At 55.1% G+C, this 106,997-nt stretch overlaps 11 protein-coding genes across 18 annotated transcripts in view; 7 read left to right on the forward strand and 4 right to left on the reverse strand.

Annotated features, from left to right (window-relative positions):
- NDST1 (N-deacetylase and N-sulfotransferase 1) overlaps nt 1-3,926 on the forward strand; it is an 8,596-nt gene extending 4,670 nt beyond the window's left edge. Inside the window, exons 8-14 of the mRNA XM_062501890.1 lie at nt 1-83; nt 235-358; nt 529-703; nt 910-1,080; nt 1,882-1,991; nt 2,709-2,811; nt 2,916-3,926. The exon at nt 1-83 is cut by the window's left edge and continues 14 nt beyond it. Coding sequence (XP_062357874.1) covers nt 1-83; nt 235-358; nt 529-703; nt 910-1,080; nt 1,882-1,991; nt 2,709-2,811; nt 2,916-3,035 — 886 coding nt within the window. The 3' untranslated portion in view covers nt 3,036-3,926. The remainder of the gene's footprint in view (nt 84-234; nt 359-528; nt 704-909; nt 1,081-1,881; nt 1,992-2,708; nt 2,812-2,915) is intronic.
- Nucleotides 3,927-23,375: 19,449 nt separating this feature from the next.
- SYNPO (synaptopodin) lies at nt 23,376-35,997 on the forward strand. Its single transcript, XM_062502593.1, has 3 exons — nt 23,376-23,850; nt 32,052-33,964; nt 35,230-35,997. Exons 1-3 carry the CDS (start codon nt 23,376-23,378, stop codon nt 35,995-35,997), a joined length of 3,156 nt encoding a protein of 1,051 aa, XP_062358577.1.
- Nucleotides 35,998-38,567: 2,570 nt separating this feature from the next.
- MYOZ3 (myozenin 3) lies at nt 38,568-42,818 on the forward strand. The gene is made up of 6 exons (XM_062502554.1): nt 38,568-38,694; nt 39,000-39,163; nt 39,390-39,464; nt 39,570-39,717; nt 39,992-40,163; nt 42,656-42,818. Exons 1-6 carry the CDS (start codon nt 38,664-38,666, stop codon nt 42,816-42,818), a joined length of 753 nt encoding a protein of 250 aa, XP_062358538.1. The 5' UTR covers nt 38,568-38,663.
- A 2,746-nt stretch (nt 42,819-45,564) lies between these two features.
- On the reverse strand, nt 45,565-52,756 carry RBM22 (RNA binding motif protein 22). Its single transcript, XM_062502228.1, has 11 exons — nt 52,695-52,756; nt 51,903-51,956; nt 50,937-50,966; nt 49,793-49,925; nt 49,433-49,533; nt 49,097-49,269; nt 48,366-48,566; nt 47,714-47,878; nt 47,192-47,280; nt 46,547-46,678; nt 45,565-45,867 (listed from the first exon to the last, which is right to left on the reverse strand). The coding sequence occupies exons 1-11, from the start codon at nt 52,746-52,748 to the stop codon at nt 45,737-45,739; spliced, it is 1,263 nt and encodes a 420-aa protein (XP_062358212.1). The 5' UTR covers nt 52,749-52,756; the 3' UTR covers nt 45,565-45,736.
- A 260-nt stretch (nt 52,757-53,016) lies between these two features.
- On the reverse strand, nt 53,017-65,190 carry DCTN4 (dynactin subunit 4). 2 transcript variants are annotated; one of them, XM_062502110.1, is made up of 14 exons: nt 65,043-65,190; nt 63,706-63,776; nt 63,095-63,273; nt 62,136-62,179; nt 61,281-61,388; nt 60,705-60,725; nt 59,701-59,774; nt 59,246-59,358; nt 57,850-57,959; nt 56,786-56,859; nt 56,380-56,434; nt 55,801-55,908; nt 55,301-55,398; nt 53,017-55,151 (listed from the first exon to the last, which is right to left on the reverse strand). In XM_062502110.1, exons 1-14 carry the CDS (start codon nt 65,175-65,177, stop codon nt 54,938-54,940), a joined length of 1,404 nt encoding a protein of 467 aa, XP_062358094.1. In that variant the 5' UTR covers nt 65,178-65,190; the 3' UTR covers nt 53,017-54,937. The 2 variants fall into 2 exon arrangements, with proteins under 2 accessions (XP_062358094.1, XP_062358093.1); XM_062502109.1 differs by lacking the exon at nt 60,705-60,725.
- Nucleotides 65,191-65,298: 108 nt separating this feature from the next.
- Nucleotides 65,299-66,924, forward strand: LOC134049688 (small integral membrane protein 3-like). Its single transcript, XM_062502276.1, has one exon. The coding sequence runs from the start codon at nt 65,979-65,981 to the stop codon at nt 66,279-66,281; it is 303 nt and encodes a 100-aa protein (XP_062358260.1). The 5' UTR covers nt 65,299-65,978; the 3' UTR covers nt 66,282-66,924.
- Nucleotides 66,925-68,184: 1,260 nt separating this feature from the next.
- Nucleotides 68,185-70,311, forward strand: LOC134049456 (glutathione peroxidase 3-like). Of its 4 annotated transcripts, none has more exons than XM_062501915.1 (6): nt 68,185-68,271; nt 68,708-68,861; nt 69,084-69,201; nt 69,400-69,499; nt 69,591-69,800; nt 69,898-70,311. In XM_062501915.1, the coding sequence occupies exons 1-6, from the start codon at nt 68,185-68,187 to the stop codon at nt 69,925-69,927; spliced, it is 699 nt and encodes a 232-aa protein (XP_062357899.1). In that variant the 3' UTR covers nt 69,928-70,311. The 4 variants fall into 4 exon arrangements, with proteins under 4 accessions (XP_062357899.1, XP_062357900.1, XP_062357898.1 ...); XM_062501916.1 differs by having other exon boundaries at nt 69,591-69,781; nt 69,891-70,311; XM_062501914.1 differs by having other exon boundaries at nt 69,591-70,311.
- Nucleotides 70,312-70,917: 606 nt separating this feature from the next.
- On the reverse strand, nt 70,918-76,975 carry LOC134049491 (TNFAIP3-interacting protein 1-like). Its single transcript, XM_062501974.1, has 13 exons — nt 76,846-76,975; nt 75,350-75,520; nt 74,515-74,765; nt 74,242-74,336; nt 74,076-74,160; nt 73,748-73,837; nt 73,438-73,503; nt 73,145-73,280; nt 72,935-73,059; nt 72,513-72,629; nt 72,093-72,344; nt 71,761-71,851; nt 70,918-71,406 (listed from the first exon to the last, which is right to left on the reverse strand). The coding sequence occupies exons 2-13, from the start codon at nt 75,480-75,482 to the stop codon at nt 71,381-71,383; spliced, it is 1,467 nt and encodes a 488-aa protein (XP_062357958.1). The 5' UTR covers nt 75,483-75,520; nt 76,846-76,975; the 3' UTR covers nt 70,918-71,380.
- Nucleotides 76,976-78,628: 1,653 nt separating this feature from the next.
- On the forward strand, nt 78,629-80,434 carry LOC134049834 (small integral membrane protein 3-like). The gene is made up of 2 exons (XM_062502509.1): nt 78,629-78,778; nt 79,374-80,434. Exon 2 carries the CDS (start codon nt 79,375-79,377, stop codon nt 79,552-79,554), a length of 180 nt encoding a protein of 59 aa, XP_062358493.1. The 5' UTR covers nt 78,629-78,778; nt 79,374; the 3' UTR covers nt 79,555-80,434.
- Nucleotides 80,435-82,329: 1,895 nt separating this feature from the next.
- On the forward strand, nt 82,330-87,861 carry LOC134049833 (glutathione peroxidase 3-like). 2 transcript variants are annotated; one of them, XM_062502508.1, is made up of 5 exons: nt 82,330-85,229; nt 86,249-86,402; nt 86,625-86,742; nt 86,941-87,040; nt 87,132-87,861. In XM_062502508.1, exons 1-5 carry the CDS (start codon nt 85,143-85,145, stop codon nt 87,357-87,359), a joined length of 687 nt encoding a protein of 228 aa, XP_062358492.1. In that variant the 5' UTR covers nt 82,330-85,142; the 3' UTR covers nt 87,360-87,861. The 2 variants fall into 2 exon arrangements, with proteins under 2 accessions (XP_062358492.1, XP_062358491.1); XM_062502507.1 differs by having other exon boundaries at nt 82,330-86,402.
- A 488-nt stretch (nt 87,862-88,349) lies between these two features.
- Nucleotides 88,350-102,315, reverse strand: TNIP1 (TNFAIP3 interacting protein 1). 3 transcript variants are annotated; one of them, XM_062502112.1, is made up of 17 exons: nt 102,202-102,315; nt 96,363-96,533; nt 95,240-95,362; nt 94,850-94,932; nt 92,656-92,847; nt 92,383-92,477; nt 92,217-92,301; nt 91,889-91,978; nt 91,579-91,644; nt 91,286-91,421; nt 91,076-91,200; nt 90,654-90,770; nt 90,218-90,343; nt 89,825-89,905; nt 89,525-89,719; nt 89,193-89,283; nt 88,350-88,838 (listed from the first exon to the last, which is right to left on the reverse strand). In XM_062502112.1, exons 2-17 carry the CDS (start codon nt 96,493-96,495, stop codon nt 88,813-88,815), a joined length of 1,764 nt encoding a protein of 587 aa, XP_062358096.1. In that variant the 5' UTR covers nt 96,496-96,533; nt 102,202-102,315; the 3' UTR covers nt 88,350-88,812. The 3 variants fall into 3 exon arrangements, with proteins under 3 accessions (XP_062358096.1, XP_062358095.1, XP_062358097.1); XM_062502111.1 differs by having other exon boundaries at nt 91,889-91,981; XM_062502113.1 differs by lacking the exon at nt 91,889-91,978.
- Nucleotides 102,316-106,997: the final 4,682 nt, after the last annotated feature.

Genomic DNA, 106,997 nt, shown 5'->3' on the forward strand with positions numbered 1-106,997 from the left:
CAAACGACACAAGGACATTTGGTCCAAAGAAAAGACCTGTGACCGATTCCCGAAGCTTCTCATCATCGGGCCTCAAAAAACAGGTGCTTCCCTTCACCTTCAATGCTGTGAACATGCTGGGAGGATTGACAGGACCACCACGCTCCCAAAGGGTCTCTGTCACCCCTCCTTCCCTGAACAGAGCTTGGAGGGAGGTTTGGTCTTTGTCAGCTCCCTCTTTCTGTCTGTCCAAAGGAACAACTGCCCTTTATCTCTTTCTGGGGATGCACCCGGACCTGAGCAGCAACTACCCCAGCTCAGAGACCTTTGAGGAGATACAGTTCTTCAATGGACACAACTATCACAAGGGCATCGACTGGTGGGTCTCTGCATTGTGGGAGCTGTGCTGGGAGTGCCCCATAACTTTGGGAAGGGGAGCAGTGGTGCTGTGGGTTTTCCCTTCTGAGTGTCTGAGATGTCACCTGTGAGGGCAGTGCTGGGGCCATCTTGTGGTGCCTGTCTGCCATTCTGACACTGTTCCTCCCCCAGGTACATGGAATTCTTCCCCATCCCTTCCAACACCACCTCTGACTTCTACTTTGAGAAAAGTGCCAACTACTTTGACTCTGAAGTGGCTCCCCGGCGAGCTGCAGCCCTGCTGTCCAAGGCCAAAATCATCACCATCCTCATCAACCCTGCAGATCGAGCCTACTCCTGGTATCAGGTGAGCCTCTCCCTGGACTGGGCAGTCCTGTGGGACGGTGGGCAAGAGCCTTGGTTTGGAATGTGGGGTGGCTGCAGATGCCACGCTGGTTGGCTGAACTTGATGCATGAGGACACGTCGTGGTGGCCTGGGAGCCGCTGCACCTCGTGAGTAGCCCAGGATTTGGGTTACCCTGGGGACAAACCTGCCTTGCTCCTGCCTGACAGCACCAGCGAGCTCACGATGACCTGGTTGCCCTGAAGTACACCTTCCACGAGGTGATCACAGCGGGGCCCGAGGCTGCCCCGAAGCTGCGGACCCTGCAGAATCGCTGCCTGGTGCCAGGCTGGTACGCCACCCACATCGAGCGCTGGCTCAACAGCTACCACGCCAACCAGGTAGGGATGGCAGCACCCCAGTCCCACAGTGGCAGCACCTGGGGAGAGCTCTCACCCAAGCAAGGATGTGGGGGAAGGAGATCTTGGATCCAAGGTGTGCTGTGGAGTTGTTCCCATGGTTTTTCTTGCACCCTACAAACCATGGGGAGAGGAGTAAAAGTACCTGGAGAAGGGCAGAGGGGAGGTGTGCTGTCCTTGTGTGGGCTCTCACAGCAGGGTTGAAAGGGAGTGGGGGCAGAGGGCTGTGGGTGGCTCTGTGGAGTCACCCAGCACTCACCCTCACTCTTGGCCACAGACCCCTGGGGCTGCCCTGTCTGGTTTCACCACAGCATCAAACAGGATGAAAATAGCAGGTGAAGCTGACCATAGTTCAAGCTGTCTGCAGGGAAAATGGGAGCTGGATACCAGCCCTGCTGTGCTGCACACAGTGCAGCACTGCTGGAGAATATGGGATCAATCCCTGAATGATTTTTCCACTGTTGATTAACCTTATAAAGTCTTATGAGTTGCCTGCTGCTGGTGTAATTGCTGTGTTGCAATCCCAGCTGCCTGTGGGTGAGGTAGTCCTATGCAGAAGCTCTGATGTTGTCCTGGGTCGGTCCTGGCCCTGGCTTTAGTTGCATTTCAATTTCCAGCATCCAGTGTGAGGGAGCACCAGGGCACATTGGTATTTAGCAGGTGTCCTTGTGCAGGCTGGTGGCAGATTTGGCTCCAAGATGACCAAAGGTGTGGTCATCCTTGCCCCAGGAGAGCAGAGCTGGAAGCCAGTGACACCTCACCACTCTGCCTTGCTCCCTGCAGATCCTGGTGCTGGATGGCAAGCTGCTCCGTACAGAACCTGCCAAAGTGATGGAGACGGTCCAGAAATTCCTTGGCGTGACCAACTTCATTGATTATCACAAGACCCTGGCGTGAGTCCTTCTCCCTCCTCCTCCTGCTATTGCTTCCATGCAGTGTGTTGCCCTGGGAGCACCCAGCACTGTCCCAGAGTAGCCCCCAGCCCTGGGCCTCTCCACAGAGCTGCTGTTGATTTTGATGAGGCTAAGCTTTCACCATCCAGACACTACAGTGAGGTCACTCCAGGCAGCCCAAGAACAGCCCTGGAACACAAGTCAGGAGTGCATTTGTGACACAGATTATGGTATTGAGCCCTGGCTCTCCATCTCCTCATAAATGCTTGAGAGCAGCTGCTGGCTGTGTGGCACCTCTGCAGATGTCACATTGCTCTGAACCTTCCATTAAACTCCACTGTGGGAAGCTTCCAGAGCTCCTAGAGAAATAATAATTTACCTCTGCCAAGGCTTGCTTATGTATGTGTCCACCCAGGTGCTGTGGGGCACTTGAGGGCATCCAGGGAAAAAAAATGCCACAGAAAATGATAATTAAACCCAGGTAGACTCTGGGCTCCCTCAAAAGGGCAAAGAGTGAGCCTGGGTGGACTGTTTATTGCACAGCTGCAGGGGAAACCTGTTGTACCAGGGTGCTGATGACAAGATGTTAACTGGGCTGTAGATTTCAGTGGTGAAGTGCCCTGTGCAGGGCTGGACAGCAATGGGACCTGCTGGACAGGATGTCCCTGGAAGGTGTGAGGGAGATAAGAGGGCTGAGGCAGAGCTCTCACTTTGCAGGTTTGATCCAAAGAAAGGATTCTGGTGTCAGCTTCTGGATGGAGGGAAAACAAAATGCTTGGGAAAGAGCAAAGGGAGGAAGTACCCCGAGATGGATTCAGATGTGAGTATGCAGAAAGCCTCCTGGGCAGATCCTGAGCAGGGTTGTGCTGGGGTGGTGGGGTCCAGGCTGGTCCCCTGATGCTCCTCTTTGCTCTCCTGTTGCAGTCACGCTCCTTCCTGCGGGACTATTACAGGGACCATAACATAGAGCTCTCCAAGCTCCTGTACAAAATGGGGCAGACGTTGCCCACCTGGCTGCGGGAGGAGCTGCAGAGCACCAGGTAGCTGCTGCTGCCACCCCCAGAAATACCTGAGTGGGGCTGACCCTGTGCCAGCAGGACCTTCTCAGCAATACCTGACCTTGGAGGGGACCCCAGGAGCACACAGCATCACTGGAGGCTTGGAGGGGACCCCCAGTAGCATATGGCTGCACCAGAGGCATGGAGAGGACCCCCAGGAGCACAGGGCTCCACTGGAGGCTGGCTGAGCAGTGATCCAACTCTACAATCTCTGTGCTCCCACCTCTCTACCTGTCCCACACCTGTATCTCTTTCATTTTACTTTTCCTTTTTAATTCCTTATCCCTTCCCACCCAGCTCTGGCATAGGGAAGTGGCACGAATTCCCCCCTTCTCTGCTCAAAATGGGTTCCAACTGCCTTGGGCCCGAGGACAGCACCAGAGCTGTCCCTCACTTTCTGGTATGAGGGTGGAGGAGCTGGTGGTGGCTTTGCTGAGCTGGAGTGGAGGGATGGAGCTGGTGGAGACCCAAAGCACAGAGGAACCCAGAACCACTCCTGCCATCAGCCCCATGGCAGGAAACAGGAGAGTTTGCTGGATTCCTCCAGCACCTACTTGGAAAAGCTGAGAGCAAGGTGGATTTTTCTTTCAAAGACTGGGGCACAATTTCTGTCATCTCTGTCATCATTTTCAAGCTCCTCAACCTTTGGCTCCCCATCCATGGGAAGTCTGGTGGGAAAGTGGCCTAGCAGGAGAAGGGGCTGGCATGCTGGTCTTGGCATACTGGTCCCAGTATGCTCATGACCCCCAAGGCCATCCTGCAAACTTGTACACATGTGGTGTTTCCTGTGGTAAAGCCAAGTGGTGCCCAACACACCCTGGCATGGAGGAGAGCTCGGGGACAGAACAGACATTGGGATAACGGCAATCAGAAGAATGCTGAGAACTTCAAACCTCTTGAATATTAAAAATAAAAGTATTTTAATAGTGTTGGGTTTTACGGGGGTGGGGGGAGGTGTTAATTTGGTTCCCATTTTGCAGGGAGGTGTTTTTTTCTTCAGTGCCAGAATTTGTACCTAAACCCTGAGAGTTTTACGTGGTCTCTTTGGTTGTTAGACGTGATATGGACGAAGGTCAGTGGGGAAGCAGGATGGTTTCTCAGTGGGAGACAAATTGTTGTACCGGTGGTGCATTAGGGGCTGCAGCCTCTCCCATGCCCTGGGGCTTTTTGGCAGAGCAGACTGAGCCATCACTCGTTTACCGGGATAAAGGCCCACATTTCCCCTTAGATGGAGCTGCCCCTCATGATGTGGGATGGCAACTGTTCTGTGGGAGGGGATGCAATGCCCAGGATGCTGCCGCAGTGGGGCCAGGGCAGTGGGGTGAATGTGTTTCACTCCCTATGACAGGGGCCCCACAGCAGCATTCCCACCTGCATATTTCACAGGAGCCCCTGTAGCCACACGAGGGCCATGGGGGCTGTGCTGGGGGAGGCTCCCAAGCACTGGTGCAAGGTCCTGTTGAACCAACTGCTAATAAATGGGGGGCTCTGGTTTTACTGGCTGGTTGTTACCTGTGTCTCTCCTCACTGGCATGATCCAGTCCTGCCCCTGAGGGTCCTGGCTGCCGTTGGGCCCATCTTTGGGGGTATTTAGGAAAGGGGTGTGTGGGAGCAGCTCTCCATGCACGAGGTGGCAGCAGCTCCCTAGTCCTGGATCCATCCACGCTGCACAGCGCCCACAGCCTCTTCTTCCCGGGACAGCACCCAGCACTGGCTGCCTTAGCGCCGGGGAGGAATTTGGGGGTGTCCCTGCTTTCCTTCTGCCCCCTGCCCCATTATCCCTGCCTGCCCCAGCCTGCCTGCCCGTCTGCTGCCTCCCCACTGCCTTCCGCTGCCCGGCCCCTGCGAAGCACTGCAGGAAAAGAAGACGGAGCCTAATTAATCCCAGACGGGTTTGTTTGAACCTGTCGGAGTGACAAACGATGTGTGGTGCTGAAGGAGCCGCCGGATGGAGGAGAGGGGGCTGCAGGGGGAGATCTGGGGGGAACGATGGAGCTGCTTGGCCAGAAGAGGAGGCTGCTAATTCCCAGCAATGCTGAAGCACGTCCAGGCCATGCACCCATCATGGTTCCGTTCTTTGTGTCCCCAAGCCCAGGAAGAAGCAGTGTCTGTGGCTAGCCTCCAGCCCCAGATGATGTACAAGGAAACCTTCATCTTAGGCTCTGGATTAGCCCAGGTGGGCCCAGCTGGTGCTCAGCTTAGTTCTGAATTAATTGCTTGTTAATAAACAGGGTCATAAGTCCTGCTCATGCCATGGCCGTGGGGTGCCTGGGAGGAAGAGAAGGTCTGCCCTCCCACAGTCACTGGAGAGCCCTGTGTTAGGGAGGATCTGTTCTCTTTGCCTGTCACCCATATTGGCACCAGTTGTTTGCACCAGTTCTAGCTTCTGCCAAAAATGTGCAAAGTTGGCAAAGTTCTTTCTGGGCTGGGCAAGGGCCAGAGGCTGGGCAGCTGCAGCCAGCAGTGCCCCAGGAGCAGCAGGACCCCAAAGCATCCCTGCTTGGGGCTCAAACCCTCGCTGTCCTGGACTGCAGGGGTTGTCGGGGCTGTCCCTGCTGCAGCCTTGTCCTGCAGCCTCCTGCCCAACTCTGAGCTTCCATGAGCTGCATGGTGGGAGTCATGAGCTGTAGGTGGGAGTCAGCAGCTTCCTGGGGTTCCCAGAGAGGCAGAAGAGGATGCTCCAAGCCCTTGGCAGCCCCAGCCTGCAGGCAGGACCATGGTGGCCATGGTGAGGACTGGCTTTCCAGCCCACAGACTACTGTGGGGTTGGGTCCATCCCTGATGGTTGCTATCTGCACCTTGATTCATCCTGCAGCATGCCCTGACATGTCCTGTATCCTCATCCTGACACATCCCACCTCCATGCCCCAATATGTCCTGTATCCTCCTGGCTGTTGGTGATGTGCAAATGAATCCCTGCTGGAAATAGCTGCAGGAGGGGTATGGAGGTCAGCCGTGCCTGGGCCGCTCGTCACATGGGGTCAGGCAGTGCTGGTTGTGCCACAGTTCACCCAGCTGCAAGGAGGGATGTAGGGAAGGAATGATGCTGGCAGGAGGATGCAGGGCTCACCTGGCTGGACACAGGGCCAGAGGCTGCTGGCTGCAGGCAGTGGGGTAACTCGTGGGGATGTGCCACTGAATGCAGGCACTGCATTGAGGGACCTGTGGTCCCCTAACCTTTCCCTTGTCCCCAGCACAGCTGTACAGACCAGGTCTGGATCCTACCCTGAGGTCCCTCACTTGATTTAAGACCCCCAGCCATGGTAAGGAGGGGTTGGAGAGGGGTTTTGCCAGGGAATGAGGTGGCAGTGTCAGCAGTTGGGGTGCATGTGCCAGCTCCTCCTGCCCTGCTGCCAGCAGTGCCCTGGCTCCATGTGATTGTTGGGATGCAAACCCCTGCAGAGGGATATTGTGCCTTCCATCATCTGGTAAACAGAGTGGGTGGGGTGACAAGAGAGAAAACTCTAGGATGACTTAGAAGCCATCTCCTGTGTTGGCTTCCCCAAAGCAGATGGAGGTGGGGGTGCTCAGCAGTTTATGGGTGGGATGGGTTCCTCCTCCAAGCACTCTGTGCTGTTCCCAGCCTTCAGAACCTGCTGAGCCTCGACAGTTAAATCAAGCTTTACAACGAGACTCGATAGAAATCAGAATTATTTCAATCAAAGAACATCTATGCCACGGGTTTAGGTTGAAGGAATCTCAATCACTTCCCCCATCTCTGCTCCTCCAAAGATGCACATGAAAGGGCCAGAGCCCAGCAAGCACTGACCTCTCCAAGACCTTGGCTCTGAAATCCATGGAGGAGTCAGGAAACTGCTCTCTCACGGAGAGAAGCAGGCTGTGCTTGCACCCTACAAATAGCAGAGATCCCTGACCATGCAGGAGCCCCCTGCTCCCCTGAGAAAGGTGTCCCCAGCCCAGGTGAGGGTAAAAGCAGATTTTGCAAATATTTCATACTGTGGCAGGACTATGAACACAGCAATGGCTTCACCTTCTTCCATAGCCCTTTGCTCCAAGCTGGGGCCTCCCAGGGGATCTTGTATTGGACAAGGAGGTGACAGAGGTGCTGCTGGTGAGGCTCTGGCTGTGGTCATGCTCCTGCTGGGATGATGGCATCCTCATGGAAGGTCAGATTTGGGGCAGTCAAAAGCCTCCTGAGGCCCCAGTGGTGTCACACAGTGTTGTGTGCTAGGAGAGGACTGTGGCCATGGCCATGCCACTGGAGAGCTGTGTCCCTTTGCATCTGCTCCACTGCTGCTGGGATGTGACCTTGGCTCTGCAGCCTTGACACTGCTGCATCCTTGCCATGGGACTTGTGACTAGAGGGGGATGATAGCTAGGAGGGAGGGACAGTGCAAGGCAGCTAGTCCTTGAATAAATGCCATGCAAAATATTTCTTTTGATGCCTCTCATGATTTTGAAGAGACATATTTACGCTTCATGATAAAATAATACTAAATCCCAGTGTCTGAAAAAGTCAAAGTATTTCTGTTACATGTTCATCAACCCTGTGACTACAAAGCTGATATAAATGTTTTTGTAGATCTACATTTTTACTGTAAAGATTTATAGCTCCTTTTCAAAGATACAAATGTATAGAATGTCTCCTATACATGCAAAGATATTTATATGTAAGATATTTACAATTCTTAAGACTGTAAACACAAACTGCCCATTTAAATGTCACAGCCCAAATCAGAAAATGCTGGGGATGCAAAATAGACTTGAAATGTCAAAGGACAGATGACGAAAATATGTTTCTTCCATCTGGGAAAATTCTTATAACCAATTTCCATTAATCCCAGCTTTCCGGTGCCTGCAGTTAACCCCATTCTGTGAGTGCTGTATTTCCAGAGAGATGTGGTGATGGGCAGCTGGGCCCCTCCAGCCCTGCAGAGCTCATGGGCTGGTGCCCCCCTCAGCATGCCCCTGATCCCAGGCCTGCAGCCCCCCTCCTTCCCCACCTGCCAGCCCCTCATCCTGCAGCCTGCTGCCCTCCTGCAAGGCGCCTTTGTCCCTTCCCGCGCTATTTATTATTGAAACCAGGTTTGAGAGCAGCTCTGAGCCCGGCAGGGAGCAGGGGCTGCTTCCCAGGGCTCTGCAGACAGGGAAGCTGTGGGTTGTCCCCCCCAGAGGGGTTGCAGGGGCACAAGGGGATGAACTGAGGGGCAGCACCGGAGGGGTGTCCCAATGTCCTCTGGCTCCTGATGGAAGTACCAATGGCTGGCAAAGCTAGAACCAGGCAGGTTTTGCATGAGTGGAAAAAGATAAAGGCTGATAAGGAGGATCTGGTTCAATAATGCAGGGGCCAGCTGGGAGGCAGGCTGGGGTGTCCTCTCGCATCAGGAGGCTGAGGATGAGGAAGGGCTGTGAGGGGATACAAACCCTAAAGAAAATTGAAGGTGGAAACTGAACAAGGCTCTGAGGAGGGCAAAGGGTGACAAGATGTGTGTGACTGTGGCTGTCCTGGAAACTTCCTGGAGCAAAGCCAGCTTCTGGAACATGTCAGTGCAGATGAAACTTGTCTGAGCTCATGGAGAGGCAAATCCCATGCTGGGTACCAGGACATTTCCACTGTCAAGAGGCTGGCATTGCTGTGGGTGTGGAATTCAACCCACACAATCTGTAGTTTTCAACTGTTTTAATACTTCTTGTCATTTTAAGCCCCCTGGGGACTCGGTGCTATTTGCTTGCTGCTGCTTTCAGGTTGCTGCCTTCCCCAATGATCCCGGCGCTGCCCGGAGCACCCCCCGTGGGTCCCTGCCCTTGTTCCTGCGTGGGACAGCATCTTCAGCTCCTTTTCAGGGCACACTTGGGGAAGAGAGAGAGGAGAAACTAGGGAGCTGGGGCTGTTGGAGGGGCTTTCCAGCTCCAGGCACAGAGCAGGGAAATGTTAAAGGGTTCCCGCTGGTGAACATCTGGGTTGAGTTTCATCGCTGGAGCCTCCCCACGCATCATGGGGGTCGCCGCTGCCAGAGCCCCCGGGGCTTGGAGAGCTGTGCCTTGGATCCCAGCGCCGGGACAGGCAGGGAAAGGTGCTCCGGGTTGTCCTCTCCCCTCGCACTGGGGGCTCAGCGCGGCACAGAGCCCATCTCAGCTCCCATCTTCCCAGCCCATCCTCCGCAGCCAGGGGCCAGCAGCCCAGCCCTGCCGACCACCCAGGCGTGCTGGGACCGCCACTGCCAGCCCCGCGACCCTCTTCCTCCTCCCCCTTGTCCCTCCCTGCCACCTCCATCCTCCATCGCAGGGGTTTGCCGGGGTGCTTTCCCCCCCACATGCATTCCATGCAGGATATCACCTCCACCCTCCCCTGCCCCATGTCCCACAGCGCTGGGCTTGCTGGGATTGCGGTAGGAGGGAGTGAGGAGCCACATGGCGATCTGGACCCCCAATCCTGGCTGCCACCAGGGTCTCTTCCCTGGGCCACACACATCCATATGGATATTTATACAGGATGGGAGTGAGCACCCAGCCCTGCACGGCCGCGTGGCTCCCCATGCACACCCCCCAAGCTGTACGGACCCAACACGAATCAAACGCCTTGGAATGAGCCAGAATAAATATTTTATGGTAAATTACCAAGGCTAATAATTATAAAAATCTGTGCATATAACCCGGAGCTGGGGAAATGTTTCCAAGCAGCTGGTGACCACATGGGTGATGGTCCCCCAGCTTCCCAGCTGGGCTGATGGCCCCCCTCACTTGTGGGAAGTAGCCCAGGGATAGGGATGGCATGGGTCTGGGGTGGGTGTTTTCCCTGGCTCTGGTGCTGGGGTTGCTGGGGGGCCTGTGAAGACCCATGGAAAGGTTGGAGGCAGGATTTCCTGCACCAGTGATTGCTGCTGGGATTTGAGGAGGGGACAGTGTGGGGAGGGGAGGTTCAGCTTCCCATGGGATGGGCTTGTTTTACCCATTTTATTCAATCACTCAGAGATGACTTTTGGTGTGCAGCCATCCTCCTCAGCCAGCAAGATCCAGATCTGCCCTTGGCCTCCAGCTCTACTGGGATGGGACTGTCCCTGGGGTTGTCTCAGATTTGGCTGCATGCTCAGAGCTGGACCAGGCACATGCCGGGCGAGCATCCCCATTCCTGTCCAACTGGAACTGCAGTTCAGGGAGGGGACCTGACAGAGGGGGTGGAAAGCTCTTTCTGTTCCTTTCCCTCCTTCCTCCTCCTCCTCCAAGGATAAGTTGGGATGAGCCCAGTGAAAACATGGGCATACATACTCCTGGCATCTCCCAGCCCCTTCATTCTCCTTGCAGGCTGTCATCTCACTGTGTCTCTCCCCATCTGCAGCCTCTCTCCATCTCTCCGGCACTGCCTTGGCTCCATCTCTCTCTGGAGAAGTTGGACAAAGGGGAGATTTGAGCAGCCAAAACACACTCATTGCTCCCCAATTCCTCCAACCTTTTTCCCTTCCTAACTGCCCTGATTCAGTGAAAAGATTCAGCTGGATTTCAGGTCAGCACCTGGCTCTGTCCTGGTCAGATCCTGAGGCTGATGACTCAGTCAAGAGCGGCAGGATCTGCCGCTGCGGCTCCGTGCCAGCCTGGCTCCACTCCCACCCGGCACGGCTTCACCAACAATGGTGTTGGCCTTGAGAGAGCGGACGTGGAGCAGCAGCTCCCTCCACACCCACCAGTGGGGGTCACAGGAGCAGGAAGGGAGTGAAGGTGGGGACCCAGCATTCATCCCCATACTGGGGGCTTCAGTGTGATTGGTGAGCACTGAGGGCTGAAGGGGTCATTGCTGGAAATGGGTGGACATTCCCAGCCCTGGATCTCCACAGCTGGGTGTGAGCATCGCACCCACATCCCCTTGGTGTTGAGTAGCCTGAGGAAGAATTCCCAATTCCTCCATGCCCAGGGGTTCCAGAAGGGCTGGGGTTGCTCTGTCTCACCAGAGAGCTTTGATCAGCTCCCAGGGGATACTCCAGGCCCCCAGGACCATTACCCCATTGCCGAGAGCTCGTGAACTGCCCTAGGCTCAACCCATTCCTCTATCTCACAGCAAGACGTGCGCGGGCGGCGGCAGCCCTTGGCTGAGGGACCTTGGCTCCCAGCGATCAACAGGAAACGGGAGATGGATTTCTCGGCAAACCGGGCTTTCCATAAACAGTCTGAGGGGCCGACCCGCGACGGCGGGAGCAGCACAGAGCCAGGGCTGGGCTTTACAGCTGTTTATCACATTTTTCTGCTCTTGTTTCCTCTCTGGCTCAGCAGCTCAGGGTTCCTCTTCTCCTGCATGCAAGTTGGGGGTGAGTTGAGCACTGTTGAATGGGCTGCTGCCATTTCCAACTGGGATGCTCCTGCTGGGGCAGGATTGGGTCAGGCATCATCCCATGGGTCCTGTGCCCTGCCTCAGCCAGGGTGCAAAGTGCCAGAACAGTCTCCAACCATTCCCAAACCTAAATCTAGGTCCCGTCAGGTTCCCTTTCCTTTGGGGCACACCAGAACCCCCCAGCACACAAGCCTCCAATTTATCTGCAATCAGGACTTAAGAAACTATAGACTGACCTCGAGGGCTGTGAGAGGACAGGAGAGGGGGAGACGAGACGCCGGGCTCTCCACCTGCTTCTCATTAGCAGCAGCTTGTTCAGCGCCAGCCCTGCTCCCCATCCCACCCTGGTGAGCTTGGTAGCTCCACTATTTCCCAGTGATTCCTGCCTGTCTCAAAAAGCCATGAGATGAGAGTTTAAGCTGTAGAGCATCCCTCCGTCCATCTGTCCATCCCTCCTGGCAGTACAGAGCAGATCCATACCCTTGCACCCTGTTTGACCCATGTCTGTGTCCCTAGGCACTGGCCCTGACCCGAGGAGGGGTGTCAGGGGCTGTCCTTGTCCCTGTCCTCATGCCTGCCCTGACCCATGGGACAGCTGGCACTCTGTCTTCGGGTGGTGGAGGTCAGTGTGGTCAGCCGGCACATGGGCTCACTTGCTGAGCTGAACAAAGGGGCTTTCTCCTGGCTGGGGCTCGGGGTGAGCTCGACCCGTCTGAAAGCGAAGCTGCCTGCGTCAGAGGGAGACAGCGGTGGAATGGGGGGGGTCTTCCTGAGGGCAGGAAAAGAAGCAGCAGTGGAGCTGCACTGGAGTCCAAGGGAAGCTGCCACTGGGCACTTCAGAGAGAGCAGCCTGGGACCCTCATGCCCACATCCCCTGGCAGGAGGATGTTGGGTGCCCAAGGCCGATGCATGGTCACTGTCCTCATCCCATAATACCATCATGATGCGAGTGATGCTGCCAGTCTGCCAAGCAACCCCCAGCTTTACCAAATACACATGGTTTTGCCTCTGAACGGCACAGAAATGCCCCACAGCAAGGCAAGAGTGGGCACGCAGACAGATGTCCAAGCAAAGACTGAGACACCTGGCACTACACCAATTTCAGCAGGTCAGTGTTGATGGCAAGTGCCAGCTCCTGGCTCCTCCCCACCATTCCAGGCACAGCCAAAACCATCCCACAAAAGCCAACTGCAATCCACCAGCACAGCAGCAGCTCTGTGCAGCCGTGCAGGCGCTGCTGGCGCAGCCGGCCGTGCGTGTTCTGGCACCAGAATGCACATCCTACTTCCACGTGATGGATGTGGAAGAAAATGTGTTTGCCTGTGGAGAGGGGATGCGGATGGCGGGATGGGGCTGGGAGTGGGGCTGGCAGAGGAGGCAGGATGCTGGGATACGGGACTGGCCAAGGGGGAACGCTGCCTGGAAATGGGCTTTGCTGGGCCAGGGCTGTGTTTGGAAGAAAAGCTGGCATGTGTGTTGGTGCATGAGGACGTTGAGCTGGGGAGTGTGTGGAAACAGAAGGGTTTGATTTTTTCATTTGAAATGGCATTTCTGCTCTCTTGGAGTATAAAATGAAACATTACCAAAAGGGGAATAAAAAGGTGGGGGGGAAGTCATCAGTAACCGTTCCTTCCTACCCTGAAAAATCCCCTTTGCAGTCACATTTTTGCTGCCTTGTTTGGCAGGCTGCAGCCTGGATATAAAGCTGCAGCTCAGAGACTCATGTGTCCCTGTGCCGTGGCTCTGCTGGCCTCAGGCTGCTGGGTGGGATGCCTTCAGAGAGCCACACGGTGGGGATACTCCCAATCAGGGATGCACCAGCATGTGGTATGCCAGTAGTTGCATCACCCAGTGTTTGAAGGAAAGAAGAAGCCTCAGGGATATAGCTCAATGCCCACATGTCATGGGAAGTGCAACCAGGCAGTACCTGATCCCATAGAATTTGTGCCTCGTATTCTCACTTTTGCTTCCTCTGGCAGTATTTGGTTTAATTTATGTTGAAGCCTGCAGGGTGAAGTGGCTGGAGCTATCCCAGCCACAGACACTGCTAACCCACACTGGGCACTGCGTCCCTTGTCTAGGTCTCTCTGGACCCTCCCTTAGTGCAAGGGGCACCCCGGGAGTGCAGATGCCAGCTCCCCCCTAGACCTGGGAGGGTGCTGGGAGAGTCTGCTCCAAGCACTGCCCAGTCTCCACAACTTCTCAGCTCCCTGCCAGCTCAGGGAATGCTCTGAGCCCCAGACCCTGCTGATTAGAGACATTTAACATTCCTCCCAGTGCCAAAGGATCTTTTATCAGCAGAGATTTTTTCCTGCAGACTATTTTCTTTTCATGAAAACATTAAATGGCCTGAGAGATAAGGAACAAATTTATAGCAGTTCACACCGAATCAGCCAAGACACTGGCAAGGAAAAAATGCCTTCCCTCCTGCTACCCGCCTTCCCTTGCACACTCCCCACCCCGGCCGCTTCCTCTCATTCTCTCCAAATTCTACAGACTCCCACGACAAGCTTGCCCAGCCCATCCCAGCACTTCCTGCCCTACGGCAGGGTTTGGTACAAGGTTGCCCACTGAGCCAGGGGATTTGGCACAAGACGGTGCTGGCACAGTCCCATTCATCATCTCCCTGGGATGCTGCTGAGGCCTGTCTTCATTCCAGGGTGATGCAGCCTTGTGTCCAGCAGCCCTGGACATGAGGATAGGATCCTGGACACACACTCTCTCCTAGCACGAGGATGGATTCAGTCTGTGCAAAGCCTTGCCTTAAAAACGAGCCAGTCTAAATCTGGGTGGATGTTAACTGTGGGTCTGGGTGAGACCTGTCAAGCCCCCCCTTCCCTTTCCCAATAAAGCATCCCTTGTTCCATCCCTGCCGCTGGGAGCTGCTCAGCAAACTAGTCCCAGGGCTCACAGAGCTGTAATGTTTAAGTTACCAAAATCTGCAATAAATTTTCCTAGCAGCCCCCAATCATCTGGCCCCTGTCCGCCAGCGCTGCCGGTTTATGAGCTCTGAAGAGCTATAAAGGCCTTTTACTGGCTGTGTTTTTTATTTCAAATTAGAGTGTGACTGGATAAACACTGGACAAAGTAAGGATTTACTGGGCATCCTGTGTAGTGCTGGGCTGGGGGCTCAGGGACAAGTGGAGCTGTGGCTCCATGGGATGGACAACATGTCCCTTTTCCCTGGGTGAGTGGGCTCATGCCTTCCTTCTCTTGGCTGGCCAAAAACACGAGGGCTGGTGAAGGGGAACCCACTTTAGAAGCCCTCATGGGTGCCAGTCAGGGGGTGGACACCAGTGAAAAGCCCCAGTGCTGAGGAATCCAGCCAATCTGGTGAAAACAGAGCACACATGTGGCCCCCTCCATCCCAGACCATACTTGTTTGCCACCAATGGATGTCCTCTCCTGCCCAGAAGATGAAAGCCAACATCTCTTCTATGGGAATAAAGGAGGGATGCAGTGCCAAGGGCCCTAGATGTCCCCATCCCACACTGAGGTGGCTGGTGGGGGCTTCAGGGGGTAGTGGCAGCCACTGTCTGTGCTCAGGACCTGGAGATGTCCCGTCCCTACTTGCAAAGACGGTGTCACCCATTTTACAGGCACCATGGTCTGTCCCCAGGCATCACTAAGGGAGACAGAGAGGAGAAAATGGGTAAACAGCATGAGGATATTCCATGTGTATATTTTCCAGCCCTTTCCCTATCAGCACCTTGGCTTCTCGCTGCTCCAGGGATGCTCTTGTGTCTTTGGGGGTCGGGCAGGGAGGGGACATGCCACCAGCCATGGTCAGCTCCTCTTTGCCACTGTTAGCCACAGTTCCATGGGACCTTTGGACCTTCCTGGGACCTGCGCCATGTCCCAGGGACAGCAAGGACATTTTGAGTCTCAGACCCCCGGGGGATGGTGAGGTTATTTCCCCCCCACCTTCACAACATGTCCAAAAAACAGGGAAAGTATCCCTTTCTTAGCCTCGAGTTTGGGGGCTTGGTTGTTCTTTTGGTGGAACAAAACCATGCAGGAGGTGAACCTGAGTGAAGTGGAGCAGTTTTCCAGGCTGTAATTTAGGGTGTCCCCGCTTCTAGGGAGGGGTGCCAGGGCAGACGGGGTGCTTGCTGCAGCCTGCAGCCCCCCAGGACAGACACTGTCCCGAGCTGAGCGCGGGGCTGCGCTCCCAGCCGCCGCCAGCGCTTGAAGAATATAGGTGGTTAATGCCTTCAGCATGTATGAAATATCCCATATGCTGGGAAACAAAAGGGGCTCTGTGCTATTAAAGTTTCATTTCCCCCCTCCCCTCCCCTCCTCCCTCTCCTCTCCCCCCGTTCACCCTGCCCTGCGCGCGCGGCTGGAGCAGAGCAGCCGAGGAGTCCCGGGCGCTGCCGGCCCCAGCTCCCGGCCGGGACCCCGGGGTCCGGGCACAGCGGGGGCAGCGAGGACGTGACCTCCTCCGGGCTCAGCTGGAGCACATGGAAAGCAGCCAGCTTTACTTCCCCACGGGAGAAAACGGGAAGGGAAAGAGGTGAGCGTGGCGAGTGCGGGCATCCCTGGGATCACCAGAGGTGCCCTGGGCTCCGTGGCCATCCCAGCAGGATGCTGGTTGGGCATGACTCTCGGGGACCATGGGGACAGAGCGGTGCCACAGGAGACAAGCACGGCAACCTCCAGGATGGAGTGGGCTACTGGCAGAGCAGAGGGTGGAGGTGGGCTTCCCTGGAGTGCTTTCCTCACTTTGGGTATCTCCTGGCTCCTCTCTCCTGCCCAGAATGAGGTGTCCCCCCGTGCCAGCAGCCAGCTTGTGCTTGGCTGGGTGAACTGGGTGCTGGAAGGGGGAGAAGCCCTTTTCCCTAGGACCCTCCAGAGATGTTGGGGAAAGGATGAACTGTGGAAGGGAGAAGCGGGGGGAGGGGGGCGGGGACGAGAGGGAGGGGGAAGGGGAAAGACAGCGAGGGGACTTGAGGGCAGCAAAACCAACCCTGTGCCCTGGGGGAACCCTGGAACCTCATTATTGGTGTCCCAGACCTTCCTCGTGGTCAGACTCACGGAGTTTCTTGGGGTTTGTCTCCAGCAGATCCTAGGGCTGCAGGCACAGGTCCCCCAGGCTCCTGAAGGGGTTAAGAGAGGAAAGGAAAAGCAGAGAAAGAAAAACAGAGTGTTGTGAGAGAGCAGCTCAGTCAGGGGCTGTTTGCACTGGCTTGGATGTGTCCTCGGCATGTTTATTCCTACTGTACAAGTGGTTCTGTCAGAAGGAGAGCCAGACACACACAGCCCCATCCCAAAATGCTTGGGGACCCCTCTGAGTAGCAAGGTGGTGGCCATTCCCTGGCCTCAGGGACCCCTGGAGCTTCGGCATGCAGCAGGACTGCCCTTCTGCCTCATCTGGACTGGCTGGGCTCTCAGCCTTGGGCGAGCTAGATGGGAAAGGACCTCATGTCCCAAGGCAACCAGCCTGCTGTGCTGCTGGGGCCAAGGCCTGGGAATGGGCATGTGCTGGGGTTTGGCTGCTTTCCTGGTCTGGAAAGAAAACACTGCCTTCCCCAGGATGCTCTTTGTTTCCCATGGACAGACCCAAGCTCTGCCCATGGGGCTCAGAGGGGCCAAACCCTGTAGTTGTGTGCACTCCATCACTGTGCTATTAAAATGTCCTTTATCCTGGTCCTGGCAGCTCCCAGGCTGTGTGCACTCATGTCTACTCTCAGTTCCCATCCTGCCTCCCTGGGATCAGAGCTGGGGGCCAAGACAATGGCCAGGGCTGCAGGTTTGAGGGGCAGCAGGGATCTGCTCCCTGTTGCTTAGCAGCACAATTCTGTTCTTCAGGGAGCTTTAAGGCTTCATGGATGCCTGGAGGTGATGGTGGTGGGGTCACAGTGGGGAGGACAGAGCTGCTGGGCTCAGCAAACCTTGGCTGAGCTGTCAGGTCTGCTATTGACCTTGGATCTCTGTGCTGGCAGGTCGCGTGCCCCAACCCTGACAGCTCCAGGTCACAGCCCCTCGTTTGTCTGATCAGGGGTATCTGGGCAGCGTTGTGACAATGTCAAACATGGCTGTGAAATCCAGCAGTGGCTGTGCCAGCCCCCAGGATTATCTGGAAAGTTTTTCAGCGTGGTTTGGACCCTGAGGAATTGAGATGCTCCGACTGTCAGTTGTCCCAGCTGGGGCAGCCCCGAGTGCTCAGAGGTTGTTTAAACTGGATTTTCAAGCCCCTGTGGGGTTTTCTGCTTAGTTACTGTCTTGTGCTTCATATCTGCTGAGGCTGAGTTCCCTGGGGCCAGCGAGGCTGCAGGATGAGCCATAACTCCACTGCCAGAAAGTTCATCCCACTCATCTTGTGGCTGTGGGATGAGTTCCAACCCCACTGCAGGGTGAACCCCAACCCCATTGCAGAGGCTGTCCTGTCCTTCCCTCCCAACATTGTTTTTAGCACAACCACCAACAGGCATCTGATGTCCAGGGGCGACCCCACCTCCATAGTGCTCGCCTCCAGGAGCAGGATTTTGATTAGTGAGAGTTCCTTCATTCCTCTCCCAGGAAATGTGCATTGGTATTGCTTGGGAAATGCGTGAAGGCGCCACTGTGCCAGCCCGCCCTCCTTTCTCTCCCTCTGGCAGCTGCTGCTGGAGCTTTGAGGGGAAATTTGGGTGTGGGACCTGCTGTGCCAGAGAGCCAGTTGCTGCGCAGCCAGGATGTTCCTGCAGGATTGGTGATGAAGGTGAGCTGTCCCAGGCAGACAGGAATGTGTGGAGCCAAAAGCTGACAGAAGCTGGCTTGCCAATCAGTTCACTTTGCAGCCGTGCTGGTGCCAGTCCTGGGGATAGCTGTGCCACACTGACCAGAGATTGATGTTTCAGTTCATCTTCTCTCTTGTACCTCTCTGGTTTTTACATTTCATTTGAGCTTTGAAAAGGCTGAGCTGCAGTTTCAACCCTGGCTTCCTGTAGTGATCCACTGAGGTTCCAGCTGACCACCCTCTGTCCCACAGCAGTGGGGGCCAGAGGTCCCTGAGTATGTCACATCCCCCCTAATGACACCTTGGCCTTGCATCAGGCTGAGCTGGTGGGACATGACAAACCTGGTACTTTGGTCCCCAAAACTGCCCTAAGAAGGGCTTGAGGCAGCTGTAAGAGCCATACTGGGGTTGTCCTCATTCCCTGGAATGCAGCAGCTGGAGCTGGGGTCAGGGTTCAAGCTGAGCAAAGGGCAGGACAGGCTGGGACCTGCCCTGCGTGGGGCTGTCATGCGGTCTGGGCATGGGCAGCTCCCAGGAATATCTGGTTGGGACCCCCAGGTCAGATGGGCCCCTTAGGGATGACAGAAAGGGACAGACTCACTTCTGAACCCAGCCAGGAGGGCAGAGCAGGATCAGTGTTGATTGGATGGAGTACACAGACTGATGTTTGTTGGATGCAAATCCCTGTGGAGCATCAGGATTTCTTGGAGCCCCCCAGATTGGGGCTGGAATGCAGGCTGAGCAATGGGAGGAGGGGAGTGGGTGTGCTGAGCACCAAAGCCTGACCAAAACCCCCATGGGAATGGGGGCAGCAGAGTGCGGCAAACACCCTCTGGGGCTGGGTTAGGATGGCTGTGCCGCTGTACAAAATACATTTCACCCTGAGTCCAGCCCAGCCTGCACCGTGCTGCCCTCCAAGGGGCCAGCATCCCTTTCCTCATCTCTCCATCATGTTCCCCAGCCCTCCTCAGTGCCTGGGAGCCTCTGCTGCCAGGGGAGCTGCCCAGGGAGAGCTCCACTCCTCCCTGAACTCGGAAGGACAAGCCCAGGGCTGGCGTGAGGAGCCGTGCAGCAGTTCAGAGGGATACAATCAGGTCACATCCAGCCCTTCCTTCCAGCGTGGGATGGAGAGGGAAGGGACATGGTCCAGCTGGCCGGGATGCCACTGTCATCCTCCTCCTCCCTTGCTTCGCTCACTGCTTAATCACGACCGCTCCCCTGGTGCCCCGCATCCCCCGTACCCATCCCCAGCATTCCTTCTGCTGCCTCTCCCCACCAGCTGTGGGTAGGGAATGAGGGCACAGGGCGCCCACCTGCCGGGACCAGCAGCCCGTGTCCCTACAGGCAGGCTGGGGTGCTGGGGACCGCAGGGGTTGCACGGGGACAGGCATTCAGGAATGTTGTTTTTTCCATCCCGGTTTCCGTCAAGGTAGTAAATCAGCGCTGCAAAAGGCTTTTGTTTTCCCCTGCACGCTGCCGGCTGCTGTGCCTGCCAGCCCTGGCCTCGCCTGCAGGAGCCAGGACATAACCATCCCTGTCCACACTCCCAGGTCTTGCTCCTCCGGGAGCAGGCAAACCTCATCATGACAAGGGAAGCAATCGCATCGATCCCACTTTCCTTGCGCCCCTTCCCTGAGCATTGGACCCTGTCAGGGAAGGCTCCCCTCTCTCCATCCTGCACAGCCCAGCTGTGTCCCTCCTGCTGCCATTCCCCTCTGGCTCTAAGCAGCCTTGCTCTCCCGTGGAAGGATATTGGGGTGGCACAGGAGATACCACACTGGCCCCAGCCATGCAGTGCTTTGGGGTTTAGCAGTGGGGTCCTTGTGCAAGGGACATCACCCCACAGGCAGCTGGGCTGTGCCTTCCCCCAGCACACAGCTCAGTCGTCCTGGCCAGGTATCCAGGGAGCTGGGAGGGATATTGGATTGCAGCAGATGGGAGAGTGTCTGTGCACAGAGCAGCCAAATGCTGCTGGGTGACACCCGAGGTGTCTCCAGTATCAGCTGTGAGGGCAGCGCTTCCTTACAGAAACACAGGGATGTGGGGTTGCCCTTGGGGGATGCAGCCATCCAGTCTCCTTGCTGTGGTGCCCCTGAGGAAAAGGGCCACGGGAAGAAGGCACCACGTGGAGAAGGAAGGTTCCCAGCTCCCCTGAGGGGACATTCAGCTGCTGGCACAGGGGAGGTGTAAAGCTCCCCAGATGTATACATTGCGGCTGGGCTATTTTGGAGAGGGACTGGGCCGATCTTGTGACTGGAGCTGGGGACTGCAAGTCTGGGCAGCAGGGTCCTGCCTGAGTGACAGCGACCCGCTGCCTGTCCCGGGGAAACCCGAGAGCCCCGCTGTGCTGGGGACAGCTTTTGCACCCCTTCCCAGCTTGTTTCATGGTGATGAAAACCCAGCGTGGGGCAGGGATGTGGCTGAGAACAACATGAGAAAGCAGGGACAGAGCCAAAGTTTGGGTGTGAATCTGCCTCCCCACTTCATGGCACTCCCCTGACTGGGCCTCTCACGGCCCCCAGGGCTATCCTGGAGGTGCCCCCCATTTTTTTACAGCTGTGCCATCTCCTGCCCCTGCTCTGTGTTTGGGACAGACCAGCCCAGGCACTGCAGAACACCAGCCGGGTGCTTGGAGCAGATGGAGACGAAGACTTTCTGCAGACCCTGTCTCCCCCGGGCTCAGCAGACTGAATGCCAGCAACGCCTGCCAAAAATATTTGTGTGGGATGTGGAAAGTTAACTTTAGTTTTCCTTTTTCAATAACGGGGGGGAGGGGGGGGGAGGGTGACAGGGTGTGAGAAAGGCAGGTGGGGGGGCTGTGTATCACTCACCGGCGAGTGGGCAGGAAGAGAAGTTGAGCAAAAGGTCTCCTTGCTGCCAGATTTCAGCACTTTGTGAATTGAAGGATTTTTTTGTTGTTGTTGTCATTATTATTATTTCCTCCCCAGCACCATTTTGCAGCTTCTTCTAGGGACTTGTTGCCATCAAGAAGCATGAGGAGCCTCTCAGATGGGCACGGTGAGCAGCTGCTTCTTGGGACTGTGAGTTGGGCACTGCCCAGTTTAGGCATCCTTTGAAGCTGCACCCCTGAAATGGTGCCTGAAATGACCCCCATCCTCCTTTACAGCCTTTGTTTGCAGGGGAGGGCTGGCTTTGTGGCTCTGGATGGTGTTGCTGCTTGTTATTGCCAGTGCAGTGATGCACTTGAGGCATATATACACATCCTACCTGGCTCGTATTCCAACAGATAGGATCAGCTCAGCAGCTTTTGCTAGAGATCCATGGCACTCATAAATATTCCCCTCCTGTGGTGCTGGTAGAGCCCAGGAGCTGTGTCCTGGGGGGAAGGAGGGTGCTCTCCATAGCTCTGTCACGGTTCCCTCACTGCCGTGCCGGGTCCAGACTGGCCCCCAGCGAGGCAGCAGATGCCTGACTCAGTATTTCAGTGCTGTGGGCGGCCCGTCCCAGCAGTGTGTCCTCAGGGAACACCACTGCTCGGGTCTCACCAAGGAAGGGTTTGCCTGGGGAACACCGGGGCTGTAGGCGTCACTCCCAGGAGATGCCCAAGAGTGGAAAGCACTCCTGAATGGAAGGGGGTGGCTCTGGAAGATGGTTTTCAGGGAGGTACTAGCTCCCCCAGCAAATTGTCAAGGCAGCTTTGGTGTAGGATGGACATGAGTTGTGCTGCCCCAGGAACCTGCTCCCTAGGGTTAGGGCAAGGGAATGGGAGTGAGGAGATGCAGATCCTCCCTGAGAGGTTCTCTGCCCACCCAGGATGGGCTGGGGCTATTTTTGCAAACGGTCTCTTTGTCCTCATTTGATAAGCCAGCTCCCTCCTTGCCGTGTTTCTAAGGAAAGATGTGGGTGGCTTCCTGCAACTATTGATCCCCCAAATTACGTAAAGAGGAGGGTGAAATTTCTTTTTCAGAGGGAAACATTGACATTTCCTCCTCAGGTTCTCTTTGCAAATCTGTGCTGAATAATTGCAGCAGAGAAAGGCAGGAGAAAGGATTTCAGAAAGGGCAGAAGATTTCCTTTAGGCACTCTCCAAAAAATGCAGCCTTGTGTTTGGGAAATGCCTGAGTGCCTGCTTTCCAACCTGCTTTCTTTTCCAAAATAACCTTGCTAAGGACAGGAAAAGTTTTATAGAGAAGCTGTGTGAGCCTCAAGGAAGCTGCAGGGTATATTCCTGCTAGAGCTTAACCTGCGATGTTGACTCGGTGCTTTTTCTTATTTCACTGAAAAATCTCACAATAACTCAGGGAGGGGTTTAGGATGAGCAGAAACACCCCTTCCTCCTCAGCTGGCTGTTAGATTGGGAAATCCATCATGGTCCATGTGCTGTGGGTGCTGTGGATCTCCCAGGAGGCACTTTTGCGGGACCAGCCTTGCTGTGAGCAGGGCTGGGTGATGCTGTGCAAGCGAAGGACTCACAGGAATTTCCGTACACTATAACCCATATCCTGTCCTGGGAGTGATGACATTCCCCTCTCCCAGCTGATAACTTGTCTGTGTTGGTGCGTGGGTTCATCATCCCAACAGGATTTGTGCTTGGCAGGAGGGAAGTGGGTCTGTCTGCGCTTGTCCTGACGCTGCATGAGTCACTCAATGGTTAAACACAGTTTAGCTGGATGCTGGAAATTTTCCTTTTTTGTTCCTGGTAACTCTGAGCAACATCCTCAGGGATTTGATTCTTTGCTGACAACTCCAGGCTCCAGACCAGCAGTGCCCCAGCCTCACCACTAACAGGGGTGCCCACAGCCTCATCTGGGTGGACCAAGGGAGGGGAGCCAGGCACTGGCCAGGGTTCTGGCCATGGGTGCTGTTCCCAGGGTGAGGATGGATGGACGAGGGAGCTGGGGTGGTGAGCATGGTGTTGGGGCTGGGACATTTCCAAATGGGTTTTGCATCTCATGGGAAGCAGTGCTGGAGCTGGAGTTCAGGCTGGGGTTGCCGGGAGCTGCTCCGATGTCTGTGGCCATAGGAAATCAGTGGAAGCACAAGTGAGGATGCTTCTCCTTCCCTCTACACAGGTCTTTGGATGCTGATCCTCTGCCTGGAAAAGACCAATTCCTGCTAAATCCTCCTTGCTGGCCTGCCTCCTGTGGACACATCCCTCCATCTGGGTCTCCAAAACCTGCCTGCTCCAGTGGCATTGTGCCTGGTCTTCCTGCCTGCAAGAGTAGTAAAGCTGAGCTTGTGCCTGGGACGTGGCTGCCCTCCTTCTCACGCTGCCCCTGCTCTGAGGGAGGATCTATCCCCCTGGCCATGTGGAGCTGTTTGGAAAGGCCTGGAGTGCCAGTGAAGGAAATCGGTGAAGAAAGATGCTGAGGACAAGGGTCCCACAGTTCTGCCTCCACCCCCAGCCCAGCTGCCCTATGCCTGGCAAAGCTGAGCAGCCCCCCTGTGTCTGTGGGACAGCCAAGGGGGACACTGAGGGGGACAGAGGCTGTTGGCAGGAGAGGGGGAGCAGAGAGGGACAGAGCTGCCATCAGCTCTGGGATGCTCCAGTCTCTGAGCCAGGAGAGCAGGAGGGACGAACAGGACTGCTGGGAGGGAAATCAAGTGGCAGCTGCCAGAGGGACCCCAGGAAGCTCAGTGGGGATGCATCACAACCCCCATTGAATGGCAGCAGCCTGGCCATGGTGGAGGAGACTGCAGCCCCCCTCAAGTGCCCCGGTTCTGCCCCAGAGCTGCCCCTCACAGCAGACAGCCCCATGGGCAACCCCAGCCAGGAGTGGAAAGTGGTGAAGATCCAACGGGTCCTTATCAACCCTGACTTTGAGCCAAGGAAGACAGGTAAGAGAAACCCCCTTTGGCCACTGTCCCCCCCCAGAAAGGCATTACTGTGCTCCTAGTGAGAACACCCAGCTCTTCCCAGGGCAGGACTTCCCCTGGGTTAGAGGTCCCAGGCTTCCAGCAGAGCTGCTGGGACTAATTTAGCTTGAGATGATCTCTCTGGCCTTAAAAATATGGAGGAATCTGTGGCTTTTCTCGAGGGGGGGGGGGGGGGGGGGGGGAAGGCAGCAGGCGGGTTCCCACTGTCTGCAGGAACTCAGCCCATCCCTAAATGGGGCATGAACAGGATGGACTTCCCAGCCCTCACCCTGGCCATGGGGCTTGGTAGGATCCTGCCCAAAAGTGATCAAGACTGGCTCCTGTGACACTGTCTGGGACAGGGACACCTCTCCTCCATTGACTGGGGATGGCCAAGCATCCCTTACATGGCTTTGGGCCATTTTTGTCAGCTCCTGGTTTAAAAATTAAGTGCTTTATTTCAGGCTGGTTGGTTCCTACAATACTCTCTGCTTCACTTCACAGCCCCGTGCCACAGCTATTCCTCTCCATCCATGACTGTCCCTTCAGCCATAGTGACACAAATACAGGTTCATATCTAGGGTTACTGTGGCTGCTGCCATGCCTGGACTGCCCCACCTTCCTGTGGGAGATGCTCCCACAGAACCCATCCTCTTACAGGCATTGGACCCATTTTTAAACCCTACTTCTACCCTCCTTTCTATTTTGCTCCTGCCCAGCTGTTATCTCAGCTGCCACACAGTGCCAAGGCAGGTGTGTCCCTGTCCCCATGGGATGGTGTTATCAGATGCTCCTGTTCAGCTCAAAGCCTCGTTTCCCAAGGCAGCCTCCAGGACTGGGTGAGATGGGGTGGGACTGACTGGGATGCTTAATATGAACCCGGCATCCAGAATCCACTCCCTGCCTTTTTGCAGTGTCAGGCATCCTCAAAACCAGCGGCTCCTGGATGGGACACAGGCTGGGAAGCTCAGCCAAGCCCTTTGGCTCACAGCTGCCCCAGCAGCATCGTGTTTCAGGGCTCAGCACACAAACCAGATGGACCCAAATAGTCTTCCCATTTCTCACTGCTCTGGGATAGCAGAACTGCAGTGGGGAAAGGTCAGGCCTGACTCTGTCCAGGCTCAGCATTTTCCTAATCTGCGCCACCATCCAGCACTTTTTCTGCCAGCCTGGAATTTTAAAGTAACTCAACAGGTTTGTTGGAAAGAGTTTGTCTGTCCCATTTCCTCCCCCTCCAAGTGAGATCACCACCAGCCACTGCCTGCAGGACCCGTCACACTTTCCAGAGCCTCCAGGCAGGATGCCACTGAGGGTCCTGAGAGCTAGGAGCAGCTCTGGACCTTGCAAAAAGCCTGCAGGTTTGGGAAAGAGAGGCTTGGTTCAGCACAGGTGAGAGGAAAAGGCAGGTGCTCTCACAAGTGGCACTAGGGTTGCTCCTGCAACAGGCTGTTTGCAGGAGCATCCCTGGGAGATGTCAGGGATTTGCTCCTCTTCTCCTTAGCTGTCTAGGGGTACAGGAACCCCCACCTCTGCAGCTTCTTCAGGAGAAGAGGGTGCATCCATCCACACCCAGAGTGGTGCAGGGCTGGCCCTGGGAGCTGGGAACCAAACGGGTGCCTCACCTTGAGCTGTGTGGACCCACCCAGGCGGGTCCCAGGTGCCCCTTTGGTCCCCATCCAGCAGCCCAAGGCCAGGCTGCCTGCTCTCAAATATCCGGCACGGCGGCCCGGGCTGGTTGGCACCTCTCAGGGCAGGCTGGGGAGTGCAGGAGCCCCGGGTAGAGGCAGCGGCTGGGAGATGCAGGAGGCAGGACTGGTTTCTCTGTCTGGTGTGCAAATAAATGGAAGGTTTCGCTCCCTGGGGGCTGCAGAGCCAGTGCCAGACTCCCTCAAAAACCAGGAAAGCACAAAAAAGCACAGAGGGGCAGGAAGAAAGGAAATTAGATAGGCAAAAAAATCAAGCCAAGAGCTCATCCTGAGGTGTGGACAGGCATGGGAAGGGGGCGAGGCCGGTCTCACCCACAGCCAGGGAGTTCTGCAGCCCCAGCAGGAGGTGTGAAGTGATGCTGGCTAACCAGGGATCATCTTGCCCAGGACTGTGGCTCCCTTTGGACTTGGAGCAGACCATCTCTGGCAGAGGGGATTCAGTGCTGTTTCCAGCAGGTCCCCAGTGCAGTGACACCGGTGCTGGATTTTTGTCTCTGGATTTTGCCCCCCTCCAAGTGCCTCGAAACTTTAGGCACTGGGGAAACCTGGGAAAAGAGGAGGCCCCACACCCCCAGCAGCGTCTGAAACGTAAGGTGGTGCGGTGGGGAGGAGGAAAAAGAGTGAAGGGCTGGGTAAGGGGATGTCCCGGGATGGGTAAGAGGATGCTCAGGACTGTTAAGGGGAACGTGCAAGGCAGGAAGAGAGGGATGCCCCAGAATGGGGTAAAGGGATGCCCCGGATTGGTAAGGAGATGTTCCGGGCTGGGTAAGGGGATGCCCAGGCTTCTCCCCCGTCACAGCAGGCTCAGGGCAGACCCAGCCGGGACGAGAAGCAGCGGAGCGGAAACATCGGGGGCGGCGGGGCGGCTGCCAGAGTCGCGGGGCGGGGGGACCCGGTCGGTGGGTCTGTCCGGGAGGGCAGGGGCAGGGGCAGTGCCGCCGGGACCCGCCACCCCCGGCCCCCGCCCGCCGCCCCCCCGGGCCCGCTCCGAGGGCGGAGCTGCCGCAACTTTCCTGCCCGCCGCCTCCTCCCCGGTGCAGTCGGGCTGCGCGGGGAGGCGGCACCGGCACCCGGCACCGCGGGTACGGTCGGGCTGGAGGGCTGGGGGGGGGGGGGTGGGCAGGGGCCGGGGGGCTCCGGGCGGGGGCCGGGGGAAGGAGGTTGTGCGGGCGGGCAGCGGGGCTGTTGGGATCTGGGGGTGTCCGGGTGCCGGGGGATGGCGGTGCGCAGGGGGTGTATAGGGGTCCGGGGGGAGCTGGGAGTGCATGCCCAGAAGTCCCGTGGGTGCGATGGTGGGTGAAGGGTGGGCGAAGGGGCGCGCACAGCCGGGGCTGAGCCGGGTTTGTCTCCCGGAATGAGCGGGGCAGGTGTCGGTTCCCTCTGCCGGTACCTGGGTCCGATGTGGGGCGCGGGAGGCACAGCGAGGACACACGGTGGGGACATGGAGGGACGGAGGGGTCCTTCTCGGGGCTCGCAGGGTCGCACCTCTCAGCTCCGCAGAACGTCGTCCTAGGAGATGTTCCCTGTCCCCTGCGTCAGGGACGTGACCTCTCCTGGCGATGCCACCCATGCTGGGGACACGAGGTCTGTCCCTCGGCTTGGCAGCTAGCAGGATGGATCCTTTACGGATTGTGCAAGGGACAGGCAGAGGCTCCGTTTCATTCCGCTACCCTCCCCGCTCTGCCCACCCCACAGGGACACTGCGAGCCATTTGACCTTCTCTGGCCAGGCCAGCGCCACTGGCTTGGGGCACCAGTCCGGCCGGGCTGTCCCCGGGACCTTGCAGCCCGGGATGGGTCGTAGCAAGTTCCAACAGCTCTGGGCATAATGGGGCTGGGACACATTTTCCAGGCAGGATGGAGTCCCCGTGGTACCCGGCTGTAGGACGGGCTGGTTCTGCTGCACTCAGGGTGGATGGATGGCAGGGCTGTCTGTGGGAGGTCTGCCCACCTCCAGCCACCTTTTCCAAAGATAAAAGATTGATTTTAGCCAGATGGGGAAGGTGTTCGTTGCCTCCACCTGTGTGGGCTGGGGCTGCTTACTCCATCCCCCCGGAACTGGGGATGGGCAGGGGCAGACAGGCCCCATTCAAACTGAATCACCACCACTCCCTTCTCCTCCCCCTGAGTGGGAACTGGGTGCCCCAGGACTCGCTGCTTGGAGACTGAGGCCATTTCAGCAGGATTAGGGTGCTGAGTGCCGGGCACGGCTGTGAGCCGGGAGGAGTGTGGGGAGGCAAACAGCTCCAAATCCAGCAAAGCCCCTGCGAACAGAGCACAGAGAAAACTTGCAAGCGCAACGAATTTTCTCGCTGTGCCACATTTTATCACTGGCAAAGGCGCCCGTGTGGAGAGGCCCAGGACAGAGTGTCTGCCAGGCAGGCGAGGTTGATCCCACCACAGCACCCACCACTTAAGCCAGATATTTTTGGGGCTGCAGGGCCAGCACAGATAAGAATTTCTGGGGGTTTTGTATCTGTGGCATAGGAGGGCTGGAAGCTGGGAATGAGGCAGAAAATTATCATCTTTCTATCCCTATGCTTGAATCATATCCGTTTCTAGCTAGCTCAGCTGCCTGCCTGTGCTACCCTCTGTGTTTTCCTAGCTGCAGATTATTTGGGATAACCGGGAGCTGGAGAGAAATGTGTGCACAGATTTATATGTGTGTGAGTTGGTACGCACTGCAAAAAATCCTGCACAGCTGTAGCTGGGGCAAGGGGCCAGCTTGATGCTCTGCCAAAAAACCTGCTTACATTTCCTCAGTGTCCAAAGTCCTCAATGTTTGGGTGAAAACACTGGATCTCCTCTCCCCAGCATTGCCTGCCTGCGGATGTGCACCAGGGTTCGTGTCAGGTGACACAGAGTGTTCATGTCAGGTGTCCCTCTGGAAATGGGGTTTGTCTTGGTTTCACTCTTGGTTTTGCCAGTGGGGTTTTGTCAGCAAGAGGTATCATTTGGGTTGACCATTGAAGTCCAAGAAATACTTGGAAATGGGGCAAAGTGCCTGCTGGTTATGGATAGTGGGCGCTCTGTCAGGGGGTGATCTGGTAGGACACCCTGAGTATGGCCAAGCCGTGTTGCAGCACTGAGATAACTGAGCATCCAGACTTGGAGAAAGTCAGGGACAGAGCCCAAACTGAAGACTTTGGAGTCACCTGCCAGCTCTGACTCCAAGATTTCATATGACCTGTTGCACCCTAAAGGTCCCATTAAGACTTGCGTACCTATTTTCTCTTCTGCATACAAGGACTTCTCACCAGGCACAGCTTCCAAGTCACTGTTTTCCTTCCTGTGACATCCCAGCCATATCAAGACCAACAACTTTCACTGTATTTGTCAGTTCAGCGAAACTGCAATTTAAGGCCAAATCTTCACCCCATTTCAGCTCTTGGAGTCTATCTCAGGGCAGGATGGGTCGCAAGCCATGTCTGATACATCCCTCACCTTCATTTGGGGTCAGATGGTGATTCCAGCCTTTCCTGGCTGGACTTCCAACATCCTGCTTTAGCACCCTTCAGGGGGATCCATCCTTTGCATGGAAAGCTGAGATGGAAGGAATTCTTTTCTCCCATCTGCCCAGGAAGTGAGAACACCAAAAATGCCTTTCATCACCTTCGTCATCCATGCTCTGGAGGAGAGAGCACTGTACATGCTGTGGGAAGGATGACTGACAGCTTGGCAAGAAGCTGTTAAGCCCTGCACTTGGGGAATGTTCAGGAAGTCACTCCTGGAGCAGCAGAAAACCTAAAGAGCAAGTGCCTATATAAATATAGAGATAGAGATCTATAGGCTTCTGTGGCCAGAGCTGAAATGTGTTAAACCATGATAGCACTTGCTGCTGCTGGTGTGTGCCAGGACTCTGGCAGTTCCATGGGGCACAGGATGACAGAGACTATCTCCTTCTGCTTTGGCTGCCTTCAGCCCCACACTCCTTTCCTTTCTCCCCAGCAGCTGGACATTCTCAATGCATTCAGCTCCCTCCCGCCTGCCTGGGGCTGGGGAAAAGGACCAAGCAGAGCCCACCCGGGGCTGCCAGGAAAGGATGATGGAATGTTCTCTGTGGCTGGGAGGGGAATGTGTGGTGCAAAAACTGCCCCAGGTGGCAGAATCCCTCCAGACACCATGGAGATAAAGACCCTTGCACTGGGTGAATGACCTCATCCCATGGCTCAAGCTGCAGCAATTTCCTCTGGACTGCCAGAGGCTTCAGTGCTTTTCATCTGTGTCATAAGAATTGGATGTCAAGAGCAATTCTTACTCTCAGCATCCCAAGCAGCATCTTGAGGAATTCATTTCCAGTGGAAATTCCCAGCCCAGGAATGGTGGGTGCTGGGTGGGCAGGGGCAGATGGGCTGCTGGAAGACTGGACAGGATAGGTATGGATGGAAATGGATTCCAGGTAGGGGAGTTTAGGAGAAGGAGTCCACCCTGCAGCACACCCGGGACTGGAGTGGTGCCCATGGCTGTGCCGGCAGCAAAGGATGGAGAGACCCAGGGGCAAAACTCTGGTGGGCAAATCCCAGTATCGGTCCCGGCTACGTGGGAGCGTATCTGGCGGCTAGTCCAAGCAGGAGCGGGTTGGCCAAGAGCTGAGTCATCCCTCCAGCGCGGAAGAGATCCTCCAGGGCCCCCCGTTTGCTGTTAAAAGGCAGTAGCAAGAGCAAGAGGCTGCGAAATGGCTCCTCCGAGAGCTCGGCTTCTTAGGCAGCCCCGGCCTCCGAGGAAGGGGGGATGCTCCACACGTAGCATGAAACCCGCAGACATCTGGAGCCTGTGGCTTGTTTCTCAACGGCTCCTTGGCCGTGTTTCTCCTCCTTTTCGGAGATAAAGGCGGCGAGGGTGACCCTACGGAGCGGGAGCTGCGCTGCTGGCCGCCCTCCAGCCAGCCCGGCCGGAGGAAGCAGCGGCCCCGCTCTGTGCCGCGGCCAAAGCAAATAGAAATGGGCGTAAAACAATGCCGGGCGCGAACCGGGGGGGACTCGCCGCCGGCATCGTCGCTGCCGACGGGCTCCTCCTTTCCAGGAGAATTTCCAATGGCATCTCTGCCTCCTCTGCCCCCTGCCCAGACAAAACCCTCTTGTCGGGCAGCCAGAAGACTTCATCCAGGGCATCCTGCAAACCTCAGCTCTGTGCAAGGACTTGCTGGGTGCTGAGGGAGGCAGGAGGGCTGAAGGGTGAGGAAGAGGAGTTCCCCAGCTTCCAGCAGCCATCCTGCTTACAGTGGGCTTGCTGGAAGGATTTGACTTAGTCATCCATCCCTTTCCCTCGCTGGTAGGCTGAGCCACTGCTGAAAATATCCTGGAAGACTCCCAAGCAGCACAGAAGGCAAGAAAATGAAGAACACATGAAGGAAGGGAAGACAGGAAGGGATGGGATGGGATGGGATGGGATGGGATGGGATGGGATGGGATGGGAAGGAAAGAGCAGCAGGGATGGGAGCAGGCGGTTTTGGCCACCCACCTCCCTGCTGGGGCCACATCAGAGACACCCATCGGAGCCGTCCCAGCAGTGCCTTTGGAGAGGGGCTGCACCCTTGGTGGGCACGGGGGTGATGCTGATGGTCAGCGCTGGTGTCTGTGCGCAAGAGTGGCCTCGGCAGGGCGGGGGATACTGCCCTTCCCACGGGTGCTTTTGCGGGGGGGGGCAAGCTCATAGGAAATTTCTCACACTGAGAAAATGCATTCCCGGCAGATCCACATCCTTTCGGTCTTAGGGAAGGGCTGGTGCCCTGACCTTTGTCCGGCAGGAGAAGCCCAGAGGCACTGGGCTGTTCGCCGCGGGGTTCGCGTCAGGCTTTTAGCACATTGCTTTTAGCACTTGGGTTGAGTCCCGAGGCGTGAGGGCGGCTCCTCGCTGTGTCCGTGTCTGCGTCCAGCTGGGCAGGAGCTGCACAGCTTCTGTCGACTGCTGCCATCTCGTGTTGCTTCATACATGAGTCCCCCACCAGGGCTGCTCACCGACCTTGCTATGAGGTGGGGCTGGGTTGGCATCTCCCCGCTGTCCCCGGGTTTATGTCCTTCTCGCTCGGGGCTGAGCATGTCGCGACTTGGGGCGAGAGGCCGGGGGACACACGCTGTCCTCTTCCCTGTCACTGTCTCGTCGATCCGGTGGCCGAAGCCATGTGAACTACAACCGGAGACCTGCTCGGAGAAATTCCTTTCCCATATGGTCAGCGCGATGGGTATGCAGAACCCAGCCCAAATTCGGGGTGGGATGGTGGAAACGTCCTGAGTGTCACTAGGTGTCCCCTGGGCTTTCCCATCTGTCCCAGCATTTTTGCGATGGCTGTGCTGGGTCCCCGTTGCCCCCGGACCATGTACCCCAGGCCTGGTGCATCTCTCCTACCTTCTCCCACCTGCCAGGGAAAGAGTTGTGATGCCGGGGGATAGTTGGAGGAAGGGCTGCCGGTCCTGGGCAGGAATGACTGACACCCCACATTCCCACTGAGGGCCCTAATCCCCCTCTCCCCTCTGCCCAGGTCTCTCCCGCAGTGCCAGCCTCTCGGAGAAGGAGCTGAAGGAGGCGAAGGTGCGGAGCCAGAAGATCGCGGCTCAGCTCACCACGGCGCCCGGCCCCAGCTCCAAGGGTGTCCTGCTGTTCCACCGGCGCAGACAGCGCGTTGAGGGGCTCACAGGGAGCGGGCATGGCGGGGGGCTGCCGCTGAGCCCTGCGCCCCAGCCTCGCCAGGGGGTCATGGAGGAGAGCCAGGGGCAGGGTATGAAGCCAGGGCCTGGCCAGCCTGTCAATCCAGAAGGGATGCTGGCAAACGCCTCCCCGTGCCAGGAGCTTCCTGCTGAGGCCCAGCAGGTCCCACTCAGCGTTTACCTGAAGGAGAACATGGCATCAGCTGCCACCAATAGCATCGGCGTGCAGGAGCAGGCGGCCAGTAGGGTGGAGGGGCTCGGAATTGCAGGAGCCCCTGCAGAGCCAAACACGGCAGCGCTTGTCCTGCCACAGAGCCCCGAGGAGGGGAAGAACGTCAAAGTGCCCAGCGAGGTGCCCTGTGAGGTGCCCAGCGAGGTGCCCAGTGCACCAGCGGGGACAGCCACAGGGATGGCATCCCCAGCTGGGCAGCAGCAGAACGGGACACAAGGCCGGCAGTACTACGAGGTCCATCTCACCCTGGCCAAGCCCAAGCCTGTGAAGAACCGGACGGCCAGACCCTTTGGCACCCAGGCATCCCCCGCCAGCGCCCAGCCAGCCGAGGAACCCCCTGCCCCCGAGCTGCCCCCACCACCAACCTATGCAGAGACCCTCAGCAGCCCCCCACCCCTCACCCGTGTCCGCTCCCCGCCTGCCTACTCGGCCCTGTACCCCACCCAGGAGCAGAAGATGCTGCCAGATCCACTCTTGGGCTGCAGGGTGAGCGGACCAAACCCCTTGCCCAAAACAGGGATCCTGGAGGAGTCGGCTGCCCGGAGAGCCAGCAGAAAGTCCATGTTCACCTTCGTGGAGAAGCCGAAGCTGGGCCCCAATCCCGACCTGCTGGACCTAGTTCAGAGTGCTGACAGCAGGAAGAAGCAGAAGGAGCAGAGGGAGCCCAGCGCCGAGGACGAGCCATTTGCTCTCGGGGCTGAAGCTTCGAACTTTGTCCCCAGCAGTGCAGCCAGAGGTGTGCAGCACCTCCCACCAGCTGAGGATGCTCCGGCATGGTCCTCCTGCCTCAAGTCTCCCACCATCCAGCCCAAGAAGAAGCCACAGCCCAGCCACATCCTCACTGAAGCGAGAGGGAAGGGGGCTGAGCTCTTTGCCCGCCGACAATCCAGGATGGAGAAGTTCATCATTGAAGCCCCCTCCCAGCCCGAGCTGCTGCGGTCCCCATCACCTACCATGTCCCTGCCTCCCTCCTGGAAGTATGACAACAATGCTTACCTGTCACCTATGGTCTCCAGACGCCCCTCCAAGAGTCCCTGCAGGCCCTCCAAAACCCCTCCTGCATCACTGTATGGCAGCAACCTAATGGAGAATGAGATGTCCCAGAAGGAGCTGGAGATCTCCAAGCACCAGCCTTACCAGCTCCAGTCTTCTCTCTTTATCCTCTCCCCATCCAAGGGGCCAACAAGGTCCATGCCCCAGGAGGTGCCTCCACCCAGACCATCTCTTCCCGACTCCTACCCCTATCCCCAGCAAGCCTCCTGCCCGACATCTCCGTTGCCTCCTTCCCCAGTTTGGCATCCCCCAGTGGTGCCCAGTGCTGGCCAGACCACTGCCAGCCCCTTCCCCAGTGCTGCTGGGGCTCTGCCCCTGACTCATGACAGTCATGCCAGTCCTGGAGCCCCAGCTGAGGTGCTGCTGGCCTCCCCGTGCCGCCTGCTGCCCCCCCGGGCAAAGGCAGGTTTCCAAGCACCCCGGCCCTCCTACTCAACCAGGAATGCCGGCATCGAGCCGCAGGTGTGGAAACCTTCTTTTTACTACAAGTAGTGGTGGCAGAGAGAAAAACACAGGGGTGCTAGGCTGTGTCCTCCCTAACCACTCATGGGAGTGCCAAAAGCTGAACCAACCACCAAAAAAAAGGGGGGGGGGGGTGATAAGAAAAGAAAATAGAAAAACGAAGTGTTTGTGAGGCTGCAGTGCTGGGACACTGGGTGACAGGTGCTGCTGAGCCCCCAGTGCAACAGGAGGTGAGGAGTCCCAGGGAGTCACCAGGAACTGGGCACAGAGCCTGCAGGATTCCCAAAGAGTCAGCCAGAGCTTGTCTGTCCCACAGGGCTGCTCTTACTCTTCTCTCGCCTGGAAACTGTACGGAGCATTACACCTCTGGCTCCCTCCTTTCCTCACCTCCAGCTTTTCCAGATCTCAGAGCTCTGATTGTTCCTCCACATCCCCTCTGTCCTGTGGCTCTTCTCAGCCTCCTACCAAAGCAAACCTGGAGGGGACGCTGCCTTTCTGCCTCACTGTGCCTGCTCCTGACTCTTCTGTCACTCCTTCAGGATCCATCCTCGTTTGCTTCCTCACTGTGGAGGAACAACTGCATCCCTTGGGGAATGACAGAGTCCAGTGGTGCTGGACCCAGGGACTGCGGGGTCCCTGCCTGTGCTCAGTGGTGGAGATGGAGTGGGCGGTGCTGTGTGGTAAGGATGGAAGCAAGGGATGTGCTGGGATGAGGAGGATGCCGAGGGCAGGGCTGCTGGGTGATGCTCAGCCCAAGGCTTTTCACCCAGCTGTGCTCTGCCCATGGCCTCCTGCCCCTTTCCCCATGGTGCCAAGTGGCCTTTTGACTGTGCTTTATTTCTTCTGCATTTTTCTTTCTCCCCCTCTTTCTGAAATACACTCTCTGCACTGTCACACATGGCTCTTCTCTTTCCTGTCGTCTGGGGAGCAGTGCTGGGTGAGGGATCCTGGGGCAGTGCAAGGTGGGCTCCGAGCATATCCCTTAGGAAGCTGCAGGTAGTGAGAGGTCCTGGGACATATTTTGGGCAAGGATGATTAACGGCAGGCTCGGCCTGCCCCGATCTCCTTTGGCTGGTGAGGGGTTGCAGGGTAAATGCATTTTGGGGACCCCTTGCAGGGATGCAACGCACGAGGAGACATCCCCAGGTCCTGTGGGGCTGTGCCAGCATGAATCTTACCTTGGCACCCTCCTGCCGCTGTACCCCTGCTCTGTGCCTTCTCCCCCCCGAGCGGGGGTCACTAACCCGCTCTCTGTCCCTCTCCAGGACAGGCGGTCGTCCCTCCCTGCATCGCCCACCTGGACGCCCCGGCTGGCGCGGCGCCCGGGCAGCCTGGACGGCTGGGCCAGCCCGGCCTCGGTGCCCGAGTTGGATGAGGGACCCCCCACGTCCCCTCCGTGGAGCGAGAGGTCCCTGTCCCCGCTGAGGCAGGACTCGGACCCCCGGGCCAGCCGGCAGATGCAAGCGCGGCTCGCCAGGAACATCATCAACGCTGCCCGCAGGAAGAGCTCCTCTCCCAAAGCCGTGGGGCTGGAGAGCTCCCGGCCCTTCACCCCCATCTCTGCCGGCCCCCGCAGCCTGCCCCAGTCGCCCCGGCTGGGGCCAAGGGCGCCGGCACTGCAGGCTGCCAGCAGCGTGCTGGGGAGCCTGGGCAGCCCCTCGCCCACCCACAAAAGCCCCTCGCTCTCGCCTCGGGCAGGCAGCCCCCAGTTCTGTGCTTCCCCCGGGATGCCCCGAGCCGCCTGGGCAGAGGGTCGCCGGCTCCTGCTGCCATCCGGCGCGTCTTGCTGCCCCGTGCCCAGGCTGTCCCCCATCCCCAAGAGCCCCCTGCCATCCCCCGTGGTGGGTGGGCGCTCCACAGCCAAGCGTTGCACCTCCCGGTCCCCGACGGACTCGGACGTCTCTCTCGACTCCGAAGACTCGGGGACCAAGAGCCCGGGAATCCACAGCTTCAACCTCTGTCCCCGGGGCTGGACCAGCAGCCTGCGGCTGAAGACGGGGGGTCTGCCCTCAGGGGCTCCCTGCACCTCCTAGACAAGCCAACCCCCTCCGAAAAACCTTCTCCCTCGACCCATCAACCCGGGTGACCCGCTCACTCCCCACCGGCAACACACCGACCCCCGGGGTTGAGGTCCCCAAAAACCAGTATCCCTTAGGAGCTGCCACGGTCCCTCTGTGTGCCAGAGGGGTCAGGTGCCTCCCGCCCGTCCGCTGTCCCATGGCCCCGCTCTATTTTTACCACCCTAACCTTTCGGGGCAGGACTGCGTGGTCAGCAGGCAGGAGCAGGCAGAGTGGGGGAGCCGGGCCCCCCCACGGCCCCTCCCTCGGCAGTCCCTGCCTGCCAGCCAGCCCCATCCCGCACAGACAGGATGGGATGGGCTTGGTGGTCCCCCGTGAGCCCTTGTCCCCAGCTCCCAGGAGTTACCCCAGGATGTCACTGAAGCTCTGCTTCCCTGGGGTGGCACGTCTGCTGCGGGTGGGCTGCATCGATTGGGTGCCGTGACCAGGCTCCCTCTTCCCAGCTTCTCCCAGCCTCTGGATTTGGCTGGTGCCAATTGAAGCCAGATTTTGGAGAGGAAAATTTAATTTTTAATTCCAGCCCCCCACTTCTTCACTGCCTTCTTTTTTTTTTAAAAAAAAAAACTTTTGATCCCTTCTCAAAGAAATTCTCCCAAACCCTTATTTTCCTAGAGACCAAAAAGAGCCAAAGTTATTTATTGCCATGTTAAGGGGACTGTTTACAGGTGCCCTCCCATCCTGCCCAGACCAAGAGGGACAGCCCCATCTTGTCCCTGTCACTGTCCCCATACCCAAGTTCACCACATCCTCATCCCCACAAAGGTGGGATGGAGGCATATAGGAATCGACAGGTGCTGTGACAGCCAGGGCAGGTAGGGAACTGTAGGGGCTGAAGGAAAAGGTAGAAGTTACAGAGGGTTTGAAGGAGGTGTTAGCACAGAAGCTGATTCTGAGGATACTGGTGTCCCCACACCTTGGGGCCAGTGAGACCAGCACTGGAAAAGAGGTTGCATTTGGGCAGCCAGCCTTCCCTTTCCCCAGGACATGCTGTTGGAGCCAGCCCGTCCCTGTTCCCTGGAGTACCTCCACACTGCAGGCTGCCCCTCCAGGAACACAGAGCCCCATTCCCAGGACACAACTCCCACCCTCACTCCAGAAGTCATCACAACCTACCTTCACCACACCTCTGTACACCCAGTTCCAAAATAAACCACCATTATTCCACCCAGGCTGGCTCTGATCTGTCCCCTAGGTGGCTTGGGTACACATGCCACATGGTCACCTTCTGCTGCTGCTACATGTCCCCAGGGGTCAGCCCTGCTCCATGCCAAGTGACCACATCTGCATCTGTGTGGGTCAGCCCTACTCCATGCTGGGTTGATGGAATCCTGGTCCCCAAGGGTCAGAGCCCTGCTCCATGCCAGGATTATGGCATCCTCATCCCTGTGAGTCAGACCTGTTCTGTGCTTGGGTGACGGCATCCCAGTCCCCAAGGGTCACAGTCTGCTCCACCCCCTTTCTCAGCCAGAAATAACTTCTGTCCCGTGGCTGGACCTTGACATCTGGGCTGGAGCCCAGGACGGGTTGGGGCGAGCAGCAGGAGCCCAAGGGTGCCGTGAAGGGCCAGCAGAGGCCACGAGTGCTGGTGGCTGCAGCTTGGCCTCGGCCTCATCCCCAGCACAGCAGGAGAAGCATCTTTGGTTCCCAGCATCTGGGGTATCCCCTGGCCAGGTAGGGAAGGTGAGGGCTCACATGGGGGTCAGCAGGTGGGTGGGTGCACAGGGCTTGGGTATGTCCTTGGTGATGGAAAAGGGGACACCACCAGTGTGGGGGTCAGGGTGCAGTCTCCCCAGAGTGGGGCAGAGGGAATGATGGGGTGCAGGTCCCTGGCTCATTGTGTGGATGGTTAATCCTGAACTCAGAGCTGGCAGGGAGCTGTGTGCCAGGCATCCCAGCCCCCTGGGAACCCTGGCACTGCAGGGCTCTTAGGGGAAACTACCCAGCATCAGCCCTAGCTGAGGGATGCCAGATGCACCAAACAGGGTGGAACAGCACTTGCGGAGCTGAGCGTCCTGGTAGCACAGAAGGGTTCTGCTGCAGGTGGGCAGTTCAGGGGGCTCAGACTGGGGCTCAGCTGCCTCTCCACAGTGGAGCAACCCAGCCGAGTGGTCCCACAAACCTTCTTGCTACTGGCTAGGCTCACCAGCTCCCTGCAAGTTCAGAGCTGCAACTCCTGCACCCTCGGAGCCTGCAGCTGAAAATAACTCTGGCGGAGGTGCTGGGTGGGGGGGGCTGGCCAGGGCCCCTGCTCGGGCAGCAGCTGCTGCTCCGAGGGCACTTGGGGCGCAAGGACAGTGGCTCACTGTGGGCAAAGTCAGAGGTGAGGACAGTTTCTGCCCTAAAGAAAGGCAGACAGGAAGAACCACAGGCAAGGGCTGAGGGGCAGCATGATTTGAACATTCCCTATGTCTGTTGGTTGGGATGGAGAGCAGTGCAAGAACATGCTTAGGAATGATGTTGAACAGGGGAGATGCTCAGCTGAATTCTACTGTCTCTCTGGTGCATGCCTAGGGCTGAGGTGTTCCCATGTTTGGTGTCACTCCTGGAGTGCCTCTCTCTTCCAGCCAGACAGGATCCATCCACCGCCAACTGAGCTGCCCCAGGAGAACGGCAGCAAGTGATGGCTATCATGAGACCAGGCCCTGAAGATGGTAAGGGGGTGCAGGTGTGTCACCGGCCCCAGGACAGTGCTGCCCTCCCTGCCTACGGACCAGACCCAGCTCTGGTTGAGGCCAATTGCCCTGCTTTTGCTGGAACGGTCCATGCACAGAGTGTGAGAGATGGCTTGAACCTCTGGTGCTCCCTGACAATTCCTCACACAGAGGAAATGCCAGTCCCTGGCATGGGCAAATGGCCCAGCCACAAAACAGAGACCCAAACAAGGGGATACATGGTCTGTGCTGCCTTGGGGGTCTCCAGCACTGCAGCATCCTCAGCTGTAGCTGTGCTCTCCCAGCCTCCCCAGAGCCCCAGCTGGACCTGGGGAAGAAGATGAGCACAACACATGACCTGATGATCGAGGAGCTCTCCCTGCCAAACAACCGTGGCTCCCGGCTCTTCCAGCAACGTCAGAAGCGGGTACAGCGCTTTGTCTTTGAGCATCCCAGTGGCTCCAGGCAGGTGGGTCTGAGGACAGCCCTTCCCTGGTTCTTGCAGCCTTTCCAAGGAAGGAATTCCTGGAAGGATCAATGGTCGTAGTTGGCTGACTGCTATGCAGAGGTGAAGGGAGAGGAGAAATGTCCTGGTGGGCTGGGCATGGAGATGGGCAAACATGGGGTTCAATATCCACCAAAGCAGAAGGGGATGGTGCTGATCCCTCTCTGCACCCACTCATTGTCTCCTGCAGCTCCCAGGGAAAGGGGCAGGTGGCTCACACCACACTGGGAAAGGTGATCCAGAAGCAACAGTGAATGAACAGATGGTGAGTAGATGGAGGAAGCTCTGAGATGTTTTTAACTCAGAGTCCCTGAGTCCCAAATGAGGCAGGGTGAGGTCTCCCTGTGCCTGTTAACTCTCTCCTCCACAGGCAGGGGAGAATGCTGGGGGCCAGGAGAATTATCACTCCGAGCTCCATGTAGCAGCATCACCCCAAGGTGGCCCTCCAGAAGTGCCCAAGAAGTCAGAGAAGGTCTTGCACATGAGCAAAGTCCTGAACCCCAATGCCCTAGCCCCAGGTAAGTCAATGCTTTCTGTACCTGAATCCAACAGTGCTGTGATCTCAGCAACATGGGGCTGGAGGCAGTGAGCTGCTGCTTGCTGAGGTGTCTGCCCAACCCTCCCCCAGAGATATTATATGTACAAATATCTCTATATATAGATAGGTCATAGATATTCATTCCTGCCCCTGTAACAGGTATTTCATGGCCATGCAGAGATTGGGTTGTTCCCAGCCCCCTGCCTCAGCCTGACTGTGGCCCCAGCAACCCATACTGTCTCTCCCCTGCACAGGGTACTCAAGCCCCCTCAAAGAAATCCCCCATGAGAAGTTCAATGTCACCGCCATCCCCAAGGGCTACCGGTCCCCATGGCAGGAGCTCTTTGGTGACAGGAATGATGCCGTGCATGGCAAGAACCCACCACCCATGAGATCCCCTGCGTGGGACTTCAGGAGCTTCAACAGGTAACAGGGGCAGACACCATCAGCCACGCCAGTCCTTGGCCAAGCCCTTCAGCCTCGAGGAGCACCCACCATTCTTCCAGGGAAACACAAACATTCATTCCCTCTTTATACCCCACAGGGGCACAGCAAGGGCTCAGGATGCTCTTTTTCTACTCAGGAGCTTCTCTGTGGCTCCCTGCAAAGGTTCCTGCCTCCAGCAGCTCTCCCCCAGGTCTCCTCTCAGCTCCACTACTGCGCTCACACAGTCTCAGGCAGCTTGATCTCACTGGGTAACCTCAGGGATGAAATTTGGGAGGACCAATTCTTACACACATGGTCCTGGAGAAGGAATCACTCCTGTTCCCAGCTGGGCTCAACTCTCAGCTGGGTGGAGGAATGACACAATGCCAAGTCTCTTTCCTAATTTCCTTAACGTATTCAAGCAGCTGCTAGAAGCAGTGGGGGTATAAGGTTAATCTTCCCACAGAGTGCTAAGAGGTCACCAGATTCCTTCCAAACACCTGCTCAAGCCCAATGCCTCCAGGTCAGGGAGTTTCTGGTGGCTCAGCCTGGCAAGCTCTATGCCCTGTGGCTGCTTTTGATGGAGCACAGCTGATGCCTCCTCACACCTCCAATTTACACTGGGGTCAAGGGTGGGACCCTGCAGCAAAGACTGCCAAGACAGATCTTTCTGGAAAGGTGATGGTGGGGATCCACGAGATGGAGATCTGGTGTTAGCAAAGCACCAACTTTCTATTCTGCATGGCAGAATAATAAGAACTGAACTTTTACGCTGAACATGATCCCAGGGAATCAGCAAAAGGAGTCCTGTCTGTCGTCCTTCCTGAAAGCCTGTCACGAGGATGGAATTATATTGGCTTTGATGGCCTGGCCAAAGTCACCTTCCAGCAAGCAAGTTCCCACTGGAGTTTCCCCTGGGACACTGCACTGCTGCTCCCCAGACCATATGCAAACAGCAGCTCCCCAGCACCCACCCCGGGGCTGGATTTGAGGCATGGGGGGACACGAGTCCCCCCATGAAAGCTGTGCTTTCAAAACTTGGCAGAAGGGCACCACAACCCCTCCTTGTGGGAAAAGCCATCCTAAATGGAAGAGATGAGCCTGGACACCACCATCCCTTTGCTGCTCTCCTCCCCCTCAGCCCTGGGGCTTTCCCATGTAGCTCTCCTTGAGGAATTAGAGCCAAGGAGCTGTTGCAGACACTTGGCTCTTTTAACATTTAGCCATGTTCCTGCCTAAGGATTTATTTATGGACAGGGACTGAAGCAAGGGCATGTTTCTGAATAATACTCCATCCTGTACCATTTCTCCCCTCTCACACGCTGCCTTTCTATTTAAAGTCTTCAGCTGTAATTTAATACAGATGGATGCTAATTTAACTCCAAGCCTCTTGCCACCTCCTCTAATTCTTCAGTGAGACAGAAAGATTCAGAAAGCCAATCTTCTTTTAACTGGGCTTTTCTCAATCTTCCAAGCTGTTGGCTTTTAAATCACTTCTCAGTTCAAATACCAAACCACAGAAAAACAAACTTTTTGGAACAAACCGGCTATCAAGAAGCCAGTGGTCTTGCCTAAGGCTAGCTGAATCCAAGCACAGCTCTCATAGGCTACAGAGCAAGGGCAAGTTCACCACCCCCACATCAACTGCATTAAAGCAGGCTGATTTATCCCAGTTTTAAATATTCAGACTGTGATGCAAAAACCTGGGCCACCTTGCTAAGTTGTGCTGCCTTAGGAGAGAGTGGAAACCAAGCTTTGACAAAGACTCTCTTTTCCCCAAGTAAGTTCTTAGAACAAACTGCTCTCATTTGCCTTTCCCCCTATTTCTCCTCTGTTGCAAAATATTGCCACGTTATTCATGTTCTAGCAGTGCTTCCCAAAGCAAATGTTCCCAGTTTTGCCTCATTGATAGCTCAGTCCCTATGTGCTGCTCCAAAACCAACATTCTTTGCTTTTTGGGGGCTGGCACACTCTTCCCCAGTCCCTTTCCACAGTTGTCCAGAAAGAGACGACAGCTCTTGCCCCCGCACTGCTCCTCCTGTTAGTCATTGTTCATGAGGAGCCGTCCCAAAAGGCGGGATGGAGCCAGGGCCAATGATGTGCTAATGATCCAGAGCAGAGCAGAGCAGCTGTCAGCCTCAGCCCTCTGCAGGACACAGGAGCTGCACATGGGGCGCTCTCAAGACCAGGGGTTTGTCACTGTCACTGGTCTCTGAATCTAGACCCTTCCACGTGCAGAACACTCCCACCAACACCCAGGCACCAAAACCCCACTCTCCAGACTCGCCAAAGCTTAAGTTGAGGTGGCTCTGTACCAGAGAACCACCTTGCTGGGTTGGTAAGTGTCCTGGGGAGAAAGAGGAGGGTTGTCATTTCTAACAGGCATTGCTACATTGTGCTGGACTCAGTAAATCCAGACTTATTTTTTCTAATACCTTTACAGCATGCCCAGCCTCTCCTTGTGACTAAGTGTGCTTCTTTCTGTGCTGCAGGACTCCAGCCCCGTTTGATAGGGCGTTGGTTGGTGAGCTGTTCTCTTTGCCCACCGTAGAGCTGGATAACCTGAGTGTGCTGGAGGTGATTTCCCACAGGCCCAACTTCAACAGGGTGGCCCAAGGCTGGGTGCGGATCCTGCCAGAAAGCGAAGAGCTGTAGGACATGCACTCCCTGCCCCATGGCCACAGATGGTTCCCTCACTGGACTCGGACACACTCACGGGGTGGGGAGGGGTGCAGGTATCCTTCATGAAAGCTCAGCTGGTGGGCTCGGGTTGTCATCTTCGAATGAGGTTTGAATGAGCTCGAGTGTGGGACCATTTTGAATTCCCCTTGCAGTCAACGCCAAGCCAGCAGCCAAGTCCTCACTGTTAATCCAGCAGATCCCTGCAAGCTCCCATACAAAACATCCTGTACAGCCTGTCCTCTTCCCTGCCTCATGGAAAACAGCAGCACCATCAGCTGCAACACACCAAGCTGCCTCACTGCATCCTCACTGGCACGGAGACCTGCTCAGACAGCTGGTGCTTTTGCAGAGAAATTCCATCTTCAGGACAAGACTGCATTTGTCATTCCAGACAGCACACACAGGAAGGCATAATGGAAGAGCAGTAGCAAAAATTACAAAGCATTGGCATGTTTAAAGCAGCTACCTTGAGCTTGTCTGGACAACAAAAACAAGTGAAGGAGTGGGAATCTTACTTGTTTACCAACACAGCACAGCCACGGTAAAGGGGAGAGGAACGCTGGGAGTTGGAAACTTGTGCCCTGTTTTCCACAAGTTACTAGCTAGCACTTGGCAGCTATTTTTCCCTTCCTATTGCTCTTTGCATGTCTTTCTTGAACATGTAATCTAAGCTCTTTAAGTGACCGATTTGCTTCATGTAGTTGGTCAAGGATCAGACCCTGCCTGGACTCACTGCCTTGCAGAACCACAACAGTGTGAGGATGCTGCCAGAGACTTCTGGTAACTTCAACATCAGTGGGAAGGAAAAGCAGCATGGCTGTGCCTCCAGAGCAAGCACAGGCTTCCCTAGGAATGTGAAAATCAGCAGTGAGGATCCAAGTACACCAACATTTTCAGCAGTGACACACAGTGGGACATGCAGCTAACAACAGCCTGACACCAGTTACCAGAACAGCTAGGGAACCCCACTCACAAAAACCTCTGACTCAACACAGACTTCCTTCAATTGCTTTTGTTAGGTTCTTAGTGTTACCCTTTCTTATACTCCCAAAAGCACCAGGATAAAAGTTCCTTTTTCCACCACTGTGGTTAAATGGGGCAAGTAAGTGTTGTGGTAAAAATGCAGCTAGCATCTGCCTATTTGTGAAGTCTGCAACGCTGGGCAGGGCAAACCCCATGCAAGGATTCTGCTCCCACAGGGTATCATTCAGGTGGAAAGCTTTCATTAATTTGTTTCCCACAGAAGCAGGAGGGGGCAAGCAAAAGGAAAGAGGTGGTTTGCTCCTTAGAAACAATAAATCTGTGATGCTTAACTGCTGCCCTATTCAATTTCCCTCCTCTTTGTCCATCATCTGCAGAACCTAGGCATCCTGGGCAACTGGCTGGAAATAATAAATTTGGGATGATGTGAAGCCACCTGCATTCCAAATCTGTCACAGCACTCACAGGTCCTGGCTATGGACACCCTGGGCCAGTGCAGTGGCAAATGCCACAGCCCTCTCCCATCCACCGCCACCCTGGGACAGCTCTCCCCTGACATAAGCTGAACTAATTACTCACACCCAAAGCCCAGCTCTTTCTCCAGAGAAAGCCAGCCCATGGTGCCACAAGTGCTACACCTGCTTTGACAGCCTGGCAGGGCTGGCACCATGATGGGATCCAGTGGCACTGTACAGGACAGCACATGAAACTAAAAGCGGACATGCCTGTCCTTGCCCATGTAGGATCTTGGCTGCGCCAGCACTCACACAAGAATCAGACCAAGTCCTCAGACACTGCACTCCAGGAAGCTGGGTCAAAGGACAGTGTTGAAAAATTAAAATATTTTTATGTACTTTTAAAAAAAACCAAGCAAATGAAGTTTCGTAACAGGCCCATCCTGTTATGAAGACATCCACAGACCCATTGCATGAAAGCTAATATGGAGATAAACCTAAAATCCTCCAGCCACATGTATAACCTCACTCAGCTGCAGACAACAGGCAGGACACAGTGAGGCCACCACTACACTTGGAGCACAGAAAGAGAAGTTTCACATCTTAGCAAAGCAAGATGAAGTGGGATCCATGTCACAGTTTAAGGGGATGGTACTTCACAGCCTTTAGAGCCCCAAATCTCCCCAAGAGCAGTTGCAAATGCATTCTGCCCTGCCCTGCAGCTGGGCAGCACAAGCCCAGACTCTGGGGCTGAGGGGGCTGTCACCCGGCTAGATCAGCAACTGCTGACGTGTCACTCCACATCATGCCCACACTGCCAGGGGGCTGCTCACCTGACCCAGAACTTGTCTTGCCCAGGATGTGCAGGATTAGAAGTGATGCACTTAAAAAGGCTTTGTTTTCTTGTCTTTTTTTTAAATCAAGAAGTCAGATAAAAGGAGGGATGAAAATTCTGTGTAGTGAGGCCAAGCCATGGGTTTGGCAGGTCTGACGAATTTGTTTTTCAACTCTTATTCAGTCCTTGTTTAATACCTCATTAGAATAATACATCATTAGTTACCCGACAGAGAAGAGTCTCTGGTTACATTTTAACAGTCCATAATGTTCCAACTGAGGATATCAAAAGGGCTTGAAAAGGGTTTGGTTTTGTTTTTCCAGAAGTTTATTTCAAAAGTGTGCCAATGGGATACACAGATAGCACTGTAATTCTGGTACCCCACACCCACAGACCCCCGAGAGCCCTTCTGTCTGTCCCCTACCCACCCCCCCCACACTAATAGAAAGACCTGGGACATATCAAGAACCCGATTATAACTGGAGACATGGAGCTGAGCTTGCCCTGTGGCTGCAAGCAGCAAAATAGGGCGTCTCTAGCTCACCCACAGCTCAACATATGATGCTACCATGGTAACTAGAAAATAACATTTACTTCAAGGATGAGGGTGGCAGGACATGCTAGGGGCTGCTGTGCTTTCCTGCGTGGGCACCCATCCTCTGGGGATCCTGGGATGGGTAGTGGATGGGGCCTGGGGCTCTCATGAACGGAGGTGGGGGCCCCATGGTGTGGAACATGTGTGGTCCGAAACCTGCAGAAACAAAAGTTGGCAGCTTCAGGCAAAGCACCAGAAAACCTGATGTGTATGTACTGCTGTTTCAAAGTACTGACACCACAGCTGGCTGACAGCTGTGCCTCACAAATGTGCACATCTCCCATCTCCTCAAACTCCTGCCCCTCTTTTCAGTACAACCAGGGCCAATACCCAACACATATCATTACAAATAAAAGCTGGTGAAGGTATCAGGCAGTGTCTGTAATACCCACCTAAATGTTTTCTACTCAACCACAGGGCAGAGCAAATACATCTACAAGAGTCGAAAATTCAGTTAAAATATAAAGTGTCTCTGGATAGATATATAGAGAGTCAAGGACATGCTGGCATTCAACCAGCTGCAAAATTACCCTTTGAAGTTCAGGTTAATGTGGCATTTAGACAGCCAGCAAAAGCACTGAGTAGGTCTCAGTACCAGTAACAGGGATCTCCAACATGCCTGGGAATTTGCAAGCAAATACCAACCACAACAGGCAGCTCAGCTTAATTAAACTCTGCTGACAGCTCAGTTTAGATCATCCATTTACACTGTGTGATCAGGGATGAGGAAAATCAGCTCAGGGCATGCATCAGTGGTGCAGCATGGCCTGGCAAGGAGGAAGAGACCATCTAACACTGAATTTCACACCCCCACTTGAGAGGGAAACACAAGTACCTGGAGGTGGTGGTGGAGCAATGCCAGGAGGAGGTGGCAGGGCAATATTCACCACAGCTGAAGGGCCACTTGGAGGTAGATTGAAGTAATTTGCAGAAGCCTCCTCTTCTGCAGCGGGAGGAGGGGGGAGGGCTGCAGAAAAAGTACACGCGGTTATGGAAAATCTCTCAGGCAAGACAACCAGAGGTATCTGCCTTCAGAGATGGAGCAAAACTCATGCTTTCACAGGGGAAACTGCTGCTACTATTGCATGTATGAACTGGACTGAGAAGCAGAACTGCATTGAAACCCCAGCCACCAATTTCCTTCATCTGAAACCAGCTTTGTTTTGTCCATCCCACAACACTCAGTGGACTAAGAAAGCATGAAAAGCATGTGTTGCCAGTATCTCTGACCTAAGTAAGTTGAATTCAGCTTTAGCTTTTCACTCATCACATAAAGAACTCTCTTTTCATCAAGGATTTGCTCCTAGACAAAGCTCATCTCCCATCCAGCTGGATCTGCTGCAAACCTCCTACAACTGCTCTGGGCTCACCACTGCCTCTACCATCCTGAACTGTCACTGCTCCCAGAAGTTTAACAGCAGCCTCACTCACAGAAGTGGGTCAGCATTAAGTATTTCAGAGATGAGTACAACTCCCTTACCTCCAGGAAGTCCTGGAACTGGCTCCAGCTTTATCCCTGATTCTGTCGTGCCTTCTTTGTCCTTTTCTTTTCCTCTTGCTGCCTGGGACCTGAGAAACAGACAAAAGTTTTAGAACAAGGATAAGAAAAGCAGGATAAGGAGATATCTACACCACAGTGGCTTCACATTATGTATTCCAGATCAATTTCTTCAGCCCAAAGATGAAAAATCACAGAACATCAGACAGATGGTACCAAGTTTGCAAACAGTGTTTACAGGACATGGACTGAAATCTACTGAAAATCTACTGAAATCTACTAGAACTCATCCATAATCCTTAACCAAGAAATCCCTTATGCTACTTGTGTCATCTTCAAGCCAGATCCCACTGGTAAAAAGAAAACCAAAATGCAAGAGGACCCCAACTATTTAGCAAACAAATATCTACTTCTGCATAATACCCAATCCTGCTCATCTGGACTGTAAAGAAGACTGAGATAAGAACTTTGTAGGTCCTCCAGGCTTCCTCCCCCCACAATTACCTTCCCCATTTGACATTGAGTCTGCGGCCGTTGACAATGAGTTTGTTGAAGGATTTCTCAGCAGCCACCTCTGCAGCCTGTCTGGTGGCAAACTGGATGAAAGCACATTGCTGCCTCTGCACCACTGTTATTGTCCGGATCTCCCCAAACTGGTAGAAGTGATTTCTGTATGGAACAAAAAAAAAAATTATGATACTCCACTCCTCCTAGTCACAGGGTATATGGCAGGTGAAATAGGCATGTTCAGAAACTTTCTCTTATCCATTGTCTGCTCACACTAATCATTAGAAATCAATAATCAATCAATTAATCACAATTAGCCCTCCATGCAATTATGGAACAATAAAAGCTCTGCAACAGCTTCTCTCAGCAGCTAGCTAAAGATACAGTATTTCCTTGTAAAAAGTTACACCGTATCCCAAACAGCTCAAAGGGATGACTAATCTGTAAAGAGATACATTTTAGTCAAAGCATTTGAAATGTATCTGTTTGTTCTCCAACAAGCTGGTACTCCTCTGCACTTACCCACCAACCAGTTCCCCATTAAAAAAAAAAAATAATGAAACCCAGATTTAGTTCTGTTCCTCACTTGAAGAGCCATTGTCAATATGTCAAACAAAAAGGCAAGAGCAATACAAATTCACCAACACACCTGAGATCTGATTCAGTGATGGTATCTCCAAGCCCTCCAACATACAGCGTAGTAATAGTCTTGTCTTCAGGAGGATCTAGACGAGGCATTGTTGATGCTCGTTTCAGAAGTTTGTCAGCCACAGGATCATTGATTCCATAGTAACGATCTTTGATGTTCTGGTCAGCCAGAGGATCATCTGGATCTGTAGGTTTCTCATGTCTAAGGTTGATCAAACAAAGCATTTTGCAACTGGGATAAGGGATGACTGAATGGATTAAAATTACTGTAGCTGCCAGTTTCCCAAGCCCTCAGGTCAATTATATCCTTAACCCTTCCACATAAACACACCAAAATGGAACAAAGCCCTGAAAACTTCAACTGCAGCCAGGACTGCGTCAAGTTCTGAATGAATGGCGCTTCTGAGAGCTCAACACTCAGCACTACAAAACGCAAGAGCTGGGTTTGAAACAGCCTCTTGTTCAAATACAAAGACCTCTGCTCGAGCGGACTGATGCCACAAAGGGGAAAAATTGACTACACAAGAGGACAGCTGCAGTCACTACTTTGGCAAAGGACGTGGCCAGCTTCTCACAAACCAACCTGCCACCACAGAGATTCATCTGTTGGCACTGGACGCAAGTTTTGTCCTGACCCAAATCACTGTAATGTCTCCTGCCCACTACAGCATCTCCAAGGGAAGCTGCATCAGACCATAGTGAACAGATGGACTGTTTGAGCTGTGCCTGTACCTGTAGGGACACTCCTCTCCTCTCTTGCACTCTCCTTTTACCCAGAAGGAACAGATGTGAGGACGGTTGCGTTTGTAGTATGGAGTGGTTCGGGCCAGCTTCAGCAGCATGTCACTGGTAGAAGTAGCTTTTCCTAGTGCACCAACTGGTCTAGTGCCATCAGAATTGGCTATCTAAAAGCAGGTAGAACACAAATAATTATGTATATATCAGCACTGAACACCAACACACAGAATCACACCAAGCAAGTGGTTTTAAGAGAAGCTAGGTAATTTCTCCCCTTTCCTCCCCACTCACAGCCACACAAAAAGCATGATCATGGCTGGCTAAACTTACCTCCCGCTCCATGTTCTGGGTGTAGTATTCTTTATTGACATCAGATTTAGGCATTTCATCCTTAAGTGAGAGTCCTGCATCCCGGACTTGGATAGGTAAACCTGAAATGAAACAAAAAAATTTTAACCAATCCGTATGAAGAACAAGCAGAAACAGCGATTTCTGCAACCTGCAGCGACCAGATGTTAATCATCTGCTACTCAGGGAAACCATTCTGCCCTTGAACCTCTGAAGAGACATGACCACAAGACCTATTTTTCTCTGTCCAGTGCCAGCAACACGCACACATTTAAAGTGATTTCACCAACTCCCATTTCAGAGGGCAGCTCCTTGTCCTGGATCAGGTTTTTGGGTACACACCGTATTCCAGGTCGAGCAGGCAGGTCTGACAGACGTTCTTCAGCTTGCTGCAGGTCTGGCACACTTCTGTCTTCTTGAAGCGCATCCGCACGCCAGGGCACCAGCGGAACACCGTGAACGGCCTGGCACAAATCTGGGACAGAAAGGTGGCACTTGGTTCACTCTGCATAGAGCTACCATTCTGCTTCTTGCATGGAAACAAACTCCAAACTCATCTAGCCTCTTCAAACCATACATACAACTTCTTTGTCCTAAAGCTAAGACTCAGAGCTCAAGAAATATCTAACTGGTGCTTTACCTAGACAGGAGGAAGTTTTAGAGAAGTTGTTTTTTTGTTGCTGTTCTTTTTATTTATTGCAATAACCCAAGTGCAGATCTACTCAAAGATACATAAATTCTCTTTGATTCCAGGTGATGTCAGTGCGGAGCTTCTAGAGATGAATTACAACAATGGGTACACCAGACACCAGCACAGCAGAAACACGGGAGAGGTTATGGGAGCTTTGGTGCAGAAGAGTGATGCTCCCTCTTATCTCATGGAATGATGCATTTGCTTCCTCTGCATGTACATCTTGAGTACATAACATAATCTCAATCTGTACAGATTCCAAATTATACCTTTTCTCTACCTCAGATGAAAAGTGATAAAAGGGCAAAAACTTCCTTTAATTTCCCTCAATCCAGGCAACACTGAGTATTTCTTGCTCTTGGAAATAACTGTGGCTTATTTCTTGGACAGCCAACACAAATCACCCAATAGACATGAAGAGCATACACAGTAAAACCCAAACTCCAGGTATTCTGCACTTCTCAGTAAAAGCAACAAACGTGCAGAAGAAAACATGGACCACTTAAAGTGCTGCAATAACTTCAAATATAGTACAACAGTATTTGCAAAACCTCATTCTGATAAACATGAAGATTTTTTTAGACACACTTAGAATTTGCTCAATAATTTTACTATTTTAGGACCAACTGACTTTGTCTAACAAGCACAGTAGACTGACCCTAAAAATTTATATAGTTACATAAGCATTTTAAGTTAACCCAGATAAGAACTCTTCTGAAGCTGACAGATTTTTAATAATTAAAACATATTATTCCTAGATCTGCACCTATTCTGATATTTTTCTTCAAAACATACCTTGCATTCTTTTCCATATTTTTCTTTGGTCTGAAATATTAAAAAAGAAAACATGAAATACCACCAATTCAACATAAAACATGAAACATATAACTGATGTCATAACAAAGTAGGTTTTTTTTATAATTATGCTGCATTTAGACTCATTCACCCCTGTGTATTTGGCTTACACCTTGGAAAGTCAACAGGATAAAAAACAGAAATCCTAAATACTCTCAATACACTTTTGGTTTAGAAACTTACATTAAAAACAGAGTACTTTCAGTCCCACCTCCTGTATATATGAAAGGTGAGAATGAAAAGGAGCATAAATAGTTCTTTTTAAAGAAAGATGAAGATACAGGAAATAAGATCATGGAAATAAACAGGTTTTGAAATATCCCCTATAGTAGCATCAGGGTTATGTTTCATAACAACAGCCCAATCTCTCCCAGCAGGCTTTGTGGAACACAAACGTGAAGGAGATAATGTCAGTGTAGGAGACAGGCAACCAGGTCAGGCAGAGAAAAGCAACATAACATGGATTGACTCACCCTGCACAGAATAAACCATGGAAAACAAACAGGAACTTAAAACTACATTCATAAGTCATCTTTAACTTTTGAGGTGCATGTTCCTCACATTTTAGAAATTGTGCTAAGTAGAATTTAAGCAGATCACATTTCTCCATGATGGAGTTTGCCAGTACTAAAACTTCATTTTCTACTACTTCCTGCACTCCAGACACCGGACTGTCTCATCTTCCTCTCCTTTTGGACTGATCCATTCTTAAATCACACCCCTAACCATTATATTACACACCAGCAATGACTGGGACCAGATTCTCTTGTGCAGAACCAGCTGTTGAGGAGTGTGTATTCACTTTAGCATCTCCTCCTGCACCCAGTCCTATTTTAGTCCCCAAACCCACAGTTCTAGGGCCACCATAGAGAGAAGGAAGAACTGCAGGGTCCAACAGGCACATACCATCCGAATATAGGGATTTTCTCCAAGACATGTCTGGCACAGGATAGGGAAGTCCTGAATCAATCAAGAAGAAAATCGAGAACTTATAACAAGCACTACCATCACAACAGCATTCAAGACACACTTGGAAAAATTATCTAGTTTAACTCATCAGACAGATTGTAAGATGTAAATGCATTCAGAGATACCAGGAGAGCTGCAAGCCACGATCCAGGCCCAAATTATTCCACAATCATAACGTGGTAGTTATTGTAGCTTGGAGTAAAACTTAGAATAACGAAATAAAAGATGTATTCTTGAGATCTGAACTTCTCAGTGCCTGGACTGCAGGAGGTGACACCGCCCCCGTTAACCCTCAGCGGTGACTGTCAGCACTGGGCCCACTCGGGAGAGGCTTCAGCTCCAAGGGACACGGCCATGGACACAGGAGAAGCCGAGCTCAACCCCCGCAGCGGCGGAAGCGGCTCCCAGCTGCTACAGCCCCTGAACCGCGGCGCGGGGGAAGGAGCGCTGGGGCAGCTCGTTCACTTTGCGCCGTAAGGAGGACCGGGGAACCGCGACAGAGCCCTCCCGGGGTCCTGAGCCCCACGTGGGGGGTCACCAGGACAGGTGCCGGGTCCCCAAGAAAGGCAGCAGGACCCAGGGAAACTCCCAGCCCAGGGGTGGAGCCCCCCGCACTCCCCGCGCCTCGGGGCCTTCCGGCCCAACACGCTCCCGCAGCAGAGCAGGGCCCCGCGAGACCAAGCCCGCTCTTTCCGGCTGTCCCGGCTCTTCGCGGCCGCCCCCGCTCACCGCATCCTCCCAGTTCTGCCGGTTGTAGGTGTTGGAGCCCAGCGATGTGGACATGGCGGCTCGGCTCCGCTGCCGGCAGGCGGCGGTCGGAAGTGACGTCACTTCCGCCAGCGCCGTGACCCCAAAACGCGGGATGCGGCAACGGTGACGTCACAACCCCACGGCCGCAGGGGGCTCTCCAGGCACAGCTCAACGGGAGAGACCACGGGCAACGAGAGGGGGGGAGCACCGGGACGACACCATTGGGAAAAGACGGAAAAGCGCTCCGCTTTTCGTTTTCTTTAAAGAATGATTGCTTTGCAATAAGAGCCAGCGAAAAGAATCCGAGAACCACTTGTGTTTTATTGAAGGTCACTACACGACGTCAAGCATAAGGCAACAGGCGCCTTTCGGGGACCGGGGACAGAGGCAGGGAGGGGACAGAACAGCTCGCCCAGCTCAGCAGAGCGCTCAGAACGCCATAGCCCAATGCACCTTCTGGTTCTGGTGAGAAGCGTGCAGGTCATGTTGCCTGCAGCAAACCCAAACCCCAGGCACAGCTCAAGGCTTGGGTCCTGGGAGGTCAGTCTGTGGTCGTGTTGCAAGTGCAGAGGCCGTTTTGGCTACTGAACAGGAGAACTTGTGGCCAGAGGTCAAGTCCTTTGCTATCTGGACTGGGAAAGCCACAGCAAGCACAAGCACTACACATTAACTCCTACCTACAAGTCTCAAACTCACGCTGTACATCTGTGTGTCACCCACACAGAAATGTAAACGTGATGCCTCGCTGCAGGACCAGGGCTGTGAGGTGTGAGCCCCTCCAGCACACGGAACCACGGCAGGTTCCTTGTGCTAAGGGAGATGTTCTGGGATGCTGCACCATGCCCCCAGAGAGCAGGCGGCCTCATCCTGCCCCTCCATGCAGACGATTCCCAGATCCAGGCTGGCAGAGCCATGGTACAAGCATCTGAAGTGATACGCCTGTGGCTGGCTGGTATTCAAGCCTTTCCCAGCACAGCAGCATGTCAAAGCCCCTCAGAAACATAGGTCAAGGTCTGAAGTGGGAATGCTCCACAGGACGAGCCATCTCACCTGCTTGCAAGAGCCATGCACTTACTGGTAATTCAGACTCCTGGATACACAGCTCCTAATCACCCATTTTAGCCTGGACTGCAGCCAAATTATTACAGCCCAGGTAACTGACCTTCTGGTACAGTCTGTGCAGTCAGCATATAATGAGTTTACACCCTTACACCTCCCTCCCACTCACCCTAACTGGAAAAACAAAGATTATGAACTCAAATCACCACTGCAGTTTTGTAATTACAGTTTGTAATTTTGTAATTTTTGCAATTTGTAAAAACTAACCTTAACGCTCCAGGTTTCATACCCTCAGTGCTACAACCCCTGGCAACTCAACGTTTATTCAGCTGACGTCTGCCAGGGAGCCTCTCTGGAGCATCCCTGCCTCTCCACAACATTCCTGCCTCAGTCAAGAGCTGCAGCAGAACATGAATTCCCAGCTGGAAGCACATCCTGCTGCCACATCCAGCTGAGATGCAGCGGGCTGATGGCAGGCTTGGTTACCAGTCAGATCCATGAACACTACAGTACACTATGTCACAAGGCAAACTGATCAACTCCTTTGTGAAAACACATCTGCCACCTCAGCTAAGCAAGCTACATATGCCAGAGGGGTTGGGCTCTGCGGCCCAGCCCCTGCAGCTGAGGTATCCTACGAGGAAGCAGAAAACCAAAAGAAAAGATCGTGCTGCTGCCAGGAACTTGCCAGAATGCAGAAGGCAGGGACACTCCTTAAAATGTTTGTTTGGGAAGGGCATTGCTCTGGCTGAAAGAGAAATTCTTCATCACTGAGTAAGGAACCTCAGGTTTGTGGGCCAACATGGAAAAAAAAAACCAGTATGGGTTCTTTTCTGCTGATAAATCCCACTCAGCCCCAATTATCAGTCGGTAAAGCCAATTTCAGTCAAACCCAGAAGGAGATCTTTCTCGGTGCTCTAACACATGCTGCAAGTTACTCTAGCCTATGGCAGTAAGGGGAAGTGGAGTGGTGGTTAGTGGGCGCTACAACAAGGGGAGAGAGAACAAACCAGCACAAACCACAGCAGCCTCAGCCCCCTCTCGGCAGCCGGCTGGGCCCGTGGCACACCCACACACCACAAAGGAGCTCAGCAGAACCTTTCACCAGGTGCTTTCTAAGGGTGCCAATCCATCCAGCCGTCGGGAGCCAGTGCTGGGAGCCACTACGGGAGCACAGGGCCGAGGCTGAGCTCCACGTGATGGGTGAGCCAGATCACCTCCGAGGTGTGGTCGCCCTCCTCGTTGGGCCGGATGGGAGCAGTGAGGTTTTTGAACTCGTGCTTCATCTTGAAACTCACGGTCACATCTCCGTCTTCTTTCTGTGGGGTGACCTTGATGAAAACTCCCACCTTATTGGCTTTTCTAAAGGCAATAACACTGCAAGCAGAACACATAGGAACACTGAGTCAGCCAAGTACCCAAAGCATTGCTACAAGAGGAACAATGCTCTCAAAGGAACTCAAATCACACTGAAGAGATAGGAGGAGAGCCAGATTTAAGGGAGAGAATCCTCACAGGATACTCACTCCGGGTCATCCTGGAAGTCTTGAGGCTCTGCCAGCTCATCATATTCTGCTGCAGCATCTTTGCCGGCCAGAATAAGCTCCTTGGGAGGAACTGCCACCTGAAGCAGAGCACAAAGACAAAGAAGCCTTTCAGCACTGATCACTAACTACAATGCAAGCAGAAGGCTCTCCTCTTCTGAGGTCTGCTTCCCTGTGGCTTAACAGAAAAGTGATTCATCCCAAGCTTTTTCTGCTCCAGACCACCCAAATACCATCCTGACAGTGAAATAATACATTTCTCTCTTGCATTTTGGATATCAATGAACAGGCACAATTTCAAAACACTTTGTGAGCTGCCGCTTACATTGGTGACAGTAACTGAAGCTCCAAAGAGGGAAATGCAGCCCAGCTGGCAGAGGTTGAAGGACACACGAGAAGTGTGGCCTGTGATTTACCTCAAATGGGAGTGGTAAATGCGGGAAGAGGCTTGGGCTTACACAGTACGAGGGTGCAATCAATACCTTGGCAGTGCTGTTGATGTCATCAGGGTCTCCCTCCTCACACTCCAGCAATGTGACATGTGTGACATTCTCCACAGGATTAGTCAAAGTCAGAAGGACTTGGCTCTCCTGGGGAGATTCAGGAATCACAGTTCAAGAAGCAATTGTGCTAGAATTAACTGTTACCATAAGCACCTCCATCTCCTCCAAACTGATCAACCCATTCCAAAATTGCATCTCATCCTCTCAATGGATGGACAGCAACCACCCCCCCATCCATAAGAAAGGCACCAATGCCATGCACAACTCTTAACAGGAGAAAGCCTTATTTTGGGAGTCCAGCTGAGATCTCAATTCCACACCTTTTCTTCTTCAGACATGGGCAGGTGCTTGCGATGCCAGATGTCCCACTGCACAGCAATCTACTGCTGCAGTGACAAGGACACGCAGCGGCCACTCCCTTCAACCCTGCATCCTCTATACAGAGTGAGCGGAGCCCTCACGGAATAACCATCACACCATGTCACCTTCCAAAAAGATGCCACATTCACAGCTCCTGGCTACGTCTCAGCCTAAGACATTTCTGCAAAAGCTACTGACCTTCATGTAGCGCAGGTTGGGAATAGACATGATTCTCACTTCAGGGATGTAGTTACTACAAAATAACAGAGCAAATGACTGTGAGGGACTGGGTTGCTGTCTGCAAAGCTATTAGAGCTTTCCTAAAATGAAAAATTGGAAGCGTCCTTTTGCTGTATAACCCTAAACCTACAAACACCCACTGCAGTCTGGGGCTGGCACAGCATGCAGTGTTTTTGTCCAACTCCTGAAATCTTTAGTAGATCAGCAAGCAAACCTATTACTGATAAGCTAAATATATCAAAAAGTGATTACACCACCCTAAGAGATTACACAATCCCACAGGAGGTCAAAGGAAATTAAAATAGAAGGCATTAACTCAGCATGAACAGGGAGTTGTTGTCCCCAGTCCCCATTTCTTACTTACACAGCAACCAGCTGGATCTTGAATTTGATAGATGTCGGATTGAATTCTGGCTTGCTCAGGTTATGTTCACATTTCTAAAGAGAAACATATTTAAGTCAGCACCAAAAGTCACACACTGAAGAACCAGAGACACAAGTGCCGTGTCACCAGCCATGGCATTACAGCCTCCATCCAGCACAGCACATAGAAGCTCCCTGAGATGCATGTAGCCATCAGTGTGTTCAGCTATTGATACTCCAAAATGTCATATCCAGCACTACCAGCACAACCTCAGAAACACAAGACCTGGAACCAGTCTTGAAAACACTTGGATGCTGACTGCAGCACAAATAATGGTAAGCCCTCTGACCTATGTTCCAGAATCCATTCAAAAACTGATGCAGATACAAGTCCCAATCTCCTCATAGGCTACTCTTCAAATAAAGGATCAGCCTGGCATTACTTATTTCTGAGAAAATCTTCTGCATGTGCAAAGCATTCTGCATCTTAAATACTAACAAGAATATTGCTCTATTACTTTAGGAACTAGATAAATAAATATCCTTGCATGACTGAGAAAACAAATCATGTTAGTAAAGGTCGTGGAGAAAGCCAGCTGCAGAACTGGGATTTAACTCTTGCCTGTCTTCACTTCCCAGATCTCTGCTTTGCTTCTCCGGAATACCCTCGTCCTGCTTTCATCTAGTGACATCTTCACTATTCTGCACAGCAACTCTCCAATATTCTGTTTGTTGACTCTTGTCTTTAGTAACAGCAAATTTTCTTTTTATTTCAACTGTATCGAGTTTTCTTTGACTCCTTTGCAAGACAGGGCACTAGCACAAACCCCCTGTGTATCTTTATGCATCTTGGACAGTGTTGTCCCCCTTTCATAACTGTCACCACACCAGAGATGTGACAGCCTCCCTCACCCCATTATTGCTGTTACCACTAACTTGGCTGACAACTTTCAACAACCAGAACCATCTGAGCCCTTTCTTTTCAAAGAGAAACACACAGCCCATTTCCCAGCACCCAAGTGCTAAGAGCCTGCAAAAGGCACTTCTCTGGATTGAATTCCCTACCCGGCAGCGCAGGGAGCGTTTGATCAGGAGGTGCTTGTGACGTGGGTAGAGCTGGGAAGCACAGATGGGCTGGAAGTCAGGCTGCAGCAGGCGCTGGCGCAGAGTCGTCACTGGCAGCACAACAGAAAGCAACACAAAGAAACGTCTCAGGAACTGAAACTCCAGCTGCATTCTACATATGCAACTCACACCCACAACATCTCTAAGACACCTAATTCCACATGCACCCTGTAATTCAGAAACCACTGGCAACTATCACATTTTGAGAAATACTTAGAAAGGAAAAAGCTGATTCAAGGGCTGCCCTGACTGGGCACAATAATGTGAGAGCAACGTCAGTGCTAGCCTAGGAGAAACAAGAGACCCACGTCTGTCTTCAAAGCTGAGCTGGGATGGAAACAAGAGTTTTGTAACCATCAAGAACATCGTTCCTTCCCTCACCACAGCAAATGAGTTTCACAGCTTGGTCACCCTCACAGCTGGGTGCTGCATTAGTACAATACACAACTTCTTAGCAAGGAGTTTGCATGACCCAGACTCACACGCAGAACAAGAGAAAACAGTTCCCAAAGAAAGAAACCCCCAGCAGTCAAAACCTCCCATGGGTTTCTCTCAAAAAGCAGGCTCCTCACTGTTCCAGTGCCTAAGAGACAAGTGAGCCACCTGGCAGCCTTTCCCTCACTCTGGGGAACCAGCAAAGTTGTCTTCTTCACCAGCATCAAACTCACAATGCCAATAGCCTCATAAGAAAAGGAGTCCAAGAAGATCTACCCCTTCCCATACAACTTTCAGGAATTCATTGATAGTGGCAGACTTTGTAGGCCTGCAGAACAACAAACACCCGTTCCACTTGGAGCCACCTCAGCTGGAAGCTCACATCACTCCTCTACCTGCTGCTTTATCCTGTTCACACCAAGTCTTACTGATCGATTTACAGTATTTGTGGGTTAAATTTATGAGTCAGCTAAAGACCTGGCAAATGTACACAGGCTGTTCCAAGCTGATGTCAAAGCAATGTGCAATTGTTACTCAACAGCCTCCTTTCGGTTCCGGCTCCCCAGCAGCTGCTATTTCCTTATTTCCTGCTAGTATTTGAAAAAGGACATCAGCTGTTTTCTCCATCCACAAGTTGATGCTTCACACACACAGAAATTAAGGCCAGCTAGAAAATTAAACAACCCTTCAGGCCCTTCTGGCTCTGAGCTTTTCATGTACAACATGAAACCGAGGCTGCATTCAAAGTCACCATTTAAGAAGTCCTTACCTATCTCCCAGTATTTCAATCCCACATAAACATGTCCAGAAACTCGGGTCACGAGGAATGTCACAAGCTTGTAGGCAATGCCCATGTTACAAAATGTAAGGCCAAAACAGTGACAAAATACTAAGGTTTTACCTTCTGTCAGATTGATTGCTCTTGTGTAGTAATCCTCAGGAAGAGGCTCCACTTCTTCCACTGCATCAGCTGGCTCAATCTTGATCTCCTTCTGGTCTTCTCCTTCTTTCAGCCTAAAGCAAAATAAGGGGCAACTCACTCACTAAATAGGGCACGTGCGCTCTGGCAGCAACAGCTCTGACTGCATGATAGCACAGAAGGCATCGAGAGCTGAGACTGCACAACAGTAAGTGCAACAAGGGTGTGAGCACTCACTTGTTCCTCTTGGGAGAAAGCAAAACATCTGGAGCTGCTGCTGAGAGATGCCTGAGGATCTGACACCTCCCCAGTCCTCGAAAGGAGAAATCTCCTCTCACTGCAATCTGCTAGTTGTCTAGCATCTTTCTTGCTTTACTCCTCTCTCACCTACACCTCCAATCCTCCCCCCAAAAAGTAACCCCAACCCTGAGACTCACGAGAGTCCAGCGAGGGCACTGATGGGAGCTCCGGGCCTCTGGCGCTGAAGCCTCGTTCCAAGGCCATATTTGTCCTACAAGGAAAAAAGGAACTGTCACCCTCAGGTCTGCTTCCTGATGGGACAAAAACACCTGCTGCAAACTCATCCTTTGAGCTGCATGACAAGCATGGGGGTACAAGCAAAGGAAAGCACAAAGGAAAAGGTACTCAATGCTTCCTAACATACATTTTTCTGCTTCAACTCTAGGCAAAGAGAAAGCAATTCCCACTGCACTGCAGATGGGGAAAGACAGATGAGTGCGGCTACTGCTTACAAAGCTTTTTGCTCCTTCCTCAAACCATCAAACCACCAGCCTGCACTCCTGACACATTTTCCCTGGATAGTCTCTTCAGAGCAACTCCATGTCAAGTAGTGTAGAAGGAGAGCTCAGCTGCCAAAAAAAGTGGGTTGATGTGCTTATGCATCCATCTGAAAGGCTCTGTAGCATCACCTGAAGCAGCTGGAAGGTTCAATCTCCTACAAGCCTCCTTACCTACCAAGTCTCTCTCACCAGAAATAGCTGAGCTACTCCTCAGCTTTCTACAGCTGAGCTGTACCCAGGGTGCTTGGAGGCAGGTATCTTCCTTCTGGCCAGGGCTGAAAACCTGAATTCTCACCAAATGAGAAACGTGAGCATCAGCCTAGTCTGGTGATTTTTCAAGGATGAGGTGATTCATGCTAGTGGCACTTGCCTTGGCCAAGCAGACAGCTGTGTCTCAGCCAAGTCTTGGGAAGGACTGCTTGTCAGGTGTACATTACTTACTCAAAGATACCGCCCCCTTTCTAAACTAACACAAAATATTTTTTGTAACAAATGTTACCCTCTGAAGACTTAGGCTTCACCTGTGCTCCTTTTAGGCACACCTAAGCCACAGGCCCTGAGCCAGGGTGTAGGATCTGTTACTCCCCTTCAGTTGGTACCATGAGAGCTTCAACACCAGCAGAAACTGTGAAAAGACTTACCACTACATGTATAGTGTGTTGCTGCGGAGAGCCCCCAAATAGCAGCAGGTAGCAACGGAGACAAAAAATGCAGCCATAAGACACAAGCAAGGGCACAGAGCAAGCACAATTCATTGAAGTAGCAAGCATATGCAGTCACCCAGCTAAACAAAGTCAGCATTTACCTGCCAGGTACAATATACAAGTCATTCAAGCCACAACCAACTCTTAAGGTTCATTTCAGTAGAGATTTCATGCGGACAAGTGTCAGACTATGCTGATCTATCTGTCACTGAGCTGTGGCAAGAACTGTCCTGAGAAAGCTGCCACTGGCATTGTGGCTGCAGTTACACTGCACTTCACTGCTGGAGAACATACTCCTCAGCATGGCGAGTATAAACCCTTCTGGTACTGCTGGGGAGGACTATCAGAGACAGAGGCAATGCAGTGCACAGTAACGAGTGCAAAAGTATTCATCCCTAAAGAAAGCCTCCTTTTCTTGGGCAGCCTTATCGTGCCATCAGCTGTGTCATTCTCCAGGCTGAGGCTGCTGTGGATCACTTTTCCTGCTCTGAGAGGATGGCACAACCAGCTCACCGAGAAGGCCAGTGGAACGTAGTTGCGGCGTCGCACCAGCTTCTTCCTATCCCGCTCAATCTTCTCCTTCTGAGCCAGCTGCTGGTAGTACTCCACCAGTTTGTTAATCTGCAGCAGAGAAAAGAAGAGGGAGCGCTGTCACCCAGCTGCAGCATTTGCTTTGAACTAGCTGGGGCTCCTGCTACTTGTTTCACTCTGTTCCTAGTACCAGCTGTATTGTGCAGGATGTACTTCAAGAAGCCTTAACATGTCTTAACCCACACTGTGGGTGACAAACTGACCCTCCCTTGGCAATGATGTGTGTTAGAGGCCAGCATCCAATTCACACTCTGCAATTCAGCAACTGAGACTTTGTTCACAAATTTGCCATGACTGCATGGCGTAACATCCCGTGGCCAAGATCTGAATCTGAGTGATTCGGATTGGCAGAGCAAACAGCATCTTTAGCATCTTTTCTCCCCTCCCTGAGCATGGTCACATTTAGAGTGGAGCCCCAATGGTAACAAGGAAGGGTGTTAAAGGTGCAGTTCTGCTTTCCAGATCCTAGACACACTTTTGATTGGAAAACAGCTTTTTTTTCACATACATACGCAGCACATTCACCTTAACAGCACCATTAGCTAGGCTGGTTTCAACTGAGCTTCTTCTCAGAAGGAGATTTTATACTGCAATGTCCTCAGGGGAGCCTCCAAGAGGCCTTCCCTCCATTGAATTCAGTCAAGGTGCAGATTAGGAGCGAACTGCTATCTGAAGGACTATATAGACGCAGAAAAAGTGATTGAGAGGGCCTGACACTCCAACAGTTCTTTCTGGCCGATGCATTTCAGCCCAAGCACAGCTTTCCTGCTCACTTACCCTCTGCGTGTGAGGATTCTCCGGCTCCTGCCAGCCACCACTCGCTGCACAAGAGAAGAGAAAAAGCAAAGTCCACAGGAGATTTCCAGACACCACAAGGAAATCACACCCAACACTCTACTATCTTGGTGTTATTTATAAAATATGCTATTCCCTGGTTTTGCTACACCCACCATTGCAATTAAGTTCATGTCTCTACAAATACACACCTCTGAAAGACTTGCACAGGCAGCGCTGGAATGAAGAAGTTCTGACAGCTTTTATATTGTTTTTTAAACAAGTGTTGCCTGAGAGATATGCAGGACAGCACCCAGGAGTCACTTCAGCAGCAGGTACACGTGTTTATATGTGTGTCTCTTATTACTGGCTGCTGCTGTCTCTGCATCCTCAGCTCCATTTACAGTCACATCGATACTGGAAGTCAGAGGATCTGCTTAGGCTACCTAGTCAACCCCATTTCTGGAGCCTGACAGATATTTTCTCTACATTTCACATAGCATAAAAATAGATGAAAGCTTTGTTCTAGTGCTCTTGTGAAGAGAAAAGCCAAGCTCAAACACTGACTAGCTACTCTACTATAAGTCTAAGTGAACAAAATTGATGGAAAATAAATTACATGTTTATGCTGTCAGACTGAGCGGCTTCAAAGACCATGAAAGCACACAAACAAGATCTCAGCTGTGGGGAGAGTGTACTGACTAAAACACTTTGACAGTTTTCTCACTAGTCAGGTAACACAGGCAGGGAAATGGGTCACATATTCCTCTACCTCAGCTCAGCTCTTCAGAGGAGTGTCCACCAACAAAGAGTTTTCCTGTGAATATCCAACTACAACTCCAAGCCTAGACAGATAATAAGTCTCTAGTACAGTCAGGAACTCACTGGATTATCTGTTACCTTCAAAACACAAACTGGGCTTGTGCTGTAACTCAGTTTCCTGTCTTTTAACTGTGCCTTACCGACAGATTTGTCTGCCATGCCAACGTCCCGGGAAGTCCAGCGGCAGAAGCCACAGGCCAGGTAATAGGCTTTCTTCATGGTGGTCTTGGCCGGGTCGTCGGGCAGCGGCGCTGGGATGCTCGTGGCCCGTGTGGAGAGGGTGTGCATGCAGCAGGGGCAGTCAAAGCAGTTGGCACACCTGCAAACAACAAGGCTGGGCTCTGAGAAGGGTCCCAGGCTGAGAGAAATGCTCCCAACCACCACAGCAGCATTAAACCTACACATCATGAACTCCCAGGCAACAGCACTAGGGATAAAGGGCAGCAGAGCTGTCACAGCAACCTGAGGGATTCACAGACAGCATAAGAGCAGCAGCAGTGAGAAACATATGGTGATACAAAAAACCTCAGTATTATGAGCCCAGGACATATTAAAAAAACCCTCCAAGAGTCATCAACAGCACATGATACATTATGGAATTACAACTATTGTCCAAAACAGATTCAAACATAACAACCAGACATGTGATTTTTGAAGTTTCAGACAAACACAGGAAGGGACAGTCTGAAATAAGGACCCATGATAAAAAAAAAAACAAAACAAAACAAAAAAAAATCCACAACAATTTCACCTGTTCTTTTTCAACTTGGCTTCAGCGGAAGGCATGTTTTCCAGGCAGCTGGGGCAGTAGTGAGAGTCCACCTAGAGAAGATACAGTCACATCACACACCTTACCTGGCACACATTTGTCCAAAAAGCTCGAAAATGAAACGTGATCCAACAAGGATTTGTGTCTTGCACCACCCTGCTAAAGCCAGGGATGGCTTAACACTCTTTTTGGTATGCAAAACATCAGCCCATCTCAGCAAGATTCTGATCTTCAATAATATAAATTACAAGGTTTCTTAAATCAGAATGGATTAAGCTACTCCACCTTGGAAATTTGAAAAGATCCACTGAGTGTTGACCTCTAGCAATTACCAGAATCTCACCTTCAGCGGGAACCACAGTTTTAATATTTTATTTTCTTGTTACAAACAAATTCATAATGTCCTCGCGCTTACACTGGTCAGATACGTGCACATTTCACGATGCTTTATAACTCTCTGCTGTCCCAGAGAATTTTATCAATTAAAACAACACCAGCAAGACTGGGGGCCTCTTCTTGAACAGGAATTCAAACTGATTCTTAAGCGTGGCCACGCACAATGACTGCACTGCTCACACCACAGTGAATTCATGACGGATACAGCCATGTCACAAATCCACTCTTCAGAGCCCTTAACATTTCCTTAAACATGCCCCATCTGTTATCTGGGCTGCACAGTCATTCTTTCAAGGCTTTCCAAATCGATCACAATTATTTATTTCAACCAGGCTTCCACAAAACCAATCTCAGCAATTTTCATATAATAATTTATTAAGCTAACCTTCCCCCCATGAAATCATCGTAGCCTGCCTGTAACAGGGAGGGGGGTGTGTCTGGGGGGTCTCCCTGCCCCTCCACGGCCGGGCCCGATATGCCCGGGGGCTCTAGACTCAAGGATCGGCTCCCACCGAGGGGTGAGAGGTCTCCGCGGGCCCGGTCGGGCCCCACCGAGGTTTTCGGGTCCCCGCTCCACCGGCCGGGACCGCTCGAGGGGGGACGTCCACCATGAGGAAAAGCCGCCCCTCTGCGCTCGCCTCAGCCAATCAAATTCCGAGCCCCGCCGACGGACAGCCGCGCACAGCCAATCCAACCCGCAACAGCACCCCAGCAGTCACCCCCAACCAATCCCCGCGCTCCGTGCCGCGCTGCGCCCACCCGGCTTCCGCGCAAATAACCAATAGGAAAGCAGAAAGAGAGGGAGAGGCGGGAGAAAAGAGAGTGAAAGGCGGGAGAACGACCCAATCGCTGCGCGCAGAGACAGCACCGCCACGCCCGGTCCCGCCCGCTTTGCAGCTGCGGCGCGGCCGCACCGCCGTTACCTCGTGCGAGACGCACTCGAGCGAGCGGAGCTCGCTGCAGTAGCGGCAGAAGTACAGCTGCGGCAGCGGCGCCCGCAGCTCCTTCTCGCCGCGCACCAGGTACAGCACCCGCTCCGACTGCAGCAGCGACGCCATCTTGCGAGCGGGCGGGCTCCGCCGCGCCGCCGCCTGACGTAAGCGCGCCGACGCCGTCTGACGTCACCGCGCCGGGCTGACCACGTGACCCTGTGGGGCATGACGGGCGTCGGGACGGAGTTTCAGTCGCAGCCGGTGCCACCCGGTGCCACCCCTGCCATGGGCACGGACGCTTTCTGTGCATCCTGGAGCTCTGGGGGAGCCCAGGTGCTCTGTGCCAGTGCCTCACCACCCTCACAGCGAGGGATTTCTTCCCAATGTCCCATCTGTCACTCCCTCTGGCAGTGGGAAGCAGTTGCATCTTATTCTGTCACCCCGAGCCCTTGTCCTAAATCCCTGTCCTGCTCTGAGAAGGGAGAGAAAAACACAGGGCACAGACAGGGCAAGGGCAGCTGCCGCCTCTCCCCCACGGCAGTTGTGTCCCGCACCCCCGAGGTGCCGGAGCAGGACGGGGGCACAGCCGCGGTCCCCGTGGAGGGGTCCCCGGCCCCTCCGTCCCCTTCAGCTGATGGATAACTCGGTGACTCAGCACGAGGTGCGGGTGGGGGGGACACACGAGGCTCCCCAAAACCGGGGGTGCTCCTTGCTGACCTGACCCCACCGTTTCCCCACGGGATGACAGAGTGGTGAGCGACCAGCGGGACACTCGGTTGTGGCTTTCCTTTATCAGTTCCTGTAACAAACAGTAGCCATTAATAGGGAACTTTTCCCCTCGGGTTTTATCCTGTGTCTTCAAAGCATCCTGTAAATCCTGCAGGCAATTGAAGGAGCCTTTAGCAAAGGCTCTCGAAGGAGCCCAAGATGAAAGCAAGAACCTGGGCACAGGGGTGTCCCCGGAGAGAGCAGCAGAGGACTGGGGGGGACTCTGGCTATGAGAGGGTTGGAGGGGGCTGCCCCACCACCCTTCTGCCTTGCCCTTGCAGGATGGACCTCCCTCACCTCACGAATCCTACCGACCTCCCCAAGCACATCCTGGATATCTGGGTCATCGTCCTGATCATCCTGGCCACCATCCTCATCATGACGGCGCTGGTGCTGTGCCCAGCCACTGCTGTCATCATCTACCGAGTACGAACGCACCCGACACGCAACGGCATCGTCTGAGCCATGGGCAGTGGGGGACGGCCAGCTCGCTGGGCTGGGGGCTACAGCCATGGGACCCTGTGCCACGGACCTCCACGGGGCACTCTGAGAGCTGGAGCGTGGGCAGGAGCTGGGGTGGGCCAGCACCCAGACCTGCTGCTGTACGTGGCTCTCACTGGCTACCCACTGCTCATTTTGCCCACCGACCTCATGGGGACAAAGAGGGAAATGACAGCATGGGCAGCAGTGGGGAGAGGTGTGACTTTGTGGACATGTCTCAGCTGGAAATATCTCACTTCCATGAGGGAGGCAGGCTGCTCTCGCCTTCACCGGTGACACTGTGTCCTCCCAGGCAAGCAGCAAGGAGTGGAAATGCCTGACCAAGTTATATCTTCTTTGGAGTCCCAGCTGTCAAGGTGTTTGGGGACAAAAGAGTCAAAGCAAGATGGATGGGGCTTCTGGTTGTGCGTTTAGTGCTTGGCTAAAAGCATCCGTGACAGAGCTGGCTGCACAGCAGACGTGCAGCCGGCACCGGCTTCTCCTCAGTCCATCATCTGCAGCAATGGTAGGAAAATCCTGCAGGGCTCCTGGTTCCTCTGGGTCTTGTGGGGCAGAGGATTGTGTGCAGTTCTGCCAGCCCTCCTGTGTGCATGCTGGCTGCATTCCCCACTGCTGCTGGTGAGAGCTCCCTCTGTTTGCTCTTGCACTGCCCTGTGTTATGGGGGGATACACAATGGAGGTGTTGGTGGGAATTGCTTAAATCGGCTCCCTTATTTTGGTTTTAGGGAAACTGAGTTCAGGAGTGACTCAGATCTCCCTGCTCATGACAGTGATCAGGGACACTTGGAAGGCACACCACCATGCTATTTACATATCACTGTAGCTATATGTGGGTGACTGTTCCGGTGGTGGGAAACTGGGGGGCAGGGAAAACAGTCCTTTTCAATTCCACTGGTCTGTCACAGTGCAACCCCATACTCTCTTCCACCCAAGGCAGGCCTCCCCCCAAAACCACAACACCCCAGCTCCTCTCCAGCCACTTTATTCACCTCTTGAATAATCCTGTCGGGGCATTTTGGAGAATTTACACCAAGGTAAATGTTCACATTCCTTGGTTAAGCAAACAGGACCTTGGAAACTCCTGTCCCTGGGGACACCAAGGGCTAAGGGACAGCAGTGTCCTGCCATTGACCCCAGCAGGGTCCCCATGGAGCCAACAGCATAGGAGCTGCAGAACAGCCCCTGGCAGGAGGGATTCTCCTCCACTGCTGCCTCTAGCAGCACCTTTATTTACCGGGCCCAAAGGAGAGGAGTGGGATTAACCTTGCCCAGCCCAGCCTGAGCAGCCACTGGGGGGGCACGCACCGAACCCCAGCCCAGCCTCCCCGAGGCTGCTGATGGGGGGTTTGGACCCTGCTCCTCGGGTGCAAACACCCCACTTGGGGGGCACATGTCACCGTGACTGGGTGGCCTGCACAGGATGGGGCACCTCTCCCCTGCAACACCTCTGCCCCTCGTCCCCTCTGCCTCCCTGGCCCCTCTCCATCCGCCGTCACCTCTTTCCCTCTTGCCCCCCGGTATCTCTCCCTCCACCTTGCGGGTTTAATCCCGGCTCGGGTATCACGTTGCATAAACCCTGGGCACATGCTGCTGCCCCGTGTCCCCGTGGGTGCCCCGGGTCACTGCCACACCGTGGTGCCACCCCCGGGCGGTGTCCGTCCGTGTGTCCGTCCCAGAGCCCACACGGTTAACACGGCTCCGGCCCGGCCCCCCCCACCCCGGCCATTGGCTCCCCCCTCGCAGCCCCGCAGCTATTTCTTGGCCGCCAGGCTCGGAGGTGACAGCAGGCGACAAGGGCCGCTAGTCCCCGCCGCTCTCCCCGGGCTGTCGCGGAGTGCCGGCACCCCCTACCCCGCGCCTAGCCATGGGGGGCTGCTCCCGGAGCAACTGGATTTTGCCTCTTTTCTTGGCTGGACTCGTCCAGCTGGGGCGAAGTGAGGAGGCAAAGAAGGTAAGAGGAGGGGGACACCCCCAAGGGGCGTTCAGGGGTGTGTGACACCCGGGGGATGTACCTGTTCCCAAGGTTCTCTGCAGGACTCTCCGGGCCAGGGGTGCGGATTCCTGTGCTGCCCTCCCCCTGTGCTCCGGCTGTTTCGCAGCCACTCGCCTTCCTGCTGCTCCCTGTTCGGTGAACGTTCCCCCAGCTGCAGCCAGACCCTTGTGCATCCGCACGCCCCAGTCAATCTGTCCCACCACCGCGACCTTGGCTTGCCGGGGCGTGGCTGCTGCCAGCGACATTCAGGGCAGGGGACACAATGCTGGCAGCTGTCCCCGCAGCCAGCTGCAGGGGACATTGCTCTGCTCATAGCGCTGTGAGCCGTGGGGATGGGGAGCGGGGTGGCCGGCGGGCCCCAGCCGGCTCCCACGAGATTCTCCTCGCCCCACAGGTGGACTGCTACCACTCGGTGAAGGGCACCATCTACAGCTACGGGGCCATGACCCTCGATGGGGACGAGTACACCCCCTTTCAGAGGTACAGCGGGAAGACAGTGCTCTTTGTCAACGTAGCCTCATTCTGCGAACAGACCCTGCAGTACAAGGGTAAGGGTCCTGGGGGGCACGGGGACTTCGGGGTCAGGGCAGGGCCCAGGAGTGCAGCCTTTGGCACGTCCCCATGCTCCTTTCTGCTTCAGGGAGCTGGGGCAAGGGTTAATGCCTGATCCCCAGGATCTGGCATGACTGGGATTGGCCCAGGGGGTAAGTGCAGGTGGGCAGGTGTGCCCAGTCCTCTACTAACCCACTTCTGGCTCTCCTTGCATGCAGAACTGAATGCACTACAAGATGAGCTGAGAAACCAGGGGGTTGTGGTCCTTGGCTTCCCCTCCAACCAGTTTGGGAATCTGGAACCTGGCAAGGACTCAGAAATCCTCCCTACACTGAAGTGAGTACTGTGGTGGGGGCCGTGGGACACCTCACTCCCCTGCCTGGGCTGGGGTCCCAGCCAGGTGGTGGGAGCCTAGACTGCAGCTGCTGCTGGCTGGGGCCCCCAGACAAGAGGTTGGGGGTCCAGTCACCACCCCTGTGCAAGCACCCAGAGCTGTCCATTGCACAACATCCTCTTCCCCTCCCTGCCTTGTAGGTACGTCCGGCCAGGAAATGGCTTTGTTCCGAACTTCCAGCTCTTCCAGAAAAGGGATGTGAATGGGGCAAAGGAGCAGAAGATCTTCACCTTTCTGAAGGTGGGTGCTATGGCAAGGGAAGACGACAGGGATGTACTCAAGCTTCCTTTTTGGAGGGGCAATGCAGTGATGCACTGCCTCCCCATTGCAGAATGCCTGTCCACCAGTGGGGGAGGACTTTGGGAACCCAAACAAGCTCTTCTGGGATCCTCTGAGGAACCATGACATTAAGTGGAACTTCGAGAAGTTCCTAGTGAGCCCTGAGGGCGTACCCATCATGCGCTGGCACCATCGCACCAGCATCCCTGAAGTGAAGAATGACATCGTGGAGTACCTGAGGAAAACACCAAGGAAGCCCTTTGTTATAGCAGGGTCCCCTATGATGAATGCAAACAATAGGGAACATCTGAACCATGAGGAAGTGGAGAACCATGGGGAACAACCTGAGGCTACGGCAGCAGAACCATGAGGAACAGCAGGACCAGTAGAGCCTCAAGCTGGTGGCATGAGGGCCAGCGTCCCTCCAGCTGCTTCCATCCCATTCCCTCCCCAGATATCCCACAGCAGCAGGAATCATGCACTGTCCCCTCCATTGCTCCTGTCTCTCTCACTCCCCAGTCAGGATGCTGGGCTGGGCAACCTCGTGGCAGAGACCTCAGCAATTGCAGTGGGATACTTCCAATATCCCCCTGTCCCACCTCCACCCCTGGTGGTGACATCTCTTGGCCTCCAGCTCAACCCCCTCCACTCCACCATCCTGGGCAGTGGGAGGATGAAGGGGCCAGCAGTTCCTGGAGCAGGAGACCACTTCTCCATGAAGGCTCAGCCCGAAAGCCCCCGCCTGGGGCGGGCCTGGCCTGACCGTGCCGAGCACGGAGCAGCTCTTCAGTGCATTCAGGCTGCCCGTGGTCCTGGCACACAGACGTGCTGCTCTCCCACTCAGGGCTGGCCAGCCCCTCACCACCCACCACAGAACTACCAAATAAATGCTTTGAAAACCTGCAGCCTGCTTGTTGGCCAGGGATAAGGGGAGTAGAGTGGGGGGCACAGTGGCCAGTCTAGGGTAGCAGTGCCTGACTGGAGAAACTCCATTTCTCTGAAAGTAACTGCAAACATGGACTGAGCATCAGAGCCCAGCATTTGTGGACAGGCTGTGGGGTGAGTGCAGAGGACAGGTGGACAAAAGGGCCTAGAGGTAGGAGCAGGGGCTTCCCTGCCCTGAAAGAGGTGGGGGATCAGAAGTGAGGAGGGTGAGGGGCGAAGCTCAGCACACAGAGAGAGGTGGGGGGCACGCACTTGGGGCAAGAGATCCTGGTGTCCCCAAGCAAGGGTTGGGGTCCCCTTGCATTCAGTCTGTCTCTATGGATATACGCAAGCACGTGGGGAACAACAGTCCTGGTGTCCCTCCCTCTCCTCCTCCCCACTCAGAGGCTGCCCCACATGAAGCAGCTTTCACGACAAAAACAGAGAGACTCAGCCACACTTCAGTCCTTAAATAAATACAAAGACATCAACCACCCTCAGGCCAGGCCATGGCTGTGGCCAGCACTTGCCTGTGACTGTGGGGTCTCCCACCACCAGGAGAGTCCCTGCTGTTACCTGCTCCTCCAGGGGCTCTGGACTGGGGCAGCTCCTAGGAAACACTGACCTCCCCTCTGAAGACCTGGCTCGGGTCTAAAACGATGCCAGGCCTGGCTCCTCGTGGGGAAGGGGATGGCCGCATGGAACTGACCCCATGCTGGCTGCCACCATGATGGCACCTTTAGTCCCTCCTTCATGACTTCCTTGGGGGAAGGCGCTGCTGAGCCCCTCACGTGCAGCACATGTCCTTGCACAGGCGTTGGCAGCCAGAGGAAGCTCCTGGACACACTCACACTCGGGCACACACACACACCCCCTACTCCTCTTCCACTGGTGTTGGAGCGTGGCCGGTCCTTGGCGTTACGGCAATCCGGGATCTGCCTGTTCTGAGACACAACAGAGGGGTGGCACAGAATAAGCACAGTTCTTCATGCTCACACAAGCCCCACAAGTGGGATGCCAGCCATGACATGGTTGATATACCTAAGCACCAGCTGCCATAACTCCACAAGCTGTTTGGGCTCAGCCTGATTTTAGGTGCTGTGGGGATGCTGGCAGGGATACAGCAGGGACCAACCCCATGGCAAAATCATCCCCTCAGCTGATGAGAGGTGGGACCCAGGGGTGAATGGCCACTGCCTGGAAAGTTTTGCCACCATCCCTCCCCCATGTGTTTAGCCAAGTGCTCCATATGTCAGGGTGAAGGATGGGCACCCTGTCAGGGAGGGTCTGAGCCTTACCCAAGTCCTTGGGGACTGGTTTCACCCCAGTCACTGGTTGGGTGTTCTGGCTGCGAGCCATGGCACAGGGTGGGCGCCAGGGGTACTCGGGCTGCGGGAGGAGATGGAACAGAGACAGGGAATTTCCTGGGATGTGAATCATGAGGCTGCACTCTGTGATTGATTGACAGTGAGAGGAGGAGAAGGAGGGCAAGAAAGGGACTGAGCAGTCACAGGACACAGATGCTCAGATCCCTGCTCTGGGACTCCGTGGCCCTGGAGGGCAGGGAGTCACAGACCCATCCTCATGTCACCCTCTGCTCCCCCTCCTGCTGGTACAAGTAGAGCCTCACCGGGGGAAAATGGTGGAAGTTCTGTCCTTGCGTGTGCTCGCCCGGCATGGCTGGCGGGTATCGGATCTGCTGCCACTCGTCGTAGCCGTGGTACATGGGGTGAGCCATGGGGGGACTGTACTGGTACTGGTACATGGGGCAGGCTGGGAAGACACCTCCCCTAAGCAACCCCATCACTGTGCTGCCATTCTTGACTCCACTAGCCATGCCCCAGGCATGTGGGCTGGCACCATGAACCATGGCTGTGGTCCTTCAAGATGATTGCCTGGAGGACGCTGAGTTGGGTCCCCAAGCCCCACCACCCCAGCACTGACACCTGCCCAGCTGCTGGGCTGCTGCTGCCACGCAGGGCTCTTTGCTGTACAGATTCAGGCCACGTATTTCCTTCCCTGTCCTCAGTGGCTCTGTGTCCTGCCCTACCTGCTGCTTGAGTAGCTCATTCTGGGTCAGCAGCTCCTGCTGTGGCAGCTTCCCTGCTGGCTCCATGGCAAAGATGGGTGGTGGAGAGGCTTGGACATTCAGGGCCTCTTCTAGTGCCTAGAGAGGAAGAGGAGGGACCAGGGTCAGAGCAAATTCAGTGCCCAAGATGTCACTGAAGGACCCTGGACATGCACTCAGAGTGGGAAGTGGGTAGAACTGGGCACGGGCAGGGAGGACAATAGACCCTCCTTGATCGCCCCCTTCCTCAGAGCCCAGAGGGATGTGCTGGGCCTCATACAAGTGGTGAGTCTGGCACAAGTCCCTGCCTGGGCAAGAGTGGTCAGTTGTGGATTTGAGAGAGGTCAAGAGACTGGAGAACATTAAAGACATTTTGAAGTGAGGGGGTGTGCCCTGGGCCCCACCTTGTTCAGCCTCTGGATCTCCTTTTCCTGGTATTCCCACTGCCTGGTGACTGGAGCCAGCTGCTCCTGCAGGAACCGCATCCTCTGCTGCAGGTCCCTCACCTCCATGGCCAGCCTCTCCTTCTCTGCCTGCAGGAACCCGGGTGGGGAGGAGATCAGCCAGAGCAGGGTGACAGGACTAGCAGCTCCCTGTCACCCTTCCCAAGGGACTTGCCTCCTCTGTTTCAATCCGGGACTTGGCCAGGAGCAGCTTGCGGTCAAAATCCCGTTGCTTTTGCTCCCGCTCTGACTCCAGCTCGGTCACTGCCCTGCGGGCCTCAGCCAGCTCCTGGTGTAGATCTGTGACCTGCCAGGAGGGAGTGAGTGGGGGCGTTGGCCTGGAAAGACCCAAAGCGGGGGGAAAGGAGCTACAGGCAGTCCCCAGCCTCCCTCCACCATTTCCTCTGGGTCCCCACAGCCAGCACCCAGCAGCAATGTTCCCCCCCTCAGGCACCCAGCCCTACCTTCTGCTCGTACTTCTGCTTCATGGAGCGGAAATGCTGATCCCATTGTTTGTTCACCTCCAGCAACTGCAGGGAGAGAGGGATGCCTGAACAGGAGCCAAAATCCTGCTACTAACCAGCTGTGGTGGTCTCCAGCAGACTCCTGTCGTGAAAGCACTTTGGCAACCAGCTGGATGGACATCCCAGCTCCAGCAGTGCTCCCCTGCAGCTCTCAAGCCCTGCCCAGTCTGTCAGTCCCATCCCAGCCCTGGGGCTCCTCTGCCCACTCCCCACCTCCTTAGTGGTGCCTCCCTCCCAGCCTGGTCCTCACCTCCCTGCGCTGGTGCTCCAGGATCTTCACCTTCTTTTCCTTGGCTTCCAGCTCTTCTCTGCCTCGCGCCTTCTCCACCATGGCCCCGCTCTGCTGGACGCGCACGGGGGGGACCCTCAGGGCTTTTGTGGAGGCTCTGCCCAAGGCTGGCTAAACTCAAGCCAGTTCCCCTCCCACTGCCTCCCCCATCCCCTTGAGACCCTGAGCACTCCTGCTGGTCCTACTGGGACAAACTGGGGGCTCCACTAAATGAGGCCATCTTTGCTGATGTGGCAGCGGGCTCCCTGCCTCCTTCCCGGCCCTCTCCAAGGAGATGCTGCCTCCTCACCTGCTGCTGCTGCTCCGCAGCTTCCCTCTTCCCAGCGTCCTGGCTGCTCAGCGTCACCATCCTCCGGAGCTCCTGGTTCTCACACCTGTGGAACCACAGGAAGGATGGGTCAGCAGGAAGAAGCTTCCAGAGCAGCCCTGTCCCCATCCACACAGCCCACCCTCACCTGAGCTTCTCCAGAGCCTGGTTTCTCTGCTCCAGGTCATGCTCCAGCTTGGTGCGCAGCTCCTTGTTCTCACTGTGCAGCGTCTCACACAGCGTCTGCAGGGTGAACACTGCCAACGTGAGGACCATGGCCTGCCCTGGGTCACACACATCCCACCACGCCACACTAAGGAGGTGGGTGGGTGTCCACCTCACGATGGGCAGGAGGGGTTAGCTGGGAAAAAAAATAGAAGGGGGAAAATCTCCATCAAGTGCCAGGCCAGCCCTCGCTCACCTGCAGGAATGACGTTCTCTGCTCATTCTTGTGCACCTTGGAGGCCAAGCGCTTGAGCTCGGAGGCCATGTAGCCCATGCGCACAAAGACCTGCTCCTTGCTGGCCTCCTTGGCACAGCCACTCAGCGTGTTCTCCAGCTGCTGCAGCTGGGGCAGCAGGTTGGCATCCTCGTTCAGTGGCTGCTCCACATCCTGGGAATGGGGAGGGGATCGAGTATGGTCAGACCAGTTCAAGGAGCATTGCAAACTTCCTCTTGGGATGTATCAACTTCATGTCCCACCCACGGCTGTGGTGGGGAGCTGGGCCAGCACAAACACACTCTGCAGCACTTTTCAGTACGCTGAAAAACTGTGTCACCTTCGTAAAGGTCTGATTCCCAGCTGTTGGATATGGCATACCAAGTCCCCAGGTGGAGAAGGACATGGTAGCAGCCCATGTATTCCCTGTGCCCCTTGGCAGCCTGAGCAGGACAGACTCTCAAATCGCTGACACCAATTGAGGCATCTCCATCCTTGGGCTCTTTTGCACCTGAGCTATTCCCATCTGCACCAAGACTAAAAATCCCAGCTCCTGACACTGTCCTCTCTACTGACACCCTGGTCCATTCTGGTAGGTCTGCTTGTCTTACCCCAGTTCCTCTGCATCGTCCTGTGTAAAAGCCTGGACACCCTTCTCAACCCTGCAAAACAGGGCCAGCTTTGCTGCTGCCCCAGTGCCAAGACCCCCAGCTTCTACCAGCACCCTTCCTCAGCCAAACAAGAAAGCCCTGGCTTTATGGGCACAGGCTGGGCTGCCCCAAAGGCAAATCTCATCCCCCTGGCATGCAGCAGTTACCGATAGATTTGATCCCTTGCATCTTCTCCTTCAGCCGGGCGTTCTCCTCCACCAGCTGCTCCAAGGCCGTGGATCCATTCTCCTCTGACCCCCCACCAGGGTCATAGATATGATAGGGTCCTCTCCCCTCCATGCCTGCTGTTCAGTCGCCTACCTCCCAGCCAGGCATCCCTGCAATGCAATGGAGCACGGTGTCACCTTCATCTGGCTCCAGATGGTGCTATAGTCCCGTTTTCCTGGCAGCTCGGGCAGTAGCCTCAGTCTACCTGAAAAAGACACAGTCACATCACACACCTTACTTGGCACACATTTGAACAAAGACCTCCAAACTGCCACGTGATCCAACAAGGACTTGTGTCTTGCACCACCCTGCTGAAGCCAGGGATGGCTTAACACGCTTTTTGGTATGCAAAACATTACCCTGTCTCAGCCAGATTCTGATCTTCAATAATATAAATTACAAGGTTTCTTAAGTCAGAATGGATTAAGCTACTCCACCTTGTAAATGGGAAAAGATCCACTGAGTGTTGACCTCTAGCAATTACCAGAATCTCACCTTCAGCGGGAACCACAGTTTTAATATTTTATTTTCTTGTTACAAACAAATTCATAATGTCCTCGCGCTTACACTGGTCAGATACGTGCACATTTCACGATGCTTTATAACTCTCTGCTGTCCCAGAGAATTTTATCAATTAAAACAACACCAGCAAGACTGGGGGCCTCTTCTTGAACAGGAATTCAAACTGATTCTTAAGCGTGGCCACGCACAATGACTGCACTGCTCACACCACAGTGAATTCATGACGGATACAGCCATGTCACAAATCCACTCTTCAGAGCCCTTAACATTTCCTTAAACATGCCCCATCTGTTATCTGGGCTGCACAGTCATTCTTTCAAGGCTTTCCAAATCGATCACAATTATTTATTTCAACCAGGCTTCCACAAAACCAATCTCAGCAATTTTTATATGATAATTTATTAAGCCAACCTTCCGCCCCCCCCCGCCCCGAAATCATCGTAGCCTGCCTGTAACAGGGAGGGGGGTGTGTCTGGGGGTCGGCCTGGCCCGATGTGTGAAGGGGGTTCCAGACTCAAGGATCGGCTCCCACCGAGGGGTGAGAGGTCTCCGCGGGCCCGGTCGGGCCCCACCGAGGTTTTCGGGTCCCCGCTCCACCGGCCGGGGCCGCTCGAGGGGGGACGTCCACCATGACGAGAAGCCGCCCCTCTGCGCTCGCCTCAGCCAATCAAATCCGGAGCCCCGCCGACGGCCAACCGCGGACAGCCAATCCAACACGCAGCACCGCCCGAGCAGTCACTCTCGACCAATCCCCGCGCTCCGTGCCGCGCTGCGCCCACCTGCCAGTCGCGCCAATAACCAATAGGAAGAGAGTGAGAGGCGGGAGAACGACCCAATCGCTGCGCGCAGAGACAGCACCGCCACGCCCTGTCCCGCCCCCTTTGCGGCTGCGACGCGACCGCACCGCCGTTACCTCGTGCGAGACGCACTCGAGCGAGCGGAGCTCGCTGCAGTAGCGGCAGAAGTACAGCTGCGGCAGCGGCGCCCGCAGCTCCTTCTCGCCGCGCACCAGGTACAGCACCCGCTCCGACTGCAGCAGCGACGCCATCTTGCGAGCGGGCGGGCTCTGTCGCTGCCTGACGTCACCGCGCCGGGCTGACCACGTGACCCTGCGGGGCACGACGGGCGCCGGGACGGAGCTTCAGTTGCAGCCGGTGCCACCAGGTGCCACCCCTGCCATGGGCACGGACGCTTTCTGTGCATCCCGGAGGTCTGGGGCAGCCCGGGTGCTCTGTGCCAGTGCCTCACCACCCTCACAGCGAGGGATTTCTTCCCAATGTCCCATCTGTCACTCCCTCTGGCAGTGGGAAGCAGTTGCATCTTATTCTGTCACCCCGAGCCCTTGTCCTAAGTCTCTCTCCAGCTCTCTCAGTGCCCCTTTTGGCTGTGGAAGGGCCTCTGATCTCTCCCTTGTGCCTTGCCTTCTCTAGGTGGACATCCCCAGTTTTCCCAGCCTGGCTCCAGAGCGCAGGGGCTCAGTCCTTGAAACATCTCCATGGCCTCCTCTGGAGTCACCCCAGCAGTTCCGTGTCCTTCTTACGCTGAGGGCCCAGAGATGGATGCAGCTCCTGGTGTGTCTCAGCAGAGCAGAGCAGCGGGGTGATCCTTTCACCACCCAAAGGTGGTTTCTCTTCAGTCACACGTGCACTCAGGCAAGATCCTGACAAGAATGAACATTCCCGTGGGTGGGATCAGCAGGAAAGCACGAGGTCTGTGGATGCTCTGCTGTGTACACAGAGGGCAGAGCTCGCATCAGCAAGCCTCTCCCAGTTTGCTGCTGGATACCCCAAACAAACAGCGCTTCCAGCCGGGCATGGGGCATGAATCGCCCATGCTCATCCCGGATTCCGTCCCCACGCAGTGCCTGGAGCCAGTCCCTGCCCATTGCCTGCTGCTTGCAGCTCCACAGGAAAGCCCTGTCCATGAGGATCTGCCGCTGGCCGTGATAAGAACCCCTCATGCTTTTTATCCGCCTGCAGCAGCTGCAGGGGAGCGCTGCTGGGAGGGCAGGGAGGAGGCTGTCTCTGCACTGCTCTCGGCAGAGCTGTGTCTCCAGGGAGTGCCGGGCCGTCTTTAGAGCATGTGGTAGGGCTTTCCACCACCAGAAATCCCACAGGTTTCCCTGGGAAAAGGCGGGAGGGAAAGTGGAGCTCTCACCATGACTGACGCTGGGCTCATGTCCCAGAAGGAAAGTCGGAGCATCCCATCTTGCTTTTGCCATTCAGCATCACCAACTGTGATGAGGAGTGGAATATTCCACTGGGCAGCAGAAACACTGTTCCCAGCCGACGGGCTGAGGTCTGTCCCCTCCCTGGCGATGCTCTCTGCCCCTGCCTCTGTAAATCACCCTGTCCGGATCCCTGGGGACTGCGGGCACCTCGCTGCGGGTGGCAATGGAGGCTCTGGGTCTTGCCCTGACTTGCCCTCGGGGACAAGTGGGTGCCCGTGAGCCCTGCTGAGGTAGGAGGGGGACTGGCTAGGGAGGACCCCTTTTTAAGGATTATGCAGTGAAATGTCCCCACGTCCCTCCCCGAGACTTTCAGGCTCAGCTCTAGAGGGTCAAACCCAGTGAAGCTCCATTCTGGGTGGGATGAGAGGGAGCGTGTTCTTATTTTATCCTGGTGTAGAAAAAACGTCTTCCCCTGCCTTGCCTTTCCTTCCTTCCCTTTCCTTCTATCCCCTTCTACTTCTCCTCCTCCCCTGCCGTCCTCCGCGGGCCGGGCCGGGCCGGGCCGGGCGGGGCCAGGCGGAGTCTGTCTCCCTCGGCGGGATCTGCCGCTGCTGTGGCTTCAGGCAGGAGCTGGAGCCGGATTCGGAGCGGGTGCCGGATTTTGGCAGCGCCGTAGGTAAGGGAATGCGGGCAGGCAGGACGGCAGTGGCACGGGCAGGGCACAAACAGGGCACGGGCAGCTGCCGCCTCTCCCCCACGGCAGTTGTGTCCCGCACCCCCGAGGTGCCGGAGCAGGACGGGGGCACAGCCGCGGTCCCCGTGGAGGGGTCCCCGGCCCCTCCGTCCCCTTCAGCTGATGGATAACTCGGTGACTCAGCACGAGGTGCGGGTGGGGGGGACACACGAGGCTCCCCAAAACCGGGGGTGCTCCTTGCTGACCTGACCCCACCGTTTCCCCACGGGATGACAGAGTGGTGAGCGACCAGCGGGACACTCGGTTGTGGCTTTCCTTTATCAGTTCCTGTAACAAACAGTAGCCATTAATAGGGAACTTTTCCCCTCGGGTTTTATCCTGTGTCTTCAAAGCATCCTGTAAATCCTGCAGGCAATTGAAGGAGCCTTTAGCAAAGGCTCTCGAAGGAGCCCAAGATGAAAGCAAGAACCTGGGCACAGGGGTGTCCCCGGAGAGAGCAGCAGAGGACTGGGGGGGACTCTGGCTATGAGAGGGTTGGAGGGGGCTGCCCCACCACCCTTCTGCCTTGCCCTTGCAGGATGGACCTCCCTCACCTCACGAATCCTACCGACCTCCCCAAGCACATCCTGGATATCTGGGTCATCGTCCTGATCATCCTGGCCACCATCCTCATCATGACGGCGCTGGTGCTGTGCCCAGCCACTGCTGTCATCATCTACCGAGTACGAACGCACCCGACACGCAACGGCATCGTCTGAGCCATGGGCAGTGGGGGACGGCCAGCTCGCTGGGCTGGGGGCTACAGCCATGGGACCCTGTGCCACGGACCTCCACGGGGCACTCTGAGAGCTGGAGCGTGGGCAGGAGCTGGGGTGGGCCAGCACCCAGACCTGCTGCTGTACGTGGCTCTCACTGGCTACCCACTGCTCATTTTGCCCACCGACCTCATGGGGACAAAGAGGGAAATGACAGCATGGGCAGCAGTGGGGAGAGGTGTGACTTTGTGGACATGTCTCAGCTGGAAATATCTCACTCCCATGAGGGAGGCAGGCTGCTCTCGCCTTCACCGGTGACACTGTGTCCTCCCAGGCAAGCAGCAAGGAGTGGAAATGCCTGACCAAGTTATATCTTCTTTGGAGTCCCAGCTGTCAAGGTGTTTGGGGACAAAAGAGTCAAAGCAAGATGGATGGGGCTTCTGGTTGTGCGTTTAGTGCTTGGCTAAAAGCATCCGTGACAGAGCTGGCTGCACAGCAGACGTGCAGCCGGCACCGGCTTCTCCTCAGTCCATCATCTGCAGCAATGGTAGGAAAATCCTGCAGGGCTCCTGGTTCCTCTGGGTCTTGTGGGGCAGAGGATTGTGTGCAGTTCTGCCAGCCCTCTTGTGTGCACGCTGGCTGCATTCCCCACTGCTGGTGGTGAGAGCTCCCTCTGTTTGCCCAGCACACCAGCCCTGCTGGGGAGCCTGTGCATGCCTCACCTGGGCAGGTAAAGTGGGAGGAGCGGGTTTGTGCCCAGGCAGTGGCAAGGGATCATGTAAGCTCTTGTACTGCCCTTTGTTATGAAATAAATAGATTTTAGTGTGTCGTGCAGCTCTGTCCACACTATGGGTGGTGTCTGGCTCTGCAGGATCTGGGGTACTTTGCACCCTCTTCAGAAACCCTCCCTGCTCTGACCTCCTGCACTGCCTTGCATAAAGGTTCCTTGGGCTTCTAGCTGGCCTTGGAGACCAGCAGGAGTCTCATTGCCAGCCCAGCCCCATGCTCCAAGAGGGCAAACTTCAGTCTGGACACAGTGGGTAGGAAGGATCCCTTAGGATTTCCTGACAGTCATTCTGGCTGTTTTTCTTACACTCTAGTGACCAGCACCACATCCCTCAAACCAGCCTCTTGCTGGGTCAGTGTGACAGGAGCCCTGGGGCTGAAAAGGTGTTTTGGTGTCTCACAGCAAGTAAGATCACGAAGTTGACAGGATGAATCAGTCATGGATGTGGGGAAACACTGCTGTGACACTGGTGGAAATTGTTTAAATCCTGTTTTCCGTGCAACCAGCCCTGCAGTGTTGAAAACCCTCTATGCCATCCCTCTGTGGCTTGATCCACTAACCAGATTTGGGCTTGTTTTGGGTGGTAGGGCCAGACAGGCAGGAGGCTCCCAGAAAAGTAGGACCTTGGGCAAAGACATTCTACCTTGGGGAGGGACCCTAGCATAGGGATGCAGACCCTTGGGAACAGAAGTGCCTGCACTGGAGCCCCTGGCTGTGGTTGTGCTGGGAGGAAGCAGACACTTATTCCTTGCCCAGCCAAAAAACCTATTTCTGTTTTGTGCTGTCAACTCTCCCTTCCCCTCTCAAGTTTCAGAGTTTGAGGCAAATAACCACTTATTTTCCTGTTTTTCTTCCTCCATCTCTCCATTCCTGGCATGGTTCAGCAACAGCTGGAGAACATTACAGATGTGCAGGGTGGGAGCAGCCCTGGCTCTGCTCTCCCCCATGCTCCACCCCAGCACTGCTTGCCTGGGGACACTGTGGAGATGGCCAGCAGAACCAGGAATAAGAGCTGAGCAGCTTTGCTATGAAAGGAATAGTGAAGAAACCACAAACATTGGAATGATTTGGGAAGGAAGCCTGGTTTGGAGCAAAACACGAGGAAAAACATGGAACACCTCCCCTCCCATCCATAGAACCATACATGATGGCTGTTCCCACCTCTGCATTCCCCCTGTCAAGAGCAGCAGAAGGAAGTGGGAGATTTCTTTTGTTGGTATGAATTTTCTGGGAAGTTTCAAACCCATGGCAAACATTTCCAGGAAAGGCTTGGAAAGATGGGTTTGCTCGTAACAACAAACATGGAGCTAAATGGTAACAGAGGTAAAGCAGAGAGAAACCATGACATTTTTTAAAACATTAAGATGGCGGAGAATGGATTTAAACTGGATTTCCAACACTGTCAAGGTGGAAATTCCTCCTCCAGGATGGAGTGATACAACCAAATCCCCCTGTGGCCCTGGTTTCAGTGCCTGAACAGTGCTGGAGCTTGGAGGAACTGTTTGCATGGAGTTTTGCCAAGGAAAAATGCCTTTCTGTTGAGAAGCAGGTCCTGCTGCGGTGACGCTGTAGCAGGCAGGGTGATGCTGGCACTGAAGTGATTCAGCATTCACTGGGATGCTTCCCTGGAGATGCTGGCATGTGGCAGGAGCTGGCTGCTGGCCTGTGGGGGCTGCTGCTGGGGGAAGCAGATGGGACAGTCCCAGAAGGGAGAAGGGCATGCAGGATGCTGGCTCTCACCTTGCTTCTAGGCAGCCTCCCTTTGCAGGGGGAATGGGGGGACAATGAGCCAGGGGCATTTCTACAGGGAGTAAATCTTGCCCTGGAGAAGGAAGGGGTGCCAGTGCTGGAGGGGGCAGAGGACATAGCCTGGGGGCTGCAGGGGCACTAGAGAAGGGGGATCCCTACTTCAAACAGTGCTGGGCACCATGCCCAGCAGGGAGGCTGCTGCTGAACCAGGGCACTATGTGGGAGCACATGGGCTGGGGCAGAGCAGTGAGGGCTGGGCAAGCTGCAGGCTGGCAGCCTGGAGAAGCCTGGTGCTCAGAGAACTGGGGCCTCTCACCTGGCAGAGCTTGTTTTGCTTTTGCTTCCCATTTCATACTTAGGTTCAGAGGTGGCCCTGGGAGTGATGCCAGGCCAGGTGGCCAGAGGGAAGCTGCACTGCTGCTAGCCAGGGTAATGCTGCTTGCTGCTGCCCAAGCTCCCTGCCACTGTCCTGCCACACAGCTGACACCATCCCTGTCTCTCTGCATGAAAATACTCCTCGGTCAGCTCTCAGATAAGCCCAGCAGGCAGCCTGAGATGGTCCCCACCGCTGCTTTCACATTTCCTTTGCTCAGCTGGGGCCCTGCAGCCTGGCACAAGGTCTCTGCAGCCCCTGCATGTGGCTCAGGGGACAGTCGGGGAGGCTGGTGGCAGCGGCAGCATGGCAGCCAGGAAGCTGGAGGCGCTCGGCCTCCCGCCCCGGACTTTTGCCAAACATCTGCAGCAGGCGGGAGCTGGCTCCCATCCGGCTCTGGTGGAAAAAACAACTGAGCAGGAAGGTTCATGCGAGGGTCAGCCTGCCCTGCATGGGTACTTTTTAGGGTGGGGGACTCCAGTCCTGCAGGGTGGAGCAGCACAATCTTGGTGGAACCCCTGGGCCCCTTGGCTGTCCCATGCAGCCTCCAGCATGGCACAGCATGTTGGGGACACTGGGTGACATGCCTGGGGTGCCATAGAAGCTCAGTGGCAGAGAGGGAGTCCCATCAGCTGGGTCTCATTAACTCCTTCCCCATTCCCAAACTCCACCAAGGCTGATTTGGCACTGGGATCTAAGGAGATGGGACTTGGATAAACAGGTCCCTTATTTTTGTTTTGGTTTTATGAAAACTGAGTTCAGGAGTGACTCAGATTTCACTGCTCTTGGCAGGCATCAGGGACACGTGGAAGGGACATAGCCACACTATGCCACACACCACTATAGATAGATGTGGATGACTGTTCCTGTGCTAGGAAATAGTGGGGCAGGGAGGACAGTCCTGAGCAGCTCCCCAGGTCTGTCCCAGCTGTGTTGCAGGAGGTGGCTCAAGCCCTGGTCAGGGTCAGAAGTGTGAGCTGTGCTGGGAACACAGCACTGGGTACACAGTGGTCCTTGTTGGCTGCAGGATGCAGAGATGTGCAGGCAGCATGCACACCAGGAGCTGCAGCCCCATGGCTTCAAATCCCTCTAGAGCCTAGGAGTGGTGGGAAGGGTAAAACCCCAGATATTGGCTCTGATAGGTTTTGGCAAGGAGCCACAGCCATATATGTGAGAGTCAATCGGAGCTCTCCTGTGACTGGCCTGGCTCGTGGCATGTTGTGATTGGCCCTGTGCAGTCCCCAGGCAGTGGGTGAGCATCCTGAGGGTTTGCCTGGACCCGGAGGAGAACCCCACACTGTTTGGGGTGCAGGCAGGGCAGGGCTAAGACATTAACCTAGTAGCAATGCAGGTTGAAAGCTTTGGGATATGCTGCCAGTGACAGAGAGACCCTGCTCCTTGGCTTCTCTGTGTGCTTGGGAGATGTACCCAACCCCCAGCCCTCCCACGCTAGCTGAGGCTGCACTTGGAGCTTCGCAACATCAGCCTTTCCCAGAACATGGTGTTCCTTCTGGTGCAGAACACAGATTGGGAGTTGGTCCCAGCTTCCTCTTAACCCATGGCCACACTCCCCTTCCTTGGTGGCATCTCCAGCAGCTGGCTTAGTGACAGCATCGTGGCAGGGCTGACCCTGCTTTCTAGTAAAGCCAAACCTCATGCTGGCACTCATGGTCCCCCCAGGGCTCACCCACTGCCACCCCATCCTCTCCTCCACACCAGGCCAGCCTCCCCCCAAAACCACAATTCCCCCAGCTCCCCTCCAGACTATTAATACTCCCACTGAATAATTCTGTTGAGGGATTTCAGGGAATTTACACCTCACCACTGATATTTTCCTTGGAGACAGCCCAGGGTAAATGTTCACATTCCTTGGTTAAGCAAACAGGACCTTGGAAACTCCTGTCCCTGGGGACACCAAGGGCTAAGGGACAGCAGTGTCCTGCCATTGACCCCAGCAGGGTCCCCATGGAGCCAACAGCATAGGAGCTGCAGAACAGCCCCTGGCAGGAAGGATTCTCCTCCACTGCTGCCTCTAGCAGCACCTTTATTTACCGGGCCCAAAGGAGAGGAGTGGGATTAACCTTGCCCAGCCCAGCCTGAGCAGCCACTGGGGGGGCACGCACCGAACCCCAGCCCAGCCTCCCCGAGGCTGCTGATGGGGGGTTTGGACCCTGCTCCTCGGGTGCAAACACCCCACTTGGGGGGCACATGTCACCGTGACTGGGTGGCCTGCACAGGATGGGGCACCTCTCCCCTGCAACACCTCTGCCCCTCGTCCCCTCTGCCTCCCTGGCCCCTCTCCATCCGCCGTCACCTCTTTCCCTCTTGCCCCCCGGTATCTCTCCCTCCACCTTGCGGGTTTAATCCCGGCTCGGGTATCACGTTGCATAAACCCTGGGCACATGCTGCTGCCCCGTGTCCCCGTGGGTGCCCCGGGTCACTGCCACACCGTGGTGCCACCCCCGGGCGGTGTCCGTCCGTGTGTCCGTCCCAGAGCCCACACGGTTAACACGGCTCCGGCCCGGCCCCCCCCACCCCGGCCATTGGCTCCCCCCTCGCAGCCCCGCAGCTATTTCTTGGCCGCCAGGCTCGGAGGTGACAGCAGGCGACAAGGGCCGCTAGTCCCCGCCGCTCTCCCCGGGCTGTCGCGGAGTGCCGGCACCCCCTACCCCGCGCCTAGCCATGGGGGGCTGCTCCCGGAGCAACTGGATTTTGCCTCTTTTCTTGGCTGGACTCGTCCAGCTGGGGCGAAGTGAGGAGAGGGAGAAGGTAAGAGGAGGGGGACACCCCCAAGGGGCGTTCAGGGGGGTTTAGGGAGTGTGTGACACCCGGGGGATGTGCCTGTTCCCAAGGCTCTCTGCAGGATTCTCCGGGTCAGGGGTGGGCTACCGTAGCCACGTGAATCCCCCTCCTTCCCCCTACAATTCCGGCACCTGGATCACGAGGAGATTTTACGTAAGTTCTCGCCAAGGTCCAAGAATCGCTGTCCTGGGGTCGGGGACAGAGTGGGACAGAGCCATGTATCCCCCAAGTGACCTCCTCAGTGGTAGAGCGCAGAGACGTTTTCCGTGCAATGTCCGGGAGGGTTCCCACATGTTGGGAAGCTGTGGAACCCGTGTCCCCACAGCCAAGCGGCCAGGGGCACTGTCACTCTCCCCAGCCACCCTCCCCACCTTGCCACCGGGACCCAAGAGTATCGCGGAGCCTTCACTCCTCTAGTGCAGCCCCTGTGACTTCACCTCTTGCCAGCTCCCAAAATAGCCCCTCGCTGGCACTTGGCTAAGCTTAGGAATCCTGGTGGGGACAGGAGATGGGCTCCTCTGGGTTTAACCCCTGCGGCCGCGGATGGAGAGGCTGCTCCAGCCCGACCCCCGTCCCACATGGAACACCCAGCACTGCCCCTGTTCCCCAGGGCTTCCAGGGGTGGTATGTCCTGCTCACGTGAACTCAGTGTCGGGATTCTGGTGCTGCCCTCCCCCTGTGCTCCGGCTGTTTCGCAGCCACTCGCCTTCCTGCTGCTCCCTGTTCGGTGAACGTTCCCCCAGCTGCAGCCAGACCCTTGTGCATCCGCACGCCCCAGTCAATCTGTCCCACCACCGCGACCTTGGCTTGCCGGGGCGTGGCTGCTGCCAGCGACATTCAGGGCAGGGGACACAATGCTGGCAGCTGTCCCCGCAGCCAGCTGCAGGGGACATTGCTCTGCTCATAGCGCTGTGAGCCGTGGGGATGGGGAGCGGGGTGGCCGGCGGGCCCCAGCCGGCTCCCACGAGATTCTCCTCGCCCCACAGGTGGACTGCTACCACTCGGTGAAGGGCACCATCTACAGCTACGGGGCCTTGACTCTCGATGGGGACGAGTACATCCCCTTTGAGACATACAGAGGGAAGACAGTGCTCTTTGTCAACGTAGCCACATACTGAGGACTGACCCTGCAGTATGTTGGTAAGGGTCCTGGGGGGCACGGGGACTTCGGGGTCAGGGCAGGGCCCAGGAGTGCAGCCTTTGGCACGTCACCATGCTCCTTTCTGCTTCAGGGAGCTAGGGAAAGGGTTAACGCCTGATCCCCAGGATCTGGCATGACTGGGATTGGCCCAGGGGGTAAGTGCAGGTGGGCAGGTGTGCCCAGTCCTCTACTAACCCACTTCTGGCTCTCCTTGCATGCAGAACTGAATGCACTACAAGATGAGCTGAGAAACCAGGGGGTTGTGGTCCTTGGCTTCCCTTCCAACCAGTTCGGGAAGCAGGAACCCGGCCAGAACTCAGAGATCCTCCCTGCACTGAAGTGAGTACTGTGGTGGGGGCCGTGGGACACCTCACTCCCCTGCCTGGGCTGGAATCAGAAGCACATGGTGGGACCCTAGGCTGCAGCTGCTGCTGGCTGCGGACCCCTGACAAAGGGTTTGGTGTGATTTCATCCCCCCTTTGCAAGCACCCAGAGCTGTCCATTGCACAACATCCTCTTCCCCTCCCTGCCTTGTAGGTACGTCCGGCCAGGAAATGGCTTTGTTCCGAACTTCCAGCTGTTCCAGAAAGGGGATGTGAATGGGGCCAAGGAGCAGAAGATCTTCACCTTTCTGAAGGTGGGTGCTATGGCAAGGGAAGATGAGGGGGATGCACTCAAGCTTCCTTTTTGGAGGGGCAGTGCAGTGATGCACTGCCTCCCCATTGCAGAACGCCTGCCCGCCAGTGGCGGAGGAGTTTGGGAACCCAAACAAGCTCTTCTGGGAGCCTCTGAGGAACCATGACATTAAGTGGAACTTCGAGAAGTTCCTAGTGAGCCCTGAGGGCGTGCCCGTCATGCGCTGGTACCATCGCACCAACATTGCCGTTGTGAAGAATGACATCCTGAACTACCTGAGGCTACGGCAGCAGAACCATGAGGAACAGCAGGACCAGTAGAGCCTCAAGCTGGTGGCATGAGGGCCAGCGTCCCTCCAGCTGCTTCCATCCCATTCCCTCCCCAGATATCCCACAGCAGCAGGAATCATGCACTGTCCCCTCCATTGCTCCTGTCTCTCTCACTCCCCAGTCAGGATGCTGGGCTGGGCAACCTCGTGGCAGAGACCTCAGCAATTGCAGTGGGATACTTCCAATATCCCCCTGTCCCACCTCCACCCCTGGTGGTGACATCTCTTGGCCTCCAGCTCAACCCCCTCCACTCCACCATCCTGGGCAGTGGGAGGATGAAGGGGCCAGCAGTTCCTGGAGCAGGAGACCACTTCTCCATGAAGGCTCAGCCCGAAAGCCCCCGCCTGGGGCGGGCCTGGCCTGACCGTGCCGAGCACGGAGCAGCTCTTCAGTGCATTCAGGCTGCCCGTGGTCCTGGCACACAGACGTGCTGCTCTCCCGCTCAGGGCTGGCCAGCCCCTCACCACCCACCACAGAACTACCAAATAAATGCTTTGAAAACCTGCAGCCTGCTTGTTGGCCAGGGATAAGGGGAGTAGAGTGGGGGGCACAGTGGCCAGTCTAGGGTAGCAGTGCCTGACTGGAGAAACTCCATTTCTCTGAAAGTAACTGCAAACATGGACTGAGCATCAGAGCCCAGCATTTGTGGACAGGCTGTGGGGTGAGTGCAGAGGACAGGTGGACAAAAGGGCCTAGAGGTAGGAGCAGGGGCTTCCCTGCCCTGAAAGAGGTGGGGGGGCAGAAGTGAGGAGGGTGAGGGGCGAAGCTCAGCACACAGAGAGAGGTGGGGGGCACGCACTTGGGGCAAGAGATCCTGGTGTCCCCAAGCAAGGGTTGGGGTCCCCTTGCATTCAGTCTGTCTCTATGGATATACGCAAGCACGTGGGGAACAACAGTCCTGGTGTCCCTCCCTCTCCTCCTCCCCACTCAGAGGCTGCCCCACATGAAGCAGCTTTCACGACAAAAACAGAGAGACTCAGACACACTTCAGTCCTTAAATAAATACAAAGACATCAACCACCCTCAGGCCAGGCCATGGCTGTGGCCAGCACTTGCCTGTGACTGTGGGGTCTCCCACCACCAGGAGAGTCCCTGCTGTTACCTGCTCCTCCAGGGGCTCTGGACTGGGGCAGCTCCTAGGAAACACTGACCTCCCCTCTGAAGACCTGGCTCGGGTCTAAAACGATGCCAGGCCTGGCTCCTCGTGGGGAAGGGGATGGCCGCATGGAACTGACCCCATGCTGGCTGCCACCATGATGGCACCTTTAGTCCCTCCTTCATGACTTCCTTGGGGGAAGGCGCTGCTGAGCCCCTCACGTGCAGCACATGTCCTTGCACAGGCGTTGGCAGCCAGAGGAAGCTCCTGGACACACTCACACTCGGGCACACACACACACCCCCTACTCCTCTTCCACTGGTGTTGGAGCGTGGCCGGTCCTTGGCGTTACGGCAATCCGGGATCTGCCTGTTCTGAGACACAACAGAGGGGTGGCACAGAGTAAGCACAGTTCTTCATGCTCACACAAGCCCCACAAGTGGGATGCCAGCCATGACATGGTTGATATACCTAAGCACCAGCTGCCATAACTCCACAAGCTGTTTGGGCTCAGCCTGATTTTAGGTGCTGTGGGGATGCTGGCAGGGATACAGCAGGGACCAACCCCATGGCAAAATCATCCCCTCAGCTGATGAGAGGTGGGACCCAGGGGTGAATGGCCACTGCCTGGAAAGTTTTGCCACCATCCCTCCCCCATGTGTTTAGCCAAGTGCTCCATATGTCAGGGTGAAGGATGGGCACCCTGTCAGGGAGGGTCTGAGCCTTACCCAAGTCCTTGGGGACTGGTTTCACCCCAGTCACTGGTTGGGTGTTCTGGCTGCGAGCCATGGCACAGGGTGGGCGCCAGGGGTACTCGGGCTGCGGGAGGAGATGGAACAGAGACAGGGAATTTCCTGGGATGTGAATCATGAGGCTGCACTCTGTGATTGATTGACAGTGAGAGGAGGAGAAGGAGGGCAAGAAAGGGACTGAGCAGTCACAGGACACAGATGCTCAGATCCCTGCTCTGGGACTCCGTGGCCCTGGAGGGCAGGGAGTCACAGACCCATCCTCATGTCACCCTCTGCTCCCCCTCCTGCTGGCACACGTAGAGCCTCACCGGGGGAAAATGGTGGAAGTTCTGTCCTTGCGTGTGCTCGCCCGGCATGGCTGGCGGGTATCGGATCTGCTGCCACTCGTCGTAGCCGTGGTACATGGGGTGAGCCATGGGGGGACTGTACTGGTACTGGTACATGGGGCAGGCTGGGCCCAGCGGCCCTGGCCCTGGCTCTGGGTGCAGCCTCTCTCCAGAAGCCTACAAGGAGGCAGGACAGATGCTGGGGAGATCCCAAGGGAAGCCCACCAACCCCACTGTCTCCCCAATTGCCTCTGCCTATTGACGTTTACCTCCCATCCCTACCTGTTTGTGCTGTTTCAGCAGCTTCTTCAGCTTCTCCTTCTCCTCCTTCTCCCTCTGGCAGTCGTCTTTGGAGGCTCGCAGCTGGGAGGAAGAGGAGTTAGTGCAGAGCCCACCCTGCCACCCCCCATCTTCATGGGTTAAGGTCGCTGAGAGAATGCCTGCACCAGTCTCCCAGTCACACTCCCAGGAAAGGTGTAGAAAGAAGAGATTAATGAAAGATGATCTGGCAATCACAAGCAGGAGAAAAAACACACCTCTGGCCTTCCTGCCCTCCTTCAGCCCCTACTCTTAGTTACGTACAGGGACTGTGAATCTGGGGGCGAGCATTTCTGAGACACGTGCGGCTGACACGGGGCTCCCAAAGCACTGCTAGTATCACCCAGTGCTGCTCACCTGGTTGTTGGAGAGGACCAACTGCTTCTGCAGCTTTTCCAGCTGCTGCTTCAGCTCTTCCTTCTCCTCATTCATCCTCTCCCTGTCACTCCGTTCCCGCTGGAAGTCTTCCTCAAAAATTTTCACCTGGCAGGAAGGAAGAATGTGGGTGCATGTGGCAGAGGGCAGACACTCCCCTAAGCAACCCCATCACTGTGCTGCCATTCTTGACTCCACTAGCCATGCCCCAGGCATGCGGGCTGGCACCATGAGCCATGGCTGTGGTCCTTCAAGATGATTGCCTGGAGGACGCTGAGTTGGGTCCCCAAGCCCCACCACCCCAGCACTGACACCTGCCCAGCTGCTGGGCTGCTGCTGCCACGCAGGGCTCTTTGCTGTACAGATTCAGGCCACGTATTTCCTTCCCTGTCCTCAGTGGCTCTGTGTCCTGCCCTACCTGCTGCTTGAGTAGCTCATTCTGGGTCAGCAGCTCCTGCTGTGGCAGCTTCCCTGCTGGCTCCATGGCAAAGATGGGTGGTGGAGAGGCTTGGACATTCAGGGCCTCTTCTAGTGCCTAGAGAGGAAGAGGAGGGACCAGGGTCAGAGCAAATTCAGTGCCCAAGATGTCACTGAAGGACCCTGGACATGTGCCCAGTGTGGGAAGTGGGTAGAACTGGGCACGGGCAAGGAGGACAATAGACCCTCCTTGAATCCCCCCTTCCTCAGAGCCCAGAGGGATGTGCTGGGCCTCATACAAGTGGTGAGTCTGGCACAAGTCCCTGCCTGGGCAAGAGTGGTCAGTTGTGGATTTGAGAGAGGTCAAGAGACTGGAGAACATTAAAGACATTTTGAAGTGAGGGGGTGTGCCCTGGGCCCCACCTTGTTCAGCCTCTGGATCTCCTTTTCCTGGTATTCCCGCTGCCTGGTGACTGGAGCCAGCTGCTCCTGCAGGAACCGCATCCTCTGCTGCAGGTCCCTCACCTCCATGGCCAGCCTCTCCTTCTCTGCCTGCAGGAACCCGGGTGGGGAGGAGATCAGCCAGAGCAGGGTGACAGGACTAGCAGCTCCCTGTCACCCTTCCCAAGGGACTTGCCTCCTCTGTTTCAATCCGGGACTTGGCCAGGAGCAGCTTGCGGTCAAAATCCCGTTGCTTTTGCTCCCGCTCTGACTCCAGCTCGGTCACTGCCCTGCGGGCCTCAGCCAGCTCCTGGTGTAGATCTGTGACCTGCCAGGAGGGAGTGAGTGGGGGCGTTGGCCTGGAAAGACCCAAAGCGGGGGGAAAGGAGCTACAGGCAGTCCCCAGCCTCCCTCCACCATTTCCTCTGGGTCCCCACAGCCAGCACCCAGCAGCAATGTTCCCCCCCTCAGGCACCCAGCCCTACCTTCTGCTCGTACTTCTGCTTCATGGAGCGGAAATGCTGATCCCATTGTTTGTTCACCTCCAGCAACTGCAGGGAGAGAGGGATGCCTGAACAGGAGCCAAAATCCTGCTACTAACCAGCTGTGGTGGTCTCCAGCAGACTCCTGTCGTGAAAGCACTTTGGCGACCAGCTGGATGGACATCCCAGCTCCAGCAGTGCTCCCCTGCAGCTCTCAAGCCCTGCCCAGTCTGTCAGTCCCATCCCAGCCCTGGGGCTCCTCTGCCCACTCCCCACCTCCTTAGTGGTGCCTCCCTCCCAGCCTGGTCCTCACCTCCCTGCGCTGGTGCTCCAGGATCTTCACCTTCTTTTCCTTGGCTTCCAGCTCTTCTCTGCCTCGCGCCTTCTCCACCATGGCCCCGCTCTGCTGGACGCGCACGGGGGGGACCCTCAGGGCTTTTGTGGAGGCTCTGCCCAAGGCTGGCTAAACTCAAGCCAGTTCCCCTCCCACTGCCTCCCCCATCCCCTTGAGACCCTGAGCACTCCTGCTGGTCCTACTGGGACAAACTGGGGGCTCCACTAAATGAGGCCATCTTTGCTGATGTGGCAGCGGGCTCCCTGCCTCCTTCCCGGCCCTCTCCAAGGAGATGCTGCCTCCTCACCTGCTGCTGCTGCTCCGCAGCTTCCCTCTTCCCAGCGTCCTGGCTGCTCAGCGTCACCATCCTCCGGAGCTCCTGGTTCTCACACCTGTGGAACCACAGGAAGGATGGGTCAGCAGGAAGAAGCTTCCAGAGCAGCCCTGTCCCCATCCACACAGCCCACCCTCACCTGAGCTTCTCCAGAGCCTGGTTTCTCTGCTCCAGGTCATGCTCCAGCTTGGTGCGCAGCTCCTTGTTCTCACTGTGCAGCGTCTCACACAGCGTCTGCAGGGTGAACACTGCCAACGTGAGGACCATGGCCTGCCCTGGGTCACACACATCCCACCACGCCACACTAAGGAGGTGGGTGGGTGTCCACCTCACGATGGGCAGGAGGGGTTAGCTGGGAAAAAAAATAGAAGGGGGAAAATCTCCATCAAGTGCCAGGCCAGCCCTCGCTCACCTGCAGGAATGACGTTCTCTGCTCATTCTTGTGCACCTTGGAGGCCAAGCGCTTGAGCTCGGAGGCCATGTAGCCCATGCGCACAAAGACCTGCTCCTTGCTGGCCTCCTTGGCACAGCCACTCAGCGTGTTCTCCAGCTGCTGCAGCTGGGGCAGCAGGTTGGCATCCTCGTTCAGTGGCTGCTCCACATCCTGGGAATGGGGAGGGGATCGAGTATGGTCAGACCAGTTCAAGGAGCATTGCAAACTTCCTCTTGGGATGTATCAACTTCATGTCCCACCCACGGCTGTGGTGGGGAGCTGGGCCAGCACAAACACACTCTGCAGCACTTTTCAGTACGCTGAAAAACTGTGTCACCTTCGTAAAGGTCTGATTCCCAGCTGTTGGATATGGCATACCAAGTCCCCAGGTGGAGAAGGACATGGTAGCAGCCCATGTATTCCCTGTGCCCCTTGGCAGCCTGAGCAGGACAGACTCTCAAATCGCTGACACCAATTGAGGCATCTCCATCCTTGGGCTCTTTTGCACCTGAGCTATTCCCATCTGCACCGAGACTAAAAATCCCAGCTCCTGACACTGTCCTCTCTACTGACACCCTGGTCCATTCTGGTAGGTCTGCTTGTCTTACTCCAATTCCCATGTTCTCCTTCCACCTCTCCTTCTTCTGTGCTTCCTGCTGCTGTGACTCTTGAAGCACTAGGAACCCGAGATCTTTGGCAGGTGATAGCCACTAGGGTGATGCACAGGATTTAAACAACAGCCAGGAAACCCCAGGTCAGGGCACACCCACCAGTCTCAGAGTATACCCTGCCCATAGGGAGTGTCCCCAGGAGGTTTATGGTCCTCTGGAATTGGTGGTTAACTCCTCCATAGCCTAGGAGGTGCCACTGGCACAACAGCTGGCACACCTGGCACTGCTGGGTATAGCTGGGGATGTGCTGGCACACGTACACCTGCCCTGCTCTCAGCCACGCTGACTCACCTGCTGCCTGTGGAAATGTCCCTGATTGCACTGACCCTGCACTGACCCAGCCCTGAATGTCCCCAGCACACTGTCCCTGAAGTTTACAGCCCCAAACCTGCTGTGGGAGGGTTTGTGTGGGGCACAGCACAGCTAGCTCCTCCCACCCATGTCCTGTCCCACCGTGCTGGCAAGGGAGGCAGAGAAGACCCAAGCTGGGGAATACAGGTGTGAGCACAGGACTTGGCTCAGGCATCAGCAACTGGTGGCCAAGCAGATCCCAATCTGCTCTCCATCACCTCATAGCTGAACCCCAGGAGCGTCCAGTAAGACTCAACGCCTCCAAGAGCCTCTCTGGCCAATGCAAACAGGAATGTGCAAGGAGAACATGTCCTCTTTCTGGTACCATGTGGTGCCAGCTGATGTTCATTCCCCTTGGACTCTCCATTCCAGCACAGAAAAAATCAGAGCAGGACAGGATGGGGAAATGACATCCAGGAGGACATTCAGGTGGCAGAAAATGGAGCACATGGAGGTCTTCTGGCTAGGGCAGACCCTCTCAGCAATGACAGGGCTTGGAGGTCCGGTCCTCCCACCCAGTGTGGGCACCAGCTAAACAACAGAGCATCACTGACAGCCATTTGTGTTGTCACAGCTCTTCCCGTCACTGTCATGTGGCATCTGCAGACACTGGTGTCCCCATCTGGCTGAGGTTGCTTCACTGGCTCCTCCCTAGGCCCAGCCAGGCCAGTTGTGTTTGCAGGAGAACCCTTGCCCAGTTTATCCTTTCTCTGTGGTTTGCCCAAGGGCTGCCTTGACATGGGTCAGCCAGCCCTGCTGGTGCCTGCCTAGGCACAGAACTGCAGCCCTGCACACCCCTAAACCCCTGACACTGGCTTGACTCCTCACTCCCCAACACCAAATTCTGCAGGCACCAGGGCTACTCACCACTTTCCTGAGGAAACCCCTGTGCTTTGATGGCAACAATATCAAACTCTGAGGAGGATCCCTGCAAGGGGGGCAGCCAGGTGAGAGCTGCCCAGGGACTGGCAGCCAAGATGCCCACAATACAAAAAGAGGGACCACCAGGAGTAGAGCAGGGGAGCTGACCCCTCCTTTCAGGTTCGTCCCTGTTTCTAGAGGCTAAAGGTTGTCTTCTTTTGCTTGAATTAGATTCACAGTGCATCCCTCTCAGCTATGCCAGCACCAGCTTCCACATTCAGCAGACTCACACTCGGAGGTGATTTCCGTGCCTCCATGTCCAGTTGGGCACTGCCCGGGGCCGCCCGTGCAAAGCTGGGATCAGGGCCGACGGCTGTGGAAAGGGGAGAGGATGCAGCCATGAGCCTTTTGGAGAGCATGGCCTCTCTCCACCTGGCACAGGGACGCAGACAGTAGACACCTGCAAGGTCAGGCACTGATGGATGATTTCTACCCAACCTACGGGGATGGGACAGAAGCCTCCTTTTAGAAGGGAGGATGACAGTGGTTTGATATACTCCAGAGATGACATGGCTGTAACAGACCTTCATTAAAGTCTCTTGCACAGCCTTTACCTTCCCCCAAGCTCAGGATTCTGAGCCATCAGGTTATTCCTCTCCCATGAGCCTCACATCTCCTACCTCCAATTTCCACCAAGTTCTCCAAGGAAGATGACCCAATCAGCATTTTGTTGTCCTTCACGAGGTCCTCTGCCTTCTGCCGCAGCTTGGATGCCTCAACCTGGGATTCCTCCAGAAGCTCTCCTGTTGTGGGCAACAAGGATGCTCAGCCTCCTTCCGCAACGGCCTGTCCAGCAGTGGCCCCATCCACCAGCACCAAAAACCCTGTCTGGCTGGAACAGTGCCCACAATAATCCTTCTTCAGCTAGAAACAACTATTCTGGGATAAATCCAAAGGCAAAGCTGCATCAGCAGCCCACTGGTTTCAGAGATCCTCATGCTGACACAAAGGACTGGTTACAGGAGGGAGAAGGCACCACTGTGGCTCTCAGAGGTCTCCTCTGCTTCTCAGTAGAGACAAATTTAAGCCTGGGTGGTGAACTTACAGGTCCAACTTCCCCACTTTGGGGCCTGGCATGAACAATGCAATCCTCTACTGATGAGGGGAGGGCTGCTGTCACACCAGTGAGTCCCTGTGCCAGGTAAGGGCATGGTGACACAACAGGAATCACGAGGCAGGTGGAAATTCATCTGCAGAAACAGGACTCAAAGGAGGAAGCTGGCTCACAAGACAGAAAGCAAAACTGGGGGTGCAAGTAGGGGAAGGCTGACAAGAAGAAAGAGGGTGGCACAACTCAGCTGGAACATTTCAACACTGGTATGTTCCTGCTGCTGCAGGGAGCAATCAACATCAGGTTCCTTGAGAAACACCTGGGAAAAGCCCTCGGCCCAACAGGGCTTGCAGGAGCTGGGGATTTTCATCAAAAGCAGAACAGCTCCCAGCACCCATGAACTCCAAGGAGCTGTGCTTCAGCACTTGTCTTTTCTTCCCAGACATTTATTCCACCACCAAACACCTCAGAAGTTCAGCAAAATTCTTGCTCCCTCTGCATCACTGTGTGAAAAAGCTCAGACATCCTGCTCAACCCTCCAGAACACGGACAGCTTTGCTGCTGCCCCAGTGCCAAGACCCCCAAGCTTCTACCAGCACCCTTCCTCAGCCAAACAAGAAAGCCCTGGCTTTATGGGCACAGGCTGGGCTGCCCCAAAGGCAAATCTCATCCCCCTGGCATGCAGCAGTTACCGATAGATTTGATCCCTTGCATCTTCTCCTTCAGCCGGGCGTTCTCCTCCACCAGCCGCTCCAAGGCCGTGGATCCATTCTCCTCTGACCCCCCACCAGGGTCATAGATATGATAGGGTCCTCTCCCCTCCATGCCTGCTGTTCAGTCGCCTACCTCCCAGCCAGGCATCCCTGCAAGGTAATGGAGCATGGTGTCACCTTCCTCTGGCTCCAGATGGTGCCACAGTCCCTGGTCCCAACCATATGGGGGTGTAGGGTGCTGTGCTGGTGCCTCACTGCTCGCCAGTCAGACAACAAGTAACCCCGGTGAAGGCACTTCCCCCTCCAGCCCTGCTTGGGGCAAACATGTCAGGGTGACTCACGGCCATGAGAACTGTCACAAGAGGAGGCATCACCAGCAGTTCCACTTGGGGCTAATTCTCATCCATGAAGGTTGCTGGAGTTATAGAGAAGGCTGCAACCCCGGGTTGCTGCATCCCAGGAGAGATGGAGATGCAGACCAGGAGGACTCACCTACACCAGGGCATTGTCACTAGGGCATCCTGCCCAACATATGGTATTTCTGGGGTGCATAAAGGCTTGCGAGGGGCTGTTTGGGGAAGGGCAGTAGCTGCAACTCCAAAAGCCTTTACCAGCAGCTGGCGGGATGTTTGGGCTGTACTGGGGGATAAGCCCCAGGAGCCAGGCAGGGATTCACTCTGTCCCCCTCCTCAGCCAGAAAAACTGGCTGCCAGCAGCACAGCTTCCTCAATTGGGAACAGGAAACATCTGGGCATGTGCCGGGCTGGGAGCAAAGCCCAAGGAGACAAAACACCTGTGACCAGTATACAACTTGCTTTTCCAATTCCTTGCATTTGCAGGTGGCCTAAGGCCTCCCCCTTGTTGAAGTCTGACCTGGGGACAGCTGGGGAGGATCCTGGCTCCAGGTTTCACCCATATCCTGGGGGGATAAAGCAGCTGCTGTGAACCCCAGTACAGCTTATCAGAACTATCCCCTCTGATGCCAGCTTGTTAGGACATGGAGAAGAGCAGCAGCTGAGAAGGTCCTGGTGCTGGCTGAAGCTGGGATGCTGCCTGGGGGTACAACAGGAGCACCCCAAAGTGCTCTTCTCCCAGCCAAGACAGCTGGTAAGCAGGAGGGAGCTGAGAAGAGGTGTTTAGACTGGGGAAGGGGGTAGCCTGTACCCGAAACTGTCTCAATCTCAGACTAATGCTCATGCCATGAGTGATCCAGGCTGATCTCCAGTTTGGATGACCTGCCTGCCAGGGAACAGCAGGGACTTTCCAGATGACAACTGCCACCTGGCAGATCCACAACTCAGCAGCAATTAACGCCTGCCTCAGCGACAGGGAATTAGGCCTGGCCTCAGCAGCACTCTGCTTCTGGGAGGTGCACTGGTGTGTCTCATCATCCTCCTGCTCTGTGGGTGATGCCAAGCCCCCCCCACATTGTTTCTGTCCCCTTTATGGGGAGCCAGTGACCTTGTCCCAAGCAGCTGGAACTGCCCAACTGTGGTGGTGTGGGGTGAGGAGGAGAGGCTATTCCTGGAGTCCAGAGCAGCTGACAGGAAGCTGTGGAAGAACCAGGGCCATTTCCAAGCTATGGGTCCCAGCGATGTCAGCACTGTCACAGCCAGTCTTAAACAGAGGGTGGGTTTGGATTAGGTATTAGGGAGAGATTCTTTACTGCAAGGAGGTGAGGCACCCCAACAGGCTGCCCAGAGCAGCTGTGGATGCTCCATCCCTGGAAGTGATCAAGGCCAGCACATAGCCCAATGGGACCCTTGTGGCTGGGAAATGCCATCACCTGTGGCCACGCTACCTGCCTGGCCAGCCTGGCAGAGGATGGGGATGGCGTCACAGGCTGGATGGGGACCGGAGCCTGCTTCTCACTGCTGTTCCAGTCACCACATGCTGCTTCAGACCTGGGGCTCTGGAGCTGGGTACCACAACCCGCCCTGCAGTGACCAGCTTGTGGGGCATCTGCATCCTGCATCGGGATGAGCACAGGAATGTGTCAGGGAAGATAGAGAGAGGAAGAAAAAGAGGGAATAGCTGCCCTCTCCTGCAGTACCATCTCCTCATGTGGCTTGGAAGCAGCCTGAAATACCAATCCTCATTCTCTTAATGCCAGACCCCAAACCTGGAGGTTTTTTGCCTTGTCCCATAGCATATGGGAGGTACCTGTCCCCTGTGCACCCCTGCAGGAATCCCCCAGAGTCCAGGTGCACTGACGACCCCACCAAACAGCAGAGCTCACTCACAGTGATCCCGTATTCTCCCAGACAGATGGAGGCACAGATATTCCCTCTGATATTCCCTTTCTCAAGATTCTATCAAGAACTTTTTTATTCAAGGTCTGTACCCTACTACGGAGATTGTAGCAAAGAGACCACAGGAGCTGTTTTCAAACAACAGCTGTGGAGAGGAACTGGACTATCTCCAGCTGACCCAAGCACAGACCAGCTGCAAATATGCCAGCAAACAATAGCCAGCTAGAGGGAGGGATTTCCACAGCATTGCAAGCCATCACTGGGGACAGGGTGGATTTTCCTGGAATGGAGGCACAATTTCTGCAAGGAGCTGCTGGAACAGAGAGGTCACCCTGGGGACCAGAGACCAAGTCACTGATCCCAGTCTTGCTTTGTTGTGTTCTTTTTCCCTTAAGAGTTCTGACAGATGAGATTTACAGTGAGAAATCTAATTTCAATAAAAACAAGAAGGGAGGAGGGAAGGGGGATCTACACCAGCACCTAACAGTGGTTAGATACACAAAGAAAACACGACTACCACAGACTCCAGCAGAAACCACCAAACCACCAGAAAACACTTTCCTCTTTGTCAGTCAACAGTTCTGAAGGTGATCTGACAGCATTTCAGCTGGGGCCTGAGGGCCAGGCTCGGACCACGGTTGCCTGGCTGCAGCTCACTGGCTCCACACCCAGCTGCTGTCAGAGATTGCCAGATGGGCACCCGTGGGCACTGCTGGTTCCATGAGGAACACCAAGACCTTTAGGTAGCAAATTTTTATGGCAACTCAGGAAAAATAGAGAATGAGAGTGAGACTCACAAGCAAAGATGAAAGCAGAGTGGTGTTTAAATAGCTGTGCTGTGGCTTGGGAGTGAGCTGGAGCTGTCACTGCTGTCACCCAGAACAACACGCACCACTAACCCAGCCATCAGTGTACCAGCCATGCAGAAGTGGCAGAAGGATGTGATTCCTGCTTCAAAACTACTGAACACTGAAGATACCAAGGCTTAGGATGTGAAGCCTGTGCAGGAGGGGTCTGGAACTGCTGGGGGCTTGCTCTGGGCAGTGACCCCAGGGTGGGGAGCAGCCTCCCAGAGCTGGCAGCCCTTCAATTCCCATCCTATGATGGCCCAGCCCTAAGGAGAAGGGGGTTTTCCTTACTCCAGTGCACAACATTCACAGGAAGCCTCCTCCGCACCAGGATCACAGGAGGTGAAAGCAAATCCCTGCAGGCTGCCAGCATAATTTTCCCATGATTGGGGCTGCTGGGTCCCCAGCCTGCCTCCTCAGAGGGAAAGCAAAAGCCAATCAGATACACACCATGGAACGATTTTTTTTGTTTGCTTGATCATTTTAACAGAAAACACTGTAGCCCCCAGACTGGTTTTCTTCTACAGGTCTCCAGCAGCTTCCCAGACAAAGGACAACCATTCCTGGACTGCTGGACTGGTCTCATTTGCAGGAAAACAAAAGTAGATTTGGCTTTAGGAGGCAGCAATAACTGCCCACTTTTTGGGCAGTGCAGTCCACTGGGCTGGGAGTAATAAAAGAGGAAAGCAGGCATTGCAAGGCTCAGGTCTCAAATGGAGAGGTCTGAACCTCCACTTGTAGTGTGTTCCTTTCCAGCCGGTTTAGCCACAAAGAGAGTGTGGGAAAGGGAAGAGCCCTACCCAAAACACAGCAGGTATTAAAGATATCCCCCAGTCAGAAATAACACTCTTCCCTCAAAAACCCACCTCCTCAAGATGCTTCACGAAACAACCTGCTTCTGATGAGGCTGCTAACAAAGAAAATAAAGCATTTCCCTAGGTCTGCCAGCTTTACAAACACAGGTAACTACACACACTTGTACAACTCCTCGGGATGGGCCCAAGCTTCAGTGCAGCCAGGAGACACAACCTGGCATGGTGGTGGTGCTCTCCTGGCAGCATGGTGGTGCTCTCCTGGCAGCTCTCATTTATGCAAGACCCCATCTTCTGCTGCAAAGACATCTGGCTCATCCTGCCTGCTCCAGTTCTCCCTGCAGCGATCAGCAGCATCATGGCTGCTTGTCACAGCACTCCAAAGCAGAACAAGGCATAGCCACCCCTCTCCTCGTAGCCTTTTTCTTCCTTCCGAACTATTCCTGTCCATCTTGGTGTGCTTCAGCTGGTGACAACCAAGCCAGCAGGAGATAGTGGCACCACAAAGCTACAACAGTGAAGTGCCACCCAAAATGTAAGAACTGCTGCTTTAAAACAAAATCTGCAATGCCACAAGAGTAGGTAGCTCGGTTTCCTCCACCCACTAGAGTTTTGTACCAGCTGCTGGCAAGCAACAACCCACAGCCCTGTGTTAAATAGGTCTGCCTGGAGTAGGTCGGGCCAAAAGGGCATAGTGGGATTTCTTGCAGAACCAGGAATTATGCCAAAGGCAGCAAAAAGCCTCTCCTATTTTCTTCTTGCTTACTTCACCTCACCGCAGAGACAGCTCTCAAGGACGTGCCTGGTTGGAGCCCTCTTGTCTCCAGAATTCATCCAAGTGCCCAAAGTCCAGTCTCTGAAACACTTCAGCTGACAGCACTCTACATGAAATGTGCACTCCAAAACAGCTTGTGGCAGTACAACAGCTCCCACTTCCCCAAGTGATGGGAATAACCCACCCACGTGATGGGAATAACCAGCTCAAAGGAAAAGACTGCATTTGACTTCTTTATACAGGGGTCAACCTGTGTGCCAGGGACACAGGAACAAGATAGTAAGATCTCTGAGAGGATGCACATCCCCCTGAGTCCCACCTGGAGCTATTCTCACCTAAAAGCAGCAGTGACAGCATCTTTTCTATATTTTTCTCTCTGCCTTCTGCGAGGGTCTTAGCATGGAACTGAAGGAGGAGAAAGGGGGAGACAAGCCCTCCCAAAAGAGGAGGATTCTGCCATCCCTGCTCCAGCTATTCCAGCCTCTGGATCAGCATCCGATGCAGATACACGCGGTTGGACCAAAGGGAAAAAGTCAAAGGGAAAGGAAAACAGCAGGGACAGGAGGGTCCTTGAGGCCATGGCCGCCGCAGCCCCCCCCCCGAGGGGACCTACGAATAGGCCCTGCCCAGGGGGATCGCAAGCCAGAGAGTCGGGAGGCAGATGCGTGGGCCAGGGAAACGCCAGCGTTGTGCAAGGCGGAGCGAGGGAGGAGCGGGGCCGCCCCGGGGCACCAGCACCGCCCGGGGGGCTGGGGGACCCGCACCCCACCGAGCCTCCTCGTCCTCCCCCGGGCACCGCCGGGAACAGACACCCAGCCCGTCCCCCGGGGGGGCGGCAGCCCCCGATCCGGCCGGGAGAGGGGAAACTGAGGCACGGCACGATTACTACGACACCGGGCAATTCCCCGGGGGACGGCGCGGCCTCGGCCCCCTCCGGGGTTTCACCCCGAGCACCCGAGCGGCCGGGAACCGGCCAGATACGGACAACACACAGTCCCGATCCCAGCAATTCCCTCCGGCCTGGTTCCCTTCCTTGTGGCGGCGCGACCCCGGTGCCTCGTAAGACCCCGATGCCCCGGGCAGGGCTCCTGTCCGCGAGGGCGCTGGGGCCCCGCAGCGCTCCGAGCTCACCTGCCGTGCGCCCCACGGCGGGGCCACCGCCGGGATTGGGGCGGGATCGGAATCGGGGTCGGGGTCTCGGTCCGGGTCCCTCCGCTCCGCCACCAGCACCGCCACAGCTGGTTCCGCCCCCGGGAAATTCCCAGCTTGACTGACAGGCGGCATAGCCAATCGGCGCACGGCGGGGGCTATAAAGCGAAGGGGCGGGGAGGTGGTGGAGATGGTGCTTGTCATGGCGGAGCTGTCGTCCGTGTGCTCTGGGGGTTCCTCGGGGCAGCACGGGGATCCCGCCCGCCTTAGCGGGCCTTTGAGGGGCGGTATCACCCGGCCCGCGCCTTCTTCCTGCGGGAGGCTGCGCTCGTAGGGGAGCGCCGAGGCCGAGCCCTGCAGCGGCTCCCCCGGCTTGTGCAGACACAAAATGGCGGGGCCCAGGGGGGGTTCCTCCTGTACCCTGGTGTGGAGGAGCAATGGCTGAAGGGAGGCTGTGCTGAAGCGCTCTGGTGGCCTCGGCCCTGGGAAGGAGGAGGGTGGTGCTGCCGGCCGGTTGAGGCTGCCGTTTCTTTGGGGCAGGGAGAATTCCCTACTGAGCCTCCAAGTTAAGTGAGGAAATTCTACCCTCCAACCGAAGAGTGTATTCCAGGGATCCTTTCCTTCTGTGCTGCTGCTGGAATTGTGCTGTGGTGAACCACTGAAATCAGCCAGAGGAGTACCAAGCCCAGGGAACACCTGGGTTCACTCTGCTCTTCAGGACTTGCTCAGCAGCTACCTGATTTTCTTTCTTCTGTTGGTTTTGCCACAAAGAGAAGGTGGTGGTTTTTTATTAAATGCATGTGTAAATAAAAACTATGAACCCGGAGCAGAGAAATCCTGCTGTAAGCAGCTGTACTGCTCTTTGCCTGTAATCCAGACATGTCCTCCTTAGGTGACCTGGTGCTGGCTTCATCAAGGTCCTTCACTGGAGATCAAGCTGTTTTCAGCTGCCCCAATCCTGGCTTCTTACTCAGCTGTATTCACACAGCTCCACCACGCTTTGGGAATTTGATGTTTTGGGTCGTAAAAATTAAAACCCCAGAAACTCCTTTTCCCGGCTGCCCTTCACTGGCAGCAGGATGTCACCCTGGCAGCCTGGCTGGGTTATGAGAGCTCAGCACTGATGGGACCCTGATGTGCTCTTTGTGCTCATGTCTGAAGTTTCATGTGGGGATGAGTGAGAAGGACCCCCACAAGTGCCCAACATCTGCCCTTTTGTTCCCTGGAAGTCTTGTTTTACCCCTACAAGAAACCCAGCACTCTGTAAACGCTCAGAAAACCTGTCTTCAAAGTTAAATGCAGTCCCACAGAACCAGAAAACACCTTGTTTATAAATTAATGCTTCAGCCTACATGAAATAATGAAACACTGCTTGTTTCTGTGAGGAGCAAAAGGGGTGGTATGGTTTTGCAGCACAGCACCCCAAAAGCTTCCTGCATTCCCTTCGCTTCATCCCAGGAGCTCTTGCACCGAAAAAATCATCGCGCTACTCACCAGGCTGAGTCCTGGAGCGGCTGGTGGGGAGTGAGAGCCCTTCAGAGCAGGAGCTCTGTGCCTGCGTTCCCCAAATGCAGGAAGGCTGGCCCAGCTGAGCTTACTTTTAGGCATGGAGAAGGGGAATTCCCCATGATGGAGGTCCCAGACAGCCTCTATGTGGTTTTGATAGGGAGCCAGGCACCACTTAAAGGGCTCTCCTGTGCTGTTTCTCCCAGGGGCCTGTGTACTGTGTCAGGTATTAGTCAGCAAAAAGGGGTGGGGGGGAGCTGTTTTGGAGGTTGTGATTCACTTTCGGACAACTGAAGAGCCTTGTTACATAATTTTCCTTGCCTGGTTTCTGGGCAACTTCACTGGGATTGCAAACATTACTTTTCCTAAGAGAAACTGCTGCATCTGGAAAGAGGCATTGTTGTTCCATCTCATTGTGCATTTCTATCTCATCTTTGTCCCTGTCTGGAGTCAGAATGGGATGCATCTTCCTGGGGGAGCAAGGAAGAGCTAGTTCTATTGGTGGTGCACAGGTGATGGTTTTCATGGGTTGCAGAGAATCCCTGGAAACCCTGGAGAACTGGCGGTCAGAACCAAGGCTGGATTCAGCTGGTGCTGGAATAAACGCCAAGGCTTTAAATGTTTCTATTTTATAGAGGCTGATTCCAGCTCCCCAACTCCTTGCCAGCAGGTACAGTTGTACCAGGCAGGGCATTAGGTCTACACTTACCAGGTGTGAACTTCAAGGCCTGAAGAGGGCTTGACTTTAGTCCATCTGGTTTGGAAGGCAGGAGTGTGATTGCTGGGCAGGAGGGTGAGGAGCTGGGGATCTGGGGTCTGCCTGCACCTGGGAACTGGTGGATGGCACACCCTCACTTGGTGCCTCTTCACCTCTCTAGCCAGATGCTCTTTGTGTTTTCACCTGCTCAGGCTGGCCCAAATGCCAGCATGAATTTCACTATGAAAATGAAAGGCTTTTGCTCCTGCTGGTCCTTCCTCCTTCCTTTGGTCCCACCATGCTCCCAGGGGAGAAAACTCCCCTGATGGCAGTGGTGGTTTATGAGCACTCCTGTGTGGCTGTGAGGGTGTGTTCACAGCTGACACGTTGACACACTAGGGTGGTTTTTTTTTGGCACAGAGTTGGGTTCAGCACCTTCATTTGCAGCTCACTTACATAAATGTGCCCTGACTGCTGCTGTGCTGTGGGAAATGGGCTGAGAAGGAACACAGGCTGTGGATGGGAGGCAGTAGAACTCCCCTGTCCTCGGTTCCCGCTTGTCTCAAATCAGGTCTGGCTTCCTTCAAGTTGATCCAGCTCTGGAGGGAGCAGGGTGGGCCCAGTGGTGTGAATTCAAAGTGGCACTGGCCCAACAGCTCTTATTGCCCAACAAATCCCCCTGCTCTCTGCTGCTGGGCAAACGGAGCTCACTTGAACCCTGATGGGGTGGAGGGGCCAGCCAGGACCTGGCTGTCATGGGTGGCTGTTTGTGGAGCTGGCCCTGGAGCAAGGCAGGATCAAAGCAGGCAGCAGATGCAGCTAGTTTGGCACAGCATTCCAGGGCCACTCGTGGGCTCAGCTCTGCAGGGGGCTGCCAGTGGATCCCTCTTGGCATCAGCAGCTGGGACCTGCTGTTTGTGCTGCGCCGGTCGGATGTGTCCTGGTGCTCTGGAGGCAAAAGGAAGCAGAAGGCCGACAATGACGCTGTGAGAGTGGGGAGGAAGCTCTGGCTGCAGGAGGGGATTTCCAGAACATTGTGATCTGCTGTTTATGCAAATCAGAAACTCAAATTAACCTGGCAGGATGGGAGGGCTCTGGGATGGAGGGCAAGGGAGAGGCAGGGGAGGGAGCCTGGGATAGTTGCCTGTTGGGAGGACAGAAGGGAGTGTGGAAGAGATCAAGACAGGAGAGAAGGGAGGTATTGAGGAGCATTCCCTCTCCACCAAGCCTCTGCAGTACCCTGCCTTCACAGGGGGCTGGATCATATCCTGGCTTTCCAGGGATATTGGGCTGTGCTCGCTTTGCTGAGTTTACCCTCTCACTGTATGAGGGCTCCCTTCTTCCCCTGCCTCTGGCATGCGAAGCTGGACTCAGTGTCACCCATTTCACAGGAGGTCACCACCTCCTGCCATCCTCGACCTGGTGCAGTCCCATAGTGGGACCAAAGACTCTGGGAACCAGATCTGGGATTGCTCAGAGGATTTCCTTGAATGCCTTAAGCTTTGAATCATTTGGAGTCTCAATGTACAAAACCAGCAATAGGCACAGAGGGGATTTTCCTCTCTTCCTCTCTCTCCAGGCCATGTCTCATCCAATTGCAATGCCTGGGAACAGGGCTCAGCAGCGGTTATCCTGTCCTGTAGAGCTGCTCCAGAGATATGGGAACAGTCCTGGGGAGCTCAGCTGTTTCCCCAGCTCCAGCTCACCATCTCCCAAGACTGAAGGCTGGGTTTCTCCCTCAGAGGAAGGGGAGGATGGCAGTTGGGATGGAAGTGGCTTGCTTTGTGTTAGGGATTAATGCCAAGATCCCATCTGCCTCTGTGGCTCCTCCTCTCCAGGGCTGGCGACAAAGAGAATCTGCAGTGGCTGAGTCAGAGCAGAGATCCGGCCCTCTCTGTGCAGCAAACATGGGCTCGTGGGGTTTTTTGGATGTTGCAACCTGTGAAATCTGGTCTTGGCTTTGCCTGGAAGTGAACCCTTGCCCCTGACATTGCTGGTCAATGTGCAAAATTTAAATCCCAGACTCTTCCTGCAGTAGCCCTGAAAGCTAAAGTGTGGATGGCCATCACGGACCTACCTCCAAGCCTTACCCTGCTCACAGTCTTGCTAATTTTTCGCCATTCCTTTCCTAGCCTTCCTTGAAATGCTCACCTCCTTGTTGATCACAGAGGATAGGCATGAGATTTATCACCAACTACTCTTGGATTGGGTGGGTTGGGGCCAGTGGAGGGAGCAGAGGTGTTCTTGGATAGTGGTGCTATGAAGTGTATTTTCTCTGGAGACCAGGGTGCCACAGGGATAGGGATGAAGCTGCTTTTTGAGTGAGTCCCAGAGGCCATGCTAGTGCTTCCCAAGATCCCATCACCCTCCTGGCATTGCCTTAGGATAGGCAGCTCTGCTGAGCTCGGGCCAGTCTGTGGTTCTTAGTACAGCAGACCCAACCCTGTCATAGGGCAGGTGCTGAAATAATCTGTGCTCAAATGGGGTACTGACTGTGCTGAGTGTTTGCAGCAATTAAAATACCACCAGCTGTTTTCTGCTCCAGCTGAAACAGCAGCTGCTGCAGGAGATGGAT

This window comes from Cinclus cinclus, chromosome 14 (genome assembly GCF_963662255.1).
Source record: "Cinclus cinclus chromosome 14, bCinCin1.1, whole genome shotgun sequence".
Lineage (NCBI taxonomy): Eukaryota > Metazoa > Chordata > Aves > Passeriformes > Cinclidae > Cinclus > Cinclus cinclus.

What these genes read in the sequence shown, in the direction of transcription:
- LOC134049456 (XM_062501913.1), top strand. Translation starts at nt 68,576, where the DNA reads ATGCTGGCAGCTGTCCCCGCAGCCAGCTGCAGGGGACATTGCTCTGCT. An exon ending in ACAGACCCTGCAGTACAAGG is followed by an intron (nt 68,862 to 69,083) that starts GTAAGGGTCCTG and finishes CCTTGCATGCAG; the next exon opens with AACTGAATGCACTACAAGAT. An exon ending in AGATCTTCACCTTTCTGAAG is followed by an intron (nt 69,500 to 69,590) that starts GTGGGTGCTATG and finishes TCCCCATTGCAG; the next exon opens with AATGCCTGTCCACCAGTGGG.
- TNIP1 (XM_062502111.1), bottom strand. Translation starts at nt 96,495, where the DNA reads ATGGAGGGGAGAGGACCCTATCATATCTATGACCCTGGTGGGGGGTCA. An exon ending in AGAGAACGTCATTCCTGCAG is followed by an intron (nt 92,478 to 92,655) that starts GTGAGCGAGGGC and finishes TTCACCCTGCAG; the next exon opens with ACGCTGTGTGAGACGCTGCA. An exon ending in AGCAGAAGTACGAGCAGAAG is followed by an intron (nt 91,422 to 91,578) that starts GTAGGGCTGGGT and finishes CCCTCCTGGCAG; the next exon opens with GTCACAGATCTACACCAGGA.
- LOC134049491 (XM_062501974.1), bottom strand. Translation starts at nt 75,482, where the DNA reads ATGGAGGGGAGAGGACCCTATCATATCTATGACCCTGGTGGGGGGTCA. An exon ending in CTGCGGAGCAGCAGCAGCAG is followed by an intron (nt 73,838 to 74,075) that starts GTGAGGAGGCAG and finishes CGCGTCCAGCAG; the next exon opens with AGCGGGGCCATGGTGGAGAA. An exon ending in TGGAGCACCAGCGCAGGGAG is followed by an intron (nt 73,504 to 73,747) that starts GTGAGGACCAGG and finishes CTCTCCCTGCAG; the next exon opens with TTGCTGGAGGTGAACAAACA.
- MYOZ3 (XM_062502554.1), top strand. Translation starts at nt 38,664, where the DNA reads ATGGCTATCATGAGACCAGGCCCTGAAGATG. An exon ending in GAGACCAGGCCCTGAAGATG is followed by an intron (nt 38,695 to 38,999) that starts GTAAGGGGGTGC and finishes GTGCTCTCCCAG; the next exon opens with CCTCCCCAGAGCCCCAGCTG. An exon ending in CCCCAATGCCCTAGCCCCAG is followed by an intron (nt 39,718 to 39,991) that starts GTAAGTCAATGC and finishes TCCCCTGCACAG; the next exon opens with GGTACTCAAGCCCCCTCAAA.
- LOC134049834 (XM_062502509.1), top strand. Translation starts at nt 79,375, where the DNA reads ATGGACCTCCCTCACCTCACGAATCCTACCGACCTCCCCAAGCACATC.
- RBM22 (XM_062502228.1), bottom strand. Translation starts at nt 52,748, where the DNA reads ATGTCCACATCGCTGGGCTCCAACACCTACAACCGGCAGAACTGGGAG. An exon ending in GGCAGAACTGGGAGGATGCG is followed by an intron (nt 51,957 to 52,694) that starts GTGAGCGGGGGC and finishes TGATTGATTCAG; the next exon opens with GACTTCCCTATCCTGTGCCA. An exon ending in AATATGGAAAAGAATGCAAG is followed by an intron (nt 49,926 to 50,936) that starts GTATGTTTTGAA and finishes TTTCTGTCCCAG; the next exon opens with ATTTGTGCCAGGCCGTTCAC.
- DCTN4 (XM_062502110.1), bottom strand. Translation starts at nt 65,177, where the DNA reads ATGGCGTCGCTGCTGCAGTCGGAGCGGGTGCTGTACCTGGTGCGCGGC. An exon ending in TCGAGTGCGTCTCGCACGAG is followed by an intron (nt 63,777 to 65,042) that starts GTAACGGCGGTG and finishes TATCTTCTCTAG; the next exon opens with GTGGACTCTCACTACTGCCC. An exon ending in GACTTCCAGGATGACCCGGA is followed by an intron (nt 55,152 to 55,300) that starts GTGAGTATCCTG and finishes TTCTGCTTGCAG; the next exon opens with TGTTATTGCCTTTAGAAAAG.
- LOC134049688 (XM_062502276.1), top strand. Translation starts at nt 65,979, where the DNA reads ATGAAAGCAAGAACCTGGGCACAGGGGTGTCCCCGGAGAGAGCAGCAG.
- SYNPO (XM_062502593.1), top strand. Translation starts at nt 23,376, where the DNA reads ATGCTGAGGACAAGGGTCCCACAGTTCTGCCTCCACCCCCAGCCCAGC. An exon ending in CTTTGAGCCAAGGAAGACAG is followed by an intron (nt 23,851 to 32,051) that starts GTAAGAGAAACC and finishes CCCTCTGCCCAG; the next exon opens with GTCTCTCCCGCAGTGCCAGC. An exon ending in ATGCCGGCATCGAGCCGCAG is followed by an intron (nt 33,965 to 35,229) that starts GTGTGGAAACCT and finishes GTCCCTCTCCAG; the next exon opens with GACAGGCGGTCGTCCCTCCC.